The sequence below is a fragment of the Hakea prostrata genome, chromosome 11 (assembly GCF_041222555.1).
Source record: "Hakea prostrata isolate BN-2017 chromosome 11, UWA_Hpros_2, whole genome shotgun sequence".
NCBI lineage: Eukaryota > Viridiplantae > Streptophyta > Magnoliopsida > Proteales > Proteaceae > Hakea > Hakea prostrata.
The window spans coordinates 15,226,494-15,370,672 of record NC_142610.1 but is presented as its reverse complement, the minus strand read 5'-3'; the positions used below and the strand labels follow the sequence as shown (position 1 = coordinate 15,370,672).

Genomic DNA, 144,179 nt, shown 5'->3' with positions numbered 1-144,179 from the left:
AAAAACTTCCCAAGACTCCTTTTACATTGTTAGTTGTTGAATTCTTTGTTAGAAATCTGATATTGACTAGGACAGCTTTATTTTTCTTTAAGTTTCTTAATACCCTTGCATTCAATTTAGTGTTATGGTCCAAGATCCCCATCTCCTTGTTTCCCTATTGATTCTTGTTTAGTTGTGCTTACCAGTAAGACTTATTGTGTTTATTTCTCTACTTTAGCTGTCTTACATGCATGATTAATCAGATTTCAAGTGCTACAAATTCCTTTCTTTACTATCTGTCAAGAATAGGTGTTTAATTCTAAGAGTCTAGTAGCCCATTTTGTAGGTCCCCTAGTTTTTAGGGTTTCTCCTACATCATCCACCTAAGTTTCCCATTTTCACCCGGTCAAAACTTGAGTTTCCCTCGAATTTTTTACCATGGTACAGAGAAATTTCACTTACAGTTGATTTATCACCATCAGGTTTGACTGTGTTTATGAATGGTGAACAGCCAGATTTTCTGGTTCAGGGATTTGAATTATCGGGTTAATATGTTGGAGGCTGAGGTGAGAAAGCTCATGGTTATGAAACAATGGGATGAACTTATCAATAGTGATCAGGTAAAGACTCTGGGTATTTTAGATTTCTGTATCATGTCATAGGCTCATAGCAAAGTTTAACCCTATTTTGGGCCAATTCAGCCAGGCCAAATTCCTGAGAGCAGTGTACTTTTACTTTGCATTTTCGAGGCTGAAATGGCTTGATATCATCAACCTTTTTAGTTTTCTTTCCTACTCATTGGGAATCAATATGGCTTGGTTGATTCTTTGTTGTGTCGAATGCACCCTATAATCACATGCTTGCAGAATACACAACACTTCACACTATTAGACACTCATACTAAACCATGTAGAGTTTGGATTACATTAACAGCGCTCAGTAGTATGGAGGGATGTTGGATCCATAAACCTTTGGCTTCTTATTCTAGAGAGAGAGAGAGGGGGGGGGGGGGGAAAGGGTTGTTGAACCATTGAATTGAAAGAGACAAAGATAGCCACCAGGTTTGAAATCACATTGCGTTAGCATCCGCAGGGACCATTGCAGTGCTTTGTTTTAATTAAATAGTCGTTCCCTTGTCCGTACTAGTCCTGAGTCTACAGATTTTTTTTTCGAAATTCTGATGACAGACTTTTTTCTGAATGTATCAGCTGAGCAAAGAACTTCTCAGCGGTTGTGTCTTTGATGGATGGAAGGATGGAATGATAAACTTCCCACCTACATACAAATACGAACTCAACTCAGATACATATGTTGGAGAAAGCCCAAAAGAAGGAGAGAAAAAGAGATCCCCAGCATGGTAGGGCTTTCTTTGTGGCAACAAGTATGACCATTTGAATGTTGTAGTAATTAATATTTTGGGGAAGTTAAAAATCAAAATTGAAGGCAAGAAGTGTGTCTGTGTTTTGTACAGAGCAACTTGTCAAACCTGCTAAAAGGTGTACCAAGAAGCTTCTGCTATTGCAAGACTTGGGGAGGGTTATATTGTATGCAGACTTACCCCTGGTTTTTCCAAGAAGCTCTTTTCTGGCTCGAAGCCTTGGTCACCTGAAAACAATGGAGCAACCTTGCCATGCATCCAAACCTATCACACTTGTTGTGCATGCATTGATCAACTTGTCCTAACTGCATGTCAAATTCTTCTTCAGTTGAATTGTGTGCTTTTTTCAGTTGAATGGTGAAGAATATGTGATTGATATTGTTGTTATTTTTTTGGACATATGAAAGAGGCAACAACTTGTTGGATGACTAGTTGACTTTGTGACACTGAATAATGTTTGATAAGTGGGATAACCAATGACATGTTACTTGGGAACCCAAGAGAATAAGCCGTAGTCGGAGATAACCCAGCAGAATATGAAACTTTATGGGGACCATGTAACCCAAATAGCCCATGTGGCACCAAACTTCTGAGACTCGTAGCATCTGAAAGGTCCTTCGCATGTGTAGCTTTGCCACTGATGTGGATGTACAAATAGACTTGGCTCAATACCATGTAATAATGTGGGATCCCACAAGATGCCACTAGAAGGTCCAACCAAAAATTTTAAGCTATTTGGTGGAGATAGCCCAATGGTATATGAGTACACATATAGAGAGCTACATATATCAACTCAACTATAAAAGTCATTTCCCATCAAAATGTGGTCAAACTACACAAACTATGTTTTGTGGCTTTCGCCATTCTGTTTTATCCAAGTTCATATTTTGTTGTTCATTCAAAGGCAATTTTTGGCCTACTTTTTTTTATTTTTAAGTAAATAGTTAGACATAGGTGCATGGCGACAGTTTTTTTTTCATGGGAGAACAGACTTTTTTATTCCTCAATTCAAAGTATGCAGGTGCTTGTACACCTATCTGATAACATTCCTTAACTTTTATTAGATCATGCCAAATATTAATGAAACTTAAGACACAATACATTTTTGCAGTAGGTTTTGAAATCTTATATTTTATGCATACAACAAGTATCAGTCTTCAGAGATCATGAAACAAATGCTGGTACTAGTACTGCAGGAAAATAAACAAATTGTTCTAGAGATAGATATCTGTGCAGTGACAATATATATATGATTATAGGATTATGAATGCAGAGGTCCCATCTTTTATGTTTTTCTTGGGAGGATATAGCAGTACTTGTTTATCTCTGGGCATAAAATCTGCAACCACACAAAAATTTGATAGATCATACATGAACAATTTGGTTTTGAGCTTTAGAGCCCTGCTACTTTGGACCTATACAAGGTTGGTCTCAATCACGTACTTTTTTCTGTGGACTGCTATATTTGTTGTATTTTAACCCAGAATGCTTTAGTTTTGGTATACATACTTGAATGGAATTTGTTCGTATTGGAAAAAGTTGCATCATAAATGGGGTAGACTAGGCCTTCATCTGTCTGATTTACTAGTATAGCATGATGGCAGAGTAAATTGCACCTAAAGTTTAATTGATTCTCATGTACATTGCATTAACCTTTCTTTTCATCTATTTCAGGTGTGATCGTATTCTGTGGCTTGGGAAGGGTATGAGACAACTTGTTTATAAGAGTGCTGATTTAAGGCTTTCAGATCATCTTCCTCTTAGCTCAATATTCTTGATTGATATTGAAGTCTTTGACCATCGGAAGCTCCAAAGGGCTTTGAATTTCAGCAATGCTGCCGTGCATCTTGAGGTGTTCATTGATGAATGGGACGAGTAAAAAGTTTGATAGGCATCAGGTAGCCCCATGACCATGGTCACATATTCACTTTTAAAAAAAACCTTTCTACCTAGTCAAGATATGTAGCACACTATATTAGTTGTTAATAGTCAGTACAGGGGAAGTGTCCCATTGAGGACATAGTTGTTTCGTTTTGTTTTGTCCCCCCTCCCCCTCTAAATAAGTTTGTGATGTACGTTGAGAGTAGTTTGCCGTTAGTTGGACCCCTTCATTTATTTCTTCTGTGATCAGGTGTTGATTGTTAGCAGAATTCTTACTGACATGCTGACAGCCAACTTATAAGTAAACTGCGATCTACCACAATAGACTAAACTGAATCTATCATGGCTTAGCAGATATTCTCTCTTGGTTCTCTTCACTTCCTCTATGTATCCTGGTTTGTTAGCTAGGTTTTGTTGCTGGTATCAGTGTAAAGAAGAAGAGGATAAAGGGCTATGAAACCCTGGCTGAGAAAAATAAGATTTTTGCAATATTTACCTTCATAACTTGCTTCAATCAAGTCTTGCCTTCTGTTGTAGCTTCCAGATTTTTGTTTTGAAGACAATTAGCTACTATATTTGAGCCATTAGATATGTCAGTTTCAGATTATTTTGAGAACCCTTTCATACTTGTAATCAAGCCAACCTAAATGTTTTAAGTGGGGAAGTCTCCCTGTAAAATTTCTTTGATCTGTACTATTTCTCGTGTTTTCTTGCTTACTAGCTGATCAGGTGCACCTTGCCTTTTGTCTGATGATAATAGGAAGTTTCTCTTGGTTGCATAACTTCTACTGTATGGCTGAAACCACATTGTTTGCACTATTCATGCTGGAGGGTATCTCTAAGAAAACTAACCTGGCTTGAAACAGAGTTGAACAACAAAACACCTATTTAGTTGCAAAAAGGCTCAACTGAACTGAGTTCTGTATTCTTAGTGTGTATGTGTAATCTAAACCAAAATATTTTGTAGCAAATTGGGTATGGACCTGCCAATGAGTCCCACCTTGGTGATTCAGTTGGAAGTCAGCTAGATGAAGTTGCTTCAACCATCTTGACAGTTTGCCTGAACTTTTGTCATACATGACACTCGTTTGAATGAATTAGACTAATTGCCAGATCTCTCAAGATGGAAACAAGTATCATCATTTGTTATATACATATTTTTGACATTAATAATGCTCAGCCTCGGAATAACAAATAATGAATACTTCTTTTGTCACAGACTTACAGGAATGGGAGATGATTAAAAGTGCTGATGAAGTCTCTTGTGAGATGATCTCCCTACGTGATATGCTAATCATATAACCATGCAAGGTAGCAGTTTCATATGTTGGAGCACTTCGAAGATGTTGCTCGTGGGATTCATGTAAATGGAAGGAGTTCTTCTGTTGGTTAAGTGGTCTAGTGTGTCTTGTTTTTTGGTTAACTGCATTGGCTTGCATGAATTCATGAAATGCTTTAGCATAAATTGGGAATTTTAAGATCTCCACAAATACATGTAACCATTATTTTAAAACTTTAAAAAGCTGGGACAGAGATAGCTGTAATATGTTGAGGTTGGGTTACTTTGTTGATAATTTTGAAAAATTAGTGCAGTCTATCAATTTCCAAAGTGTAACTATGATCCCTTACTGCTTCTTACATCATAGTGATACTTGTTGATAATTGCTAGTGTGCATGCAATGTAAAAATTGAATCCAATCGTGCAAGAAATTTACAGTGTTTCTTTGTTGGTTTGTTTGAAACCAAATTCTACCCTTTCACTTGAAGAGTCTATAATCATATTTTCACCTATTGTGAATTTTTGTGCATCAGTGGTTGATGTCACATTGGTTGGCTGTAATTGAGAGTTTTGCAGTGATTTGAATTGTAAAATTTGGTTAGGTCAAGGGTTAGTGGTAAGAGTTCCAGTTTGGTTTGATGGTCTGAACCTACCTTGTCCCAACCTGAGTTTAGTAGGGTTTGTGCTCAAAATTCTGGTTCGAAGGGTAGGTCAAGGCCAAATAATTTGGGCTAAACTCAAGGTCAAGGTCTATTGTTTGGTGTAGCCCTGTTTGACCCCTACTTGATCTTGATTTTGATCTTAATTTGGGCCCTAATCTTGCCTCTAATCTTAACTTCCATCCCGACTTGATCCTTGTCCTCACCTTGATTACCCACTAGTGTTAGGTGTGCAATTTGATGGTTGATTGATTATAATCACATGGTTTACTGATTTATGCAACATATTATGATTATGATTAATGTTATTATTGGAGTTCTTTTACGTATATCTCACTTAAGTTGGGCCAAAATTCGTGTTGACCCACAACTAAATTATGTCTAACTAACAACTTAACCAGATAGTTCCAATATTAAATGATCTGAAATTCCTTCCCAATGTTTAAGTTACTAAACTAACTTGTGTTTCATCCAATACCCACCCTTAGGTGGGTGAAGGGGGCCCGGAAACCTCCACATCCCTTCCCCCGCTGACCAACACCTCCCCCACCTTCCCCTTGCCGGAAATCACCTACCCAAAATGCAAAACCAGGGTCCATTAAAGTGGATCAAGGCTGAGCTTGCCCCTGTAATTTTAGGGCCGGTAGGCCCAGTCCAACTCGAACAGCCCACCCATACGACCCAAAGAAAAGAAAAAACTATGTGGCAAGGTCCAAAGCATTTTCAACGATTCCTCGCTTACCTGGAAGGCTGGAACTCTGAAGCAAACAATCAAGGCAGGAATAAAGCTCAAACGCCAATGGAGGGGTAATAGGATGGTTAGGAACCTGACTTCCCAGTGGAGAGGTCGTGGGTTCAACCCCTACCGGCGGCATATGTAATATCCCTATCCCCAATTTTCCTATATATAAAAAGCGCCTTTGTACCGAAAAAAATAAAGCTCGAACTGGCGTTGGTCAACTGAAATTCCAAAAGGGGTTCAACTGTAGATTCACCGGCAAAATTGGACGGTTGAGATTTTCCAAGGAAAAGTACCTTTTCCCACCCTCTTTTATCGCAAATTGAGTGACTCCAGACTTGAAACAATACCCTTTCTAATGAGCACTTTGATTAACATGAATGATTTGAACTACATAGCTCTGAAGTTGCCTTTGCCATTTTGACTAGGCTTTGGCCCTGAACACTTCTTGTTAATAGTTGGAATGTTGCATGCCCAAATTATGATAATTTCTGTCTTTTGAATCCAGTGCAATTATCTTTATTAACTTGGCAGTACTTGTTCTTTTGCTGGTGAAGCATATAGAACAAAAGTAGGGTGGCGCAGATTAGGATTGAATAGTTGGTGGTTATGATTTTGGATCAAAATTATATAACCATTAATCATTCTAAATGCATGTTAGGGTATTTGAACAAAATAAATGCAGGGTTTAGGTTTGAAGAACTGACATAGTACTTCATATGAGACACTCAATTAGTTTTGATCAACCTTCGATGGAAAATGTAGTAAGGGATGTCCTCTTATTTACTCTGTAGGAGAGAGGTCTATTGACTAGGTAATTTATTGATTTCTGTAGATATCTACAAAGGATATAATTATCATCTGAAGCTGATATGCCTTGTATCATATGAAAATGTGAAGGGGTTAAGAACCCAACATTGGATAGGTCTTTGCCTAGAAATTTCCAAGCACAAAAACCAACTTTTATCAAATGCATCCTTTTGCTCAAGTAATTGATTGTTGCAGCATAAGGATCAATATAGATCTTTCTTTTTTCCTGGATGGGGTTGGGGTGAAGGGGAACGGTGGGAGTGAAAATTTGGATCAGCATAAATCAGTTTTGCAATCAATTGTCTATAATAACGACATACATAAATTGGCTCATTGTGAGAATTTCTTTGTTGGTTCCTTTTAAACAATGATGGATAAGCTTCCAATGCAAATCCATGATTTCTCCATAACATGTTATTTCAGTGGATCAAGAGACATGAATTCTATCATCACCTCGCTTTCCCCCATTGATTTCCCTTAAGGAAATCCAGTTGTCTAAAACATAGAAAACAAACCCTAAGATAACAAGAAAGGTGAGGAAGGGAGAAGAAAGAAATGCTTAGGAATCATTGCAATGTTGTATATTGCCATTATGGATCGGCTCTGGATAGCTTGTCTTTTCACAAAAACTAAGCTGTTCACCTACACATAAAACTACAAAGAATGGGACGAGTCACCATCGAATGGTTGCTCCATCAGTAATAACCTGCATCTCTAACCTCGACTCTATCTTTGATTTATGTAATAGTCCCCACCCCCTGATATAGAGTATGAATTCCCAAAAAAAGATGGGGTGAGCCATGTGGAAGAATAGTTGAAGATATCTAGAGGGGGTAATGAGGTTTAATTCTCAAACATATAGCAATCCGCAAGGAGTGAAGGTTTGGATATGAAAACCTACCATGTTCATTTCATGTAGTTGTAGCTAATAAGTTAGGATAAAAAAGTCATTTCACATGAATCTTAACCATTCTTGAGGGACTGCCTCATGTTTAGTATGACTTTCGGAACTCAGATCCTCTCCTCCTAGGCGGGTTGTCCTCCCATCCTCCACCTCTCATAGTTGGGTTGACACAAGCTTGCCCATGTACCCCCGGGCAGGCCATGTGTGAGGGCGGGTGCATGGGAGGAGGGGCTGCCTAGTGGGAGAGGATCTGGACTCTTTTGAGGAAGTGGGTGTAGAGAAATTCAATAGAAAACAAACAACAAGTGCAACTTCACTATGAATAAGAACCACCATAAAGCAGTAAACAAGAGAAACCTAATGAATTGAAGTCACATATCCAAAACCCAAAAACAAACTAACATCAATCACAGACTAAAGCAAACTAAATCTGCCACTACAATCATATCCCTTACCTACCAATGATACTAAAATTTACTTCCCAATTTGTATAGTTTCATGTATTTCATTCACTTGAAAGCCCATCCAGACTCTTTCTGGATCTGCTCTTCTTCTTTTGGAGTAAAATCATTCTCGATGTTGAAAGCTTCTCGAATCTCTTGTGGAGTTTTCCCCCTTATCATACTAGCCGTCTTCTCTACTGTCAGATCCAACAAGCCTTTAATGTTTAGATGATATGCTGCAAGCGTGAGATGATAAAGATCCTGTTGATCGATATCCATGTACTTTGCTTCCCACTCCTTCAAATCTTCAACTTTGGAATTCTGATCTGCATGATCGTCATCTCCAGCGATTTCTTTCCCTTTCTTATCACCATCAATTTGATCGCCATTGGCGTGTTTCTTGCAATACTCTAGTACCTTTGGGAGAATCTGAGAGCAGATGTTCGGTACTGGTATTACCATATCATCATCACCGGCACATCCATCTTTTATGAAATTCTTAATGGTGTCGGATAGAAGGGCTGCTGATCGATTGATCTCAAAAGTTTCATTCTCAGCACTCTTCAGAAAAATTTTACCAGAAGAAGACATTGTTATTGCAAAAGATTGTGAAGAGTGCTTGAAATTGGTGTCGAATGCCTTCTAAAACAACTCAAGCAAATAGGGTTTTTGACAGAACAACGCACTTCGAAAATAACTAAAAGAAATAGAGAGGAGTTTTTTGAAAAGTAAATAATGAATTTGCAAGTCATATATTTATAGTAAAAAGTTGAATGTCGAGAGTTCGAGGAATATTAGGACTAAGATATTATTTTTCCCTTTCGGAAAAGGAAACAATTGGGAAGAGGATACTAAGTTTGCGTTTGGTAAAGTTTCCATTTTGAGGGATTAGTTTTTGTGTAAAACCATTTACATGTTTTTGTGTTGAGAGATCGTTCTTTGTTTGAAAATAAGTGTTTGATAAATTCATTCTGGAACACTATTAGAACAAGTTGGTGTTTGATAAACATGTTACGAAAAATATGTTCTTGTGATAAGAATTTGCCACTTGCTGAAATTATCACTTAAATCATGCTACAAGCACATAATATGGATTCAAAATCAAAATATCCATGAAACAAATAATAAAATCATATTAATAAAAGAAAAAAGGTCCATAATAAATAAATTACATAATAGTATTATTTCCCCTCTTTAAGAGGAGAGAAAGGTATAGACTAGGGTATGGAGTATCCGAATTGCTTGTGATTTTATCAAATAATTGCTCCATTTTTAATTAATAAAAATCCCTAAACATTATTACCATAAAACATGGAACACATTTTGAATTTTCACTTCGGTAGTTTTACTTCTTTACCTTTTGTAACGGTCTAATTGCTAAGATATAGATCAACTGAGGGTCACTCTGATGGGCTAAGCTGAATCTATCATGGTTCAGCACACACTCTCTTTTCATGTCCTCTCTCTCTCTCTCTCACACACACACACACAACTTTCTGGCTGTTCTATAGGTTTTGTCTTGTACCTTCCTTTTGAGGGATGGCCTTGGTGTAGTGGTAAGGTTTCTCCACTTTGACCAAGTGACCAAGAGTTTGAGTTTGGAAATTGCCTCTCTTGAAAAACAGGAATAAGGGCTGCTTTCATTATGCCCCCCGGTCCACAGTGGCAAGGTTTCTCCACTTTGACCAAGTGACCAAGAGTTTGAGTTTGGAAACTGCCTCTCTTGAAACACAGGAATAAGGGCTGCTTTCATTATGCCCCCGGTCCACAGTGGCGGTTTCTCCACTTGACCAGTGACCAAGGTTTGAGTTTGGAACTCCTCTCTGAAGGGCTGCTCTCATTAGCCCCCGGTCCACATAGAGGTTTCCTCTCTCTCTATTTTTTTCTAATCTGAGACTAATCTGATGGTGTTGACATATTCTTAGTGATTTTTTTTATTCGAATTGGGGCTCAGCCCATTGCGAGAACTGTTTGCTTTCACAGCAACATTGTTGATCAATTCACGAATTAGTGAAACCTTAAGCTTCAATCGAACTGGTTTTGAAAGTTTTATGGCAACAAGATTTGCTTCTTTCAAATAATCAGCAACCAAATAAATCCAGAAATCTGAATATTTATACAGAATCACTAAAATTGTAATTCACTAGTTAACTTTTCTCTTGTGTTATGTGCCTTTCAAGCATAAATGAGACAAAAGTTGTTACCAAAAATACTGAAAGGACAAATAATGAAATAACACTCCAATATACTTGTCTTAAATGTTCTTATTTAAACAATAACTTTGGGAACTCACTAATGTTAATATGTGTATATTTGATGAACTGAACGGAGATAGATGGAGCATATGATTGATAAGGGTTGGAAAAAAATCAAAGATATACAAAAAGGATACGCCACAACAAGACAACTGCTGAAGAATTTACTGGAAGCAACTTGGGTAGTGACTAAAAGCACAAAAAAAGAATGTCCAAGATAAAGCATATTTGGCATGATTACTTACTAGGAGAAATCTTTACCACAGGCAAACAAACTCACTCATTTATCTCCTTACTATTTTCCCGATTTTTGCGATGATGATATCAATCACATCCAAATTAGAAGTTTGTAACTTAAAACAGGATACAACTAAAAACTGGCTCCATAGTTTGTCAAATGAACATATAGGACTATTTTGCAATGAGACGATGTCTCATTCCAGATGTAGTCACCAACCTTGATATCTATAAAACTTTATCTTTATCAAAAAAATAAAAAAATGAGACGATCTGAATTATTCTCTTTCCCATTTATTCCCAATAAACAAGTTTCTTTGACTAGCATCAGTATTAAAAAGCTCAAAACTTGTCACTTCACATGATATAATCAACTATAGGTGATTTCATCACCAGATTGGGAAATACAAACTCTAATATCATGAAAAAAAAACTAAATTCAGAACAACCAATAGCATTCAAATTTTTTATTTTTTATTTTTATTTATTTGTTTTCTTCTGGTTTTTGGTTTCTTAAGGAACAGCGATCAAAACCTGTGGGGATTCATGAGTTAACATGATAACATGATTGTAATTTAAGTGGGTTAATAGACTTGAATTATTATTAGTTTTTTTTTTGGGATTGTCTAGTTCCGAGGGAATTCGAACTCTAACCTTCTATTTAGAGGTATTGATTTTTACCAATTAAGCCACCCTTTAAATTATAGACATGAATTTATCATAATTGTAATTTTATGGGCTGATTGACATTGATTTCCATTAAGAACTCCTAAAGGATTTTCCTTCCCAAATCTTTAAAACAAACATAGAGAACAAAAAAGATGAAGAAGAGTGTTGATACGGAATCCGCCGTCCTCCCCGCACGAAGGCTCCAACCTCGAGCTCACGGGGGGGTCGAGGCGTTCGACGACCAAGTCAATACCAATGATATGATCTCAAGCTCTCAATAGAGGATCAGTAATTGATCCCGATATGAATACCGCCTCATAATGTTTACCCGGGTGTTTATGTAACCTCAGTTAATCAGAGTTATATTCGAATGTGACTCTCTAGGAAACAAACATAGAGAAAAGCTTACCTAGCTAACTCTCTTCTCCAATTGTTAGATGATAGGGGTCTAGCTTTATAAGGTTTCCTCATCCTGCTGAGCGGATGTGCTTCCCATCATGGTCGGTCCTACCATGAACCGCCTGGTCGAACCTTGTTAGGTAATGAACCTGGTCGGACCGTCCAACCATGGATATAAACCAGAAGGCGTAGAATGACCATTTTAGTCATTAACAAAGAGAGAAAAAAGGAAACCTTGCTCAAAACCTCAAACACCAATAAATAATAATTAAGGGACTGCCTTGTGTTTAGTATGATTCTCCAGGAGGTGGGTGTAAAGAAATTCAGTAGTAAACAAAAAAAGAAAGAGAAACATAACAAGCTTGAAGTTATATGTTCAAAACCCAAAAACGAACTAACATGTCAGTCACTGAATCAATCAAAATTGAATCTGCTACATCAATTATACCTCTAACCTATCAATGATACTAAAATTTAACACCCAATTTGTATAATTTCATGTATTTCATTCACTCAAAAGCCCATTGATTCTCTTTTCGTATTTTCTCTTCTTCTTCTGGATCAAAATCATTCTTGATATTGAAAGTTTCTCGAATTCCTTCTACAGTTTTCCCTCTAACCATTTTTCTTTAAGAAGAAATTTTGCAAATTTTCTTTGACAATTCACCTATTTGTCTAGGTGGAAGAGTAGTTTAGATGTTCTATTCATATAGAAAGGAAATCAACTCACATGATTGGATTCTTGATACATTTCTAATCTCAAAACCTGGTCTTTCTTTAAAAAATCAGTTAAAATAGAACTCAAAACTATTACTCACTGTTACTAAAAAATAAAAAATAAATAAAAATGGTTAAGGGTGCCTTTAAGGTATCCAACTGATGAAAACAGATTATTCTCCATATCTAACCGATGGGAATACCATATAGCTCTAATGCATGAGGCTCTTGATACTATAGGGTCTAAAATGAATATAAAATAACTTTGCCCTCCGCCCAAGGCCATGGTTGTTTCATTTAATCACTTCCCCAACATTTCACTTTGGATTTTCTGAGTATATTGAAGAAATGGAAGAATTTTTCATTCCATTGGAATGGATTTCATGACATTGTGAAGAAAGCTGGGCTTGACTAATAACTCTCCTTCGCATTGAGAAAGCTAGGCTTAGTGGAACTTTTTATATATAGGCTTGTTCCTAGCGTATACATTAGTCACATTGAAGTTGGGACTTAATGGGATTTGATCGATCTTACAAGTGGCAGGAGGAAAAGGTGCATATTTAATTTCTCGAAAGATATATTTAGGGAATTGCATTTGTAAGAAAGTAGCATTCAATAAGCAAGCTTCTTCATTGGGAGTCACTTCAAAAATATTGTCTTTTAATGGAAAAGTGGTTGGCAATGTTAATTTAGTAAATCCATATAGTTGGGTGACGTTGAGATATTAGGATAGTTACTGGTTGGTTGGAGTAGCTTTTGGATAAAATTATTTTTAGGAGATTTGTTGACTCTTTAAGATCTCATATTTTCTTGATGATGGGTTTCTTAGGAGAGTAGTATGGCACCACATCACACCCTCTTGGATGCTTAGATAAGGACTGTGAGCTTATAAGATTAGAATTTTTTTTTGGGAGAAGGGGATGAGAGATAGATGTTCGAATTCAATTTTTTTTTAGACTTATCATCTCTACATAGGAGGTTGTTATTACTGTGCTAGAAGCACATTTACAATTTGTGATACATTGAATTCCTAATCATCTACACCACTTGAGGATGAGTAACATAATAATTATTGATAACTAATGAACAAAAAATAGGTGTCTCTAAGAAGGTTTAATGTGATTCATGACGTACTTAACGTAGCGTTCTATGTTTACGGGCAAGTTGGAGAAGTTTCACTATATATGAAAGAGGATTTCAACTTTATCCCCTCCTCAAAAAAGAAGAAGAAAAAGAAGGAAAAAAACATAGAGATGTTACAATCGAGATCCTTCAAAAAATACCAAAAATGGTATTATAAAGTGTCACCTAAATTCTTAAGTCAAAAGACACACGACAAGTATAATCACCAAACAAGAGGGGGAAAAAAGTATATCTTAAAGGGATCGAGGAGATGCAAGTGTGCCAGCCCAGGTCAAATGAGTAAGGTCCACTTCAAGAAGAGGATTTCATTGCAAAAAACAGATACATGTCTAGGTTAGTTAGATACTCCTGGAGCATAATATGGATCCTTTATCTGCAATTGTGCGCCGCTCATATTCCCTTATCACATATTTAAAAGTGAGTTCAACCTTGAGAATTGACAGACGGATCTCTTTCCTAAATATGTGGTAGAAGAGAAATCAGATCGAAGAACATAGTCCTCTTTCCTTATGGGTGGAGGATTCCAACTCATGACAAAGCACCAAGAGTTTTTTCGTTAATTATATGTTATATGACGGCTGGAGATATGTCAATTTGGAGTTGGTCAGCCATGCATCAACCAAACATAAAGGTCGCCGGCAGGTTGATCTAGTTCAGGCACAGGGAATAAAGAAACCTTAACCCAAAGTTCCAAACTCTTACATGGACTGTTTTAGACGTAATTTTATTCTACAAATAGATTTAGGTCATACTGATAAGCCTAATTTTGAATACTAATTAGGGTTTCAAGACAAATTTATTTTACACCAATACAAGAAACAAGTCGAGAAGGTAGTTGACATCACTCATGAACCATATCCAACTCTTCCATCCCAAGCTATTCCCCTCCCCACATAACACCACCCCCATCCCTACCCTTCTATATACGTAAGTACCTGTTGATATTTATGGATTTGTCTCTCTTGTCTTACGTTTCTCTCCTACAGAGTTAGCCTTTAACAATTTCTTCTTCAACTTAACTCTCTCTCTCTTTCTAAATCTGCAGCAAATAGTCATGTTCATTCATAGAAGGTTTCATTGTCTAAAGAAGGTTTTATCCTGCTATTCAAGAGAATCATATGAGTCTCTACCTGGTTCACCAGTCGAGGAGAAAGAAAGCAGCCAAAGCTGCCACCATCTACAACATCTGCTTGAAGTACCAAAAGGGTTTGTTCCAATCATAGTTGGAGAGGTTGAAGGAAAGGAAAGAAAGAAATACATGATTCAAGTTGAGTTTCTATCTTCTCCTATCTTTAAAGCTTTGATTGATAAGTTGTGGGAAGAACAAGAGATGGAGTTAGATTTAGAAGATGAAAGTGAAGGACCTATGCAACTACCTTGTACACCAGAAGCTTTTGAACAGGTCTTGGTGGCTTGTAGAACTGATGAAGCTTCAGGCTGTAAAGATCGTCTAAGAACAAGAAGAAGAAACCAGTCGCCCTAGATTTTTGCTGCTATATTGTCACCAATGACAGCAGATGGGTTTCTTCCAGTTTTGTTTCTTTTGTAAGAAGAAAAATTATTTGCTTTCTTGTATAGTTCATAGTTTTTAGGTTGATTTTATTCAGCTGTCAGAGCTTAAGAATGTTCAATGTAAATGTATTCCTATAGCTTTAATTTCTTCTTAATGTTTACTATTAAAATCATCGTCTGATATATGAAAATAAAAAATGAATGAGAATCAATGAACATTGAGAAATAAGGATCATAGAAGAACCAACTATATTAAGGATTCTTTATGTTTGATTCATTGATCATCTGAGAGTTGATAAGAATAGAAATCAAAATAACCTATGGAAACAAGAAATATCATTACTGAGATCCTCTATTAGTAAGGTTGTTAACCCTAACTAGCATCTGATCGAGTTGGTAAACAGATTAGCTAGTAATTGAGTTTGAGTCGGTTTTGGATTTTGGGTTGTAATAAAGAATTGTATTGTTATCAAGAAAATCATACTCTGAAGGAGTGTTTGTAATAATGATGTCATATATGCATATTTTTATTTTTTGGTAAACATGTCATATGTGCATATGAAACATTATCATGTTGTGCTTCTATTTAATAAAACTAATTACTGAGACTAAGTGTGGATTTAGTGTTTAACGTCATATAAAATTTTGGACGATTTTTTTTTCTTTTTCTTTCAAAACCATTTCTAATTAGCCAATACACAGCTTAGACTCTCTGATGCTCAAGTCAAATACAACACGTATACAAAAAATAATAATAATAAATTAAAATAATCAACACCGTTTTTTAATATTTTTAATATTCAGAAGGAATTTTTTTTCCCAAAATTTGCTAGCTCTAGCTCTACGTACCTTTCGCCAGACGAGGAACACTTTGTTGTTTCCTTACACTTTCTAACCACAAAATCAAGTGGGCTTAAAAATAAATTAAGAAACCACCTACAGTGGTACCCTATGACCCCTCCTGTATTTGTGGTTTTGCGTGAGGCACTTTGTGCTCCTGTCACGCTCCTTCCCTCTCTACTTCTCTTTTCTCCAATTCCTTCTTCAATCTCTCCCATTTACAGGAATTCTTAAAAATATTTGATTTTTATTGATTTAGAAATTGCATCTAGAATAAAAGACCTTTAAAACTGTAAGGAATCAACTACTCACATAATTAGATCTTGATCTCTCAAAATTGAAAAAGTAATTGCTCTCTCTTTCTCTCTCTTTTTCATTTTTCATTGTTCTTGTGATCAAACAAACCTGACGTATGAACTCTTCTAATTCACCACTTTATTTAGGAAAGAGAGAGGACTTGGATTTTAAAATCAACTGTAGTGGATATATAATAAGAACATTTGTTTTATTCTTTCGCCAATAGCACTTTCTTTTGTACCGAAAAAGCTAAATAAAATAGTTATGTTTGGAATAGTTTTCAAGTAGTAGTAGATATATGGAAGATAGAGAATGAATGAAGTAAAGAAGACAGAGTCGTGTAGATAGAAGAAGAGTCCTATTTTTTGTTTTGATAAAAATAGGGAGAAAAAAAAAAGGAAATAATAAATTTGAAAGAAAAAAAAGAACAAGTTTGAAACCATTTGATTATGTTTAAGACTCCCAAAAAGGGGATTCTAATTTCCAATGAACACATGTCACATATTCAGATACGTGGGTTAGAAAATTTCTAGTTCATGTGCATGTATGATTTAGACTTAGTTCAACTCTAATAGATTCCACGTAAGTCCCATCTCTATTGTAAAGAGAGTACAAATCTCTATCCTAACAAGTAGAGGATCTAGACTCATAACTGAAAAGTTATTTTTGTGCTAAAAATTGTGACCATTTGATCGGAATAAATAACCTGACCATCCACCAAAGCCCAATGTTGATTCAATACTATTTAAATCACTTCTCGAACATTTCACTTCCAGTGGATTCTCAAAGTATATTAAATAAAAAATGGATATATTGAAAACATGGAAGAATTTTCTCTTCAATAGTATTGAATTGATGATATTGTGAAGAAAGCTAGGCTCGACTTTACACTAACCCTCCTTCTATTTATTGAGAAAGCTAGCCCCATTTATATGCTTGTTCCCATCATATATTGAACTCAGTGAAGTTGAGACCTTTTGGGATTTGATCAATCTTTGCAAAGTTGCAGGAGAAAAAGGTGTTTATTGTCTCGAAAGTAAGCTTCTTTATAGGGAATCAATTCAAGAATATTGTCTTTTAATGCAATAGTGGTTGGCAATGCTAATTTATACATAATTGGATAATGTTGAGATGACATAATTAATTTGATCACAAGGACTGGGGCTCATAGGTCTAAGGGAAGATATGAAAGGATAAACCCAAAACTTCTTCAGTCTTACTATATATCTTTTAGATTGGAAGTTGCCACCACTGTATTAAAAGCATGTTTACAGCAATCTTAAGACATGCTGGATATCTAATAGGCTAAGCCACTCCTTTTTCCCTTTCACCGGTGGGGGTTGACTCCATCCAACAATGGATTAAGAACTGGGATGGGATTTCCAGGAGTGACAAAAATTTTGCACAACACAAGTTTTCAAGGAAATACTCCTTTGTTGCCATTAATCGAGTGGAGTTGGAAGATAATAGATTTGTTTGACTTCCTCAAAAGGTCTTGTTCAAATTAAATTGTGATGGTGCTTGGTAGGAAGGAAGTAATCTAAGCGGCATTGGAGCAATTATCGGAGATGAAAGAGGCAGCTAGGTTATTAGCAGCATTTTCAAGAGGAGTTTATTGCATTCTTCTCTAGTTGTTGAGGCACTTGCAATTCTTCTCTGGTTATTAGTAGCATTTTCAAGTGGAGTTTATTGCAAATCTTCTCTGGTTGTTTTTCGATCAGGCATAATGTTAGTTCATCATAAAGGTTTTCACAATTTGAAGGTGGAAATGGATTGCTTAGATCTGCTAAAGATAATCACCAAGGATTCTCCCCCTTTTAACGATAATTTTGGTAATTTTGGCAGACATTTTGGGCGTTAAACAAACATTTGATCAATGTATTTTCCCCCCCCTAGATTTGTTGATTTGGTGGCAGATTCTTCTTTTATGATGTTTCTCTCCTCTGATTAGCCTTTGTGCAATCCATGGTTTTTGCATATGTGTAATGTAGATGCATTTGTATGAGCTCTTTATATCAATAGATTTTCCTTTTACCAAAAAAATTATAATCATCTACACCATTCTAGGGCTAGTTATATAATAATCATAAATAACTAATAGAAACATGGAGGTTTAATTAATGTGGTTCATGATATACCAACCCATTACATTCTATGTGTATACGAGCAAAGTTGAAGAATTATCACAGTACATGAAAGAGATTTTAATTAGTTAGACACCTAGGCAGCAGGAGTTTGGATCTTTCATCCCTGTAGGTAAAAGATTGTGTTCTACTTGTATCCTTCAACCATACATTTGGAATTGAGATTCAACTCTAAGTATTGACAAGGTATAATAGAAATGAATCTTTTTCTTAAATATATGGTAGAAAGGGTATGAGAAGAGCATAGTCCTCTACAGTTGTGATATGACTACGTCGAATTTCTTTCTTTTTGAATAAAGATTCTCCCCTAACATTCTGGCCATGTCATTTGAAGTAGGTCAGCCTTGCATCAGCCAAAGATAAGGGTGCCACCGACAGGTTGATCTCGGCCAGAGTAACACACGCTGGGGAGTCACAAGTCTCACAACTCACAGGGAAATTTGAATTTGCCTGGAATAAAGAAATCTCAACCCAAAGTTTCAAACTCTTACATGGGCAATTTTCAGACGTAATATTATCCTACAAATAGATTTTTGACAACGTTTGGTCATTTTTTTTATAGAGCCAAGAAAGATTACAAGTCACCCCAACTATTTTGAATACTAATTAGGGTGTCAAGACAAATGTATTTTACAAGAAACGGCCAAGAGGGCATTTGACATCACTCATGAACAATTTAACATCCCAAGCTATTCCCCTCCCCACATAACACATTAACACCGCCCCTAATCCTATACTTATTTGCCTCGTCTGTCGCTTCCTCTCCTAGAGAGTCAACCTTTAACATTTTCTTCTACTTAACTCACTCTCTCTCTCTCTCTCTCTAAATCTAGAGCAACTAGTTATGTTCATTCATAGAGGGTTTCGTTGTCTAAAGAAGATTGTTTCCTGCTACTCAAAAGAACCCTATGAGTCTCTGCCTGAGACACCAGTGGAGGAGAAAGAAAGCAGCCAAAACCACCACCATCTTCAACATCTGCTTGAAGTGCCAAATGGGTTTGTTCCAATCTTAGTTGGAGAGGCTGAAGGAAAGGAAAGAAAGAAATACATAATTCAAGTTGAGTTTCTTTCTTGTCCTACCTTTAAAGCTTTGATTGATAAGTTATGGGAAGAACAAGATATGGATCTAGATTTAGAAGATGAAAATGAAGGACCTATGCAGCTACCTTGTACACCAGAAGCGTTCGAACAGGTCTTGATACTGGCTTGTAGTACTGAAGAAGCTTCCGGCTGTAAAGTTCGTCCAAGAACAAGAAGAAGAAGAAGAAGAAACCAGTTGCCCTAGATTTCTGCTGTTATCTATTGTCACCATTGACAGATGATGGGTTTCTAGCTTCCACTTTTCTTTCTTTTCTTAGAAGAAGAATTATTTGGTTTCTTGTATAGGTTCATAGTTTTCAGGTTGATTTGATTCAATTGTCCGAGCGTAAGAACGTTCCATGTAAATGTATTCCTGTAGGTATGGCAACTGAATAAAATCTTCTTAATTTTTTGCAGTTGTACAATTAACTCAGCTTTAATCCCTTCTTATATTTACTATTAGAGTCATCAGCTGATATATGGGGACCAAAAAAGAAAAAAAAAGAAAAGAAAGAGAGAATAAGGATCATGGAAGAAGCTATATTAAGAACTCTTTCTGTTGATCCTCAACTGAGAGTTGATGAAAATAAAAACCAAAATAACCTATGAAAACAAGAAATATTGTTACTCAGATCCTCGATTACCGAGCTTGGGAACCCTAACTAGCATCTGAGTTGGTAAATGGATTAGCTAGTAATTGAGTTTGAGTTGGTTTTGGATTCTGGGTTGTAAAGGGCTTCTAGTGTTATTAACGAAAACATACTCTGAATGAATATCTATAATAATGATGTCATGTATGCATATGAAACATGATAATGTTTAACGTCATACACTAATTAATTTCAAAACCATCACCAATTAGGACAATACACAGCACACACAACCACAAAACTCCTCCAAAGTCAGCTATGCATATGATACACTCACTCTAACAAAGCATAATTAGTTAATTAATTGACTTCTATATCGTGTTACATTAACATCCACCAGATATTTTATGTATGAACAAAGATGAGTGATCTTTAAGTTAAATTACCCTCCATTAGTATCTACTCTCCCAATCCATTTAAATTCCCCAGACTACTGGGATTTTAAAATTCTCATTAAAAAAGCTTTTATATTTGACTAAATTTTGAAGCCAACTGGTTCGAGGCTATAACTGGGGATGAGAAGAGATTGGGTAGCTGGTTCTCCATAAGCCTTAACTGAGTTCGACTTAAAGAAGCTGGTCTACTCATTTAACCTTTTATCTCAATCTCCAATGAAGGAGTTAACAATTTTGCAAGGTCATTTGAGTGAGATAAGGGTAAGAGTGTAAGACCCAGTTATAGTCTAATCTTATCCAATAGAGAGAACTACAAGTTTGACACTCCAAGAGATATCTATATATATACTACTAATAGTGGTTTGTGTTCCCGATCGGGCCCATTGAGGGTATCATCTTTGATTTACTTTGTCTGCAATCTAAGATGAACATTACTTCTAATGTTCAATGCAAAAGTATAAGGAGAACACAGACTTCTACCCTGATGTATACAAAATTAAACTCATGAAAAATTGTGTTTCTTTTACAATTTCAATTAGTGGGAATACGAGACTACTAGGAAGTTAAACAAAGAATGTTATCAACAACCTTGGCTGCTAGCTAAATGCATTCCCTATTAGCAGTCTTCACTATTTTCGTGGAATTAAATAATTCTCATTTAACCCAAGTATGATCCAATCCATGCAATCATATGGTCAACATAGACCTATGGGACCAATAAGGCCGACACTTATTTTTACCCATAGAGGAGGTCCAAGGAGTAAGCAAAGAGTCAGGGGGGCGGGGCCCATGGATGAGGCACTGTGTTCGTGGATTAAATAATTCTCATTTAACCCAAGTATGATCCATCCATGTAATCATTTGGTCAATCCCTGGGCCCATAGGCCGATTTGGATGCTTTACGTGTTGTAGTGTTCTTGGATGCTTATTTCGCATCATTTGAGCTTATTAGTTGTTGTTGTATTTACAACTTCATATATAATTATTATTATTATTATTTTAATTTTTTTTTTTGGTTCTATATTCTTTTAAAGTTACTTTGAATGAAAGTTTTTTCTTCTTACTGACAAAGAAAAGAAAAGATCACCCATGTAGAACGATCAAATGCCTCTCAAGATTAACATCCTTTGGAGGTGAAGATCCTAAAATCTACACAAATAGAATTACCTTTATAATTCATTTCAACAAAGTTGGATTTGATTTTCAAAACTATTGTTGAAAGACACTCTATTCTACACTAAACTTTTTCATTACTCAAACTAGCCAGTCTTTCAATTTCTCATGGCATGAGTATTTGAAAATGTTATACCCTTTCAATAAATCTTATTCTCATTTATCCAATATATATATATATTCTTCCACCTACGAAGCTTATTTGATGAAGAGATTGTTTCTGGATTTTTTTTTAATCCTTGGATTTTAGTAAGGACATTTTTGGAATTAAAGAAAAATAAACAATTGATTAACTGATTCACTAACAGAATGGACTAATGTATTTAATGAATTGGGATGTTTGTATTTTTTAAACATAAATTGGGTGTCAGTGCTTTAAGCCTCCATTTTGTGGTATCAGGGCAATTTGCTCTTAAGTTTATCATGTATTGGTGTAAGCATACAAAATTATTTCATAATTGTATTACACATCAATTATCACTGAATACAACATATATCACCTTCCAATGTAAGCTGGCTCAAACGACCCTTAGTTCCCTCCCTCCAAATAAATAAATAAATAATAAGAGAATGGTTTGGTGTAGTATTCTTTCTATGATTCATTCATCTTAAAGTCCACTAGTGCACGAGACTCTCAATACTGTGGGCTCTGAAAAGAATATACTCATCCTTATTTTGACAAAAAGCTATTTTTATGCCGAAAATTATGACTATTTACTATCCATCAAAGCCCGTTGTTGTTCATTATTATTGTTGAGGTAACGGCATCGGTAGCATATTTAACAACATAAAATTACGTCGATACTTCCACATTACGGGTAACGTAGGATTTAGCCACTTATCCAACATTTTACTTCTAATGGATTTTCTAAGTATACTGAAAACGTTGGAGAATTTTCTTTCCATTAGAGTGGACTTCATGATACTGTGAAGAAAGCTAGGGTTGACTAATGGCTCTCGTTATTGAGAAAGCTAGCCTTAATTGGCTTTTTTTTATATGCTTGTTCTTATCATACATAATTCACATTAAAGTTGGGACTTTATGGGTTTTGAGCAATCTTGCAAGTGGCAGGAGAAAAAGGTGTTTATTGTCTCCAAACAAATGTTTAGGCAATTGCATTTAAAGTAGTATTCAAAAGCAAGCTTCTTCATTGGGAAAAAAAAGAGTCAAGAATATTGTCTTTTCATGCAAAAGTGGACAAGTGGGGGTATATTATATACTAGAAATTAAGTAATTCGTGGGTGATCTTAGAGAAATGGACCCATATATGGTTTGAATATTTCTTTTGCAACAGTTAATTTTTATATATTAGAGATGGGTATTACATAGATATTAGTGATTTGTTGATATCTTAAGATTCTAAATTTTCTTGGTAATAGTTTTTCTAAGAGAGAGGAGTACATAATCCACATCACAACTTCTCAATCGATCATTTAAATCTAAGAGGAAAGGTGTGGAAGGATAGATGTTCAAATCTAAGACTTTCTTGGATTTACTCTCTACATAGGAGGCTAGCTACGATTACTACGCTAATGAAAGCACATCCACAACTTAGGACATATTGATTGAATACCTAATGATTCACGCCACTTGAGGATGAGTTATATAAAAATCATAAAAAACTAATAGGGACAAAGAATAGGTCAAAGAAACATAGTGGTTTAATGTGGTTCATGACATACCAACACAATGTTCTATGTCTACGAACAAAGTTGAAGAAGTATCACTACGTATGAAAGTGGATTTCAATTTTAACACAACCCTGTCCTCAAAATAGGAGGGAAATAATAGAGGAAGAAGAAGAAGAGAAGGTTAGATGGAGATTTTTCAAGAAAATACAATGTACCACATTATAAACCGTCACTTTAATTCTTAACCCATTAGGTTGAGTCATGGACCAATATCCGGTCCATTTCTTTCCTTATAGATATGTGACATGTGTTTCAATATCACATCAAAAGGTTGAGATCCATTTACAAGTCACATCATTTTTAAAAAAAATTAATCATAACTCTTTAATGTGACTTATAAATGGATTTCAACCATTTGATGTGATGTCGTGACTAATGTCATACATCTACAAGGAAATCCATTTCCTTGTCGAAATGGACTGGATAAATTTTTTGTTGAATCATACCATACAAAGCTTGAGAACACCAACCGTATCAGTCATGGGCGTGCGCGCATGCACACACTCATAAAAAATAACACACATACAAAATATACAATGAGAATAAAAGCATAGAATACCATTCCCTAGAGGGACGAGAGGTGTGCATGCCAACCCAGTGGTACACTTCAAGAAGAGGATTCTATTGCAAAAGAAAGACACATGTCTCCCGTAATAGAGTTTGGATCTTCTATCACTAGGAGTAGAAGATAATGTCCCCCCCCCCACCCACATCCTCCAATACACATTTAGAAGGAAGGTTCAAACTTTGACACTGACAAGATGAACCAAAATGAACCTAGCTATCTCCTAAATATATGATAAGAGGAGTGTCAAGAGGGCAGAGTCTGCTACCTACCAACATGAAGAATCTCAACTCTAGAGAGCACGCCAAGGATTTTTATTTTTATTTTTATTTTTTTTAAATATAATAATGTCTTATTGATCCCTAACATCTTGGCATATGTTAATCAGAGTAGATCAGCATGCATCAGCCAAAGGCCACCGCCGCCGGCGGCGGCCGGTTGATATCTAGGTCAGGCTAACCCTCATATGGAAGTCACAACTTTCACGTGAAACGTTGAATTTCCTTGGAATAAAAAAACCCAAAGTTTCAAACTCTTATAAGGACAGTTTTAGATGTGATACTATTGTATACTTGTCAGACGTTTTATCACCTTGGCAAGCTAATTTTGAATAGTAATTAGGGTTTCGTGAGAAATATATTTTACACCAATACAAGAAACGGTAAAGAGGGCAGTTGACATCGAGTCCGGATCAAAGACTTTGTGCTTCCCGACGGTTTACCACCACAAAATACAGGGGGCCGAGGGGTGGTGATGGGAGTTTTTTTTTTTTTTTTAATATTTTTCAGAGGTGGGGCCCATCGTTTTTCCCCGTCGGTCGGGGGTGATGATCCGGTTTCGTTGACATCACTCATGAACCATATTCACCTCTTCCGTCCCAAGATATTCCCCTCCCCACATAAAATAACACCACCCCTAACCCTACCTGTAGATATGGATTGACTCTTCCATTTCTCTCCTGGGGAGTCAACCATTAACAATTTCTTCTTGAACTTAGACTCTTCTCTGGAGAAAGTAGTCATGTCCATTCATGGAGGGTTTTGTTGTTTAAAAAAGCTTTTTTCCTGGTATCCAAAAGAACCCTATGAGTCTCTACCTAAGACACCAGTGGAGGAGAAAGAAAACAGCCAAAACCACCCCCACCATCTTCAACATCTGCTTGAAGTACCAAAAGGGTTTGTTCCAATCATAGTTGGAGACATTGAACGAAAGGAAAGAAAGAAATGCATAATTCTAGTTGAGTTTCTTTCTTCTCCCACCTTTAAAGCTTTGATTGATAAGTTATGGGAAGAACAAGAGATGGGTTTAGATTTAGAATGAAAATTGAAGGCTCTTCTATTTGTTACTATCTGTACTCTGGTTCAACCTCATCTGAAAACAAGAAATATTGTTGCTGAGATCCTCTACTAGCAAGCTTGGGAACCCTAACTAGCATCTGATCGAGTTGGTTAATAGATGGTAATTGTTATCAAGAAAAGCATAATCTGAATGAATATTTGAAATATTGACGTCATGGATGCATATGAAATATGATAATGTTGTGCTTCTACTTAATAATCCGTGTGGATTTAGTGTTTGACGTCACATAATAATTAATTTCAAAAACATCCCCGGTCAATGCACAGCTTTGACTCTCTGATGCTTAAGTCAAAGCCAACACCTTAACCTAAAGGGAAAGAACCTAACACCGTTTTTCAACATTTTAATATTTAAAAGAAAGAATTTTGAACTATACCTATATCTCTACTTCTGATCTTTCCCTCTCTCTTCTCTTTTTGCTACTTTCTTCTTCAATCTCCCTCACTTGCACCAGTTTTTATAGAGTTTTCATTTTTACTGTGTACCAATTGTAACATAGACTAAAAGACTAATAAAACTTTAAGGAATCAAACTGTTCAGATGATTAGATCTTGATATCTTAAAATTGAAAAGATAATTATTTTCTCTATTTTTTTTTCATTGTTCTTGTGATTGAATAAATCTTGGCTTCAGAACTTTTCAAATTCAACACTTCATTTAAGAAAGAGAGAGGGCTTGGATTTTAAGATCAACCATAGTGGATATTTAGAACATCTCTTTTATTCTGTCGCCATTAACTCTTGTTTTACTACAAAAAGCTAAACCAAAAAAGTTATGTTTTGAATATTTTTCAAGTAGTAGAGACATACGGAAGATAGAAAATGAATGGATGCGAAGAAGAAAGAGAAGTGTAGATAGTGAAAGAGTCCTTATGTAGTGATTTGATAGAATTATAGGGGGAAAATAGGAAATAATAAATAAAAAAAAATAAAACAAAAAAAGAAAAGAAAGCAAGTTTTTCACTCTTGATTTTGGTTTAGATTGCCTACCCAAAAAAAGGGGGAGTTTCTAGTTTAGATGTGTGGTTTGGAAAATTTTCAATTCATGTAGATGGAGGATCAAGACTTAATTTGAGCCTAGTGGGTCCCATGGAGGTTCCTACTCTCTATTGAATGATGAAGAAGTAGAGAACACAGACCTCTACCCTAATGAATAGAGGATCTGAATCATAACACACCATAAGCAGTGGAATTAAATTCCATTCCTAAAAGGCTATTTTTGTACTCAAAATTATGAACCTTCCTTTTTTTTCTCGAATAGAAAAAAATTATGACCATTTTGATCCGATAAAATAACCTTAACCATCCACCAAAGCTCACATTGTAGTTTCATTATAATTTTAATTGCTTCTCCAACATTCCACTTCCAATGGATTTTCAAGTAAATTTAAAACATGGAAGAATTTTCTTACCAAGAGAATGGAATTAATAATATTTGTGAAGAAAGCTAGCCTTTGATTTTATAATAACCCGTCTTCTACTTCTTGAGAAAGCTAGCCTTAGTTGACTTTTTTTTTTTTATATGCTTGTTTTTTGGTAGAAGTTCCCATTATACATTGATCACAGTGAAGTTGGGAACTTTTGGATATTGATTAATATTTGCAAGTGGAAGCAGGAGTAAAAGGCGTTTATTGTCTCCAAAGTAAGCTTTCTTCATTGGGAATCTATTCAAGGAATATTGTTTTTTATACAACAGTGGTGACAATGTTAATTTAATGTTTCATTTGCTTATATGCATAAGGGATAAGAGGTAGAGGGAGATACGAAGGCATAAATCCAAAATCTCTTTGATTTTACTATTTTTACATAGAAGATTGTTAACACTGTATAAGAATAAGTATGTCCACAACTTAGGACGTATTGAGTATTTAATCATGTATGCCACTCATGTCTAGATCTCTTTTAGGAGTGACAAAAATTTTGCTCAACATAAGTTTGCTTTAGTCATTTCTATTATTTGGTATATGAAAAGCTAGGAATGTGACAATTTTTAATAAAATTCATGAAGTGTTGAGGTAGTTAGCACATAATTTTTTAAGATTTCGTTGTAGTGGCTAATTTTTTAAGGAAAATACTCCTTTGCTATCATTAATTGAGTGGAGTTGGAAGATTATAATAGATTTGTTTGGCTTCCTTCCTTAGGTAGGCTTTTTCAAATTAAGTTGTGATAGTGCTTGGCAGGAAGAAAGTAATCTAGGTGGTACTTGAGTGATTATCATACATGAAAGAGGTAGGTTATTAGCAGCATTTTCAAGTGGAGTTTATTGCAATTCTTCCCTCATCATGATTGGGGTGCTTGCTCTTAGATCAGGCCTAATATCAGCATAAAGGTCTTCACAATTTGGGGGTGGAAATGGATTGTTTGGATGTAAGTATTGAACAAAGTACATTTGATCAATGTACTTTTTTTTCCTTTGTTTCTAGATCTGCTAACTTGGTGGCTGTTTTTTTTATTTTTGCTGGTCTTCTTAGTGAGACTCCCGAACTGATTGGCCTCTATCCAATCCATGGCTTTTGCATGTGTAATGTAGAAGCTATCTATATGAGCTCTTTACATCAATAGATTTTCTTTCTACTAAAACATGATAGTCGTCTATGCCACTCTCGATTATATAATAATCATAAATAACTAATAGAAACGAAAAATAGATTAAGGAAACACAAAGGTTTAACTAATGTGGTTCATGATTTACCAACACATTATGTTCTACACTTCTATGTATACGAAGCAAAGTTGAAGAAGTATCACTATACATGAAAACTGATTTCAGTTTTAAAACACCCCCAAAGAAATGAGGTTACAATGAAGATCTTTCAGATAATAAAAATAAAAAATAATAAGAAGAAGAAGAAGAAGAAAGAAAGAAGAAGAGAAAGTGTATTAGAAACTGTCACCAAAGTCAAAAGCTTCGTCTTCAAAATCATCCCATTATGTTAAGTCATACTATACAAGCAATAATGATAGAAAAAGAGACAAGCCCAATCAAATAAGTAAGTCCACTTCAGAAAGGGGATTCGATCACAAAAGAGAGACACATGTCTCGATAGTTAGATATTCAGGCAGCAGAGTTTGGATCATCTATCACTATGGGTAAAAGAGAGTGTTTCACTTACATACATCAACCATACATTTAGAAGGAAAATTAAGCTCTGCATTGACAAGATGGAACAGAAACAAATTCCTCTCTTAAATATATGTAGAGGCGGTATGAGAAGAATATAGTTTTCTACTCTCGTGGGTGGAAAATCCCAACTTCAAACAGCATGTCAAGAATATCAGATTTTTCTTTACTTTTTTTCTAAAGGATTGACCCCTAAGATCTGGGCATGGCTCAGTTGATGAAGTAAGGTCAGCCTTGCATCAGACAAATTAAGATAAGTACGCTGCCGGCAGGTTGTTCAAGGTCAGACTAACCAATGCATGGGAGTCGCAACTCACATGGAAGATGAATTTCACTGGAATAAAAAAACCTTAATTAACACAAAGTTTCAAACTCTTACATGAACAGCTTTTAGATTAATGTCAAACATTTTATCATATTGACAAGCTTGTTTTGATTTTTGAATACTAAATAGGGCTTCAAGACAATAGTTTATTTTACACCAAGACAATAAAAGGTCAAGATGGGAGATGTCATCACTCATGAACCATATCCACCTCTTCCATCCCAAGCTTTTCCCTTCCCCACATAACACCACTTCTTACCCTACCTTCCTATATATAAATCTACCTGTAGATATGGATTTGTCTCTCTTGTGTTTCTCATTTCTCCCGTAGAGAGTTAACCTTTAACAATTTCTCCTTCAACGTAACTCTTCTCTCTCTCTCTCTCTTCTCCTCTAAATCTAGATCAAGTAGTCATGTTCATTCATGAAGGGTTTCGTTGTCTAAAGAAGCTTTTTTTCTGCTATTCAAGAGAACCTTATGAGTCTCTACCTGAGACACCAATCCAGGAGATAGAAAGGAGCCAAAACCACCACCATCATCACCATCTGATTGAAGTGCCAAAAGGGTTTGTCCCAGTCATAGTTGGAGAGGATGAAGGAAAACAAAAAAAGAAATACATGATTCAAGTTAAGTTTCTCTCTTCTCCTACCTTTAAAGCTTTGATTGATAAGTTATGGGATGAACAAGAGATGGGTTTAGATTTAGAAGATGAAAATGAAGGACCTATGCGACTACCTTGTACACCAGAAGCTTTCGAACAGGGCTTAGTACTGGCTTTTAGTACTGGTGAAGCTTCAAGCTATAAAAATCGTCTAAGAAGAAGAAGAAGAAGAAAGCAATTGCCCTAGATTTCTGCTGCTATATTGTCACCAATGACAGATAATGGGTTAGTTCTTCTAGTTTGTTTCTTTTGTTAGAAGAAGAATTATTTGGTTTCTTGTATAGTTCATAGTTTCTAAGCTGATTTGGTTCAGTTGTCTGAGCGTAAGAACGCTCAATGTAAATGTATTCCCGTAGATATGGCAACTGAATAAAATCTTCTTAATTTTCTGCAGTTCTACAATTAACTCCGCTAGATCTAATTCCTTCTAAATGTTTACTATTAGAATCATCATCTGATATTAAAAAGTAAACAAAAAAATGAATCAGAATCTATGTTACGGGTTCTTTTGGTTTGGTTCATTGATAATCTGAGAACTTATGAAAGCAAGAAATATTGTCTATTTTGAACTTTTTAAATTTGAAATCATGCTTTAAATTTCAGTTTATTTTTTGACATCTATGTGCACTGCTGTGGATAGCAAATGATTTTCTTTCCTAGCAGGAGACCTTAGACTCTCTGATGTCTAAGTCATATTCATAGAAAACAAAAACTCTGAAGGATTGCTCATTTGATAAGACCAATTAACGCCTCATAACTATAAGGACAAAAGTTTGAATTCCTTTGGGATCAGGAGCAAAGTCCGCCTAATATTTAAATTATATATAAAAGGTAACCCCCTAAAGATATAGTCATTTAGTCAAAGTGTGTGTACACTAGCCCCAGTGAACCTCAATACGAAAAAGAAAATTCAATGAAAAAATAAACAAATTAAAATTCTGGTCAACATCAAACCAATAGCCCCGGTGAACCTCAATACAAATAAGAAAAAGAAAATTCAATAAAAAACTAAAAAAATTTAGCAACAAAACCCTAACTAATATCTCTTTTTTGGGCCAAGGAATGGAAGGGGGGCGGGGGTGAAGAGGAATGACAGAAGTTTGAACCCAAGATCTCTTTGGTCTTACTTTCTATGTGCTAGAGGCTACCATCAGTGTACAAAAACACATCTTGTTCTAATTTTATGGTTTTAAAATTCAAAATTTTCATTTTGTGAATGGTAGGGCCTTTTTCCTAATGGACACCTAAATGGCCAATAGGTGTCTCTTTTGGGAGGCTAGTAACAAACATGCCTTAAGAGAAGAGATATATTTTTTGGAGATAACCTTTGGTGTGTCTCTTACTCTTCTATATAAAGGTGAGAGGGATTGTTTATTCATGTGAGAGTGTTGTTTAAAAACCGTTGGTTTTTTTTAAACTGTGTCATAAAATGAATTGATCAATATAACTTTGCGGATCCTTTAGTTCATCAACAACAGAGTGAACCATCTGTGATGGAGGAATTGACTGATCTTGGGGTGAAAACGCATTCAGAACACATGTGCACTATTTGGGGCGTTTAAATCCCTTAAGGAGAGTATCACTGGTACATTTCAATTACGTCAATTTTGTTCAAAAGAATCACCACATGAATATACGTAACTATGCTTTCGATCAAGAGATCGTTCATGCCTTTTGAAGATAAGTTTTTCCACTTATGTTGCTGCTATATTTATTTATTTATTTGTTTTATATGATTGTTCATAATTATGTTATATTTCCAACACATCCACCTCTAAATAGTAATTGAGTTTGAATTGGTCTTGGATTTTGGGTCGTAAAGAGTTCTAGATTTTTCAACAAAAGCATACTCTAAATGAATATGTATAATAATTATATTATATATACATATGAAACATGATAATGTTGTGCTTCTAATCAATAAGACTAATTAGTGAGACTAAGCCGTCTGGGTTTTTAGCATCCTTCAGATATTTTATATATGTGTAAGCTAATATGAGTGATCTTAAATTAATTGCCTTCCATTAAGTATCTATTCTCCAAACCCAATTCCCCAGACATGAAATTTTAAAATTCTGACTTAAAAAGCTATGGTATTTAATTAAGTTTTGAAGCCAATAGGTTTTGAGCCTATAACAAGGGATAAGAAGAGATGAGTCTCGATCCTGTTGTTGACCATGAATTACAAAGGGCCCACAAGATTAGAGTGAAGAAGTTTTAATTTTTTTTAATATTTTATTATTTTTTACATATAAATTATATATAATTTGTGATTATAATGCCTCTAGAAGAATGATCACACTAAAGAAATTGGGTAGTTGGTTCTTCATGAGGCAGGTCAACTCATTTAACCTTTTATTTCAATCTCCAATGGCGGAGTTAATAATTTTGTAACTTCATTTGAAATAAGGGTAAGACCCAATTTTATCCAATAGAGAGAACTTGGAGTTTGACACTCCCAAGGGATAATATATAAGGGGCAAATAAGAGGAAAGATAAACGTGATTTGTATGTAAAAGAGAAAAAAATTGGGTTAAAATGGTATAATATTCTTCTCAAAGATTGAACGGATTTACGCATCTGCACTTATGTAGCTATGCGAAATTGTGTTTTTTTTTTATCTTTACTTTTAAAGGGTTTTTCATTTACCATTGACCAACACTTCTTAATGAACAAGGTTTGACATTTTTTTATGGTATATATAATATCTTATAATCTCTAATATAAAGTTATTGTTTCACAACTAACATCTCTTAGTAAAGAAGTCATGGGTTCAACTCTATGTAATAAGTCTCGTCCTTCAATATAAAAACTATCAGTAAACTCCCTCCCCCAAAATAAATGCAGCTTTGATCTGAGTTCGAACATCTTATGGGAGAGCATATGGTTGTACTCAACGATGAACTCATTGATCACACTCACACAATGTCCATGCCCAGCCGATCCGACCCAATCCTCGTGAGACTCATACAGGACCAGAGGACTGCAACCCAATGGCCTGATTCCTATACAAACAATCTTCCTCACATCTGCATTGTAGAGATTTTTTCTACCACCAAAAAAACAAAAGCATTGTAGAGATTCTAGTTACCTCGCTAATTTTTGTTGGACACGTAGGTCTTCCCATTAATGACGTGGTAACTTATGTGTTACCTAAGACATACTCAGGGCTATAGAGCTCGACTTCAATGCTACGAACGGTCTAGATATCTCCGTCCGTTTCTCAAAAAGTGCAAAAAGAGATCTCAACCATTCACTGCAAATGTCTGCATTAACTGCGCAACACCCAAGCAATTTTACTCTGAATAGTTTAATTTGATGCTACTCACATGGATTTTGAATAGACCCCACCATTATTTGTAGACTAATTCTCATTTAACCCAGGTACGACCGTATCCATATAGACCTACAGGACCAATAAGGCCTAGACATCTGTTTTTCCCATTAAGTAGTAAAAAGAGATCACCCGTAGAACGATCAAATTGCCCCTTAAAGGATAAACATGCCTTTGGATGTGAAGATCCCAAAGTCTACCTAAACATTCAAAATAGAGTTGTTATCTTTATAATTTATTTCAACAAACTTGGATTTGATCTTCAAAAATAGATTTCATATCCCTGGTTGAAATTGGAGCCCATACTAAAACTTTTACATTAATTAAAGTAAAAACCCTTCCTTTCAATTTCAAACAGCATGAGTATTTGAGAAATGATTTAAACTCAATTTGGTATTTCAAAGTTTTGGATTCAAATAGGGTTCTGTTCCACTAGTCTGGTTCAAAACAGATGTAGGAAGATCAAAAGCCTCTACCATAGCATCCAATTTTCACCCGAATGAGCACAAATCAATGCTCAATCCGAATTCAACCCCCTAAAATTATCACATCTGCCCTATTCACCCTTAAGCTCATCAAACTCCACGAGAATGAGTTTTCCTTAAAATTGTAATCAAAACGTGAACAACAAAATTGTTTTTCAAGTTCTCTGATTAGTCTATAACACTCATGAGGCTCACAAAAATTACCATTTCCCTTACACTGTAGGTCAATTTAAGGCTTATTAAGTATTAACTACAATTTGCAACAACAATGCCAATTCTAAGTACACAGAATATTTCATTAACCACTCGACACATCAACCTCATCCAGAAAAAAATTCCTACCGAGTTTATTAAGCATTGATTTAAGCATACAGAAATATTTCATAACTTTTACCAAAAAAAGGTATTTCATAACTGTATTACACAACTATCACCAAATCCAATATGTATCACCCTTCACACCTTTTTCCATTCTTTTTTTTTTTTTTTTTTTTTTGGGGGGGGGGGGGGGGGGGGGGAGGGGGGTGCGGTGAACTATTCTCCAGACAAATTGTCTACTCCAGATTTGGGGAAATGGAATTTGAGGACATTGATGTAGCTAGCAGTTAAACCACAAGTTTTAAAGAGTATGAAAGATAACATAAAAGTCACTCAGTAGTAGCAGTGAAAACTGGGGAATGAGGTTTTTTTCTTGGAAAGAGTTCAAAGCTTACCTAAAATCTAGTAAAAGAAACAAGGGGAGCGAAAAAAAGGATCTAGGAAGATGAACTTGACCATTAGGATTGAAATTTGAACCATATAAATATCCCATATCAGGCTTTAATGGAGATGAGCAATATGACTTGAAATTTGGAATGGGATCAGTTGATTGACAGTAGAGCATAACCTCCATAAATGGGATTAAGGTAGCAGAACAAAAAAATCCATGATACAAGTAGCTTATTGGTTGATAGACAGACCTAGGTCAACATTGTAAGAAATTCTATTGGAAGAAAAAAGTAATGTTTGATAAATAGGCCTAAAGACGAGAACAAGGAAGAAGAAAAGCAGCTAAAAAGGAAGGTGAAAGAACAGAAAGAGGGAGGATAGAAGTAACACGCAATTTACACTGCATGCCTAGAACAAAATGAGCTAATGCCATTATGTAATAGTCCAATTTACTGAAAAATGCTACTCACAGAGCCATCATCATGAACACGCCAAATGGTCTCGCCTAATAGATTTGCTACAGAGAGAACTGTAAGCTGTGGGAAATAATTCTTCTCCAGCAGTGGAATGGTATTTGTAACAATCACCTCTTGAAACAGACCACTTGACAATCTCTCGATGGCAGGAGGGCTGCAAGAGAAAAGAATCATGAGTTAAAAAAAATAAGTGCATGAAAGTGCCATATATTAAAATTCACCAAAACTAAACTATAAATTAATAGCTTCAAAACTCCAGAACCATAGAGAATGATATTATAGTTCTGAGCTGTATCTAAATGTGTTTGATATGTCAAAAACAGTTCATTAACCATCTCATTCATATTCAACATACAGGATATGAGAATTGAAAATTCAATAGCTCCATTGAGTAAAGTGAAAAGTACATTTGGGCTCAACTTGAACAAAATATACTATCCCAAAAGAAAAGAGAGAAAAAATACACAGCAAAGTTATTTAAAAGCTCAAACCATATTTCTAGACTATCCAAAGGAATGGAGATTCGATTTATAGGAACAAGCATTCGATGGTTGGAATTCTTTGAGGAATCTCTTTGAAAGGTAATTTTTTAACCCATCCAATGTTTGAATTGACCATCTTACCGTATTACATTTCTAGCCATAAGCTAATCATGAAAATGCAGTTTTTTCATTCTTCCTTCCCATTCCCCCTCTAGAAAGAAAGAGGGTATGGACAGTGGAATCTGTCACCAGTTGAACAAGAGATAAGTATATGAAATCCAGCTCAAGATCAAGTTTTCTTAAGTTAAAGGAACTGATGGTTCTCCAGTTGTCCACAATGAAGGATAGTTTTGCAACTTGGATCCCTAAAAGCCTCCTGCATCCACAGGGAGTGCATGTAATAACTCTAAATCTAGAAATTTAAGGTTAATCATATTGTATCAACCTGATTCTTTTTTTTTTGGGGCCAAGTATCAACCTGATTCAATATTAAGACAGCATCTACACTGTACAGTTACCATAACTAACATCAATGAACAAATAAGTCCAAAAGCTATCATCTTCTTGCTATTAATACAAGTCAGACAGAACCAGCAGAAGTCATGCAGAGGTTAAATCCAACAGAGGGAGCCCTCAAAATGATTAACCAGGACTCACCCATCGAGTTTAACCTGCAGTAGGTTCCATGAAACATAACTTCATAATTCATTTTCCAGACATCATTAAGAGTTCTGTTTTTCACTTCACTTTGCACTGGTTTTCGGGAATCCTAAGATTAACAGCTTGGGTCCATTTAGTTCATTTCTCTACCATGATAGGATAGAGATGCAAGGGCATCAGTTTTACCAGACAGGTGTCTATAGTTAATCAGAAGTGCCTACAGTATCATTCAATAGAAACAAGAATGGAACCATAGTGGTAACGCTTCTTCTCTCAAGTTTCTCCATTCATGCCAAGGTGCACTGAATTATACAATTTGCCTAGAAGCCCAATCAACACAATTGTAATTCTTCCCCAATGTAGCTTGCAGATAATTCTTTCTTGTGCACGTCAAATAAAAAATAACACAATCATTTACAAACCATACAATTGAAAATTTGATCAGCCTATCATATGTCTTGAAAGAGGAAATAACACTACAAAGCCCTCTCCTCAACAAAGAGCAGCATTAAGTCTAGCAACTTATGGAACTCCCATCCCATTAATCTGGTTGAAGTCCCTAATATATTAAACACCATATCCTTCTGAATCAGATTAACAAATTTAAAACTTCATTTCCCACCAAAAAGGGATTCATTAACTTGCTGAAAGTCTAAATCCATCAATATAGATTCCAGGTCTCTATCAGAATGTTATCTCTTTTTGTTTCATCAAACACACGTTAATAACATCATGACTGAAACCCCTCTCCTGTAATCATAGTCAGAATCCTCATCCAATCCTGCACAATAAGTGCTCTTCAGCTGGCAGGAATTCCCGCAGAAACCCTATAGGGCTGATCCCACTAGATCATCCTCTGTGGGTTGAATATCTAACCTAAATGACCAAAGAGAATTTCCACTCACTTTTGCACAAGCAATTTGTAGGACAATACTGCCATACTGGCACATTTATCAAACACCAAATCAGCATTGGAATTTTTGCACCAGCAAATTCCTTTGACGGGTGTCATTCATTTGAAATACTCCACAGCATCATTGTCAAATAAGCCAACAAATGGATTAAACATTTACGAAGAGACAACAAAAGAATATGATTGATTTCTTTTGATGCATACACGAAAATATCTTCTTACTCCTGGAATAGGCTTTGCCTTTTGGAAAAGGTAAAAACTAAAAATAAGAATATATAAAAAGAATTTGATGCCAATTAGGAAATCCTATATATAAGGCATATGAGGCATATAACAAGGAATACTGATGATACCTGAAAACAGCATGTGTGGTACAAGCATAGACTTCCCTGGCCCCTTCTTGATGTAACAACTCTGCACCTTTTGTAATAGTTCCTGAAATTTCAAGCAAACACTAGTCAAGAAAACAATTAATGACCATGATATAAATTCTTACGAAATATAGTAAAAATTCATAAAACAAAGCATGATCCAACTAAGGAGTTCCCTAGGAAAATCTGTAGTTCACTTAACAGCTTATGGTTGAAGCTTTGAAGGGGGGGGGGGGGGGGCTTATCATCTTTAAATAATTCATCTCCCAATACAATGGAAAATGGGGTATAGCAACATGGTTCTTGAACATTTTCTTGGATGAATGAGGAAATTCATTACCAAAGTACCCTGAAAAAGAGGGGAAATAAGAAGAAAGTACAAGGAAACAGGGGGGCGCCACAAGTGACTGGATGCAACAATGACGAAGAGCCGAGACCCAAAGCAACAACAATGAGCTTGTTCCTTGGGGTGTCCAGAATGGGGGGAGGGGGTTGTGGGTAACAACTGAAGTTTAGTGGAGACATCAAAGCATATGGCTTTCCAAATCAAGTTTAGGGATCTAGAGTTGGAGGTCCATCACCTAAGATTCTGCTCTCACCCTTGCTAACCCCATATTGCAAACATATGTAGCGACATTAGCAGACTTCCTGATGCACCTAAAAAAGCTTCATTTCCAAAGCCATATGAATACCATACAACTTGACATTTAAGACTCCACTCACCAGCAGTGTCAATCATGTCATCCACCATAACTGCTACTTTGCCTTTGACATCACCAATAAGATTCATTACCTACAAAAGATGTTTTCACACAAAATTCAGGTATTAGATGACACAAGACAATCCTTTGAACCATACACTTAAATATTCAGTTATAATCTTTATACATGTGCATCATCTTCATTTATAAAACTTCTTATTCTAAACTATAGTTTCACCACAAACCAAACACTTGAAGACTCTCTCAAAAGAGATACTAGTTACAGTTCTCATAACATGTGAAAAACCAGAATCTTTAACCAGTAACTGAAATAGAAGAGACAAGAGAGACAAGAGAGAAGAAAAGGGATCGTCAAGAACAAAAACTGCCTGTTTAGCAGTCACCTCAACATTTATTTGCAGAGTAAAACCAATTAAAAAGGAAGCCAATCCTAGTGTAGCCCCAATTTAGGATAAGTATACACTAGTATACTAGGAAAGAATAAAACAAAAGATAAAGAAAACAACTAATCATGACAGGGACAAAACCCATCATTATGACACATCAAGACAAGAAGTTAGAAACTGGACAAAGATCTTATCCTAGTGCTGCAATGTTTTAGTTTCTATTAACTTGTAAATACTAGTTAACAATTAGCATGTTATTTTAGCCTTTCTATTTCATGAAATAGCATAATGGAGATCTGTTTTATATCAGTACCAAGAGACCTCCATGCCTGTAAAGTTCTTTGAATGATTATTTTATTTCCTAAAAACGAAAGGAACCCCTCTCCCATCAGTTTTGGATGTTGAAAGAATGGGCTTTGCCTTTTGTGCCAAGTGAGAGTTGCTAAAGGAGATGGTGAACACTGAGAGACTCTTCCATTCCTCCTCCAGTATTTCTTTTTCTTTTCATTTCAATAGTTATTCTAGCTCACCAAAATCCAGCAGCCATTTCTTCATCATCATGGGTCAAATCCATGTATTAACAGTTCTTTTACTGGTAATCTTATTGTCCGATACTGCTCATAGTACAAGAACTTGCTGAGATCTTGGAAATATTTCCGACCAAGACAAGATGCCCATGGAGTTGAATAAAGTACAACATCTTTGTCATAAAGATACCTTGATTCGATAAAGATCTCAAACCAACCCATCTGTAAAACGCAATAACTCGAACAAGGCCAACGAGATCTACAGAACTCATGAAACTTGTTGGTTTCACTGGTTTGTGCTCCTAGAGTGCTGAGACATGGCTTCTCAGCTCAGGTTTTAATGGAAAATATGCAGAGCAGCTGGATAGTATCACCCGTGTGCAACATCTACAACAAATCCATTTGACATCCGAGCATTCCTACACTAGCTGATAACCCCTCTAATATGCATTGTGTGAAATAGTACAAGCAATTCTTCAACAGCACTCTGACATGGGAAACCCTGTTGTTACAAGCAGAGGGTAATATGCTTCAAAGTTTAGATTGATTAAATCTGTATTGGAATGATGAATTAAGAGTTTAAAACTTAGTATTGATGTATAAGTGAGTCAAGAGACTCAAGTGAGAACAAAAGATACCACCGATGTATGATAGGGCCTACTTTAAGGTTGACAATTTTTACAATTTTTACAATTTTCCATTTCTAATGGTCATTGAAATTGTTTTACATCAAGTGTACAATTTGATTGCTATCAATTACTAAATTATGTATAAAATAGTGTATTTTAGACTTCCAGCACATTGTAGCATCAACAACCTATGGTCTAGAGTCAAACTCCTATTTGTACTTCATTTTTCCAAAATTTGATAGTACCATTCTATTCAAGAGGCTAAAAATAGGCTCTAAACAAGTTTCAAACCCATACTAGGTCAAAAACCCACCAAGATGGCCAAACAAGTTCCCAATCCAAATAAAGCAGCAAATCATCAAGACATTGGACCAACTTGATTTTTTGGACCACCGAGCTGGCCTGGAAGGCCAAATTCTTGAATAATGACACTAGAAGATATCTTAACTATTAAGGTTACATGGATCTGAACTAGTAACAACTAGAGCTATCAACTAGATATACATCTGGTGGTATGAATCCTATGGTTGATTTAAAATTGGCTTGCAGGACGTTCTTAAGTGGGACCTGACAAAATGGTGGGAATGACTCACAGCATATGGGCAAGAACCCAAGCGTACTCTTTCCGAACAGTCTCCCTTATCAATCTCCTAAATTATAATACTAACACCAGTAGGCATAATTTTGTATAGTAGACACTAAATATAACAGTTCCTCAGAATCCTACCTCTGCAATATTGTGGCCTTGACGCCGTTTATCCACAATGGCAAGAGGGGCATCGGATAGTTTCTTGGCAAAAGCACGAGCTCTAGCAACACCTCCAACATCAGGTGAGACCACTACCAGATCACCATAAGATATAGTCTTGCTTGCCAGGTAATCAAGAATCACAGGCTACAAGAGGGGGGACACCAACTAGCATGTTAGTCAAACTAGAACTTGAATCATTTAGACAAAAGAAATGCATTATAGCAATCAAACACAATATCAATGAAAATGTAGCATTGAATAATTACCTGACCATACACATGATCTACAGGAATATCAAAATAACCCATGGACTGGCCAGAATGTAGATCACAAGCAAGAACACGATGTGCACCTGCTTCTGTAATCATGTTTGCTACAAGTTTAGCTGCAATAGACTCACGTCCTTGGGTCTGAAGAAAGCAAATCATAGGAGACAACTATTAGGACCAAATTCTGAAGATTAATATTATAAAACAATAATTAGATGAGGGCTTGGAAAGCTATTCCTACATTAATGAGTCAATGCGAAAGACCTTCTGCATGCCCCACATAGGAAAGCTTACCTACCCACACAGAACCTACTTTATGCCATTTGGAAGCATGATTTTTCCATTGTGACAATACTAGAGTTGGACAGATTGGGCATCTATCAATTCTTAGAACCAACCATTCATTGATCCACCCATGTACCAGCATACACTCGCTTTGTAGTTTTTGATAATCAAGGCATCCTTGGGTCTCATCCAACCTGTCATATGGCATTCATTTGGCCTTGTGGAAGGCCTTTCAAGGTTGATTATGCAAAGACCTGGAATTGGTCAACACAATACGCCCCATGCCTTTTAAGTTGCAAAGAAAAGAACTCCCACAAAGAAAATCCCCCAGGCTCAGAGCATTGGTATTATCATCACAACCACATGAAGGATGAGAGAAATCCATGCCTAGTTGTTTTGCTCATCTAATCAGGTTTGCATTTCAACCAGGATATCCAGGTGGTAGTCCATTAATTAATCAGCCTAACTCCATGCATGTTCACCACTACTTATTTATTTCATTTAAAAAGCATCCCATATTGTAGGTCTGGGAGGGGCAAACATTTTGAAGCTTACAACTCCCCCCCCCCCCCCCCACATCCAAAAAAATATATATATATTGCAGGAAAGGAAAATTTTGAATCTACAACCTTTCAGATACAATAACTCAACTTTGTTCAGTTTAATTTCAGTAAATTACAATTACGGAACCCCCCCCCCCCCTTTTCTCTTTTTCTATTTTTTTGGGTGAGGGTGTTTGGGAAAAAGGAGACCAGTATTTTTTTTCCACAACTTGCTTGAATGACATTTTAGTTGCCATTTTTTTAATTAGTTCAGATCACCTTCACACCAAGAGAAGACAGTTACCTTTCTATCTGCTCTTGCATATCCAAAATATGGTATCACTGCAGTAATAGTTTTGGCAGATGCTCTCCGACAAGCATCAATCATTATCAAAAGCTCCATGAGATTCTCATTTGCTGGAGGACAGGTAGGTTGTACCAAATAAACATCACATCCTCTAACGCTTTCTTGCAACTGAACATAGATCTCGCCATCTGCAAATCGCTTAATTTTGATCTTTCCAAGCTCCAGCCCCATGTAGCATGCGATTTCCTAGGAAAATAAAATGCATTAGGAGAAACGAAAAACAATTTACCAAGTAATAAAATATCCTAGTGCATTCAACTCAAGCAAGGGTAGGAACATTATAAAGTAAATCAATAGCTTCCTTGTAGATAATGATTTTAAGTACGACATTATTTTCATATATTTTGCTAATGAACTAATGGATCAAAAACCAACCCCCCCCCCCCCCCCCCCCAAAAAAAAAACACACACACACACACACACACAAAAAGGGATTCCAAGTGAAACACAAATAAATTGGAAAATACGGTTAGGGCAATCCAAAAAGGATTTGATTAGTATTTTGCTAAGAGATGCAAAGTACAAATTTAATGGATCCAACAATTGCATCATGAGAGGAAACATTTTATAGGATGCATAATGGGGTTCTTCATTGGTGGATAAGATTTTTTTCCTTACCACAACCCCATATTAGCTTTTAAAATAAAGAAGAATCTAATGGAGTATGGTCCAATTTGCAATCTGTCAATGTAATAGAAAGCTATTTGAGAGAAAAACTGATACCCCCCCCCCCAGTCACATGCAGTATGCAAGCTTCTTACGATAGATTGGTTGACACCTGGCTTGAATTTGGTGAGTTGCCAAGAGTGGACATTGATTTTGACATCTTTCTACATCCTTCTACATTAAACATCAATTGTAGATCGCTAACTTGAAAAGGTCTATGTTGAACAGTTTTTCATAAAACTTGATAAAGAATTGGTTTATTTCTTCACCTAACCCAAACCCCCCACACTAACTTTTGAAGCTACATCCTTCTACATTAAACATCAATTGTAGATCGCTAACTTTTGAAGCTGAATCTGTAGTTGGTGACAGCATAGGACTGAATTTAAATCCCATTTCAAATTAAAAAGGGATTACCCAGTATAAGGATAAAACTTTGAGGTAACAACACGGTTGACTGGTAATGCATTGGGTTGCTGCACTAAGACGAGGGGACAAATCCTACCTATCCAAAAGAGGGGCACACGGAGATTCTAAGAATATATACCAAGGAAGGGTATTTGAGGAAGCAGCAACGCATTAATGAGGTGTGACAAAAAGGTAACATAGGAGGGCAACGTGATAATCTCACATGAGGAGAAAGATAGACTCAGAGGTGCCATCATATGCTGGTGTAGTGGCTCAAAGAACCTACTTCCCATGTGATAACATAGAATGTTTAGTATAATGTTTAGTACACTTATGAACAATTCTGGTGAACCTAAAGCCTAGTAACGAAAACAGAACTAGTTTGGGAGAGGGGTGTAGTTTCAAAAAAATTGAACTGAATTTAATAGTTTGAGCAGGATGGAAGAGGATTCTAGTTTCAAAGAAACTGAAGGGAATCTAATCGCTCGAAGGGAGGGGAAAGCGGTGGAGTTTAAAAAGATGTAAAGTGAATGTAATGGTTTAAGGGGGTGCACTTTTAAGAAAGTGATCAGCAGGTGAAACTGAAGGGGAGAAATACTCACCTATGATGAAATCTGATAGGAACTCTGGTGAATAAGACTTTCGAGAAGGTGTTATCTCTATCGGTAAGTGCATTTGAGTCTTTGGGACAACTGCAGGTAGAAAATTATCTCAATTTCATTTTGCAAAAGCTTCTATGGGAAGCTCTGAAATATAAATTGCATGCAGGTTTTCATGCTGATGTCGAAGTATCTGGTGAAACAAAGTGCTGATCTAAGAGAGTTTTAAGATAAATTCAGGGAAAGGATAGTGTCAAAATTTTTGGAAGTCGTTTCAGGAGGATTTTTATTCTCACTACAGCTTGCTGGTGTTGGGCTTGGGATTCAGATTATTATTTTTATTTTTTTTGGGATGAATAAATAAATCCATTAAAAACGAAAGAGCGAACATACAACGAAGCGAACAGACATAGCAACTATGACGTAGCCAAAAGACAAGGGCCAGACAGAGATCAAAAGAAACTAGTTTGCTGATTTTGGGGATTTTCTCTTTTCCTTCTTTCTCTTGGAATACTTGGGCTCAATCAAGAAGTCGTCACCATAAGGGTTGTGCCCTTTAATAGGACGATTACTCCTTCTACACCCAGCACGGTCAAGATCGTGAGCATGGAGGGAGGAAGGAGACACAGTAGTGTGCTCAGGGGGATTTAAATCGATGGCTGAAGATAGAGGAGGGGCATCCGAGGATGAGGGGCGAGAGGAGGAATAAGTGAGGGGATAGGGAGAATGGGCCAAAGGGTTCGTAAGAGTAGGCCCATGGGACAAAGAGAGATGAGAGGAGCAAGGGGTAATAAGTTTGGGCCCATGGGGCAAAGGGCCCAAGATGGAGCAAATAGGAGAGGGCAAAGAGGGAAAGTTTTCTTGATCAAGGATAACATTAGGAGAGGAGGTCATAAGGTCAGAGAGAGTCGATCACCCAAGAGGGAAGGTGGTAAGGCGATAAGGGTTAACAGAGAGCTCAGAGGAGAGGTTTTCACGAAAGAGGAATGGTATATCGCAAGGGTCAGGAGAGATGGGCGACGACTCTTGAACGGACCGGTTAGAGGAGAGAGGATTTTCAGGAGATGAGGAAGGCAAAGCAGACCTGGCTTCGACAGTGGCAGCAGAGGCATCGACTGCAAGGTTCTCGGATGGCTTCGTGAGAAGTAGCAGAGGCATCGACTGCAGGGATCACAGAGAGGTTTGCACGATTTGGGGCGATGTGCTAGGAGAGGTCACTGTCGGTACAGAAGTAGAACGGTTTCTTCTCCGGTAAGTGAAGGCTAACAACGAAAATTGAGAACCACCAGCAGAGGGCGAAAAAAACACGAGAAACAGTGACTTCGGCATCGTCTTCAAGGCTTTGATCATTAGTGGCAACAAAAGATCCTTCTAGATCTTGATCAGTATCGGCTTCTACAGAAGCTTCAAGGACAGCTTCAACGGAGCCATCAAGATCTTGATCTTGATCAACGGCGGCTTCTTCGGCAACATCTGGAGCAACGACAACCGTGGAGCTAGGGACATCGATTGAGCATTTTTCCAACCTGTCGATGATGAGGCTACCAAGAACTGACACGAAATCTTTACCAGAAGAAGTCTATGGGGCACTCGAGGTGGCCGAAGGGCAGGCGCCAGTCTCGTGGCCAAAGCGACGACAAGTGAAACATCTTAATAGAACCCAGCCATAGACAATAACTTGTCTATAGTTGAGACCATTATCATCAACGATGGAGATGGAGGACGGGAGAGGATGCGCAGCTGATACTTCAACATAAATGCGGGCATAGGAAAGCCTTTTGAAATTCAAAGTTTTATGACCAGAGCGAAGGGGTCTTCCAATGGCAGAACCGATGCGACTGAGATATTCAGTATTCCAGAAATCAAGAGCAAGACCAGGAAAATTGATCTACAGGGGGATTATGCTAAAGTCGACTCTATGGAGGGGCATTGAAGGATGCCATGGCCGGAGGGAAATAGGGGATTTACCGACGAAGGAAGGAGAACCTTCCAGAGCACAGGCTTTACAATCGGAGGAGTGGAGATTGAAGAGAAAGAAGCCAGAATCAAGAGCAAAAAAGTCCAAAGATTCTAAAGCTTTCCATTGTTTGGATAAAGAGGTTTTAACAATACCAACAGGGGGAGAAAGGCCAAGAAACTGCCCAACAATAGAAGATTGCCAAAGAAGAATGCTTTCCTTGGTAGCAAGAGACAGTCAGTGGCCAATAGGGGTAGTCGACGAGAGAGTAGAGGGAATGAACAAGAGGTTGCAATCATTTGTGATGGAGTTAAAGAGGGAGCTCCAGGGTTTAGCTGGAGAAGTGGTAGGGAACGAGTCAAGGGAGGGAGGAAGGATCATAGGGACATCAGACTGGGCAGGGGAGCAGCCGGAGGGAACAAAGGGGGGAGGGGGGGCCATCATGCAGGAGCTTACTTCAGAGAAGCCCACCGGAGACAGCAAACTTCTCTCTCAGGTGACATCCCTCCCTGTGGGAAAAAGGTTAGTCAACCTTGTCACCTGAAATTATAAGCAAACCAAAATTGTTCAAAGGAAAACTAAAGAACGATTAGTATCTGTCTTATCATGGACATTGGTCATCCAAACTGGAACCATTAGGAGTCCAAGAGTACCAAGGTAGCCATGGCATCAAAAAAGGAAGGTAGCAAGGCACCTGCGTAGGTGACCCAGGAGTTTGGACACCTTGTTGTTGCCTAGGCTATGCCTTGATACCTATGGCAAAAGCTCATTGAGGACCGGAGCAACAAAAGAAGAAATAAATTACATATGTATTACCATGTATCTATAGCATGGATCAGGTTTAGAGAGAATTAAGTACTAGTACTATATATAAACAACTCATAAGTCTCTGTTTATCAAGCTTAGAGTTAGATATGAAATAAGACAAAGATTTGATTTTTTTTATTTGACTGAAAACTTCTGATGAACCATTCCACTCAACATAAAGCAATCAAGAATAAGTTGAGTTTGACAGACTATATATAAGATTATCCTGTTTTCTATGAAGTGTATATAAATGATAAGTCCACACAAGCAAAACGAAAACTGTCACAATCAAGACCAAGCTATTTACCTGAGTAAGTGAAGGATTAGCCGTGCCAGAGAAAATTCGCAGTCTATTATCATTCCCGCTATTTGTAATTTTGGTGTGAGAAGAAGACAAGACACTCGGCATAGTCATTCCATTAAAGATTGGGTTTCCATTGTCAAACTTTAACGCCTCGGTCATATCACACCTCTTAACAACAAGATATAAGAACAAAACTATTAAAAAAAATATATCCACCACAACCAGATGAAACTGTCCAGTTCAAGATGCACCGAATTACATTACAAAAAAAATCCAACAGAACCAGATGAAACTGACCAGTTCAAGAGTAATTAACACCGAATTAAATTACATTTAACTCATGCTTTTCCTTTACCTAATGAACTAGAATTTCCTGAACAAACTTCAGATTTGAAACCGTGAATATGGCTATCAGAAGAGATAAAATTACTTACCACGCCATTTGGAAGAGTCATTCGAAGGCTAGAGTCATTGGAGACGAAACATCTAGAGCTCCGGACTGGAATAGAAACCAGAGCCGAAGAAGAAGACGACGACAATGGAGAAAAAACGAGCGAAGCCATTTTCCTTCTCTGAATCAACAGCAATTCCAATTAGGTTTTTTCAGACTTTGAAAACCTACTTTCTTTCCTCTAGACTCTGAGATGGCGTGACTGTTTTGTTTCCATGGAGGTTTTTGAGCTTTTATACATTACAAGCATCGAAGTGAAAAGAACGGTGAAGAGCTCGAGTTTGGTTAGAGTTCTGGTAGGAAGACGGAAACCCACTAGCCCAGTAACTTCACTGGAAATGACGAGAAAGGACAAAACCCTTGCTCATGCCACGTGGCTAAATATTATCCATTGAGTGTGGAAGTTACTTTTCTGACATAAGCCAACTGGAATCGTTGATTTTCAAACTTTCGATTTCATTCTGTGAGTTGGCTTTCACTTTTTCTGGAAAGCGGTTAACAAAACGAAGTCGACGTGTCAAGTTTGAGTTAATCTTGAAACCTGACCGGAATATCCGGTTATTCGAATCAAGCCAGACCGACAAACCGATAAATCCGTTTTCTGCCAAAAACCTAAACGGTCTATTTGTCATCTTTCAGTGCCACGTCTATCGGTGCAATATAATGTGGCCGTCCAAGTGTTCTATCAAGGATTAGCCGTGCCAGAGAAAATTCGCAGCTTATTATCATTCATGCTATTTGTAACTTCAGTGTGAGAAGAGGACAAACCAACCGGAATAGCCATTGGATTTCCATTATCAAACCTTAACGGTTCCTTCATATCATACCTCTTAACAAGATAAATAAACATAAAATAAGAACAAAAACTATTGAAAAATCCAGTTCAAGAACACCGAATTACGTTTAACTCTTTTCACTGATCTAATGAACTTAATTTTCTGCACAAACTTTAGATTCAAAATCGTTTTTTTCAAGTGAATACGGTTATCAGAAGAGATTAAGTTACCAACCACGCCACGTCGAAGAGATACTTGAAGGCTAGATTCATTGGAGACAAAGCATCTGCTCTGGACGGGAATAGAAACCAGAGCTGAAGAAGAAGAAGACGACGATAATGGAGAAAGAACGAGCGAAGACATTTTCGTTCGTTCCTGAATAAACAGAGATTCCAATTAGGTTTTCTCAGATTTTGAAAACCTTTCTCTTTTTCCTTTAAACTCCAAGAGGCCGTGACGATTTTGTTTCCATGGCGGGCTTTTAGTTTATATACACTACAAGCTGGATTTTGATTTGCCGCAACACTGCTGCTGCCTGCTGCTGACCGTGAAGATTTTGCCACATGTACGTAAAGCAATTCAACCGTGTAGGATTAGAAGATGAGAGTTTAATTGTAAATATAATTTTTTATTTTTATATCAAAAAGTTTTTAAAGTTAACAAATTTACAAAATAAGGCTTTCCATATTGCAAATCCTTCTCTTATTTCGTCCATATTATGATTTTTTTTAAGTATGTTCTTAATAATTTGATAAAATGTTGTATTTTAAAAAGATAAAATATGGTTTTTTTTTAAGATATGTATTATAAAATCTTGTTTTAGATAGAGTCTGGATTCTCCACCTACATGAGTTGAAAATTTTTTCAATCCACACATTTGGTTATGTGACATGTGGCAAATCTCCTACCACAAGAAAAAAGTGTCTAACCTAAAATATAATTTAATTGTCATTTTTTGGGAAAAATATATAAAAGAGAATTAACCCTTTTACCTGAAAAATAAAAAAAAAAAAATAAATCTAACACTATATGGTGATTTTGGGGTGAGTCTAGAAATTTGCTATCTCTATCTAGAAGTGCCAACAAAATCCTATTGACCTGGCCCAACCCAAACCGCCCTAATCCCGGCCCAACTTCAAAACGAATTTTTCAACTCATATGGTGAGTTTGGGTTACAAAATGATGAGTCTTGACAAGATTAGTCATCGGGCCAACCCGACCCCTATGGTAGTTAAGTTTATTTAAACTTATAATTAAAAGTTATTTGGTATCATAATAATATATCAATGCAAAGCCGTTTAGTTGTAAAACACACAAGTTGTAACAAAGAGATCGTGGGGTTTGCTTCTACTTGGTAGCAATAGTATCATTCATTTTGTTTTCCACTAAAAGTTAATGTCAAGGTCAGGGTTAATCAGGGCCAATCCGACCCTATCAAGGCTAATTAGGACAGGCCGAATTAGGTCGGGCTTATCAAGGTCGGGTTAGGGTTAGGGATTTTGAAACCATGATAGGATTGGATTGGGTTCGAAATTCAATTTCAAGTTCTAGGTGGGGTTAGGTTCAATGGTGGCCAGGCCCAACCTGGTTCATTGACAACCCTAGGTCCACTTCCGTTCTTTTCCTCTCCCTTCCACATCTCTACTTCTCTTTTCTCTACTTCTTCTTCTTCAATCTCCCCCTACTTCCAACAGTTCTTACAAATGTATGATTTTTATTGTTTAAAAATTACAACACAAAATGAAAAACCATATAAAACTGACTATGAAGTTATCAAACTATTCAAATGATTAGATCCTAATCTCAGAAAACTTGAAAATTAATTGTTTTCACTCATTTCCATTCTTTTTGTGATCAAATAAACCTTGGCATTTGAACTCTTCCAATTAATTGGGATCCCGCCCTGATGAAGAGAAGTCCTTTCAGGTTTTTCTCTCTTTTGATTTAAGAATTGTACCAAGTTTGCTTTGAGAGTCATCTTAATGTTTCATGAGTCTTGTTAATGGTTTGAAATTTTGTCGATTTGAATTTTACGGTGATAGAGGGAAGGCAAATATCAAATTTGTCGTAGTGATCTACTTTGTGCTAAATATATCGTTATTCGTCATTGTATCCTAGAAGACAAGTATCCATTAAATCTTCAAGCACACATAGGAGGGGACGAAGCTGTTTTAATAAAAGCGTTTGACGTGCCTTAATGATTCTTCCTCTTTGTTCATTGCTTTTGGTTCAGGTTCCATTTTAGTATATTTCAATTTCCATGTTAAATAGCTTTGATATATTCTTTTGATTGTTATTATCCGATTTTTCTTCGTAATATCCAATTTCTCCAGTTTTACTATCAGTTTGGTCAACACAAAAAATCAAGACAGAGCAAATTAGACCGCCAACCCCTCAATCTAATCAGTAAAAACATTTGATATCAACTCTCAACCTCCAGGTCTTTGAAGGATTTTGATACAGAGGCACAGAAAGGTCCCCCCCCCCCTCCTTCTCTTTTTTAAAATATTCTGTTGTTCTCTCTATTTTTCCTAATTTTTACTTCCCTACATGTGAAATATCACTATTTGCTCCCCCCTAAGTATCAGAAGAAAAAAAAAAAAAAAAAAAAGTAACAATGTTAGGTATAAAGGTCATCCTCAATATTTATCCAAACGTGAATCCCAATTTGCAACGAAGAAAATGTTAAATTCAATTAAAAACTAACTCATAATCCCTAAAATCTCTCCCTATTTACGCTCTCTTTCCATTTCTATTTGTTTTCTACTCTCTCCTCTTTACACACCCATGGCATAGAGAAAACATAAAAAAGTTGAAGGATAAATAGTTTATTCCTAAATTTTCTTTACAATCAAGTGTTCTCTCACTATCTCCATTTTTATTCTCTTTCTGGATTTTTTGAAATTTTTTTATTTGAATTTATGTGGTCTCTCTCTTTTTATTGTCCAAATCATGTATCTTTTTTCCATTAATGTTGATTTTGTAAGAAATTTTTTTTAATGAAAAGAACATTAATTAAAACTAAAAAGCATTTTGTAATATACTTCTTTGTTAGCCATCCTTATACTTAAATTTACCCTTTTTTTAAAGTAATTTATTATATTTTTATGAAGGTAAAAATGTCATTATAAATGATTTACCTATATTTTTAATATGTCTAGACCCATGTTTGAACATGATAATATAATTTAGAAATAGAAACCTTAGTAGATTCCACATGAGCCCATACAAGATGGATAATGAAAAAACGGCAGTACTTCACCAACGGAAAAGTGATCCCAACTCTCATTATTCAATTCCCTCAATGTTAAATCCTAACTCTGCCTTGACTAGCAACAAATTGTTCCACCCCCGCCCCACTCCCTCTCTCTCATATATAGCGACGCGCATTTGCATGTACGGATTTAGTAGTTATTACGTTTATTAATTTTCATCTTTTCCATTCTATTCATGCTATTCCAAAAGTTAATTTAATACAAAAAAAGAAAAACAAGAATATACGAAAATAATTTTATGCTGCTTTTAACTTTACATGTAAAATTACAAAATTTGGCTTCATTGGAAGAAGAGCGTATTTGTATTTTTTTTTTTTTGGTTTGTCAACTTCGGTTTTCAAGGCTTTGCCCTGACTAATCCAATGTTCAATCAGGGTCGCACACCTGGCTGTGGTGGGTGAGTCTCCCAGCGGGGATTTTTTGCATCCATAAGGTTTCAGTACTGGAACCTTACTTAAACGAACTAAGCTGCTTACCACTTGGACCAACCCCGTTGGTTGAGCATATTTGTATTAAAACGGGTAAAAAGTACATTACAATATTAACCTAATGAACAAGATTGCACCAAGATTTTTCGAATTTGTGTCAGCACTACCGTCTCAATGAGTTCAGTTTCATCTACTGTGAAGAGAAGAAAGAATCTCTTAGGCAGAATAATGTTTATCTTAACACATGGGGTCATAACTGCTAAAGATTACTTCTACCAAAAAAAACTGCTAAAGCTTACTAAACAAAGCCTAAATGAATTAAGTGAAGAGGTTTCTTAATTGATCATTACATGGATTCAAACCTGACCACACCAACCAGAGTCCCTGTATTATCCAGTATCCAGATTCAAGGTTCTCCAGCAGCTTTTGTTACTTTGCTTCTTGTTATGAATCTTCTGAATGTAGTTGTTCCAGATTCCAGCACACAAATCAACAGAAAGGTTCCAGGAAGAGTGCACTTGAATGATCGATAATTTTTGGCATTCAGCTCAGCCCAGTCTAGCAAGATCAGAGCCTGCACATAGTGGAGTGAGTCCAACTATACCTAAGGAGATCAATGGTTCAATTGTCCGTTCCCTCCACATCTTCCCTTCCCAAAATAGTCATCTGTTCAGTTGGAATCTGAACCACATAAATCTAGTAATCTCAGAAATCTCAAGTAAAAATCACTTCACAGACTATGGATTGAAGAACCGTGTTGCCAAAGTCATCAATGATTGGATCAAACAAGAAACAAGAGGGTTCAAAAGCCAGAATAATGTCTATAATTTTCACTCATGTAATGAGATAATGGTATGACAAGTACAGCTTTACAAACCTAGCTACTCTAAAACAGTAAATGATGATGCCAAATGAAAGCATAAAAGATTGCCAACATCCTGTTTGTTCTCGATTAACAGTGACCTGTTTTGATGAATCCTTATCAGCTCACTGACACTGTGCTTCACTAAACCTTTTGCATCTTGCTTCAAATAATGTTTATTATGATGGGCGGAGATGGTGCCAACAATACTTGTATTCATTTCCTCACTTGTCTTGCTCCGATGAGTTCTAGAGGAAGGCAATCCAATGTGAAAAAATCAGATGATATTTATTTAGGTTGAAGCAGTAGGTCAGCAACTACTCATTTCAAAACACTATTGCGATCAAGTTTCAAAACCAGCATTCTAAATATAGTAAAAATGTTGATAGCATGTAAATTAATAGGTTTGGACACAAGGGAAAAAAGGGGGGGACATAATGCATACTAAATTTTTTTTGTCTCATTATGTGTTTTCTTTTCTTGACACCCAAACATAACCTAGGTCTCCATAAACCACTGCAAGATCATTTAATAGCATTATATCAGAGATTAGAGCAACAGACTTTAACAGATTGGTTGGGGAAGTTCTTTCTCCATAACCAAGGGAGTACTGCTTAAATAGCCAACTTCATGGAAGTCTGTGTTTTTCATTCTGCTTGAACCGAGTTCAGACAACTAAAGACACATATTGAGCTGGTAACAGAATTAACAAACGTCTTCAAGAATTCAGCAACTCTATAAGTCAGTGAGTTAAAGAACCTCAATAACTGTAAGGGTCCTATTGGTAGAAAGAGTCAAACCATTTAGTTGGGATGAGGCTTGTTGTTGTTGTAATAATCAAACCATTGAATGTAGAGACTCCAAAAACATAAACCCAAGAAACTAAAACAACTTCCAACAGAGTCAAGGCAAGATATTGTTTTGTACCTCTTGGGACTGATGTACTTGAGACCCATAGCTAAGCTGGGAGCTTTCCATATTACAAAGCAACTGGATTACAGTATTCAGACGAGGAGCACTGCAAGAATCAAAACATTATTCACAATCAGGACTAGGAATAGAAGTAATGAATTGAGAGATCGAAGATTCCTGAATCTGCCAAGTACAGAAGAGTTGCTTAATCAATTTCAGGTATAACAAGCCATCTCCCCCATCCAAACCCCCGACCGCCAACCACCTAACCAGAAGAAAGTACAAATTAACCGGGGGAGAAGGACCATTATTTGTCTCTTCAAACTGATGTCAGGTAGAAACCACCAAACTGGTCTCCGTTATTAATTAGGTATATCAACAAGTATTTCCCTAATAACCATTCAATTAATGAAAGCTGGATAGCAGTCAGGTGGTTTAGGTGTCGAGGCAGCATCCTAATGTATTTCAGTGGCCCCTCAAAACATAGAAAGTTAAAATAAAAAAAAGTATGTAATCATCAAGATACACAAAAGCAAACCTCTGCAATCCATTTTCCATATGCGCATCCAAGGATGAAATGACCCGAGGCATTTGCTCTAGAACCTGCATCAAATCCCACATGAAAAACTGGAAGATTAGGAAATAGACAAGTATCCTACCATCAAGCCAAACTTTTGCAAGGCATCACCTACTTGCCCGGTATTCTTGATGGTTGAGGTTTTTGCTAAGAGGTTACTTGGAAGTTTTCCTAAGAGGGCCTGCAATGAAGATGAAATAACTAAAATATGAGCAACAAAGCATAAGTAAATTCCAGTATTTCAAATTGCAATTCACAAACCAGAGAAGGGATGAGAATTCATCAACTATGAGGCTGGAACCAAAGCCAATATACAACCCAAGTGAACACTAAAACAGAAAAAAGAAAGACCAATTCGCGTAGTGCATATATATAATGAATTATCATAAGATTTGATAGCCATCCATCAGTAGCATTCATCTGCTCTTATTAGGCAGTTTAAAATTTTCTCAAACCAAGATCCTTCTCCAATAAGCATGTTCATAGAACTTGTATACAGAACTGTTAAAAGTAGGAATCAATCTCCACTCAAGATGTAGAATAAGGAACAAAATCCTTCCTTTAACAATGACAACCACCAATTCTTGAGGGATAGAGAGATGGAGATATTATACTCCTAAAGTCAATGAACAATTATGCATTCTTTGCTTCTGCTAAGGCAATCACAAAATGAAACCTTGATTCCTTTCCTTCTTCGGGTTGCTAGTAACAGCTAACAGGTAATAGAACCCTATCAGGTCACATACTATGGAAGCATACATTGAGCCACACCAATATGACCAATCAAGTGAATTGTACATAAGTGCTCCTTGGCTTTGGTAATAACCACAAATCTGTATTGATAGAAAACATTAGGACGCTCTCCACTTTACAACATCCCACAGTGTGCCTTTGGGCATGGAATTGAATTTCCATCACCACCCTAATCTACTAAACTAGGATAAAGTATTATGATCACTGACTGAAACATATTACAAAAGTTGCAAATATACTTTGAAAAATAATAATATTACAAACTACCAAGATTGGAATTTCAATCCAATCAAATTCAATATTCTCTCCTGAGATAATCTCCCTATACGGGAAGTGGATTCCTTATTAAGAGTCATTTTCACCCACAGGCAAACACAACATACTAACGCTATTACAGCTGTATGTAAGCATCAAGCTTATCTACACTAAAGTACACCTTATCAGTCTCCAACACATTAAGATCTCTCAGGTTGAGCTCACACAACTATCACAGTGTACCCTTTTAAACTAAACACCAACAGTAAATCATGCGGGATTATTAGATGATTGAGTCTGTGTTACAACCCTGCTTAAAATGTAGGAACTATGAGAGGGAATAATTGTAAGGGGAAGGTTGGGTTGGTACAGTCAGTCTTACGTTTGGGTTAATGGTCAGTAGTGTTTGGGGGTTAGTATGGTTAGTCTTATGTTGGGTAGTATGGTCAGTATTATTTGGGTTAGTATGGTCAGTCTCCACCATAAATGAAAGAGGGCAAGCGAATTGCCGGGTAATTAAGAAAATATTTCCCCAGTCTCTTCATTCACCTCTCTGAATTTCATCTTCTTCCCCAATCCCCTGTCTTCTATTTGCGATTCTCCCCCTCTGAGCTTCTTCTTTAAGCTTCAAGATACCGGTTTGTATGAGTCTAATGGACATAACAGACCTATACATCCAGGATATCCTTTCTTGTAGACATACAATGCAGCACCCGTGCAAACAGGGAACTCAGCTCTGTGTTGTGACATTCTCATCCTCCCGCTGAAAGTTCAATTATTCCTCTGTAGGCATTAACAATTTGATAACTAGGAGAAAACCCCTCAAAATTATAGATTACTCGGGAAAAAAAAGGAGAGAAACCTTACGGCGTTAAGTTCAGCAAGGCAGTGAAAAAATCAGTTTTGAATTAAACACAGCCATATACCTCAAAATTAAGATGAAAACTGCATCATTTGCAACGAAACGTACATGAAAGTGTGGGAGAGAAATACCTGAGAAGGAGAGGTTTCCTGCATTAGACGAAGAAGATTTGAAGTGGATTGAACGGCTTGAGATATCTGATCAGCAACAGTTGACTTCGCCGTCGCATCTGTGTTGTTTGCACCACCACCTCCTGCCGCAGATGCAGACCGTGTCGCCATTAAAAACAAACTCTCGGACAAGCTCGAGTTCGGATATTAGAAATGGTGTTTCAGCTTCTGGAACCGGTGGAGGAAGCGAGGGAGAGACGGACAAACTCGGTTCCTGTCTCGCTTGACTCGCTTTTCAAGTTTCCCTTAGCGTCTAACTCTAACCGACTCGTGAATCAACGGCTATTCACTATTGTATGTTTAGTATGTGGGACCGGTTAAAACTGTTGGAATCGAAAGAGGAAAAACAAATTAAGTCTTCTTTTTTCTTTCTTCTTTCTTTTCTTTCTTCTTTCTTTCTTTCTTTCTTTCTTCTTTCTTTTTTTTTTTTTTTTTTTTTTTTTTTTTTTTTTTTTTTGGTAAACAACAAATTAAGTCTTGTTGTAACTTGTAAGTAAGTAAAATGTAAAATTAGTTTGGTCATGACCGGAGAGGGGTCGTTTTAAATGTAATGTCGATGCTCCCACAATTGGGAGAGCCTACAATCAAGTGGGAGGCCTAATCCGAGACTCAGCTGGAGTTTATTTGGGAGGTTTCGTGCAGCGTATATAGCCGATGGTAGTGTCGTGGAAGCGGAAATTGAAGCTATAGCTACAGGAATTCGATTAGCTATCTCGATGGATCTACTACCCCTTGATATGGAGTCTGACTCTCAACAGGCGATTGATATTTAAGTACAAGTTAGTGCATGTATGAGAATTTGTCTAGGGTGGTGAAGGAATTAGACAAGCAGCTGGTCCTTCTAGAACCATAAGATTAAACCACAGTTACAGAAGTTCAAACATCGTTGCTAATGGAATGGCTAAGGTGCCAACAACGTTGGAGAATCCATCTCTTTTCTATCCGGATCCCCCTTTGGAAATTATGGAGATCCTAATGGCAGACAACCAGCAAGTTTAGTAGTTTAGCACTCAGGGTTCTTTAACCCCGTTTATGTAATCAAAAAAAAAAAAAATGTAAAATTTTTCAAAAAGACAAAATTACCCTAGAACAGAAAACCTTATACTCGAGTCACTTGCGTATTTCCAATGCTTTTACATAAGATGTCAGAATTCGAATCCCCTTGGGGCAGCCGGCGCAACCTCGCCTATATTAATTATATAAAGCTCCCTAGAGGATGTAGTTGAGGTGTGCGTAAACTAGCCCAGATGAACTCATGAACCTCAAATCCAAAAAAACAATTATTTATCTTCTTATTCTCGTATTTTCATAATTTATATTCTCACACAAATATTTTTTTGTTTTCCTCTCCTTTACCATCTTCTTCTCTTACAATACAAATGTAATATTATAAATCATAATCCACATGTCACACCCACAAAACTCACGGGACACTTTCTGGAAGATATTCTACCTAGAAAGGAGCCAAACCCATAACTCAAAAGAGTGATTGAAAATTTCCCAAAGAATATTACCATCTTAACCTAGTTTTTTTATTGGATGCAGTAAGACATATAAAAATAAGCAAAGCCTTGTAAACAAAAAGTCAAAAATTTAATATCCTTAAGACATAGATAAAAATAATTATCACACGTGCTACTCTTCATTTCTTCTAATTTGTTGTGTGAATTAGAGAACCTGATTAGGAGATCTATGTTTGGAAATAGTCACATTTGCCATACTCGTTCAAAGTTGCTCCATTGACAGTAACTCACAAATTCGAACATGATTGTAACATATACATTACAGAAAAAAGAATCTTTTATCCAAAAAAAAAAATCTATAATAAATAATATTAATATTAATATGAAACAGTAATTTCTAAAATTCTATGTAACTATTTACAGAGATGACACCATATCCAGATTTCTATCCTATCTTTCTCCATGATATTCTTCCAAAGATTTGGCGGATTGTCTCTAGCATCTCTTTCCTTCACAATCGCTCCCCCGAACTCTACTTTTGTGGAAGTCTTTGGCATCAGGTTTGCCCTTCGGCCAGTATCTTTCATTCACAATTAACAAAGAAGTATGCTGATATACAATCATGGTAACATGAACCATTGATACACCAAAATATGAATAGATGACTTTCTCTTCTGGAAAAGATCAGGCAGGAAAATTGTAGCACTTGACAGTTCCTACCAAAGTGAGGGCCTCTGTTACTGCATCCAATAAATAATCAGGATGATCTTCTAGGTGCTTGAGGCCGTAAGCTGATTGTATCTGACTTAAAACTCTCCCGACAATCTGTGGAGATAATTGATCAATGATACGTGATCAAGGCGTTTGCTTAATATGATGCGTCAACTTCAATATAATGTAATGTTTCCAGCTTGAAAATGAAAAATCATGACACTGGAGACAAGAATGGCCAGGTATGAGAGTTGATGAAAACACTACTAACCTTCCTTGCATAGCCACCATAAGCTACCCCACCAATTAAAGCTTGCTGTGAACCTGCAATATACATTTAGAACATAATAAGAATAGAAAGAACTCTCAATTTCAATGTTGAGCATTGTTGACAACAATTTGAACAGTAAAACAATGCTTTTCATCTCATCCTTTCAAACTCAATAATTTGTAGGTCCTGGCCTCCCCACAATGTACCACCCCTTAGAGATCTCAACGCTAAATTGCAGTTAGAAAATGAACTGCATACCATATTTCAAAGTGTTTGGGATCATATAATGGACTTTTGGAATATGGCTGTGTTTGCTAATAAATTGGATTATTGACCAAGAATGCATACTAAACACATGAGAAAGGCCTTGCCAGAATACTGTAGAATGCACTAAAATATGGAGTTTGAACCTTCAGTGTCAGAAGCTCAGATATGCTATTTCCTCTTCAAATGGAAGTTCCAACATGAAGCAGCCTGATATTTGATAAAACAGTGCTCTTTATAGCCCCATTTTTATTTAAGTAGTGATTCCTATGATAATAATTGAAAATTTTACACAGCTAAGAAACTTAAGCTGAGGGAACTGTTCTTGTGGCCAATCTCCAGATGGATGCCCTTGAACTTCAAAGTAACCCATCCAAATAGCAAAGAGATCCCCTTGCCTAGTACGAAAGAGTATCTGTATCATCCGACTAGCCTACATTCAAGAGCAGATCTGAGAGGAGGGGGATTGAGGGTGGTTCCCTTCTCCCAAAAACAACAACAACAACAACAACAAAAAAAAAGAGTTCTGAAAAGTCCTAATGTATAGAAAGGTACCACAGACGCGGGGACCAAGAAGGGTGAACCCTGTGTGAAAAGCTTCTGCACAAGTAGAGGCCAGGGGCAATTATCCTATGCAGTCTTACCCCCCAACAACTTTTGCTGGGAAGTTGTTTTGATGCCTTGACCACGGGGCTACAACTGGAGTCCCACCAAACGTTGTGTCAAGGCCAAGCCGGGACCAAAATCCAGGGAAATTTATGCTATGAACAGGTTTTACTCAGATATTCATCAAAAGAAAAAGGCTCTGAATAAAGAGAGGAAGATAAGCAGAATACCATTTTCTGCTTTCTGGAACAGTCCTGCTTTCTTTAAACCATCAACTGTATGTAAGTTGGTGCCACCAGCCAATTGCAAAAAACCTTTTCCACACAAGCAGAATATGGCAAGGTTCAGCAATTATTTACAGATGTAGAAAAAAATTATGTCAGTATCCTTGGTTAACATGGTTATTTAAATGCACCATACCATGAGGTCTATCTCTCAGTGCAGCCAACTGAACAGCAAATTTAATAGCTTCCCTAGTTGCACCTCGTCCAATATCTCCACTCATTGGATGGCCATCGAGCTATTATCAATAGAAATGCATCAGGAAAGTATAGAACTGAAAAGGCAAATTTGATTTGAAAAAGAAGTATGACAGGCATTATAAGCTTAAAGTAGCTATCTTGAATTGCAGAGATTGCAAGGCAAACCTGCCATAGATTGTAGGAGCCAAGATGTGGAGCCATGATTGAAAACAATCTGTTCATTGTAGCAATGGTTGAATCCCCAATATGGGGTAAGCTAACCTGAATGAAATGAAAGGCTGATTGATGATTGTCAAGAAACCAATAATAATTTCACACTTCAAATTCATATCAAGAAGCCAACATGGTATCCATGTTATTTACAACTATAAATATACCTAAATCCATAAAACAAACATAAGAAACCGTGCACATCTCATTAAACCCTGATACGGAGAGTTTATGATCAGACCGGGTTCATACCTGGTCCGACCCTCGACCCCGGTCGAGACGGAGAAAACCTAATCGCTCCCGAGCGAACCGGATCCGGAAGATGGCTTGCTGAAGAAGAAAGCTTATTCGGCTGCAAGCGTGCCCTAATCTTACTTATGGATTAGGGTAATCACCCTAATGATGGCAGACTCAAACTGACGGCTGCGGATAATCATTAACGAAGGGATAACCATCGCATAACCAAAAGGTTATCTCAGAAGTCCTCTACTAACCCAAACTAGTAGAAGTCTATCGCTCAACGGATCTAACTGATAAGATCCAATGACTACCCGAAGAAGGCTCAAGTGCATCCAACGAAGGAGATTCGAAGGTACACTCTATATAAACCTCACTACAATACAAGGTGAGGGACGGATCAATCGATCAAAAAGAATACTATCTGAGACTCAGGTTCAGATACATACTGATAGACCTAAACTATCAGCGATCTGCTATCTAGATCACCTTTCCCCGTTCTTCATTCCTTAGCTCTGTGCTTCTAGCAGAGCTGTTTGTGATTAAGTTCATCAACTGACTTAGCCTTCGGAGGTGGACTCCCGACCCCAGCGGTCGGGCCACATCTGACGCTTTCATTTTGCAGGACATCACGTGGAGATCCAAGGGCTGAGCAGATTTTTGACGCATCATTTGGCGCCGTCTGTGGGAAACGACTTGAAAAGCCATGGTGACTAGATCAGTAGCCGCAGCAGCCGCTGCACAACGCAATTCCGGTGTTCAGATACCTGGAGTGAATAATCCAGATATTCCCCAGGAAAGCCAAAATCCTATCGAAGTGGATGATGGCCAGGGAGGACGTAATCCTCCTCCTGATACAATCCAAGATCAATTGGATCAGGTAAAGATTCAACTCTTGGAGGTGAGCCAAGCACTTCGTGTGCTCACTAGACGAGTGGTTTTACCACAAGAGCCTGATCAACGCGATTCAGGGAGACGTGCATTGCCACGTGACCAGAGAATGGCTGAAGACCGGAATGTTGATCAGAATTTCCGTGAGGGAGACCGAGGACTTCGGAGGATCGATGATCAACCGAGGCGAGGCGATCGGTTCGACAGACCGCAAGAGAGTACAACTGATTCAAACACAAGGTTGGATACAGGGGTAAGAACTCACTCACCCACTGTCAGAAGAACCGTTCGTGATGATCGAGCAGTTCGTGACGAGAGGAATGTTCGGGAAGGACGGGCTGTTCGTGATGATCGAGTAGCACAGGATGATCGTGTAATCGAGGTCGTGATCATATTGCTGAAGATGACCCGACCCAGATTGGTCAAGAATTGGCCAACATCAATGAGAAATTAGGACAGTTGGCTAAGGGAAGAATAACTTAGGATATTTACTCAGTCATTCGGAAGACCCCTTTTGCTGAGCCAATTGCGGGATATCGGTTTCCCCATAACTTCTGTTTGCCTACCTTCTCAACATTCGATGGCTCCGGAGATCCAACAGCTCACATCGGCTATTACCAACGGACCATGGCGTTTCGAGTAATTCCGATGAAATTTTATGCGGGGTTTTTGGTTCATCTCTAACCGAGCAAAGACAAAAGTGGTTTTCTAACCTCCCCTCTGGAAGGATCGTAAACTTTGACGAATTGGCGCGCCAATTCATAGGGCGATTCCAGAGTGGGATACAAGTCAAGAAAACGGAAGAAACCTTGTTTATTGTCAAACAAGGAAAGAGCGAATCGATCGAGAGTTTCGAAAAGATTCAACAAAGTGACGATGGAGATAGAAAACTTGGACGAACAAGTAGCCGTAACCGCTCTATTCACGGGACTCACTAACCGGAAACTCCTGGAGTTATTACTACGGGATATACCTACGACTTATGCTTGAGTTGGTACGGAGATGCCGAAGCGGTGAAGTCATGGAGATTCTAGATGCGCGCCAAGGAGATAATAAAGTCTCCAATAAGGAACAAAAGGCTCCTGAGCGAAGCGAAGCCAAAGAAAAATGTTCGCGATCGGGTTGGAAAATCCCGGCCTTGGCGCCAAAGATCCCCCGGTAGAAGTGAGTACACTCCATTGAATGCTCCTCGGGCTGATATTTTGAATATCCTCAAAAGAAAAAATATTTTGAAGTGGCCGCCTAAAATTCTTTTGAAACCCGGAGAGCAACGGGATCGGGAAAAGTATTGCCGATTTCACAAGGACTATGGTCATTATACTAATGACTGTCGTCATCCGAAGGCGGATATTGAGAGATTGATATCTCGGGGACATCTGTCCGGTTTGTTAGCGAGGAGAAGGGAGGAGCCACGTGGGCCACGTGCGGCTGCTCCAAAGAGGGATCGTTCGTTAGTTCGTAACGATCGAGGGAGGCCCCGAAGTCTAAAAAAGGCAAGGAGGTGATTGAAGCTGCTACTCGATCACCGATCCTTACCATCTTCGGGGGACCAGAGCCCGAATCATTCCGGAGTCTCGAAAACAAAATCCAAATTTGTTGGAGCCGGAGAGCGCGAAAGCGGAAGAAGCTGAATGGTGAAGATTCTATCACCTTTAGCGAGGAAGACGAAAGAGACGTTTGTTTACCTCATGATGATGCTATAGTCATCAAGGTAGAGATTGCACGGCGGGAAGTGCATAGAGTTTTGATTGATACGGGGTCTGCGTGACCTAATTTCCTACGAAGTGTATCAAAAATTGAAGGTGGATCGGGACTTGATGAAACCTTCATCTACACACCTATATGGCTTTGCGGGGTCATCTCAGTAGTAGCGGAAGGATCGGTTCGGTTGGATTTATCCATTGGAAGTTTTCCTAAGGAAACAACTATCCGAATCAATTTTTTGGTGGTTCGAGAACTACCAGCCTATAATATGATTCTCGGGCGACCATCTTTATCCAAGATAGGTGCTATTGTTTCGACAAAACACCTGAAGATAAAATTCCCGACTGATATGGGAATTGGTCAAGTCTCCTCTGACCAGAAGATCTCTCGGCAGTGTTATGTTGCCTACTTAAAAGACAAGGAGGGTCCGAGGAAGGTAACTGCCCTCCCCATAGAAGTTCGAGATGATCGGAAAGAGACAGAGATGCAAAGGCCCGAACCAGTAGAGAAACTAGAGCAAATCCAGCTATGTACCGAAGATGAGAAAAAGATTACTTATATCGGGTCTGAATAGCTCGAAGAGTTTAAAGATGAGTTGAAGTTATTTCTTCAACAGAATAAGGATGTATTCGCATGGTCTGCTGAGGACATGCCTCGGATCGATCGGGCCATTACAGAGCACAAACTCTGGATAGACCCTAAGGCGAAACCAGTGATACAGAAAAGAAGGAATTTCTCTATTGAAAAGTATGAAGCCGTTCGGAGCGAAGTTGAAAAACTTAAGAATTCTAGTTTCATAGAACCAATCGAGTGCCCAACTTGGTTGGCCAACGTGGTGATGGTGAAAAAGGCGAATGGGAAGTGGAGGATGTGTACAGACTACACAGATCTAAACAAAGCTTGTCCAAAAGATTGCTACCCATTGCCTCGGATTGACCTCTTGATAGATGCGACTGCAGGATATGAAACTTTAAGTTTCATGGATGCCTACTCAGTATAATCAGATCCTTATGAATAAGGAGGATGAGAAGTATACGGCTTTCATGATCGATCGTGAGAGCTATTATTACAAGGTCATGCCTTTTGGCTCGAAGAATGCGGGAGCAACTTATCGGAGGGCCGTCAACAAGATTTTCAAAGAGCTCGATAGGAAAGAATGTTGAAGCTTATGTTGACGACATGCTAGGTGAAAAGCTTTACAAAAGCAAATCACATTGCAGATTTGACTGAGGTTTTCTCGATCTTTGGAAGCATCAAATGAAGCTAAACCCGAGAAAAATGTGCCTTTGGAGTCTCCTCGGGCAAATTTTTGGGTTTCATGGTATCACGAGAGGGGAATTGAGGCTAATCCCGCCAAAATACAAGCTCCGATTGATATGGAGGCTCCCAAAACCGTTCGGGATGTACAATGTTTGACGAGGAGAGTTCTTGCTTTAAATCGATTTATCTCCAAGTCCGGAGAAAAATGTTTGCCTTTCTTTAAGGCACTTAAAGACCGAAGGGCGATAAGGAAGCAAAGTGGATCGAAGAGTGCCGAAAGCTTTTGAGGAATTAAAAGAAGCACTTGAACAACCACCGATCCTATCCAGGCCGGAGAAGGGGGAAATATTACAGCTATATCTAGCTACGTCCCTTTCCGCGGTCGGTGCGAGTACTTGTTCGGGAGAAAGATAAGAAACGAGTGGCGATTTACTATGTAAGCCACGTATTGTTAGATGCGGAGACGAGATATTCGCAGATTGAGAAGCGAGCTCGGCTCTCATGATGGCCGCCCGGAAGCTAAGGCCATATTTTCGGGGCTCATCCAATTGAGGTATTTACAACTTTTCCTCTTAGTAAAGTTCTTAACAAACCCGATTTGTCCGGAAGGATGGTATCCTGATCGGTTGAGCTCGAAGAAGTTCCAAGTGAGCTTTAAGCCCGGAACCGCAATCAAAGCTCGGGCATTAGCCGACTTTGTAGTAGAAACTACTCTGCACCAATGGAGCCCACCATTGAGGATCCCATTATACCCACCACTTGGGAGGTATATGTGGATGGTTCGAGTAATAAAGATGGAGCAGTAGTGGAATTCTATTAAAAAGTCCAGCAGGATTTATTATTCGATATGCTTTGAGATTCGCATTTGATGCAAGTAATAACGAAGCGAATATGAGAGGCCACGATAGCGGGACTTCGGTTGTCAAAAGCATTAGCTATTGCAGATGTTACTATTTATAGTGACTCTCGGCTTATAGTCAACCAAGTCCAGGGGGAATATGGCATTAAAGAACCACGCTTGCAAAAATATCGGGAGATAGTGCGGGCATTTCAAAACCAATTTCGAAATTTGAAGATATCTCGATTTCGAGGAATGAAAATTCGGTGGCGGATGAGCTATCCCAACTAGCCAATGCCAAGGAAAAGAATCTAGACCCTTCGGTCTACATTGAAGAGATAACTTTTCCAAGTTATCATGAGAAAGAAATTTCTTATATTAAAGCAGAACGTTGCTGGATGGATCCAATAATTGAGTATCTAAGAGATGACAAATTACCCGAGGATCCAGTAGAGGCAAGGTTGATCAAGATTCGATCAACTAGATTTGTCATTCGGAATGGGAGACTATACAAAAGATCTTATGCTGGACCCCTTATGAGATGTATAGGCCCCGAAGGAGCAAAATCAGCTTTGGCTGAAGTTCATGAAGGAATTTGTGGAGCTCACATGGGTGGCCGAGCCCTGGCCCACAAAATTCGAAGACTTGGGTTATATTGGCCTAAGGTCCAAGAGGCTGCTATGGACTACGTTCGTCGATGTAGTAACTGTCAAATTCATGCTACAGTATCAAAGCGCCCGGCGGAAACTATGACTTCAATTTTAAATCCCATTCCCTTTGCAATGTGGGGAATTGATATCATGGGCAAATTCACCAAGGCATCGGGCGGACGGGAATATCCGATAGTAGCAATTGATTACTTCACAAAATGGGTAGAAGCCGGTGCACCGGCAACAATTCTTGAGAAAAAAATGGAGAAATTTGTGCTTGAATCAATCATATATCGCTTTGGGATTCCAAAGATTATTGTCATCGACCATGGTACTCGGTTAATTGTCCACAATTTGAGCAATTCATGGAACATATATGATCGAGCATCGTATGTCCTCGGTGGCATACCCCCAAAGCAATGGCCAGTAGAGGTTACTAACCAAACGCTCTTTGGAAGGAATAAAGAGAAGACTCGAAGTCGACAAAGCTTCTTGGGTCGAAGAACTACATAATGTCTTGTGGGCTTATAGAACTACGGTTCGAACACCCACGAGGAGAAACTCCATTCGAGTTGGCATATGGATCCGAAGCATTAGCACCAAGGTGGAGATAATGGCGGGGACATTACGGGATCGTGAGTTCGAGGAAAAAGCAAATGAACAAGGACTGCGCTTGATAGTCTTGATTTGTTGGATGAAGTTCGGGCATAGGCAATAGCACGAACTCAACATTATCAAAGAAGGATAGCGTCTCATTATAATACTCGAGTGAAGAATCGTCGGTACTTAGCTAGAGATCTGGTGTTGAGAAACACCCTAGCTTCCGACCCGCGTCACCAAAGAAAGTTGGACCCTTCCCGGGAAGGACCTTATATGGTTGTGAAACCGGTCGGTTCAGAGCTTACAGGTGAAGAACATCGATTCCCGAGAAAGAGTTGGATCGTTCGTGGAATGCTAGGCATCTCAAAAAGTTTTATCCTTGAGGATGATTTCAATTTTGTTCGCGATGTAATCATTTTCAACTCAATCAATGCAATTTTTGGCTTTCAACAAACTATCTTTTGATTGGGGGGCATCATACACCACATTCAAGAACAAGATCCAACTATAAGGCATCGGATGAAAATTCGTATGGGTCCTTCAACACTTCAACACTTATGGAAATTTTTCGAACTTTCTTAAGTCGGGGCATCGGATGAAAATCCGAGTGAGTTCCTTTTGCAAGGCGTCGGTTTGAAACCCGAGTGAGTTCCTTCGAGACTTATTGAATTTTTGAATTATCCTTAAGTAAAGGCATCGGTTTAAAACCCGAGTGAGTTCCTTCTCAGACTTATTGTATTTCTCCGGAAATCCTTAAGTAAAGGCATCGGTTTAAAACCCGAGTGAGTTCCTTCTCAGACTTATTGTATTTCTCCGGAAATCCTTAAGTAAAGGCATTGTTTCAGACAACTAAGACCTAATACAACGGCGATTCAAATGGCTAGCAAAGTTCAAGATAAAGTAATTTCTTATTTCTTCAAAAGATCCAAAGAGGCCAAGTATCAAAACAATTACAAGAGCTGGATACAATCTTCGATCAAAGAAGAAAGTCATTACAGTGACTTATTATTAAGTTATACAAGATCGACGCGACTTTGCTAGAACAAACATATGAGTCAACCATTGGTGGGGATTCAAGGAAAAGAAGAGAAGGAGGATTACAAAAATATTTCGGTATGCATAAAATCCTCCGCAATTTCATACTCTTTGTCCAGCTTGTCCAGGAGAAGAATGGTCATCGACCAAACTCGCATTCAGTACAAGCTCGTCATAATTGACTTCTTCTAGCGGAGAATAAAAAGGAGAATCTTCCAGATATTGCATAATATCTGGATCGGAAGGTGCAGGATCAATCTTATCCTTGGTCCAGTCGAGAGGAGAAATACCTTGAAATATTTAAGAAAAAGAAAAAAAAGAAAAGGAAGGTAAGAAAAAAAAAAAAATTTTTTTCTTTTTTTTTTCATATTCCCCCTCCCTCCCCCCCCCCCCCCCCCCCCACAAAAATAAAAAAAAAAAAAAAAAAAAAAAAGTTTTTTTTTTTGTTTTGTTATTTTTTGACCCCCCCCCCCCCCCCCCCCCCCCCCCCCCCCCCCGAGGGGGGGAAAACCCCCCCCCCCCCCCGCCAACCGGACCCGGAAGATGGCTTGCTGAAGAAGAAAGATTATTCTCGTCAAGCAAGCGTGCCCTAATCTTACTTATGGATTAGGGTAATCACCCTGATGACAGCAGACTCAAACTGACGGCTGCGGATAATCATCATCAAAGGGATAACTATCGCATAACCTAACGGTTATCTCAGGAGTCCTCTACTAGCCCAAACTAGTAGAAGTCTATCGCTCAACGGGTCTTATTGATAAGATCCAACGACTACCCGAAGAAGGCTCGAGTGCATCCAACGAAGGAGATTCGAAGGTACACTCTATATAAACCTCACTACTATACAAGGTGAGGGACGGATCAATTGATCAAGGAGAATATTATCTGAGACTCAGGTTCAGATACATACTGATAGACCTCAACTATCGGCGTCCCGCTATCTAGATCACCTTTCCCGTTTCTTCATTCATTAGCTCGTGCTTCTAGCAGAGCCGTTTGTGATTAAGTTCATCAACCGACTTAGCCTTCGGAGGTGGACTCCCGACCCCAGCGGTCGGGCCACATCTGACGCTTTTGTTTTGCAGGACATTACGTGGAGATCCAAGGGCTGAGCAGATTTTGGACGCATCATTTGGCGCCGTCTGTGGGAAAGACTTGAAAAAGCCATGGTGACTAGATCAGCAGCCGCTGCACAACGCAATTCCGGTGTTCAGATACCTGGGGTGAATAATCCAGATATTCCCCAGGAAAGCCAAAATCCTATCGAAGTGGATAAGGGCCAGGGAGGACGTAATCCTCCTGATACAATCCAAGATCAATTGGATCAGGTAAAGATTCAACTCTTGGAGGTAAGCCAAGCACTCCGCTTGCTCACCGGACGAGTGGTTTTGCCACAAGAACCCGATCAACACGATTCGGGGAGACGTGCATTACCACGTGACCAAAGAATGGCTGAAGACCGGAATGTTGATCAGAATTTTCGTGAAGGAGATCGAGGGCTTCGGAGGATTGATGATCAACTAAGGCGAGGCGATCGGTTCGATAGACCACAAGAGAGTACAACCGATTCAAATACAAGGTTGGATTCTGGGGTAAGAACTCACTCACCCACCGTCGAAGAACCGTTCGTGATGATCGAGCAGTTCGTGACGAGAAACGTTCGTGAAGGACGGGCTGTTCGTGATGATCGAGTAGCACGTGATGATCGTGTTAATCGAGGTCGTGATCGTATTGTCGAAGATCACCCGACCCGATTGGTCAAGAATTGGCCAACATCAATGAGAAGTTAGGGCAATTGGCTAAGGGAAGAATAATCGAGGATATATACTCGGTCCATTCGGAAGACTCCTTTTGCCGAGCCAATCGCGGGATATCGGTTTCCCCATAACTTCCGCTTTGCCTACCTTCTCAACGTTCGATGGCTCCGGAGATCCAATAGCTCACATTGGCTATTACCAATGCACCATGGCAGCTTCTGTAATTCTCGATGAAATTTTATGCGGTTTTCGGATCATCTCTAACTCGAGCGGCACAAAAGTGGTTTTCTAACCTCCCCTCGGAAGGATCGTAAACTTTGACGAATTGGCACGCCAATTCATAGGGCGATTCCGTAGTGGGGATACAGTCAAGAAAACGGAAGAAACCTTGTTTACCGTCAAACAGGGAAAGAACGAATCGATCGGAGAGTTTCGAAAAGATTCAACAAGGTGACGATGGAGATAGAAAACTTGGATGAACAGTAGCCGTAACCGCTCTATTCACAGGACTCACAAATCGGAAACTCCCGGAGTTATTACTACATGATATACCCACGACTTATGCCGAGTTGGTACAGAGATGCCGTAAGGTGCTCGAAGTCATGGAGATTCTAGATGCGCGCCAAGGAGATAATAAAGTCTCCAATAAGGAACAAAAGGCTCCCGAGCGGAGGCTGAAGCCAAGGAAGAATGTTCGTGATCGGGTTGGAAGATCCCAACCTTGGCGCCAAAGATCCCCCCAGAAGTGAGTACACTCCATTGAATGCTCCTCGGGCCGATATTCTGAATATCCTCAAAAGAAAAAATATTTTGAAGTGGCCGCCTAAAATTCTTTTGAAACCCGGAGAGCAGCAGGATCGGGAAAAGTATTGCCGATTCCACAAGGACTATGGTCATTACACTAATGACTCGTCGTCATCCGAAGGCGATATTGAGAGATTGATATCTCGGGGACATCTGTCCAGCTTTTGTTAGCAGAAGAAGGGAGGAGCCACGCGGGCCACGTGCGGCTGCCCCTAAAAGGAATCGTTCGGTCGATTCGTAACGATCAAGGGAGGCCCCGAAGTCCAAAAAAGGCAAGGAGGTGATTGAAGCTGCTACTCGGTCACCGATCCTTACCATCTTCGGGGGTCCAGAGCCCGAATCATTCCGGAGTTTAAAAACCAAATCCAAATTTGTTGGAGCCGGAGAGGCGCAGAAGCGGAAGAAGCTGAATGGTGAAGATTCTATCACCTTTAGCGAAGAAGACGAGAGAGATGTTTGTTTACCTCACGATGATGCTATAGTCATCAAGGTAGAGATTGCACGGCGGGAAGTGCATAGAGTATTGATTGATACAGTGGTCTCAGCTGACCTAATTTCTTACGAAGTGTATCAAAAATTGAAGGTGGATCAAGATTTGATGAAACCTTCATCAACACACCTATATGGCTTTGCAGGGTCATCTCAGTAGTAGGAAGGATCGGTTCAGTTGGATCTTTCCATTGGAAGTTTTCCCAAAGAAACAACTGTCCGAATCAACTTTCTCGGTGGTTCGAGAACTACCAGCCTATAATATGATTCTTGGGCGACCATCTTTATCCAAGATAGGTGCTATTGTTTCGACAAAGCACCCGAAGATAAAATTCCCGACCGATATGGGAATCGGTCAAGTCTCCTCCGACTAAAAGATCTCTCGGCAGTGTTATGTTGCCTATTTAAAAGACAAGGAGGGTCCGAAGAAGGTTACCGCCCTCCCCATAGAAGTTCGAGATGATCGGGAAGAGACAGAGATGCAAAGGCCCGAACCAAAGGAGAAACTAGAGCAAATCCAGCCGTGTACCGAGGATGCGAAAAAGATTACTTATGTCGGGTCCGAACAAATGGAAGAGTTTAAAGATGAATTGAAGTTATTTCTTCAACAGAATAAAGATGTATTCGCGTGGTCTCGCCGAGGACATGCTCGGGATCGATCGGGCCATTGCAGAGCACAAACTCGGATAGACCCTAAGGCGAAACCAAAGGATACGAAAAAGAAGAAATTTCTCTATTGAAAAGTATGAAGCCGTTCGGAATGAAGTTGAAAAACTTAAGAATTCTGGTTTCATAGAACCAATCGAGTGCCCAACTTGGTTGGCCAACGTGGTGATGGTGAAAAAGGCGAATGGGAAGTGGAGGATGTGTACAGACTACACGGATCTAAACAAAGCTTGCCCAAAAGATTGTTACCCGCTTGCCTCGGATTGACCTCTTGATAGATGCTATCGCAGGGTATGAAACTTTAAGTTTCATGGATGCCTACTCGGGTATAATCGGATCCTTATGAATAAGGAAGACGAGAAATATACGGCTTTTATGACTGATCGTGAAAGCTATTATTACAAGGTCATGCCTTTTGGCCTGAAAATGCAGGAGCAACATATCGTAGGGCCGTCAACAAGATTTTCAAAGAGCCGATAGGAAAGAACGTTGAAGCATATGTTGACGACATGCTGGTGAAAAGCTTTACAAAAGCAAATCACATTGCAGATTTGACTGAGGTTTTCTCAATACTGAGGAAACATCAAATGAAGTTGAACCCCGAAAAATGTGCCTTTGGAGTCTCCTCGGGCAAATTCTTGGGTTTCATGGTATCACAGAGGGGAATTGAGGCAAATCCCGCCAAAATACAAGCTCGATTGATATGGAGGCTCCCAAAACCGTTCGGGATGTACAATGTTTGACAGGAGAGTTGTCGCCTTAAATCGATTTATCTCCAAGTCCTGAGAAAAATGTTTGCCTTTCTTCAAGGCACTTAAAGACCCGAAGGGCGTAAGGAAGCAAAGTGGACTCAAGAGTGCCGTAAAGCTTTTGAGGAATTAAAAGATGCACTTGGACAACCACCGATCCCGTCCAGGCCAGAGAAGGGGGAAATATTACAGCTATATCTAGCGACATCCCTTTCCGCGGTCAAGGCAAAGACTTGTTCGGGAGAAAGATAAGAAACAAGGGGCCGATTTACTATGTAAGCCACGTGTTGCCGGATGCGGAGACGAGATATTCGCAGATTGAGAAGCAGCTCTGCTCTCATGATGGCCGCCAGAAGCTAAGGCCATATTTTCAGGCTCATCCAATTGAGGTATTTACAACTTTTCCTCTTAGTAAAGTTCTTAACAAACCCGATTTGTCCGGGAAGGATGGTATCCCGGTCGGTTGAGCTAAGTGAGTTCCAAGTGAGCTTTAAGCCCAGGACTCGCAATCAAGGCTCAAGCATTAGCCGACTTTGTAGTAGAAACTACCGCACCAAAGGAACCCACCATTGAAGATCCCATTATACCAACCACTTGGGAGGTATATGTCGATGGTTCGAGTAATAAAGATGGAGCAAAGCGCTGGAATTCTATTAAAAAGTCCGGCAGATTCATTATTCGATATGCTTTGAGATTCGCATTTGATGCGAGTAATAACGGCGGAGTACGAGGCCCTAATAGCAGGACTTCGGTGTCAAAGGCATTAGCTATTGCAGATGTTACTATTTATAGTGACTCTCACTTATAGTCAACCAAGTCCAGGGGGAGTATGGCATTAAAGAACCACGCTTGCAAAAATATCGGGAGATAGTGCAGCATTTCGAAACAATTTCGAATTTGAAGATATCTCGATTTCGAGGAATGAAAATTCAAAAGGCAGATGAGCTATCCCGACTAGCCAATGCCAAGGAAAAGAATCTAGACCCTTCGGTCTATATTGAAGAGGTAACTTTTCCAAGTTATCATGAGAAAGAAATTTCTTATATTGAAGCGTAACGTTGTCGGATGGATCCAATAATTGAATATCTAAGAGATGACAAGTTACCCGAGGATCCAAAGAGAAGCAAGGTTGATCAAGATTCGATCACCTAGATTTGTCATTCGTAATGGGAGACTATATAAAAGATCTTATGCTGGACCCCTTATGAGATGTATAGGCCCCGAAGGAGCAAACTCAGCTTTGGCCGAGGTTCATGAAGGAATTTGTGGCGCTCACATGGGTGGCAGAGCCCCGGCCCACAAAATTCTAAGATTGGGGTTATATTGGCCTAAGATCCAAGAAGTCGCTATGGACTACGTTCGTCGATGTAGTAACTCACAAATTCATGCTACAAAGATCTGAAGCGCCCGGCGGAGATTATGACTTCAATTCTAAATCCCATTCCCTTTGCAATGTGGGGAATTGATATCATGGGCAAATTCACCAAGGCATCGGGCGGACGAGAATATCCGATAGTAGCAATTGATTACTTCACAAAATGGGTAGAAGCTGCACCGGCGACAATTATCGAGAAAAAAGTGGAGAAATTTGTGCTTGAATCAATCATATATCGCTTTGGGATTCCAAAGATAATTGTCACCGACCATGGTACTCAGCCGACCGTCCACAATTTGAGCAATTCTGTGGAACATATATGATCGAGCATCGTATGTCCTCGTGGCATACCCCCAAAGCAATGGCCAGGTAGAGGTTACTAACCGAACGCCACCGGAAGGAATAAAGAGAAGACTCGAAGCCGACAAAGCTTCTTGGGTCGAAGAACTATATAATGTACTGTGGGCTTATAGAACTACGGTTCGAACACCTACAGGAGAAACTCCATTCAAAGTTGGGCATATGGATCCGAAGCATTGGCACCAAAGGAGATAATGGCAGGGACGTTAAGGGATCGTGAGTTCGAGGAAAAAGCAAATGAACAAGGACTCGCTTGATAGTCTTGATTTGTTGGATGAAGTTCGGGCAAAGGCAATAGCACGAACTCAACATTATCAAAGAAGGATAGCGTCTCATTATAATACTCGAGTGAAGAATCGTCTGTACTTAGCCGGAGATTTGGTGTTGAGAAACACCCTAGCTTCCGACCCGCGTCACCAAAGAAAGTTGGACCCTTCCCCGGGAAGGACCTTATATGGTTGTGAAACCGGTCGGTTCAGAGCTTACAAGCTGAAGAACATTGATTCCCGTAAAGAATTGGATCGCTCGTGGAATGCTAGGCATCTCAAAAAGTTTTATCCTTGAAGATGATTTCAATTTTGTTCGCGATGTAATCATTTTCAACTCAATCAATGCAATTTTTGGTTTTCAACAAACTATCTTTTGATTGGGGGGCATCATACACCACATTCAAGAACAAGATCCAACTATAAGGCATCGGATGAAAATTCGTGTGGGTCCTTCAACACTTCAACACTTATGGAAAATCTTTCGAACTTTCTTAAGTCGGGGCATCGGATGAAAATCCGAGTGAGTTCCTTTTGCAAGGCGTCGGTTTAATACCCGAGTAAGTTCCTTCGAGACTTATTGAATTTTTGAATTATCCTTAAGTATAAGGCATCGGTTTAAAACCCGAGTGAGTTCCTTCTCGACTTATTGTATTTCTCCGGAAATCCTTAAGTAAGGCACGGTTTAAAACCCGAGTGAGTTCCTTCTCGACTTATTGTATTTCTCCGGAAATCCTTAAGTATAAGGCATCGGTTTAAAACCCGAGTGAGTTCCTTCTCGACTTATTGTATTTCTCCGGAAATCCTTAAGTGTAGGCATTGTTTCGCATAACCAAGACCTAATACAACGACGATTCAAGTGGCTAGCAAAGTTCAAGATAAAGTAATTTCTTATTTCTTCGAAGATCCAAAGAGGCCAAGTATCAAAACAATTACAAGAGCTGGATACAATCTCCCGATCAAAGAAGAAGGTCATTACAGGACTGTTAACAAGTTATACAAGATCGATGCGACTTTGCTAGAACAAACATATGAGTCAACCATTGAGAGGAGTCAAGGAAAAGAAGAGAAGAAATGAGGATTACAAAAATATTCCAATATTCAGAAAATCCTCTCGCAATTTCATACTCTTTGCCCAACCTTGTCCAGAGAAGAATGGTCCTCGACCAAACTCGCATTCGGCACAAGCTCGTCATAATTGACTTCTTCCAAATGGAGAATAAACAGAGAATCTTCCAGGATATTGCATAATATCCGGATCGGAAGGTGGAGGATCAATCTTATCCTTGGTCCAATGGGAGGAGGAATACCCGTGTTGGTAAATACTTCAGGATGGCAAACAAAGACCGTAGGGAGTCGTATCAAAATGAGGATCTTTCCTTAGTATTGATTCCCATACTTCGTTCTCACCATCCCGGTACGCCCGCAAGTTGTAAGCATTCAACATATCAACAAAAGGCTTACCGTGTAAATACTTGAAGACACAGCTCTGCGAACATCGCTTGGAAGGGATTCGGGCAAAGGAACGACGGCTTGCCTTTCGGGTAATGTTTCAGATCCTTTAGCTCCCGACTTTCCAACCGTCCGCTCCAGCCGCCGGATCTTCTCCCCGGCATCATCCAAATCTGACCGAAGACGACCAATCATCGAATTCTTTTCTCCCCGCCACCTCCCAAGCTAGATTCCGAAGGCGAGCAATCTCAACATCTTTAGCTTCGTAGATTCCCCGAAGCCTAGAAACTTCATTGCTCAACCCACCGAGTCTAGTAACCGCTTCCACTTGGTTGTGGAAGTTACCAAAGAAGACTCCCCGCAAACAACTTTCGAGTTAGCGAGGAGCAGAAAAGTAATTTTTCAAAATCGAGGAAAATGAAGAAAGACTTACATCACCAAAGGACTTCGTAAAGACTTCATCCGGAAGTTTGGAAAGAACTGCGCTCTCGTAAGTCATTCGAGCAGCAAGACACCATTCCAACGCTTTGTCAAACTCGTTTGACACTAATTCAAGCGAAGGATGAGAAGGATGAGCTACATCAAGAGAAGGACGAACTACACCAAGAGAAGGATGAGCTTCATCACTTGTCGTCCGACGACGCTTCCTGGTAGCAAAATCCTCCAACTCAGAAGGAGAGGAGGAGGATGCCAAACAAGCACTGGAGTTAGAAATAGGAGCAGCACCTGCTGGGGCCACACCTTCATCGTACGCCAACATAGTTGCCTCGTATGCCCGAAGAGTCTCCTTCGGGGTGCACCGACAGTGCTCACCAACAAAGCTCACTCAGCAGGATTGCCGCCGGGACCATCGGCAACGGAGTGATCAAGATCTTCCCGGGAAAGACGAGCGGTCACTTCGGGCAAAGGAGGCGCAGGGACGGCATCAACAGAAGCTGCAGGAATCTGACTTGAAGATTCACCGCCAGCAGTCGCCTTACGCTTGGAGGATTCACTAGCTGAAACCACCGCACTGGCCCCAATCACCACCGACGGAACGCTATTCTTGCGAGATTTTGCTCCGATAAAGTCCGGGTGATCTTGGGAGCCACTATACAAAAAAAAAAAACAACAGCCGTATCGTACATTAAAATAAAACGACAAAGAACAATGGGGAAACCCTAGTTTTCTAAAGCATCCGACGACCAAAAAACTAAACCCCAAGTATAACTACCGTGCAGCTTTACTATTGGGGGGAAAAGGGGAAGGAGATGAGAAATCTAAAACTCACTTGTTCGTAAATGGATAGAGCTGTCGTCGAAGTACGAGGAATACGGAGGCAGCCGAAGGACGAAAGGTTGCTTTGGCACTTTAGCAAATCTATCTTGCGTGAGTCAGATAGATGGAGGGTACCCACGAAGGCTTTAAATAGCCTCGGTATAAGACGACGGTTGAAGGCTAAGGACAACCGACGACCCGGATCGAAACGACGCTTCGAAATCCGTAAAAAGCAAGATCAACGGTCGAAGGGATGCCACATGGGAACATGTGGAAGCGAGCACCGGGTGCAGAGAAACCTCCAATCGTCGCACCGCCATTAAAATAATGGAGGTATTTCCGATTCATTGGAAACAATGAATGGTACACAAAAGCAGAAAACGTTTGAACTTCGCAGAGGGAAACGTGCGGACTTTGCAATAAATGAAGTAGTGGGGAAGATTAACGCATCTTCCCGAAACGCATCTTCACAATATTTCTACAAGATCATTATTCGGCGAGGAATGAAGAGTTAAGTGATAAGTTTTATCATTAATACTTTGATATTCAAGGCAATACTTCGGCAAGAGATGGGGAAATTTTGAGACCAACATGAGTAAAGAAATGTCTATTCATTAAAATGAGGGTACATCTTTACAAAGGAACAACACCCTAAGCCTTTTCTTCATTGTTGCCCGAGGGACCCCGGTCGGGATGACTTTTCTCAGATCCCGAGAAGAGCCTTCCTCAAGAATGTCATCGGCTGAATCCTCTACAAAGAACAACTTGAGACTCGGCTTGTGATTTCTCCTCCGGAAGTGCCGGCTCGTCATCTAGATATGCCTCATATTGAGGGTCACCTGGAAAAGGATCATCTACTCCCCGGGCCCAGGCCTGGGAGATCCATACCAACTTTCCCGAAGACCTCTCGGGTGGCATACCTCACGAAAAGGAGCAAGTGGTCGAAGTCGTGGATCGTTCCAAGGATCCGCTCCCAAACGTCGTTCCGCCCCCATGCGATAAGCCCGAATGTTGTAGAAACCTAGCAATTCGGAGAAAGGTACGCTGTCCAGGTATTTCCGGATGCACTCCTTCCGAAGGTTTGGCTTGATATGCTCAAAGCTTGCTAGGGATTGCCAACTTCAGATGTTCTTCGAGATCCCTACTCTTAATTTCAAGGCGGTCACCAAACAACGTGGCAGCTGCCTTTTGCTTCCTGGCCTCGCGCTCGGCAGCAGAGACACGAATTCTTGAAGCTTCAAGGGCTTCCTTGAGGGAGGTCACTTCTTCCTCATGCTTTTTCTGCAACTCTACAAAGAGCTGCAGTCACTGGTCTATTTCGGAATTGGCCTTGGCCAATTTCTCTTCACAAGTTTGCAAAGAAGGAGCTGCAAGCGACCAACACGGCTCAAAGCTTCCATGTGTTGATAAAAGCTCAACACAAAGATTCCCGGGAAGGCAGGAAGATAGTCAAGAAGAAGTCATAAGAAATTATGAGAACATAAATAAGCAAGAAGACCGTTACCTTGTAGATTGACTCACAAGGGAGGTGTCATCCAGGGCTTCAAACTCCCGGCGATCGAAGGAGCAAGACCGAGAGAGCTCCACTCGCAGCTTTCTCAGATCCCGAGTGACCCCCGTCGGTCATCTTCAGGTCCACCGGGGGAGGAAGACTTCCTCACCATCCGTCGAAGCTTTGGATTTTTTGTTGGAGGGAGCATCAATTGTGTCATGCCTCCTCTTGGTTCGGACGGAGGAGGAGACGGTGGCCCTCTCCACCATTGGTTTCTTCCCTTTACCCGAAGCATCAGCTACATGCCCGATATTCCCCGATACCCCCGTAAGAGGGATCGGGAGAGGGAAGAGAAGCCTCTTGATCTGCAGTCAAGACCCCGGGGCGATCGTTGTTCGGCTGTCACAACGGCTCTAGCGGCCTTCACCCGCAGGCTTTCAGTGGTTCTGCTCGGGAGGCACCACAAAGAAGAAGGACAAGAATCGGAATTCAAGACATTTCACTTCAGTCAAATCAAAGGATAATGGTTAGAAGCTCACAATGAGCCAAGCCCCAAGATCGAAGGATGGAGTTATACTCCATTTCATATCCATGTATCTCTTGATACCACGGAATGGATTTGATCTTCCTGATGGCCGCCTCGTCTTCTTTGGATAAGGGAAGGCCCCGGTTACTTTCGGACGAAGAAGTAAACCTCCTCCAGGTGGTCGGGAAGTTAAGATCCGATGGAGGCGCTCGACAGAAAAAATATCGTTCGCGCCATCTTTTGTGGTTAGAAGGGCAAGTTCCTTTGGCGAGGATGCTGCCCCTCCAATCAAGTTCATCCCTATTGCGTTTGGAAAGAAAGACCCATCCGGGAGGATGGGAGATAGAAAGAACATGAAAATGTACAAAAAGAGAAAGAGATGGCGTGATGCCAAGCTCAAAACACAAACCCAAGAAGCCGACGATGAGACGCCAGCTATTGGGGAGGAGCATTCCGGGACAAATGTTCCAATGATTTAAAACTCATGGAAAATAAAGGATTAAAAAAGGGAAAGCGAACCCCGCTTTCCAAAGGTATCTATATACAGAGAAAATTCACCCGAAAGGGATGAATCAACCCTCTCATCGTGGTGGGGAGCCCTAACCTCGATATGAGGAAGGAAGGTCAAAATCTTGGACAGCGGAAAGAAGAGTTTCTCCATTATAAATGGAGGGAACAGAGCCAGGCCCACTATTGGACCCGGAGGTTTGAGGTTGCCTAGAGGAATCAACGATCTTGGAAGATCCAGACTCGACAAGGACAGGAGAAGTTTCGGTTTTTCTTTCAAAACCTTTTTGAGAAACTTTAGCGAACTCCCCGCCAGAGGACGGTTAGGGTTTTGTTATCACTATCCGACTGTTCGGGGGCAGGAGAAGCAAAAGCATCATCGCTATCACCAACATGGGGTACTAAAGAAGCCCTATCGTCCGCCATTACTCGTTTCAAGAAACTACAAAAGAAAAGATCAAGAAACTTACCGATTCAAGGAGACGGAAGCTTGAGAGCAGGAAGGCGCGAAGGCACGACAAAGGTTCAAATTCCAAACAGGAAGAATGAAACCTACGAAGACAACGAACCGCTTTTAAAACTCCCGCACGAGTGTTCGGGAATCTGAACGATCGAGATTGATTCAAAATTGACGATCAAGATTGAAAGACGTTTTGAAAGTTTGAACTCACGAATCCGAAATAGGCGTTCGGAAACCGTCGCTTGGATGACGTGAGCCACGACAGATCAACTGCAACGGAGACATGTGGCCTTACACTCACAACGCTCGAGGAAAAGTGACCACCGCATTAAATGTGATATGACATTTAATGAAGCACGCAGAGATCATCACTTGACGACGAACCCAGTTAAAAACCAAACCCACGGGATCGACCGAACGCTTGGTCTGGGGGGCTCGTGATATGGAGAGTTTATGATCAGACCGGGTTCACACCTGGTCCGACCCTCGACCCCGGTCGAGACGGAGAAAACCGAATCGCTCCCGAGCGAACCGGATCCGTAAGATGGCTTGCTGAAGAAGAAAGATTATTCTCGTCACAAGCGTGCCCTAATCTTACTTATGGATTAGGGTAATCACCCCGATGACAAGCAGACTCAAACCGACGGCTGCGGATAATCATCATCAAAGGGCTAACTATCGCATAACCTAACGGTTATCTCAGGAGTCCTCTACTAGCCCAAACTAGTAGAAGTCTATCGCTCAACGGGTCTTATTGATAAGATCCAACGACTACCCGAAGAAGGCTCGAGTGCATCCAACGAAGGAGATTCGAAGGTACACTCTATATAAACCTCACTACTATACAAGGTGAGGGACGGATCAATTGATCAAGGAGAATATTATCTGAGACTCAGGTTCAGATACAGACTGATTGACCTCAACTATCAGCGTCCTACTATCTAGATCACCTTTCCCGTTTCTTCATTCATTAGCTCGTGCTTCTAGCGAGGCCGTTTGTGATTAAGTTCATCAACCGACTTAGCCTTCGGAGGTGGACTCCCGACCCCAGCGGTCGGGCCACATCCGACGCTTTTGTTTTGCAGACATTACGTGGAGATCAAAAAAAAACGACCAGCCAGAACCACCACCCCCCCAAAAAAAAAAAAAACCCCCCCCCCCCCCCCCCCCCCCCCCCCGGAGAAAGGGGGCCCACCGCCCCCCCCCCCCCCCTTAACGCCTCACCCCCCCCCCCCCCCCCCCCCCCCCCCCCCCCCCCCCCCCCCCGGATCTTCCCCCCGGCATCATCCAAGTCCGACCGAAGACGACCAATCATCGAATTTTTTTCTCCTGCCACCTCCCAAGCTAGATTCCGGAGGCGAGCAATCTCAACATCTTTAGCTTCGAGATTTCCCGAAGCCTAGAAACTTCATTGCTCAACCTACTGAGTCTAGTAAATCGCTTCCACTTGGTTGTGGAAGTTACCAAGAAGACTCTTGCAAACAACTTCCGAGTTAGCAAGGAGCAGAAAAGTAATTTTTCAGAATCGAGAGGATAATGAAGAAAGACTTACATCACCAAGTGACTTCGTAAAGACTTCATCCGGAAGTTTGGAAAGAACTGCGCTCTCGGAAGTCATTCGAGCAGCAGTACACCATTCCAACGCTCAGCAAACTCGTTTGACACTAATTCAGGCGAAGGATGAGAAGGATGAACTACACCAATAGAAAGATGAGCTTCATCACTTGTCACCCGACGGCGCTTCCTAGTGGCAAAATCCTCCAACTCAGAAGGAGAGGAGGAGGATGCCAAACAAGCACTAGAGTTAGAAATAGGAGCAGCACCTGCTGAGACCACACCTTCGTCAGACGCCAACATAGTTGCCTCGGATGCCCGAAGAGTCTCCTTCGGGGGTGCACCAACAGGCTCACCAACAAGCTCACCAGCAGGAGCGCCGGCAGCACCATCGGCAACGGAGTGATCAAGATCTTCCTGGGTAAGACAAGCGATCACTTCGGGCAAAGGAGGCGCAGGGACGGCATCAATAGAAACTGCGGGAATCGACTTGAAGATTCACCGCGCCAGCAGCCGCCTTACGCTTGGAGGATTCACTAGCTGAAACCACCGCACTGGCCCCAACCACCACCGACGGAGCGATTTTCTTGCAAGATTTGGCTCTGATAAAGTTCGGGTTGATCTTGGGAGTCACTATGCAAAACAACAAAAAAACCAGCCGTATCAGTACAGAAATAAACGACAAGACAACAGGGGAAACCCTAGTTTTCTACAGCCTTCTGACAAACCAACAAACTAAACCCCAAGTATAACTACTGTGCAGTTTACTCAGGAGGGAAGTGGGGAAACAGATGAGTAATCAAAAAACTCACTTGTTCAGAAGTGGATAGAGCTGTTGTTGAAGTACGAGGAATACGGAAGCAGGCCGAAGGACGAAAGGTTGCTTTGGCACTTTAGCAAATCTAACTTGCGAAGTCGGGATAGATGGAGAGTACCCACGAAGGCTTTAAATAGCCTCAGGTATAAGACGACGGTGAAGGCTAAGGACAACCGACGACCCAGATCGAAATGACGCTTCGAAATCCGCAAAAAGCAAGATCAACGGTCGAAGGGATGCCACATGGAAACATGTGGAAGCGAGCACCGATGCGAGAGATACCTCAAATCGTCGCACTGCCATTAAAATAACGGATGTATTTCCAATTCATTGGAAACAGTGAATGGTATACAAAAGCAGGAAAACGTTTGAACTTCGCAGAAGGGAAACGTGCGGACTTTGCAATAAATGAAGTAGTGGGGAAGATTAATGCATCTTCCCGAAACGCATCTTCACAATATTTCTACAAGACTATTATTCGGCGAGGAATGAAAAGTTAAGTGATAAGTTTTATCATTAATACTTTGATATTCAAGGCAAGATTTCGGCAGGAGACGGGGAAATTTAGAGGCCAACATGAAAAGAAGTGTCTATTCATTAAATTGAGGGTAAATCTTTACAAAAGGACAACTCCCTAAGCCTTTTCTTCATTGTTGCCCGAGGGACCCTGGTCGGGAGGACTTTTCTCAGGACCATGAGAAGAGCCTTCCTCAAGAGCGGCATCGGCTGAATCCTCTACAACAACAACTTGAGACACGGCTTGTGATTTCTCCTCTGGAAGTGCCGCCTCGTCATTCAGGTATGCCTCATATTGAGGGTCAGCTGGAAAAGGATCATCTTCTTTCTGAGCCCAGTCCGGGAGATCCATACCAACTTTCCCGAAGACCTCTTCGTGGCATACCTCACGAAAGGGAGCAATGTCGAAGTCAGGGATCAATCCAAGGATTTGCTCCCAAACGTCGTTCTGACCCATGCGATAAGCTTGAATGTTGTAGAGACCTAGCAACTCGGAGAAAGGTACGCTGTTCAGGTATTTCCGAATGCACTCCTTCCGAAGCTCTGGCTTTATATGCTCAGGCTTGCTAGGGATCGCCAGCTTCAGATGTTCTTCGAGCTCCCTACTTTTGATTTCAAGGCTGTCACCAAACAACGTGGCAGCTGCCTTTTGCTTCCTGGCCTCGCGCTCGGCAGCAATGACACGAATTTTCAAAGCTTCAAGGGCTTCCTTGAGGGAGATCACTTCTTCCTCATGCTTTTTCTCTGCAGCTCCACGGTAGGCTGCGATCAACTGTCTCTTTTCGGGAATTGGCCTTGGCCAATTTCTCTTCACAAGTTTGCAGCAAGGAGCTGGTGCAACCAACCCGGCTCAATGCTTCCATGTGTTGATAAAAGCTCAACACAGCATTCCTGGGAAGGCGGAAGATATCGAAGAAGTCATAAGAAATTATGAAAACATAAGTAATCAAGAAGACCGGTACCTTGTAGATTGACTAACAAGGGAGGTGTCATCCAGGGCTTCAAACTCCCGGCGATCGAAGGAGCAAGACCGAGGGAGCTCCATTCTGCAGCTTTCTCGGGATCCCGAGTAACCCCCGTCGGTCATCTTCGTGGTCCACTGGGGGATGAAGACCTCCTCACCATCCGTCGAAGCTTTGGATTTTTTGTTGGAGGGAGCATCAATTGTGTCATGCCTCCTCTTGGTTCGGGCGGAAGAAGAGACATTAGCCCTCTCCACCATTGGTTTCTTCCCTTTACCCGAAGCATTGGCTACGGGCCCGATATTCCCGATACCCCTATAAGAGGGGTCGGGAGAGGGAAGAGAAGCCTCTTGATCTATGGTCAAGACCCCGGGCGATCGTTGCTCGGCTGTCACAACGGCCCTAGCGGCCTTCACCCGCAGGCTTTCGGGGTTCATTCTCGGGAGGCACCTGCAAAGAAGAAGGACAAGAATCGAATTCAAAACATATCACTTCGATCAAATCAAAGGATGATGGTTAGAAGCTCACAATGAGCCAAACCCCAAGATCTTGAAGGATGGAGTTATACTCCACTTCATATCCATGTATCTCTTGATACCACGGAATGGATTTGATCTTTCCGATGGCCGCCTCGTCTTCTCTCGGATAAGGGAAGGCCCCGGTTACTCTCGGACGAAGAAGTAAACCTCCTCCGGGTGGTTGGGAAGTTAAGATCCGATGGAGGCGCTCGACGGAAAAAAGTATCGTTCGCGCCATCTTTTGTGGTTAGAAGGGCAAGTTCCTTTGACAAGGATGCTGCCCCTCCAATCAAGTTCAGCCTTATTGCGTTTGGAAAGAAAGACCCATCCGGGAGGATGGGAGATAGAAAGAACATGAAAATGTACAAAAAGAGAAAGAGATGGCGTAATGCCAAGCTCAAAACACAAACCCAAGAAGCCGACGATGAGACGCCGGCTATTGGGGAGGAGCATTCCGGACAAATGTTCCAGTGATTCAAAACTCCGGGAGAACAAAGGATTAAAAAAGGGAAAGCGAACCCCGCTTTCCAGTGCATCTATATACAGAGAAAATTCACCCGAAAGGGATGAATCAACCCTCTCATCAGGGTGGGGAGCCCTAACCTGATATGAGGAAGGAAGGTCAAAATCTTGGACAGCTGAAAGAAGGGTTTCCTCATTGTAAATGGAGGGAATGGAGTCCGGGTCCACCATTGGACCCGGAGGTTTGAGGCTGCCTAGAAGACTCGACAATCTTGGAAGATCCGGACTCGAGAAGGACAGGAGAAGTTTCGGTTTTTCTTTCAAAACCTTTTGAGAAACTTCGCGAACTTCGCGCGAGGACGATTAGGGTTTTGTTATCACTATCCGACTGTTCGGGAGCAGGAGAAGCAAAAGCATCACTGCTATCACCAACATGGGGTACTAAAGAAGCCCTATCGTCCGCCATTACTCGTTTCAGTAAACTACAAAAAGAAAAAGACCAGTCAACTTACCTCGATTCAAGTGAGACGGAAGCTTGAGAGCAGGAAGGCGCGAAGCAGACAACAAAGGTTCAAATTCCAGACAGGAAGAATGAAACCTACGAAGACAACGAACCGCTTTTAAAACTCCCGCACGAGCGTTCGAGAATCTGAACGATCGAGATTGATTCAAAATCAACGATCGAGATTGATTCAAAATCAACGATCAAGATTGAAAGACGTTTTGAAAGTTTGAACTCACGAATCCGAAATAGGCGTTCGGAAACCGTCGCTTGGATGACGTGAGCCACGACAGATCAACTGCAACGAGATATGTGGCCTTACACTCACAACGCTCGAGGAAAAGTGACCACCGCATTAAATGTGATACGACATTTAATGAAGCACGCAGAGATCATCACCTGAAGACGAACCCAGTTAAAAACCAAGCCCTCGGGATCGACCGAACGCTTGGTCTGGGGGGCTCGTGATACGGAGAGTTTATGATCAGACCGGGTTCATACCTGGTCCGACCCTCGACCCCGGTCGAGACGGAGAAAACCGAATCGCTCCCGAGCGAACCGGATCCGGAAGATGGCTTGCTGAAGAAGAAAGCTTATTTGGCTCCAAGCGTGCCCTAATCTTACTTATGGATTAGGGTAATCGCCCTAATGATGGCAGACTCAAACTGACGGCTGCGGATAATCATTAACGAAGGGATAACCATCGCATAACCAAAAGGTTATCTCAGGAGTCCTCTACTAACCCAAACTAGTAGAAGTCTATCGCTCAACGGATCCAACTGATAAGATCCAACGACTACCCGAAGAAGGCTCAAGTGCATCCAACAAAGGAGATTCGAAGGTACACTCTATATAAACCTCACTACAATACAAGGTGAGGGACGGATCAATCAATCAAAAAGAATACTATCTGAGACTCAGGTTCAGATACATACTGATAGACCTAAACTATCAGCGATCTGCTATCTAGATCACCTTTCCCCGTTCTTCATTCCTTAGCTCTATGCTCTAGCAGAGCCGTTTGTGATTAAGTTCATCAACTGACTTAGCCTTCGGAGGTGGACTCCCGACCCCAGCGGTCGGGCCACATCTGACGCTTTCGTTTTGCAGGACATCACGTGGAGATCCAAGGGCTGAGCAGATTGTGGACGCATCAAACCCATATTTAGACTTTCTACAATGTTTTATCATCACCCAGAATGGATTTCTTTTGCTCAGTCCAATTCACAAGGTCTTCACAGGAAATGGACTGTCAAACTCTAACATCATTACCAGGAACAAACAGTTTAATGGACTTTTTTGGTTAAAACTAAGATGACTGTTTCCACTTTCTACCACCAACCCATCATCTCAAGAAGAACCTAGGTCAAAGCATACTTCAAGCACTCCAGTGCTATGAATTCCAAGTGAGATGATATATGATTTCCTTTTGGTTGACAACTAACAACCAAATGAAAACTTGAATTCTCGAATTTACTGACATTAGTTCAATATTTAATGGCTGGTTAAGTACTTACTGCAACTAGATTCGCATGCAAAACTGAATCTCCTAATCTGTTCCAGAGTTCTTCAAAATAATCGGTTTGCCTGTAAATAGAAAAATAAGGTGAAGGTAAGTTTTAGGAGGCATTACTTAGGTTAAGAATTTCTTAAAATAATTCAGATCAAACTGATCCAAACTGTCCCAAGTCAACATTGTAGAGAACTCATTCTACTACCTTCCACTAGTATGTATCTCTATAGCATCCACATCACTTCTCTTAAGAAGTTGAGATGTCTCAGCTGCATTTCTCACATAAGTAGCAGCTCCTGAAAAAACTTATCCAAGATCAGTTTAATAGAACATCATCAATGTTCAAACAAGGCAGAACTACAAAAAGTAACAAGAGGAGATTTACAACGTCCTTTTGCAATAACCTTCAGCAAATCTCATGCCTTAAGATTTAAGTGTTCCTTCTTAATTTTGTTAGCACAGGCATACATGGGAAACAGGATGGGGTGAGCAGAGGGGAAACCCAAAATAATTAGAAACCAGAGAGAGTAGGAAAAAGTAGAAGATAAGTATACCCACTTATTTTATCGTAGGGGCATACAGGAATGCACCGGCCACAACCATAGCAACGTTCAGTTATAACTCCGCCCTACATACATAGATTTAATGAATAGCTGGAAATAGAAAAACTACAATAGACAAAATAAGTAAAGTCAAAAACAATATTGACTCCATAAAACACCTGAAATTTCCCACATGCATCTCTGAGATGAGTGGATCCATCTTCCCCTGGTATTAGTTCTAATGAAATTGCATTTGCAGGACAAACCATCTCACACGGTCTTGAACAATCAGGTGGACAATCCTCTGGATCAAATTCTGCCAAGATAGTACTGAATGAAGGTAAGTTCTGAAATCAAGGAGTAAAAGGCAGCAAAAACAGTCAGTAAATGATTCGTGTATATCGTGCTGGCACCCAGCAATCGAGAGGTTCCACTTCAATATTGACTCATTACCCTACACATCTGATAAAATATCTTTCCTTCTTTGGTTCTATTTTACTATCCTTTTTTCAGAGGGATTTGGCCAAGGGCTTTCTGTAGACCATTGTTCCTCAACACACACCAAATTTAATTGTTCATATGATTGGGATCATCACATATGGCTTGTTTCATTGATCTGGATGATCTTGAAAAGGAGGCACAATGAGTGGTTGGCTAGATTAATAAGCAACCAGTAACTAGCAAAATCTACAAGAGTGAACTAGCATTCACCAAATGCTCTTGGATGAGCTTAGTGCTATAACACCAAACCATCCAAAATGCAGACCACAGCAAACATGGCACCATGCCTATCCAAACTTCATTACCTTGGTCAAACAGTCTCAAACTAAGGTTTGGCTAGGTATATTAGAATTAGCAACTGCTACCAAACAAGAAATTCTCATATATCTAAAATAATACTATTCAAATTAAGACGCCAAGATTCACTTCTTCTTTTTTTGGTAAATAAGATTCACTGGGTAATGGGCATTTTAATTTGCACTCCACTTAACTACTAATGGGGCAAAAAAATATTACATTTTTTTGATGTTCAGGATTAAACCAGTGATCAACCACAAACACACAGAGACCAACACAAAGAAACTGCTAAGTGGGGTGTGAATTAGAGCGTTACCAGCTTTGCGGAAGTGGATATCTTCATCGTCATTTACACTAATCATAACCCATGGCCGTCGAAGGAGACCACCAATCTCTTCAGCCACATCGATGCCTTCGTTCACAGCAGTCACCACGGATTCATCGGCGGCACAATCAATGCAATCCACTGTGCTTATCATCCCAAACACCACATTCAGATTGCAGAGGCTTACGAAATTAAAGCAGAAATCCAGATTGAACAGATTTTCCTCACCTCCAGCAAGAGTATAAACGAGGGAGAGATTTCTGATATCGACAACATCCTGAAATAAAGCTTTCAAAGTGAAAATTATGAAACTCAGCCTTTTCTGTAGGTTTACAGAGGATTTAATCATCACCTCGAAGCTAGCACCGCAGATGAGCTTGACCCAGTTCCCCTTTTGGAGAGATTCAAGTGGGGAGCTCGATATAGAAGGCATTCCAATCCTTTTGATTAGGTTTTTAACGGCTTCAAAACTCTTGCTGCTGTTTTTGTGCCTCCTCTGTTTTTCAATCACTGCAGGAAAGGAAATACGGGATATGCAGGTCTGTGTGTAACAGTGTGTGAGAGAGAGAAGAGTTACCCAGTTGATGATTCTGTTGTTGTGGATGAAAAGAAGCATTGCAGGTGAAGCTCAAAGCCATCAGAGCTCAAAAGGCGAAGCTACCACTTAGACCATAGAAATGTTAGCTCCATTCAGAGAAATCATCTGCAAGACTGCAAGCGATAAAATATACGTTATCTTTACAAGACATGAACATTAACATTAAGAACAGATAATACATACAGTATTTACACATATCTTTACACGAAATGAACATTAACATTAAGAACAGATAATACATACAGTATTTACACATATTTTCATATTTTTTAACCATTGGATAGACATGATGGCGTATGGTTCGACGAAAGTCAGTCAATATTTTTAACCATTGGAAATTTGGAATTGATTCGAGGAAAGTCAGTCCGTCAATAGATTTATAACACTCTCAAAAGATGCTTAACAAATGCCATGCCGTTTTGGTTAGGGAAAAAATCATCCGTTGTGTACACCAGCCAAATAAAATACATAAAATACTGAGATTAAAATTTAAGTCTAAATTTAAAAAGTTTAAAAGAGTATTTAAAGTTCCTTTGGGTGCGAGAGGTCCTGTAGTTCAATTCTCGGAATGCCCTAATTAAATTAACTGAAGCTGAGAAGGTAATTAGAAATTCGGCCAATGAAGGAAAGTGTTTAAGAGGGAGCTCAATGGGGCCAAATGTGGCAACTAGGGAGGATGATTTGGAATTTAGTGAGACCCATCAGAGTTTGGCCAGGCTGGAAAGTGATGGAACGCTGCAATTAGAAGTAGTTTTTCCTCATCGAAAGCCTGATCGTCCTAAAAAGGCTCATACAATGAGGAAAATGTTAACAAGTAAAAAGGTTCTATTGCAAAGGAATTGAAGAAAGTAGATGCAACTTTAGAAAAAGTATCTACAATAAATAAGAGCCTCTCATTGGGAGATAATAGTTTTGCTATGTAACTGTTACTATGAAGCTTTTCTTTTGGAATATTCGCGGCATTGGTAATGCATTTGGGAGGAGGGCTCTTAAACTTTTGTTAATGACTCATCAACTAGACATTTTGTGTGTCACTGAACCAAAAGTGGATATCAATAAGTGCTCAATTCTAATGGTTAATAGTTATCAAATGTGGGTAGAAACCAGTGAAGTAATGTGTATTGGGGGCAACTGTTGTTGCGGTGAGCGAGGTTGGTTCCTTTTAGGGTTCTAATTGCTGTATTTTTTTTCTTCTTTTTCTTCTTCGCTTTATAAAATGACCCTTTTAGCGGAAAAAAAAAATATATGTGCATTGTTGTGCACAACAGAGGATGTTTACTCTTTTGGTTAAAGCTATGTTAACATGATTCTAAAATGATTTTGGCTCTTTTTTCAATTCTCGAGATTTGACTTGCAAATGAGAATGAGAACAAATCTATCATTTTATGTCCAATTTTCTTATTTTGACCAATAAAGGCTTGTGCTTGTTGAACTTTGTTGAGGAATCTGCACAAACACTTGAATGGTTGTTGTACTCACAATATTTCTTCAAAGCTGAAATGTACCATAGGTACTTTCTTTAAGGTATTTAGACATCAGTTAGCCCAAACTTTTTAAGGTTGAGAGAGAGAGAGAAAAGAAGGAAATTCAATGGAAAGAATGAACTCGAAATTAGGTTTATATAGAGCCCCAAAGGCTATGGGTGAAAGGGTAAGGTCACCTACTTTTAAGGTTGAGAGAGAGAGAAGAAGGAAATTTAATGGAAAGAATGAACTCTCTTTGTGAGGATATCTATTCAACTCAAGTCATATAGAATTATTAATATATATCTATATAACCATGATAGGGTCACAACAGGGTTTAAACTCGATTCGCATCGCACAAGGTTTAATCCTTAACAGCAAATTAATATTACATAGACTATATATAAATGAGATAATCCCCTCCTCTCAGTCCGATGTGGGACTAAAGTTTCCGTTATAACAACCATAAAATAGAAGACACGATTAAAACATATATTTATATAAAAATATAAAATAATAAACTTTTAAGTTTTAAACAAATTTACAATAGTGCTCCCTTCACAATACTTTATCAGACATTTAAGAAAGAAGGTTTACCTTTGGATTCTGACAAAATAATTGCTGAGAGACAAACCTGCCTCCTAAATGTGTAACAAAAGAGAGTACGATCATTTTCCAGATAGAGGTTCCCAACTTTGGACATTTTTAGGTAATACCAAAGTGTGCTTTATTCATCGATGTTAACTTATGTCAAACCTCAAGAAAAGGATATCACATGTAGAGTTTGAATCCTCTACCCTTCAAGATAGAGTTCACTATTCGCTTTGCCCCTAGTGGTAGTTTTGTTGACAATTAGGTGCATGGTTTAATGGCAGTGTAATAAGCACTAATCTAGTGTGACTTCAATGCTGGGCATGCAGCATTTAATGCGCAGCATGTGAACCCGACGGCCGAGATTAAAATCCCGACCGAAATTTCGATCTCACCTGTTGGCTTCACAGTGCTGCGCATTTAATGCGCAGCAGTGAAGTGAAGCTCGCACTTATCTGCACCTGATTTTAGTTAGATTCTATGTCATTAATGCTTAAGCAAGATATCATGGACTGTCGGATTGAGATGTGCAAAATCTGAACAACCCATAGGCGCATATCTTGTCCAACACAGAAGCACACCAGCACCCATTTGGTGTAGACATTTAAAATACAAGGGAGATTGATGAAGGAAGAAATTCTGAATCACTAGCTACCCATGGAGAGAAGAGTGGCAATAGTTGGAGCAGGTATTAGTGGTCTTCTTGCATGCAAGTATGTCTTGGAGAAGGGTTTCAAACCGACCGTCTTTGAAGGAGAAAGTGATATTGGTGGAGTGTGGAAACACACATATGAGACTGCCAAGCTTCAGACTTCAAAACAAGCCTATCAGTTCTCTGATTTTCCATGGCCTTCTTCTGTTAAAGAAGATTTCCCCACTGCCAATCAGGTTTTTGAGTATATGAAGTCATATGCTTGTCAGTTTGATCTTCTCCGGTATATTAAGTTCTGCTCTAAGGTAACTGGAATTGATTACCTGGGAGCATCTGATGAAGAAATCCAAACATGGGATTTATGGGGAAACAATGGTGAAGCCTTTGGACCTGGAGGAAAATGGCATGTTACTGTTCTTGACCTCTACAGTGCTTCAACTCAGGTACCAGAAACTTTCAATTACTTAAAAAAGTTTCTACATTTAGTCTGAAAATTCTACAAGAATTTTAACAGAATTATATCTGAGCATGTATTTCCAGAGCCAATAAAAATTATATTTTCTTTGTTAACAATATAGGTTTATGAAGTGGATTTCATGATCTTATGCCTTGGTCGGTATAGTGGTCTCCCCAAGATTCCTGAATTTCCCCTTAACAAAGGACCAGAAGTGTTTCAAGGTAATGTGATACACTCCATGGACTATTCTCTCATGGATAATGCATCTGCTGTGGAGTTTGTCAAGGGAAAAAGTGTTACAATAGTTGGATTTCAGAAATCAGGTGCAGATATTGCAGCTGAGTGTGCAAAAGTAAATGGTGAGTGATATGTCACTTTCATTAAAAAAAAAAAAAAAAGGGGAGATGATATTACTTTCAAATTATTTATTAGAACAATTTTTTTTTTTGGGTGGGGGGCTACCCTGCTTTGGTCTCCATCATTCATTCACTAACATGGTGGATCTCATCTCCTTGAATTTTTTGCAATGGAGATTAGAATATCATTATCTTCCATAATCAAGGTTAAAGAATTCAGACTAGTTAAAAATATGTTCGTTTTTTATAAACAAGTGAGTCTAGACCATCTACCATTCAAGAAGAACAATGTGCTCTCCTGACATTTTTCAACCAAGACATACCTATGAATATTGACAAAATGGATCAGATGATCCACTCTTATTGTGTGGTTGAAAAAGCGCCAAGAAAACACAATGTTTTCCCCCGATAGGGAGGTGATTCAAACTTATAAATATGTTCAATTCAGTGATATTCAAACATTCATTTTTATGCAATTTTATGTTTACTAATTTATCATATTCTATTACAGGAATTAATAATCCTTCTACTATACTCTACAGGAATGTACATTGGTGCATTCCTGATTTTCAAGCATGGGGTGTCTCCCTTGCACTCCTTTACTTGAATAACTTCTCGGAGTTATTGGTCCACAAACCGGGTGAAGGACTTCTTCTTAGTATTGTGGCCACCTTCTTCATCCCCATGGTAATTCCTTTATCCTCTTTTTTTTAGGGAATCTAGGTTCACTGGGTCCGGTTTATGTACATCTTGACTACACCCTCGGGGGATAATTTCTTTTACATATAATTTAAATATAAGGTTAAGTCTCACCCTAGCCCCCAGGGAATTCAAACACTTCATAGTTATAAAACGTTCGTCTTACCAACTGAGCAACCCCTTAAAGTTAACTCTTTTAACATTTTTAGGGTCGTGTTTGGTTCTCTAGAGATGGATAAAAAAGATAAAAAGTATATAGATTAGTGGAAATATAAAGAAAAAAGAGAAAGAGAAAAACATTATATACCCAAATGGATATTGAGTTTATATTTATCTATTGAATTTTATAAATTGTGTAACAGATATTTTCTTTTTTTAAAAAAAAAAAAGGCTAACTCCCCCTTTAATTAATTTGCAGAGATGGGCTATTTCCAAATTTGTTGAAAGTTATCTTAGATCAAAGCTACCCTTAAAGAAGTATAGAATGATACCAAAACATAGTTTCTTTGAGGAAATAGCTACATGGAAACTATTCATATTGCCCGAGAATTTCTACAACAGAGTTGAAGAAGGAAGCATCATATTGAAAAAATCAAAGAGCTTCAGCTTCTGCAAAGATGGTTTGATGATTGATGGAGATGATGTTCCTCTACAATCAGACATTGTGATTTTTGCAACTGGATATAAAGGTGATCAAAAGATAAAAAATATTTTCACATCATCGATGTTCCGAGATCAAGTAACCGGATCCCCAACAACTACCTTGCCTCTCTACAGGTTAACATCATCACTCTTCAATTAAATCACAGGTTTGGTTGATATAATCAAAATTTATGATCATCAAAGCTACTAGCAATCTTAGATCCCTACCTTTTAAGGGCCTGTGCTTTGAAGACATGTGAACACTGATGTCTTAATGGCAGTTGTTTCCTCTACTTGTTGGCCTTGCTGTGTAACTCTAGCCCGCCCTTATAGGTCTTTATGTGAACTCTGAAGGAGTCATGGGAAATGATTTTCTGAGCCATTGGATTTGGGGGAGGCATATAGAACAGTAGTACCCCTGTGTCTATTCCTTTTCTATCACATGAAATGATCACTTTGCCCTACAGTAGAATATAGTGATTTATCATATCATTAATGTGTTCCTTTATATCCCATCTCTTTTCTCCTTTAATTTTTCTAATGAGGATCTGATGTGTGCTTATGTAGAGAATGCATCCATCCTCGTATACCCCAACTTGCAATAGTAGGATATTCTGACAGTTATTCAAATCTATATACATCAGAGATGAGGTGCCGATGGCTTACAAGTTTCCTTGATGGTGTTTTCAAGTTACCTAACATTAGAGAGATGGAGAAAGACATCTTATTATGGGAGAAGTATATGAAACAGTACAACCGCAGGTATTTTCGAGGGTCTTGTATATCTCTGGTACATACATGGTACAACGATCAACTCTGCAAGGACATGAAATGCAACCCACGAAGGAAGAATGGATTTCTTGCTGAATGGTTCGAACCTTATGGAACTGTTGATTATGCTAATTGATCTCTATCCTTGCTGGATCATCTCAGTTCTTTGAAGCAAAATTGAACCCTTCCCACCACCCCCCACCACATCTCTCTTTCTAGCAAATAAGTAGAATAATCGAATTGAAATGCTTCCCTGTGTTTCCTGGTAATGGCAAGAGTCTCTTGTGATTTCCCTGCTATAGCAAAGTCACAGCTTCAGGAGCGAAAACTAAGAACATAAGAGGAAACACATTACTGTTAACTTTCCTTTTCTTTTGTAGGAAATTGATTCCCAAATAATTAAAAAATCCATGACCATTCAAACATTATTCAATTCTGCCCATTACAGATTAATTGAGGAGAGGGTGGAAGCCTCAAAAATTATGTTCAGCGCAGAAAACATTACCGCAATTGGCAACTCAGCCATTATTAAATAGATATGTACACTCAAGGTGACAAACTAGTCTTGGAAGGCTCAAGAATAATTGGTAGAATACAGGGAGCTGGCAAGAAAGGAAATGGAGCAACAGATGCATATGCTACAGGAGCGCGTGGTTTAGACTCCCTCGATTTGTTCTGGGATTCATTTTTCTTTTCATCCAGTTCCCAAGTTTCAGAAGATGTCAGGTCAACAAGCAGACCTGGATTTGCTTCTATGAGGCCCTGTTTATCATCAGATATGCGATGAAATAGCATCCCTGACATAAATACAGGAAGATAGAGGAGGCTGGCATGGAACAGTCTCCTGGCACTCTTTGGGGTGCGCTCTCGATAAAATGTGAATGCTGCTGCGCCCATAGTAAGGGTAAGAAGTGTAGATTCAAGAGAAAACCATCCAGAAGTGACACCCCCTGCACACAATTTCATGATAAAGGTTACATACAAAGAATCACATAAAAAACTGCAGACCCTAAGTATAGTGATACAATTTGCAAAACATCCTAATGTTACATGGATAGTATATCAACTTGGTCATCCACAGGGTCAATGTATCTGCCAGAAGAAAGACTCGCATCTCATTCGGAGTTGATAAACATATACTTGAAAACAAAATTCGGGGTCTCAAAGAGTGGAAGAAGTCGATTAGATTTTCCCAAAGCCAACTAAGACTGCTAATTAAGAAGTTTAGTTGATAACACGAACACTTCAGACTAACAAGATGAACTCTAATGGATATAATTTAGGAAGAATATAAAGGAACACAAACCCAGCTTTCTGCACCTACCCCTCACCCAAACCACCCCCAAAAAAAGGGAGCAACAATAGCACGTGAATGTAGAAAAAACTTTGTTCAGTAATAGCATGATGCAGGGAGTCACAAGTCGGCACCTCACCTCTGACAATACACAACAAACCATAGATCATGCAATTCCCTAGTCTAACACCCTTGCATGTGCACCATCTAGATAGTTTGCAAAAGTGAATTGTTTCCAGCATGATTAATGGAAAGGAAGAGGGTGGACAAGTGAGGAAAAACAACGTAGAGCGAAGTTACAAGTGACCAGATCCCAAGTAGGATCTCTCTTATACAATCGAATCAGAATACTTATGATTTAACACCCAATTCCAGATATTCGATACAAGAATCAGCAAACAATGGGTGAAGAATCAGATGACTTAACGCTTGCAACGCAGATAATACTTGACCACATTATCAAATAATCCCTGCCCAAGAGAAAATCAAACAGCAACAATTTAAGATCTGTCATGCAGCATGAATTCTTACAAATTAAAAAGTCGGAAACAAGCAAAACAACCAGAAATAGAAACAGAAGTGCTTGAATGGCTGTCTCTGACAATGGGGTGGAGGTCTAATGGGGCTGAGAAGAAACTCCAGTAAATTTCAGCTAAAGTTACCCGCTAGCTGCTGAGTTATTCTAGATCTCAGCAACAACAACAACAACAACAATAAGCCTTTTCCCAACTAAATGGGGTCGGCTACATGGATTCTTGCCCTCCAATCGGTTCTGTTCAAGGCCATGCTAGATACAAGGCCTAAGCTATACATATCCTTTCTCACCACTTCTCCTAAGGTTATCTTAGGTCTACCCCTAGCTCTTCTAGTTCCTTCAATATGGATTATATCACTTCTCCGAACAGGAGCATTTATAGGTCTCCGTTGAACGTGGCCGTGCCACCTCAAACGACTTTCTCTAAGCTTATCACTTATGGGAGCAACTCCCAGATCAACTCTAATATGATCGTTTCTTATCTTATCCATCCTAGTTTTGCCACTCATCCATCGTAGCATCCTCATTTCTGCTACACTGAGTTTATCTATATGATTCTTTTTTAACAGCCCAACACTCTGCACCGTACATCATAGCTGGTCGGACAACGGTCCTATAAAATTTTCCTTTAAGCTTTAATGGAATACGCCGATCACATAAGACCCCGGATGCACCTCTCCACTTCATCCACCCTATTTTAATTCTTTGGGAAACCTCATCTTCTAAATCACCTCTTTTACTTATGATTGAACCTAGGTACCTAAAACAATCACTCTGAGGAATCTCTTTATCGTCAAGTATCACCACTTCATCATCTGCCCGATCATGACTAAAGTTACAAACTAGATATTCTGTCTTCGATCTACTAAGTTTAAAGCCTTTTGATTCCAAAGCTACTCTCCATGATTCTAATTTGGTATTAATCCCCACTTGGGTCTCATCAATCAACACAATATCATCCGCAAAAAGCATACACCAGGGGACCTCATCTTGAATGTCTTTGGTTAATTCATCCATTACCAGTGCAAATAGATATGGGCTTAAAGTTGACCCTTGATGTAGCCCAACTGTTATCGGGAATTCATTACTTTGTCCCCCCACTGTTCTAACACTAGTCACCGAACCATCATACATATCCTTAACTATATCTACATATTTACTTGCAACACTTCTTTTCTCTAGTACTTGCCAAATTAACGCTCTAGGGACTCTATCATAAGCTTTTTCTAGGTCAATAAATACCATATGAAGGTCTTTCCTACATTCTCTATACCTTTCCATAAGTCTCCTAATTAAGTAAATAGCCTCCGTTGTAGATCTTCCCGGCATAAACCCAAATTGGTTCTCCGTAACTGTAGTTAAGTGTCTCAACCGGGTTTCAATTATTCTCTCCCATAATTTCATCGTATGGCTCATCAATTTAATGCCTCTATAGTTATTACAATAGTAACTAATTGTGATAGACAAACATAGCTGTTGGATCAGCCGCAAATTACCAGCGATCCGGCAAAGGGAGAGGATGAGGTGTTGATCAAACCCCCTAAATATCAGCACCAGCTGATGCTTGGAACTGGAACTTTGAACTCAAAGTTGCTGAAGTAGAAAACAAGATCAGAGAAGCAGCAAGTGATCTTCTTGATGCCTTAACCAGAAACGACAGTGGAACAAATAGGACACTATTATAATGATCAACGGGAAATAGAAATAAAGTACCAAGTGGTGGAATACGAAGAAGAAAGAGTATAGCAGTTTGCGCTATTAGCAAAAGCTATAAGCTTCATCTTTTTTCCATCGTACGATAATCACTAAAGCTCTAGCTATAGAAAGCTTATCAGCAATAACAGAAAATAGAAAGAAACCTGAGAAAAAATCTCACACATGGCTTAGGATATCTTGTATAATAAGACCTTGTTAAACAATGGTTGTCACTGAGAGGGGGGTTTGAACCAGCAAAATTCCAATACTCAATCCTTTGAGCCTCACATTCTCACAAGAACACTTCTTGAATGCACAGTCACAAAGTCCCTGACATGCCTGGCTGGTCGGTGCTAGCCATTTTACCAATCACATAAATAATCACACCTGACACCTTTTGACTCTCAACCAGAAGCTCATACGACACTGTGGTAAGGTCTACCCAATATGCACACCCATCCTACAGACAGAACACCACATGTATTCATATACAATCCACAGGAACGACAAACATTACACCAGATATTTGAGTGGTTTGGCACATCCCTAAATCCATGGTTTCTTGTATATGCTCAATACAGTGCTGCTTTAGTTAGCTACAGCAGACAGGGGCACAAGAGTTTAACCAACATACAATTATGAGGCAAACACCAAATATACTGTAGCTGCATTTGTGTCCAACACCCATCGAACACCCCAATACAAAAATCAGTGAGCTAATCACTTTGCAATATAATGCAAGCACAAGCTACTATAGATATTCAACAATATACAATAGAGCTTTAGCACATTAGAATTACTTGGTTATAAATGAAACAAGCAATAGGTGGAAAACCTTACAACCTGTACTCTGTTTCAATTCCAATACTACGGGAAGCTCTAAGTAGCAGCAGACTGTTGCTCTGATAGTTGCTAGAATATTCAACTTGCTCTTACACATGTGAAACTAGAATATTCAAATGGACAGTTGCTTGTGGGACCCCTTTCTTTTTCTCTTTCTTCTTTTCCTTTGCAGAACCTTCTTTAAGTACACAAAAGCTCAACTATCTTTCTGTAGCCTTCAATGTGATGATGAGTCACTCAATAGTGGTTGGTAAGTGAGCTAATGGAAGAGACCCTAATGTGTCTTTTTCTCTTCTTTTCACTTCTTCCTTTTTCTTCCCTTTTTTTCTTGTTGGAGTTATCTATTACATACCCTTGATTAAGATTGGAGACACCTTCCTAGAGATCCAATGCAAGTGCAACGATTGAATGTAATCTTCCAGGGCCTTTCTCCTTAATGACTCTCTTCTTTGCTTTTTCCTTCAAGGGTTTTCAACTCACCCACAAAATAGCCAAGTCCACTTTTTTAGCCAATATATGACTTACTGTAGTCTCTTCTTTTCCCTTTCTCTTTTCGTTCTTGGGATTTGGAAACTCTAGTTTAATCAAACCTACCCACAGCCTAGATCTTCCATTAGAACACATCCAAAACCAACGACAGCTCCACATAGATGAATTCAATTCCCTTTGCTGCCCAAGAATTTCATTAAAACTCAGCATTAACATACCCAAACTTATTCCAGTTTCAATTCTAGAAGCTTTGACAACCTGCAACTATCTGGAACATACTCGAGTGTTTTTCACAACGATTCCACACAGCCCAATTCAACCCCTGGATCTTCAACCCCTTTGGACATATATCCCCAAACCTTCCTAATGAAACCACTCATATCTGGCTGCAACCTGCCATCAGATTCCAGAGATTACCTTTTTACGCCTCAGTCCTATTTCTACTAGGGATGCTCTATAAATCGAGATTTAACCACCTGATTTAGTTGTAACTTCAGCAGATACCCTTCTCAATGTTAACTTGACATAACCCCCATCAGTGACCCTAACCCTAACTTTCAAGTGGGCGCTGCACTGAATTTTAGCCTACTCAAACAGGATGGTTCTGTAGAGATCTTGGGTAATTGGAGCTTAGTTGATCCCTTTCAATCTAGGGCCACATTAACTATAGTGACAGCATATCATTTCATCAGATTAACTTTACCAAGACTATCAACAAAGGCACTCTACATGTGCATGATTGCCCAAGATGTGTAACTAAACATCCAAATGACTATTTGCAAGAGCATGTCCATACACGTTGATTTGCCGAATGTACATAAAACCAACAATCTCTTTCTAGACTTTCTCAATGTCAAAAGGGTTCAGCTAGAGTGCTACATACTGAAAAAAAGAAACCAGGTAAATACAAACTTCTTGATAAAGGAAAACGTTTTATGTTCAGTACTATATGACGAAATAGGAATTGAAGTGTTTTATTCTTCTGTGTATTATTCAGAACTTTACAATCAATATATACATAGCTGCTATCTATGAAATAGGAAAGAATATCCTACCTAGAAGAATAAAATAAATGAGAAATCTACCTAGAATAGAAGATTACAATAAATGAGAAATCTACCTAGAATAGAAGATTGCAATAAATGAGTAATCTACCTAGAATAGAAAAATACAATAAGAAAAATACCTGTAATAGAATATTACAATCTGATCTACTTAGATTAAAGATACTAATAAAATATTATGATAATGATTCTAAAATTTTCCACACTCCCCCTCAAGCTGGTGAATAGGCATTCTCCATTCCCAGCTTGGATATGCATTTTTGAAAGTCTAAGCTGCTGAATCCTTTAGTAAGTACATCAGCAAGTTGACTGTGTGTAGACACATACGGCGTACAAATCAGTTCACTATCCAGCTTCTCTTTGATGAAGTGCCTGTCAATCTCAATGTGCTTGGTTCAGCCATGTTGAACAAGATTATGTGTTATACTGATTGTTGATTTGTTGTCACAATAGAGTCTCATTGGTCCACCCATTCAACCTTTAGGTCTTCTAAGATAATCTTCAACCAAAGTAATTCACATATTCCATGAGCCATTGCACGAAATTTGGCTTCTGCACTTGACCTGGCCACAACATTCTGCTTCTTGCTCCTCCATGTCACAAGATTGCCACCAAGAAAGGTGCAATATCCTGTGGTTGACCTTCTATCTATTGCTGACCCTGCATAATCAGCATCAGTGTATGCTTCTAGTATCATTCCTTTATTCCTTCTAAATAAAAGGCCTCTCCTTGGCGTCCCTTTTAAATATTGTAGCACACGGTGAGCTGCATGCAAGTGAATTTCCTTTGGACCGTGCATGAATTGGCTGATTATACTAATGGCATATGCTATGTCGGACCTTGTGTGAGACAAGTAGATTAGTCTTCCTACTAGTCTTTGATACATCTCTCGGTCCACAACAACATCTTCTTCTGCATTCCCAAGTTTACTATTGGGATCTATTGGAGTGCTTGCTGGTTTACACGCGGCCATTCCCGTTTCTTTAAGGAGATCAGTGATATACTTTTGTTGAGAGATGAAAATTCCTTGTTAAGAGTGAGCAACTTCAATGCCAAGGAAGTATTTTAATCTTCCTAAAGCCTTGATCTCAAATTCCTTAGCCAAGCATTGAGTCAAATTTTGTTTCTCTTTTTCTTCATTTAGTCACTATTATGTCATCAACATACACAAGTAGTGCCATGACTCCCCCTAATGATGAGTGCTTGATGAACAATGTATGGTCTCCTTGACTTTGCTTGTAACCCATACTAATCATGACTTTAGTAAATCTACCAAACCATGCCCGCGGTGACTGTTTGAGTCTATATAAGGCCTTTTTTAACTTGCATACAGCATTAGCAGCTAAATCATTCTCATAACCCGATGGAACCTCCATGCAAATTTCTTCCTTTAGTTCACCATGCAAGAATGCATTTTTAACATCAAACTGTTGCAAGTCCCAACCATAATTTGCCGCCAAGGATAGTAAGATTCTGACAGTATTCATTTTTGCAACTGGAGCAAATGTTTCAAGGTAGTCAATCCCGTAAGTTTGGGTGTAGCCCTTGGCTACCAACCTTGCTTTGTACCTTTCTAAAGATCCATCTACTCGATACTTCAATGTATAGACCCATTTGCACCCCACAAGTTTTCTTCCCTTCTGGTAACCTTACAAGTTCCTAGGTTCCATTGCTTTCTAATGCTTCCATCTCCACATTCATAGCTTGCTTCCACTCCTTATTGGATAAAGCCTCAAATAAGTTGTTAGGAATGGCAATGGTGTTTAAACTTACCAGAAAGGCTCTATGAGATGGGGGAAAATGTTTAAAGGACAAGAATTGGGCAAGAGGGTACATGGGTTTCGTTGTGCATTCTCTAGTGCCTTTCCTAATGGCAATAGGAAGGTCTAGTTCATTACTATCTATGGGCACATCAGATTCGGTTTGTAGTGAAGGATTAGTCATTTGTACCTCATTTCCAGAATTTGGATTGGAGTCTTGAACTTGCACTGATTTTGGAACCAGATTCTTCTTCCTTGAGAACACCTTTCCTTTGCCAAATCTCACATGCTCAATATCAGAAATAGGCTCTTTCATTTCAAAGTTTGACATATGTTCATGTTGTTCACAGTTTGACACAGGTGAGTCTGACACAAGTTTAGGTTGTTCACAGTTTAACTCAGGTGACATAGTGAAGTATTTGGGAGTGAACTCTAAGTCAAGTAAGGAATTCCCATTCTTATCTTCCATTATTGAATGCTCCCCCTGAAGATGAGATGTGGAAAAATAAGACTTATGTTCATGAAAAGTGACATCAATGGAAACATAGAATCTTTTTGAAGGAGGGTGATAGCACTTATAGCCCTTTTGAGTGGAGGAATATCCTATAAATAAACAGTTGAGTGCTCTAGGATCTAATTTACCCCGATGTGGTCCATGAATATAAACAAATGAGACACACCCAAAAATTCGAGGAACAAGGTTATTTGTCATTTGTAGGTTTGGGTAGAACTGGGAAAGGACATCCATTGGACTCTTGAATCCTAAGACTCTCGAAGGCAGCCAATTTATGAGATGAGTTGTTGTGAGGACTGCTTTCCCCCAAAATGACTTAGGCACATTGTGTTGGAATAGGGAGGCTCTAGTTACATCAAAAAGGTGGCCATTTTTCCGTTCAGCTACTACGTTTTGTTGTGGGGTATCAACGCACGATGACTCATGTATAATTCCCTCCCTTTGAAAGAATGGAGTTAGAATTTGATTGAAATAGTCTTTGGCATTATCAGATCTAAATCATTTTATACCAACTCCAAATTAGTTTTTAACCATAGAATGGAAGTTGGGAAGAACACAAAACATCAGATTTGTTTTTGAGTAGAAAATCCATGAGACACGAGTGCAATCATCAATGAATGACACGAACCACTTAGCCCCAGACACATTAGGAACTCTAGAAGGACCCCAAATATCACTATGAATGAGATAAAAGAGGATGGAACTTCTTTTCTTGCTTAAAGGAAGTGGTACACGCTTGTGTTTAGCAAGCTCACACACATCACAATGAAACTCATCAACATATATGCCTTGAAACAAAGAAGGAAACAAAAGATTGATTACCCTAAAGGAAGGATGTCCAAAACTGGTGACATGAAGCCATATTTTTTCTTTATTGGTTTGAGAAGGACTACCATTAGTAGCATGTGATTGGCTTGGTGCCTCAAGGTAGTAGAGTCCATCCCTTTCTCTAGCATGTCCAATCGTCCTCCCCGAATCCTTGTCCTGAAATACACAATAACTATTATGGTGAAAGACTACATTACAATGTAAATCTTGCGTGAGTTTCTTCACAGAAACGAGATTTGTAGATAGTCTAGGAACATGTAGGACACTTTTCAAGGTGAGGGATGAGTTGAGCTCAATATTTCCAGTTCCAGCCACAGTAGTTAACAAGCCATCAGCAGTAGTTATCTTCCTACTACTTGGACAGGGAGAATATGTGGTGAAAAGATTTGGTGAGTGTGTCATGTGGTCAGTTGCACCTGAATCTATGATCTAGGGGCTTAAAAGAGAATTACTAAAGACATTTAATCCAATAGAAAGTGGAAACTCACCTGAATATGCCAAAGAACATGTACCTGGTTTTTTGTTAAGGTTGCTCAAAAGAGTTTTTATACGTTCTATGTCCTCTTGATTAAGGCTAGCAACCTCTTTATTAGTGGTTTTAGGTTGCTGTGCAGATGTAACATGCGTCTGACCATTATTTCCAGATTGCTCTCCTTTGTGCCCCCACTCTCGGCTAGGAGGTTTACCATGAAGTTTCCAGCATCTTTCCCATGTGTGACGAGCTTTCTTGCAATAGGTACACCATAGATTGTCTCTGTTTTGCTGTTTGGATTGCCCAGTTTTTCCACTTTCAGCAACAAATGCCTAGTCGGTTGTGGGAGTTGAATGCTCTCCTCCTTAAGATACCATTGCTGAACTATCAACACTTGTAGGCTCTAACATCAGTCCTCTTTTGCTCTCTTCCCCTCGAACCAATGCTACAACTTCATTGAAACACGGCACATCTGGTTTTCCAAGAATCTAAACCCTTATTTGGTCAAACTCAGGATTTAACCCAACCAAAAAATCATAGACTCTATCTTGCTCAATATACTGCTTTATTACTGCAGCATCCTCAGAGCACTTCGTCTTGATGACTCGGTAATGATCCAACTCTTGCCACAAATCTTTCAGCTGGTTTGCATATTCTGTAACTGTTTTATTTCCTTGTTTGGCTGCTACTATTTTAACCTTGACCTCATAGACTTGGGCCGCATCTCTCGCCTTAGAATACGTCTGTTGGATAGCCTCCTAGATGTCTTTGGCAGTTGCCAAGAACATGCATGTATCACTTGATTTCTGGAATCATAGAATTCCACATCCATGCCATAATCATAGAATCTTCTTCGTCCCATGCATCATATTTTGGATCTCCTAGTTTCGGTCCATCTCCAATCAGGTGGCTCATCTTTCCTTTGCCCTTCAGAATGGTCCGAATGAGTTGAGACCATTTTAAATAATTTCTTCCATCGAGCCTGTAGGCAGATTGAATATTCTGCAATTCTCCATTCTGCAGATTTTTGATTGTTTGATCAAATGCAGTCCCGGAAGTAACCTCTCTTGGTTCTGACATACTCTTTGTAGGTGCTTAAAAATAGTATGTGAAACAGTAACCAAAGATGCAATAGAACGACAGACAAGACGGAGAAAGAAAAACTCTGTTTTTCAGGTAAGGAAAAAAAAACAGAACAGAGCTGAATAAAGAATGGCGATAAAGGTCAAAGGAAGAATAATCTCTGTGTGGCGGAAACACCAGAGATTAAACCAGAGATTAAAGGCAATGAAGGCCTGAAAGCTGAACAGCAATCCCAAGATTGGTTGGCTCTGATGCCATGACGAAATAGGAATTGAAGTGTTTTATTCTTCTGTGTATTATTCAGAACTTTACAATCATATATACACAGCTGCTATCTATGAAATAGGAAAGAATATCTTACCTAGAAGATTAGAATAAATGAGAAATCTACCTAGAATAGAAGATTACAATAAATGAGAAATCTACCTAGAATAGAAGATTGCAATAAATGAGTAATCTACCTAGAATAGAAAAATACCTGTAATAGAGTATTACAATCTGATCTACTTAGATTAAAGATACTAATAAAATATTATGACATGATTCTAAGATTTTCCAAACTATAACTTACAGTCATAAGCTAAAAAGCCCAAAGGAAGCAAATACAGACAGTTCCTCAAAGCCACCAAGGCAGTTCTCCGACCAGAAACATCACCAAGAGAGATCATTTTAAACCTGAATATGTGAAAATAAAAGCAGGATAAGAGAACAAGCTACGGCAATCAAGTCAACAATTATGGATAACCAAGTTTCTCACGAGTTCCAGCAGGACCAAAACATGCAGCAGGTTCAGGAGTGAACATACAAGACAAGACTGACAGCCAAAAAATTAATCTGCCTTGAGAACCTAATCATCTGATACACCCTTTTCTCATGCTATGACACCTTCCACTGTAATTCATTGACAACAAAAGGGAAACTGTATCAGATGATTAGGGTCATGTTGTCATACTATGGGCCTGCCTTGATGACCCTAATTATCGGTCTACCATTTCTGATTCATTCTCCACATTTTCCTTCATCATCATAATTGACAAGATACTTAAGGTCATGCATTCATATCAACTTTTAAGGATTAATTCAGTTTTCATAAGAAGCAAACGTACCCTCCAGCAGCATAATCATCACGGCACAAATATGCAAGCGCCATAAAATGGGGTAACTGCCAAAAGTATAAAGCTGCTGGAAGAATCAATCCATTAAGTGAAACCTCACCAGAAGCCGCTGCCCACCTAAAACCAAATCAAAGGAAGGTGGAAACATGATGTACTATGTGAAAATCAAATCATCACGAAAAAATCTCAACATACTCCTAAATCTAAGATGTAGTGAAATCATCAAAATTCAAAGAAGACTTTCTGCAATTACCATCCATGAGAATAATCAGTTTTTAATCTAAACCAAATAAAAGGAAGGTGGAAACATGATGTATTATGTGAAAATCAAATCATCACGAAAAAAATCTCAACATACTCCTAGATCTAAGATGTAGTGAAATCATCAAAATTAAGAGAAGCCATATCAACTCGAAACTGAAAATGGAATCGTTTGAGGTGGGAGAGAGAGGGGGGGGAAAAGAGGCTTAAACTTATTTCATTAACTAGTGAAATAAAAATAAAAAAGAAGAGAAAGATCAACTAAAAACCTTTCAAATATATGTGCACGATCTAAAAAACACCTCTAGTAGGCTCCTCTGCCATAGGCACATTTTCTTTCCCCCTTTCTTTTACTGGGGTAGGAGGGAGCAGTAAGGATTTGGTCAATTAAGAGTCGAAAAATTAAAGCATACATCAATTCTGAAAATGCTATCTGACATGCCAAGATTTTGAAGATGAAGTGTCTACCTACAGGTTGAAATAGCAACTCCCATTAGAGCTGAGTTGTGAACAGAAAATGATTAAACCCTACCAACATACAAAATATTACCATGCAAATAAAACACCTCAGCATGTGCACGCCAGGGGAGAGAAAAGCACTAACTTCAAGAGTTCAAGATTAATTTATTTGCTGGCACCAAGATAAAGTAGAGAGTAGATTACCCAAGAAGTGGAGGGATGGCACCAACAACAGCCCCAACCCATGTATTTACTGGGTGAATTTGCTTTAATGGTGTGTATACAAATGCATAGAGTGCTAGAGTTGAAGCTGCAAGCCCCGCTGCTAAGGCATTAGTCTGCCAAAATCACATCAGAGAAATTACACGACTATTTATTCCTAGTACAATTCATCGCATAATGCACATAGGCTCTCTAGGTCAAACTAGAAAATACTGTAGAAAGAAAATGCACACAAGTGGTAGACCAAAATATTTGCATACCTTGTATGCCAACAAAGCAGTGCCCATGACACCAACACTAGTTGCCCAGATGGCTGCATGAGGGACTGAAAGACGTGCAGAAGGTAATGGCCTCTGCCTCGTTCTCTTCATCTTAGCATCATTTTTAACTTCAAACAACTGAAACAAAAAATGAAATGATTAGAACAAAAAGGAACTGCATATTGCATAATAACATAATGTAGAAACAGGAAAATAAAATAAACAGATATATATATATATATATATATATATATATATATATATATATATATATATATATATTAGGATTGGGGGAGGTGTGCATGGAGTCACATGGGAAAGTGAAACCACACCCACATGGCCAGTTTTTTGCGCGACAGGAGGCATGCGTGAATACTTACAAGATGACTAGAGGATTTACAAATGATAATCTATATACATGTAATGCAAAAAAGTATAGAGGGGCCTAGGAGATGGTAGAGGCACAACTATAGGCATTCTATCTCAAATCCTTCCTTCATGAAATTAAGAAAATAGAAGGAAAAACAAGCCTTTGATCTTTTTTCTTTGGATGAATAAATAATCAATTAAAGACGAAGAAGCAAATACAAAGAAGGATCCTAAGAACAAGGATCAAGGAGAAGAATGGATTTGGGAGTTGAGCCCCCACGCAACAACAATGAGTCTGTTCCTTGGGGAGTCAACAACCGGGGGTGAGGGATTAGCTGAGATTTTTGAGGTAACATCAAAGTAAATAGCATTCCAAATAGTATCTATAGAGCGAGATTTAGAAGTCCAGTGCCGGAGATTTCGTTCCCACCATAGATGATGGACTGAAGCACCAAAAACAAGCCTGCCAATTTGATCACATATAGAGGTACCAAAAAAGTTACTCAAAACCCAGACCAATCCCAGGCAAACCCAAAAGAGCGACGAGAGCGGGGCCAAATGAAGGTAAGGGCTTTTCTCCAAAGAGCACTAGAGAAGGGGCAAGAAAAGAACAAATGTTCAATATCCTCGGTGCTATTCCAACAAAGAATGCAATTTGTGTTCACAGGTATATGGCGCGATACGAGCAAGGATTGGGTTGGGAGGGCAATGTTTAGGGCTCTCCAAAGGGTAAGAGAATGGCGGGGGATATGACCTTTGAACCATACCAAGGGGGGCCAAGTGGGGGGGGGGAGGGAGAACGGAAAAGGCTCCAAGCTGAGGGAGTAGAGTAAACTTTGGAAGAGGAGGGGAGCCAAATAACTCTATCATGGGGAAGGGAGAGGATAGGGGGAAGAGAGTTCCAGACTTGCGTGAGACTATGGTGAGGAGAAGGGACCCAAGAACCATTAGAGATGAAATGCGAGAGGCGGGTAGATTTGGGGATGCGGGTCTCATAGACAGAGCGGGGCGAGAAAAGATTGATGAGAATACCCAACGGATGCCACGGATCTAGCCAGAATGAGGTGGAGGAACCAGAGGAGATCTGAATGGAAATGGCAGGGAGAGCATGGTGTCTCAGGAGAAGAAGTTTCCTCCATGTCCAGGAAGGATTAGAAGGGATACGGACAGACCAGAAGGAGTCAGATTTGAGAAGATAAGAGTGGACCCATTTAACCCAGATGGAATCATGGTTGGTGACAATTTTCCAAATGAGTTTGAGTAAAGCAGCGGATTTGACATCTTGGATACGACGAATACCAAGGCCCCCTTCAAATTTGGGCCGACAAATGTTGGACCAACTGATAGGCCGGAGGAATCGAGTAGATTCATGACCCTTCCAAAGGAATGCACAGAAGAGAGATTCCATTGCAGAAGAAATAGCCTTGGGAATCGGGAAAATGCCACACCAATAAAGGTAGGATGATTGGAGTACAGACCGAATGAGCTCCACCCTACCGGCAAAGGATAAAAGCCGGCTTTTCGAGAGTTGGAGACTCTTACGGATGTGATCTAACATGGGAGAACAGTGATGTCGAGAGAGTCTACCTGGGATAAGTGGGAGACCAAGGTAAACCACAGGAAAGGAGCCGGGCTTGAACACCGAAAGATTCAATAGGTTTGATCGAAGAGGCTCAGATACTCCAGAGAGGAAAAGGGTAGATTTATCAAGATTGACCCTAAGACCTGAGATGGATTCAAAGAAGGTAAGGGCCGAGATAATGGATGAGATGGAGCGATGGTCCGCCTTGGCAAATATCATGAGATCATCAGCAAAGGCGAGATGGGTGAGATTAAGGGCTTTGCATTTAGGGATGGGAGAAATCAGGAGCTGATCCGTCTTGGCTTGGAGGATCCAAGAGAATACCTCCAGAGCAAGAGAGAAAAGGAAGGGAGAAAGGGGACAGCCTTGGCGACTACCAATACGAGAGGGGAAAAAACCAGCCGGGGAGCCATTAGTTAGAACGGAGAAGAAGGGAGTAGAGATGCAAACCTCAATCCAATGGATGAAGGAAGGAGGAAAACCCATGGCAGCGAGAACCTCACTAATAAAGTCCCAACGGATAGAGTCGAAGGCTTTGTGGAGATCAACTTTGAGGAGGGCTGCAGGGGAATGAGAGGATCTGTCGAATCCCCTGACAATCTCGGCACAAAGGAGGATATTATCCGCAATACTACGACCAGCGATGAAAGCCGATTGGTTGGGACTAACCAGGTTATGCATAACCTTTTTTAGCCGATTCGCAAGGATTTTGGAGATGAATTTGTAGAGGAGGTTACAAAGGGAGATGGGGCGGAAATCTGAGACAGAAGAGGCACCAGCCTTTTTGGGGATTAGACAAAGAAAAGTTTGATTGATGGAAGAGAGTTGAGATGGATTAAGGAAGAAACTGCGGACAGCTCGGATAAGATCATCCTCAATGAGATCCCAGGCACCGGAATAGAAGCCCATACTGAAACCATCTGGGCCAAGGGCTCGGTTTGATTTATGTGAACGGATAGCCTGAATAATCTCCTCATGGGAAGGAATGAAGAAGAGGGAGGGAAGAGAGAGAGGGTCAACAAATTTATTAATAAGACCCGGGGGAAGGGAAGGGCGCTGCGGAAGAGTAAAAGGGGAGAGAAGATTTGAAAAGTAAGAGACAACCTCGGCTTTGATTCCCGATGGGTCATAGATCCAAGTACCATTGCTAGAAAGGAGGGCAGGAATGGAGTTGTGATTAATTCAAGATTTAAGGGATCGGTGAAAGAAAGCCGTATTAGAGTCTCCAAGCTGGAGCCAGTTGATTCTGGCTTTTTGCCGGAGGAAACTCTCTTCAAGGGAGGCAAGAGAAGATAGCTCAGAAGAACGATCCCTTTCACTCTCAGCAAGCAAAGGGTTGAGGGGGTCAGATTGGAGGAGGGCTTGGATCCTTAGGAGATTTGAGCGGCAATTAGAGACCCTAGAGGGAATATCTCCGATAGTGGAGGAGTTCCACCGACGGAGAGCTTCCTTGGTATTCCTAACGCGGCAAGCAAAGGCAATAAGGGGAAGGGAGTGACAATGGACAGGCTTCTCCCAGGCTTCCTTGACAGTGGGAAGGAAAGACTGGTTAGAGGCCCACATGTCAAAGAATTTGAAAGGCTTGGGACCAAATGAAGAGAGGGGGAGGAGATGGACAAGGCAAGGAGAGTGATCGAAAGGCAAGCCAGAAGAGAAAGAGGCATGGGAGTCAAGGAAGGAGGAGAGCCATTGGTGATTGACAAGGAAACGATCGAGTTTCGAGGCAATCCTATCTACACCGATACGCCGGTTATGCCAAGATAGAGAGTGGCCCGACCATCGGAGATCAGTGAGACAAGAGTCCTCAATGCAAGAATTAAAATCCCCAACCGCAACCGGATTTGGAGGACGTCCCCCCACCCTCTCATGGGAGAAACGAACAATGTTGAAGTCTCCCCCAATACCCCAGGGAAGATTCCCGAGAGAAGAAGACAAGGAACGAATGGAGTCCCAAAGAGGGGCACGGTCGGAGGCCCCATTGAAACCATAGACGATGGTGAGAAAAAAGGAGGAGATGGAATTGGAAGGGGTGACAGAGAGGTGCATAAGTTGGGGAGAAGAATCAATGAGGGAAATAGAGAAGGAGGAGGGGTCCCAAAGAATCCAAATCCGCCCACTTGGGCAGTGAGAATAATTAGAAAGAAAGGACCACGACGGGGCCAAAAATTGGGCAATCCGTTGGGCATTTTCAGCTTGGACATGAGTCTCAAGGATGGCACAGAAGGTAGCTTTAGAGTCCATAAGGAATTTTTTGATTTCCCCCTGTTTTGCAACAGCATTAAGACCTCTAATATTCCACACAATAAACTCAGACATAATAAAATTTGGGGGGGGGGGGGAGCTAAGAGAGAATTGGGTCAAGCAATATGGTGGGGCGAGCAGGGAGAACTAGTCTCACGCAAAGGGGAATCCCAAGGGGAAGGGGTCTCGAAAATATTTGGGTCAATGGAAGAAAACGAATTTGGGGTTGAAGGTTCAGTTGATGGGGATGGATTCTGGGCAAAGGGATATGAAATAACAGGGTGAGATGTTGAAGGAGAAGTGTTCGGTTTGGCCAATGGGCTTAGCGCATCATTTGGGCTCATATCTTTAAAACTAGAAAGCACCGAGGATATCATGGGCTGTTTATCAGATGGGGAAATGGACATGTGGTTGACAAGAGAAGTTCTGATGGGCCTAAGCTTGGTGGAAATTAAAGGCCCAGAAGAAGAGAGCGGATATTTCAATATGGGCTTGGGTCCAATGAGGGGAGGCGGTAAACTTAAGGAAAAAGGAAGTTTGCGACGTGAGTGGTTGAAAGTGGTGGGGCCCAGCTGAAGGTGAAAAGGTGTTGGTAAAAGGGGACGTGATGAAGCGTGAGGTGCAAGACACGTCGGTATCGGGATAGGGTTTGGGATGTTACAGGGAATTCTAGAGTCATCTTTTGGAGATTTAGTAGTCGTGTTAGCATCAAATGGGAAAGGCAGGGGCATGAAATCTACGGGGTGAGAACCAAGAATCTCTACTGACCTTGCAGGATCTCTGGTGACATCAGAAGCATCGCCGGCAAGAGCAGAAAACTCAGAAGCTTCAACTTCTTCATCCGCAAAGTAGCAAGCAAGAAACACAGTCTTTCTTGAAGGGTCAACATCAGTAGGGTTGACAAGATCGGAGTCAAGAGCCTGGGGAACTGGAGCAACAGCAGCTTTACTCTTTCTTCTTCTTCTACGGTAAGATTTGGTTACCGGATTAGTATTTCCGGCAACATGCAGCGGGCAAATAACATCGGCAGCAGTTGATGGAGCAGTAGTTGCAGCGGTAGCAGGAACAGTGATTATCTCTAGAGCATCGATGGTATTCATATTTAAGAGAGCTTCTACAGAGAATTTGGGATCATCCGTGGGCAAAGAACTAGCAACAACACTTGTGATAATAGCAAAGTCAAAGGCGGGGGCTATATTCTTTGCTTGTTGGAGGGAAGCAAAGGAACAACCAGAAGAATCATGACCGAAAGACAAGCAGAGGTCACAGCGAGCAGGAATCCAATCGAAAACGATAACTTGGTTATACTTGAGGCCACGATCATCAGCAATAATTATACTGGAGGGGAGATCTTTAGCAGCAGAGAAATCAACACAGAGCCTCGCATAAGATAGGCGAGACATGCTCAAAGTTTTTGCATCAGTACAGAGAGGCTTACCCAGAGCAGATCCAATTATACTCAGGCAGTCTGAGTTCCAAAACTCGAGCGGGAGACCAGGTAAGTTGATCCACAGGGGAAGGGTGCTGAAGTCGACCCTGCGGAGAGGCAGCGACGGGGTCCAAGGTTTGAGGAAGAGAGGAGATTTTCCCACAAACCAGGGAGACCCTTCCAAGGCACGAGAGCGACAGTCAGGGGAGTCAAACTTGAACAGAAAAATGCCAAAATCAATAAGATGGATGTCCATAAGACCGTGAGCTTTCCATTGCTTGGTAAGGGAAGATTTAAGAATACCAAAGGGGGGTGGAGGGCCAAGGAATTGACCAACCACAGCAGAGGTCCATCGCTGGATACCTTCAGCAGTGGAGTCCGAAGGGCAATGAGCGAAAGGGAGGGGGTCATTAGAGTTGGGGGGAATGAAGGTGAGGTCGAGGTCAGAGTTGGTAGGAAGATGGTGATGGGAAAAGAGAGAATTCCAGGGTTTATCAGAAGAGTAAGAGGTGGGAGGGATAGGGGGAGAGGGAGGCCGAGAGGGGTTAACGGCAGGGGGGTCACCGGAGGGAATAGGGGAGGCCATGGGAGGTTACCGGAGAAACATGGGAGGTGAAATTTGATATGGAACCTGAGGTTCAGAAACCTTTTTGGGTCAATTGAGAAATGCTACCAGATCAAGGACTAAGGGCAATATGGTCCCCTAAAAAATAAAGGTGTCCTTTCTAGTCCCCTCAAACAAGCCTTTGATCTTACTTCCTTACCTTGTTTGGGTTCCCTTTCGGGTCCCCAGAAAAATTAAGGAAGACTTACGAAGATAGAAGAGGAGAACTTACCATAAAAAACTTTCTTTATTACACAAGGGAGAGATTACAAGCAAGCATACTACAAGGGGAGAGCACCATTCATAGATTCTTTCAAAAGATTTCTTCAAAGAACTAGGGTTTCTCTTTCACACAAACTACCTCTATTTATAGACAACTTCTATGCTAAGTGTCCTATTACACTTGTCAATATTACATACAAAGCTATTACACTTGTCAATTTACTACAACCAAAGGACTAGAAAGGACACCTTTATTTTTTAGGGGACCATATTGCCCTTAGTCCTTTACTAATATTTACATATTTGTCCTCGAGGTATCACATCAATTATTTGAGAAGATTATTCTATGTGGCACCATCTCAACATGTAGTTGTGGAGATCGTATGATCTAGTGAGGACCATAGATTTGGAGTTTCTTCAAAAACCACCCCATGGCATTCCACATAGTATGAAATTATTGTTTTCCACATTGGTTTACTTCAAAGAATTAACCCATATTTTAAAGGCAGGGTTTTGTCTGACATGCTTATAATCCTTAGCATGTTCAAGTGAGAGAAATACTATATTTTATAACCTGGTGTTCGGGTTAGCCGGGTTTTATACTAGTCTGGCCTAGTTTACCTAATATTTTACATATTTGGTACTAACATGGATCCTGTTGTAGCCCGGATCAAAGGTTAAGGACAATTATGTAGTTTTACATGGTTGTCCTATGAACCATGTGGTCCTTTATGGATTGGACCAAAATCTTTGTGGTTTTGTAAAGGTCCACAAAAACCATTCCTAAGTTTGACGTCATTGGGTGTGAGATTGATGGTAAGGGAATCACCCTATCATTGGAATCTATATATCAAGGAGATTTTTCTCCTTGCCTTTCCCTTTCCTTCTTCTTATCATCTCAAATTCAGCATCTTCCAGAGATAGCATGATATGTGGTTGTGATGATATTTGTGGGTTTATGGGTCCACCATTGCTTCCATGTGATTATGGCATGTTCTGAATTTCTCCTATGATGCCTTCTTTGAAATTTTGAAGGAACTATGATGGTTCTGGAGCTGGTTATGTTCTACAGCTTCCAGCTGTATTTTGGAATATTTGCTTTATTTTGTCTAGAGCCTCCTCATGTTCTTTGTTTTATTTGCAAAGTTCTAACTTTTCTTGATGTATTTTGATTATATGATCTTTGGCTTGTTGGAGAGCTCGTTCCTTTTCAGCATTTTCTTTGTTGAGTAATGATTGAGGTGTGGTTTACTATAATTTCACGAGTGTCTAAAGCATCAATCCATCCTCCATAGGATTTTATTGTGGTTTGTCTTTGTTGCATTTTCCTAAAATTTCCAAACCAAGGTAAATCTTTGTGATATTGATCAAAATAATTTTGTATGCAGTATAAAGAAAATTTTTATCTTAGATTCCAAGTTTCTTAACTTAATTCTTCATTTTTTATTTTTGTTTCTTGGAATGTTTTGGGACATGTAGAATTATATAATTTTTCAAAAATTAATGTTTTGATTTCTTGTGGTAAGCTTTTTCCTTGTGCCAAAAGCTCTTGTGGTAAATCAATATGATTAATTATAGTTTTGTAATATTCCATTATTGAATAGTATACATCACTTAAGCAATAAGCAGTCAAATTTTAAGAACAGAAAAAAATGTAAATAAGGAAGGCATCCATAGCATCCCTCATTATTTTAATATTCTTCCAATTCCTTTTGTTTCATTTTCTCAACATGGACTATGATTTCTTCAAGTTCTTTTTGTCTCATTCTCTTAACATGATCTATAATTGATTTTAATTTTTTATGACTTGGTCACTATATTCTCTTGCTAATATGTGGTTTTTTGTTTGTTTTAGTTTTTTGTAGAATCTATTTTCAATCTTCCTGGTTAGTTTTGGTAATCCTTTGTTGTTACAAAATCTGTTTTGGATTCCATTATGGTGTAGTATTAGATCTGTTATGAAATCATACATTTCTGATAAACTTTTAGGAAATTGGTCATATAATTTTTCTAGAATTAATGTTTTTGTCTTCAGGTAAATATTTATTTTCTTTTTGTAGTTCTTTTGGAACTTCAATATTTTTTATGATAGAAATGTAATATCGAAAATATGATTCTAAAATATAATCTTCATTAAAACAAGACATATATAAATATTGACTAAAAAGGAATTCTTCAAAAGCAGAAAGAATTTCCATAATAGACTGTTTAAATTTAGTAAAATTTCAAGAGAGAGTAGCAAGATTAAACTTGTTTCTAGAGCAACCAAAATCAACAATCTAATCAAAGAAAATGCTGAAAAGGAACAAGCTTTCCAACAAGCCAAAGATCATATGATCAAAATACATCAAGAAAAGTTAGAGCTTCACAAACAAATCAAAGAACATGAGGAGGCTTTAGACAAAATAAAGCAAAAACTCCAAAATACATCTAGAAGCTGTAGAACAGAACCGACTCCAAAACCATCACAGTTCCTTCACAATTTTAAAGAATGCATCATAAAAGAAATTCGGAACATGCTACAATCACATAGAAGCGATGGTGGGCCCATGAACCCCCAAACATCATCACAACCACATATCATGCCACCTTTGGAAGATGCTGAATTCGAGGTGATAAGAAGAAGGAAAGGGAAAAACAAGGAGAAAAATCTCATTGATATATAGATTCCAATCATAGAGTGATTCCTTTACCATCCGTCTCACACCCAAATGACGGTAAACTTATGGATGGTTTTTGTGGACTTTAACAAAACCACGAAGATTTTGGCCCAATCCATAAAGGACCACATGGTTCAAGGACAGCCATGTAAAACTACATAATTGTCCTTAACCCTTAATCCGGACTACAACAGGATCCATGCTAGTACCAAGCATGTAAAATATTGCGTATACTAGGCCAGACTAGTATAAAACCCGGCTAACCCAGAACATGGGTTATAAAATATACTATTTCTCTCACTTGAACATGCTAAGGATAATAAGCATGTCAGGCAAAAACCCTGCCTGTAAAATATGTGTTAATTCTCTGAACCAAATCAATGTGGAAAACAGTAGTTTCATACTGCGTGGAATGCCACAGGGCAATTTTTGAAAAATTCCAAATCTACAATCCTCAACAGATCATACAATTTCCACAACTGCATGCATAAATGGTGCCACATGGAATAATCTTCTCAAATAATTGATGTAACACCTCAAGGACAAATATGTAAATATTAGTAAAGGACTACGGGCAATATGGTCCCCTAAAAAATAAAGGTGTCCTTTCTAGTCCTTTGGTTGTAGTAAATTGACAAGTGTAATAGCTTTGTATGTAATAGCACTCCGCCAGTGTTTTGCTGCCGGACCCAAGCCCGGGTAAAGGAGGAGGGTTGGTGCGTCAGGTCGGCAGCTGGCACCGTAAAAAATCTAGTCAAACCTTTTTTCATGGATTTGACCTTATATGATAAAAGCTATGTTAGGGCGTTCCCCGACAAAAGAAGCGACGCGCTACACTATGGCCCGGGTGTAGTGATAAGTGGGCAAGGGTTAGCTAGGGCGTCCCCTGTAAGCGACGCTTCGCATCGGCTCCCGGATGCGGTGATAAGTAGGCAAGGGTTCCCGCGCCGTGGACAAGTGCGGGTAAAGAAGCTAGTCCATAAGCGTAAGATTAGATTGGCATCTTGGAACATAGGATCTCTAACTGGTAAGAGCTTAGAACTGATAGATGTTATGAGGAGAAGAAGGATTAATGTAGCTTGCATTCAAGAGACTAGATGGAGGGGTAAAAAAGCCAAAGAGTTGGATGACTTTAAACTTTGGTATACTGGGGATAAAACAAATAAAAAATGAGTGGGTATAATAGTAGATAAAGATTTAAAAAATGATGTGGTGGATGTTAAAAGAGTGGGTGATAGGATTATTGCTATCAAGCTTGTAATGGAGAAAGAGTTCGTAAATATAATTTGTGCATATGCACCTCAAGTAGGACCTAGATGAAAGTCTAAAGCTAGAATTTTGGGAAAATATGGATGGATTAGTGCAAGGAATTCGTCAATGAGAAAAGATTATCATAGGAGGTGATTTAAATGGACATATTGGAAAAGATCAAAGAGGATATGAGAGTGTTCATGGAGGATATGGTTTTTGAGAAAGGAATGAGGAGGGGATTTCAATTTTGGATTTTGCTACTGCTTTTGATCTATCTATTATAAATACTTACTTCAAAAAGAGAGATGAACATTTAATTACTTTCAAAAGTGGACAGCATAGAAGCCAAATAGATTTCTTCCTAACTAGAAGGAATGATAGATTGTTGTGCAAGGATTGCAAGGTGATACCGGGAGAAAGCTTAACTGCACAACATAGACTTGTGGTCTTGGATATGTGCTTTAGTCCCAAGAACACATAAAAGGTCCAAGGTAAACCATCCCAGAATAAGATGGTGGAATTTGAAAGGAGAGTACTCTAAATCCTTCGTTAATGAGGTAGTCAATCAAGGAAAATGGGATTTTAAAGGGGATACCAATGCAATGTGGAATGAGATGGCTATGTGTATTAAGAAGGTGGCTAAAGATGTTCTAGGAGAATCAAAAGGAAAGATCCATTCTTATAGAGAGACATGGTGGTGGGATAGTGAGGTTCAAATTGTCATTAGGAATAAAAAAAGCTAGTTTTAAGACATGGCAAAGAACTAAGGATGTTGAGGATCTTCAAAGGTATAGGTTGGATAGAAATGAAGCTAAGAAAATTGCGGGAAAAGCAAGGGAAAGGAAGTATGAAGAGTTATACAATAAGTTGGGCACAAAGGAAGGGAAAAAAATCTATTTATAAGATAACTAAGATGAGGGATAGGAAGAGTAGAGATCTTGACCACGTTAGATGTATTAAAAATGGAGATGGTAAAGTATTAGTTTGTGAGGAGGATATTAAGAAAAGATGGGAAACCTATTTCTCTAGTTTACTAAATGAGCATTCTTCAAGCACTTATGTTTCGGACGATTACACTTTTCACCAAAGCACCAGTGTCCGAACTTATATACGTAGAATTTCGATGTCCGAAGTAAAAGAAGCTTTAAGGAGGATGAAACTCGGCAAGACACAAGGTCCTGATGAAATCCCAATTGAAGTATGGAAGAGCTTAGGAACCCATGGACTAGTTTGGTTGACTAAGTTGTTTAATAAGATTATGAGCATAGGGAAAATGCCAGATGATTGGAGGAGAAGTGTTGTGGTTCCAATTTACAAAAATAAAGGAGATATTCAAAGTTGTAATAACTATAAAGGCATTAAATTGATGAGCCATACGATGAAATTATGGGAGAGAATAATTGAAACCCGTTTGAGACACTTAACTACAATTACGGAGAACCAATTTGGGTTTATGCCGGGAAGATCTACAACGGAGGCTATTTACTTAATTAAGAGACTTATAGAAAGGTATAGAGAATGTAGGAAAGACCTTCATATGGTATTTATTGACCTAGAAAAAGTTTATGATAGAGTCCCTAGAGCGTTAATTTGGCAAGTACTAAAGAAAAGAAATGTTGCAAGTAAATATGTAGATATAGTTAAGGATATGTATGATGGTTCGGTGACTAGTGTTAGAACAGTGGGGGGACAAAGTAATGAATTCCCGATAACAGTTGGGCTACATCAAGGGTCAACTTTAAGCCCATATCTATTTGCACTGGTAATGAATGAATTAACCAAAGACATTCAAGATGAGGTCCCCTGGTGTATGCTTTTTGCGGATGATATTGTGTTGATTGATGAGACCCAAGTGGGGATTAATACCAAATTAGAATCATGGAGAGTAGCTTTGGAATCAAAAGGCTTTAAACTTAGTAGATCGAAGACAGAATATCTAGTTTGTAACTTTAGTCATGATCGGGCAGATGATGAGGTGGTGATACTTGACGATAAAGAGATTTCTCAGAGTGATTGTTTTAGGTACATAGGTTCAATCATAAGTAAAAGAGGTGATTTAGAGGATGAGGTTTCCTATAGAATTAAAATAGGGTGGATGAAGTGGAGAGGTGCGCCTGGGGTCTTATGTGATCAGCGTATTCCATTAAAGCTTAAAGGAAAATTTTATAGGACCGTTGTTCGACCAGCTATGATGTACAATGCAGAGTGTTGGGCTGTTAAAAAGAATCATATAGATAAACTCAGTGTAGCAGAAATGAGGATGCTAAGATGGATGAGTGGCAAAACTAGGATGGATAAGATAAGAAACGATCATATTAGAGTTGGTCTGGGAGTTGCTCCCATAAGTGATAAGCTTAGAGAAAGTCATTTGAGGTGGCACGGCCACGTTCAACGGAGACCTATAAATGCTCCTGTGCGGAGAAGTGATATAACCCATATTGAAGGAACTAGAAGAGCTAGGGGTAGACCTAAGATAACCTTAGGGGAAGTGGTGAGAAAGGATATGTATAGCTTAGGCCTTGTATCTAGCATGGCCTCGAACAGAATTGATTGGAGGGCAAGAATCCATGTAGCTGACCCCATTTAGTTGGGACAAGGCTTATTGTTGTTGTTGTTGTTGTTGTTGTTGTTGTTGTTGTTGTTGTTGTAATATGACAGTTAGCATAGAAGTTGTCTATAAATAGAGGTAGTTTGTGTGAAAGAGAAACCCTAGTTCTTTGAAGAAATCTTTGAAAGAATCTATGAATGGTGCTCTCCCCTTGTAGTATGCTTGTCTGTAATCTCTCCCTTGTGTAACAAAAAAAGTTTTTTATGGTAAATTCTCCTCTTTTAATTTCTTAAGTCTTCCTTAATTTTTTCGGGGAACCCAAGCAAGGTAAGGATATAAGATCGAAGGCCTGTTTTTCTTTTTATTTCTCTTAATTTCATAGAGAAAAGATTAGAGATGGCATGCCGACAGTCGTGCCTCTACCATCTCCTGGGCCCTTCTATACTTTTTTACATTACATCCATATAGATTATCATTTGTAAATTCTCTAGTCATCTTGTAAGTATCTTATCGTAAGTATTCATGCACGCCACCAGTCGCGCAAAAAACTGGCCAGCATGGTTTCACTTTCCCATGTGACTCCACGCACACCTCCCCCAATATATATATATATATATATATATATATATATATATATATATATAAAATAAAATAAAAATCTGTGTCAAAATAAACCCCATTATGAAAATACTTTCAGCAGAAAAAAAGTAATAATAAGTAAATAACTAAACTAGGTACCAAGATGCTAAATTATAAGATTGCAATATTAAAAGATAAAATCCCCAACCACGAAAGAAAAAAGAACAGTCTGTTAAAACATATAACTATTTATTATATTAAATTACTACCTTCATTTCCCTTCTTTTCTAACATTATTTAGTATGCCACCATATGTACACTATAACATCTAAAATTGATATTAAGCCATATCAAGTCATCAAAAGTCAATGCGAAAACAATATAGCTAGATAAGCAAGATTTTAGTAAGTTTGATCATCAGAACATACACTGATTTATGTTCTTGGAATTGGTCATTTTCAGATACACCAAGTACACATTTGATTATCTTGTTCTAAGAAAATATGACTTTATTGATATGTAATTAAACTGCTCTCATTTAGAGAAATGTTATTGTACTCTAAAAATTTGATTGATCTAATGTTTTTATTTCACATGAGACCTTTTCTATTAGGTTGAGAATAATAAAACCAACTTTCCAACAAATCTAAGATTGTTCAAATCTGATTTATATTGAAAGAGTTATGTTCCTGTCAAACCTTGATTAGTGAGAGTGGATGCTGTAAAAACTAAGAACTGCTGTAGAGTCTAGATGAAGAAAATCTTATTTGATATCGAAACAAATGAATGTATTACTGCACTTTTGGCTTTTTATGAGATATTTTACCATATTGAGATTTATAAAATATTTACGTTTGAGAAAAACCCAACATTAGAAATTTGAGAATTTCAACTACTTGCTAAAAATCTAGTTTTTGTTCTTGGCTACAAAGTTGAGTTTTTCTCATTGTAGAATTTGATTTTTTAAAACTATTTATATTGGATTCAAATAGGGGAATATTTTCCAATTCATGAATAATATCTTAAGGAAATCAAGTGACATTTTGAATAAACAAGTGCTGGAACTTGGTATCATACCAATTAAACCAGTTTAAGGCTACAATAAAATGGTAGCCACCTAGGCCCATAGAAGGCACCTAGGCAACGCCTTGACAGCTATGAGTACACCTTGAGACATTATTGAAGAAAGTTTTCAAGCCATTCTTACTCTAAATTTCTGTTTCCTTCACTTTAAGAAAAATGCAAGGGTAATTCTACTGCATCCGATCCCCACTTCATGACAATGGTCTTAACTCTAACTAAGCTCCTCAGTTCAAGCTAAATTGAAAGGTCTTCAGCCCTTCCAAAGACCTTATCCCGCCCTAAGTTTTTAGGCTTCAACCCTAACATGGAGTCTCAAAAAGTGACAGCCATATCAGCTGAATCAATTTGGATGAACAAAAAAGAGATAAGTTTTTAAGGACAGTCCTCATATCTAAAAATAGGATCGATATAAATAGGATACCAGAGAAGTTAAAAGCTCTACTACACATGAAAACTCGAGGTACACAACATTCCTCAGATATAAATTGCTAAATAGCAACTGAAGGTAGATAAAATGAAACCATTTTCCACATTTTTAAACATACAAAAAATCTAGCATCAAGAAATATTGAGTTAAAAGTTTGAAGAGAGAAAGATAAATGCAACTAGTTCTACTTTCCAACCACATCTCGTCTTTTAAGATTTCAAGGATTATTTGTTACAACTTCTACAAACAAACTGTTTTGTGTTGCCATTATAATGATAGAATCGATTCAAAACCAAATCAAATTGTACATAACGTCAGTTGGTAATAACAAATCTAAACAAAATAGTAAGATGATATTCTCACCAGTACACACCTGGTTTAAGGAATTGGCAGATGCTGCAACCATCATGGTACCAGCACAAGTATGGCAAAGTCCACCAAAATCAATAGCACTGCCACTCCCAAGAACAAAACCAGCTCCAGAAGTTGCAACAACTAGCATGCTAGAAAATAGAGGGAAGGGGAAGGCAAGTTACAAAATGCTCTCAGAAGGAGAATCCATGCATGTCCGAGGGGAAAAGCAGGGAAACAAAATGACATCAAGGACTAAAAGGAATTATCAAAAGTCCAAACTATAAGAAAGAGAAAGGTGGAGAGAAGAATTAAATGATGACATACATACAATTTAACATAGAATACTAATCCTCATTTCCAAGTAAATTTTAATAGGTAGCTTAAAGTGAAAAGAGTATATGGTCAGAACTAGAAACTACAAGAGAAAATACTCCAGCAAAAGCAAGGTTCTAGTTAGACCACAGATGTACTTAAGCATCATGACTGGCTAAATGCAGCACTGTCACCATATACATCCCAATAGAACCTCCATTAATGATTAAGAAGCCGTCTGCAGAGAAAGGTTCTCCCTTTGCATCTTAATGAGACTCCCAAGATTCGAAATTCACATAGATATCTAATATGTCTATCAACAAGCATCAGAGCTAAAACATATCAGCCAAGAACACAAGACTTGGCTTTCTCTTGGTAGGAGAATTGAGCAGTTAAAGAGGAGCTCTCAATGTTTCATAAGGATACCAGCTATTGAAGTTGTTAGTAGCCCTCAATGCTGGCCTTAAATGGACCTGGAGATTGGGGTTCAGCATTATATTTCTAACAAAAAGATTGAACGATTACTATCAGATAAGTAAGCTAATGATCAATGCTAGAGGACAATTCCCCTGACTAAGCAGGCCCAATCTGTAGCATCCCTGTGAATTCTCATTCTCTAAATGCCTACGTCAGATAATGTGGAGGCTGATAAGCTAGCTAGTTAAGAAGTTCACAGGAAAACAACTAAACGGGTTTTGCTTGTATTTCATAATAGAGTATTGGACCTTATTTTTTCTTTAGGGAGCTAGAATCTGGCAGTGGTCAAGTGATGTGATTCTATCTAGTTACACTCTAGCTCCCTTTTGCACCTTCTTCAAATAAATCCATTATCCGTTCAAGAGTAAGCATGATAAAGAGATTTCCACATACTTCAATCATATGTAGGTTATTAGTAGACCATGTAATATAATAGTATCTCCGTTGTCCCCATAATAGGCAACTCCAAGGCTCAAAAATATAGAACGGGAAAATTCTTCGCATTGACTGTCATGAACTTATTAAAATTCCCTAGCAAATAGAACTAAACCAAAACCTCACATTACCCAAAAAACTAGTTCATAGCCAAGCAGCTATATTAAAGATTCACAATATACAGACAGGTAGTCCAAGATAATTCAACAGAAACAAGAATTCATCACTTTAAGTATTCTAAGTCCGACAATATAAAATCCAAAAGTGCTGGAATCAAAAAAAAATCTCAATTTTGATGAAATCCAACCTCAATCGTGCCTTGGACAATTCCCAGTAACACCGACCATAGTGCCGCATCGACTCTGCCAAATCTCTAGCCTTCGGTACCGATGCAGACGCCAAATTCGAGCTATTGAAGTCTGTAGCGGAAGAAGCAGAAGTGAAAGTTCTTCCTCCATCAGAATTCTCCAACCCTAATTTCAACGAATCAACCGAAGAAGGTATTCCAGTGCGGGACGAGTAAAGGAGGATCTGAAAGAGTGCTGATCGGTTGCCATAGGCTGAGAAAACGTCAGCAGAACGAAGAGAATTCGATACGAAGGGGTTAGCTGGAGTACATTTCGATGCAGCTAAGAGCTTCGAAGAGAAACTCGCAGAGTTCCTCCACATGGCGGAGCTATGGAGATCGGGAGCTGAGGGAGCAGACGAAATGGGAGTTCCAAGAGGAATGAAACATGATAAAGGGGTAACGGGTGTTTTTTAAGAAATGGGTTTGTCTGGTTCAGGCCTTCAGGGTTATACGGTTATACACTCATACCTGAGGGTGGGAAAATCAAAATCTAAAAATATATTTTCATACACAACCCCCTGTAACTTTGTAAAAATGCAAATAAACCACCCAACAATTTTTAAGATGCTAACTTTCTTAATGACCATTGAGCGTTACAAAGCTCGTTTGATGGCTAAATCATACAATCAAATTTAAGGTGTGGATTATCATGAAACATTTGCCCCTATGGTGAAACTTGTAACTGGACCTGTCATTTTGCTCTTGTTGCAGCACGTGGTTGGCCTTTAAACCAAATGGATGTTCACAATGTGTTCCTCGAAGGAGTTCTTTATGAGAAAGTTTAGATGGTTCTCCTAGTATGTTAATTATCAAAAGGGTGAGAACTTAGTATGTTGCTTACATAAGTCTTTATATGGGCTCAAATGAACCTTTAGACAATGGTATGCTTAGTTATCCATTACATTACATGAATTTGGATTATTTCACTCCCAACTAGACTATTCTTTATTCACACTAAGACATCGAGAGGAAATTGTGCATATTCCACTATATGTGGATGACATTTTCACTATTGGTTTTAGCAATATTTTAATTCAATCTGTCCAAAACATATTTCACCAACGTCTCCACATTAAGGATCTTGGTACGCCAAAGCATTTTCTAGGTATTGAAGATACTCACCCCGTTCTACTAAGGGACTTTATCTTTATCAATGGAAATATGTCCTAGACATGTTATCTAATCATGGATTTATCAACTCTTGTCCCATTGATACACCGATGGAGCAAAATCTTTGATTGACTAATTCAATGGGTGATGTTCTTGCTGACTTTAGTACTTAAATACGCTTGGGTGGTTGATTAATATATATGACAGTTACTCGGCCTGACATTGTGTATGCTATGAACATTCTTAGTCAGTTTATACGTCAAACATATTAACCTCATATAGATGTTACTCATTGACTTCTACATTATCTTAAGGTTACCCCAACCAAGGGTTTTTTTTTTTTTTTTTTGTGTGTGTGTGTGTGCTAATTCGACACATCACCCTAAGCATATTGTGATTCACATTAAGCCACTTGCCTAGTGATATGTCATTCCACAATTGGTTATTGTATCATCCTTGAATCTAGCCTTCTTTCGTGGAAGAAAAAAAAAGTAGCATATAATATCTCGTTCTTCAGTTCAGGCTGAATATTGGGCAATGGAAGTTGCCAAATGTGAATTCACTTGGTTTTCTTATCTATTATGTTACATTGGACTGCTTGTTCTCAATCTGACTCCTTTACATTGTGACAGTCAAGCAGATCTCCACATTGCTGCAAACCCTATCCTTCATGCGCATATAAAGCAGATCAAGATCAAGTGTCATGTTAAGGCAAGTGAGTTGAGTTATATCCTTTGGTGTCTTTAGAACTGTTGAATTTCTAATCTCAGATTTTGATTTACAGGTTTGAATTACACATGCGGAGGAAGCCGTGAGAACAGGGAAACAGAAGGACTTAATTTTGTAAATTAAAAAGCTTTAAACCTTATAAAGGACTTAATTTTGTAAATTAAAAAGCTTTAAACCTTAAAGTATAAAAATAAAAAAATAGTATTTACATGTAAACACCTGTTAGCAATGGCTTCTCCAAATAAAAATCCGTTCATATAAATCTAATTTAATTTTAAACAAGTTGCCAAGCGGTTTCATTTGATGGATTTTCAAAGACCGAGTCAGGTTCATGCATGAAAAACATCTTCTATGCATCATACATACGTAGGTTTTTGAATGAATCAGATCCAGTCGCCAAGTCAAAACCCATTTTTCTAGATGGAAAGATCAATTCACACCTGTCTTGTCATGCCATGTTCATTTGGATAAAGGTTTGTTGTTGTATTAAAAGAAAAGAAGATTTCGTCACATGTATTCTTGGGAAGTATTTTTTTTGAAGGGTGCTTTATATTAATTTACCGAAAAACGACATGAAAAATATTAAATATATCATGATGGGAATCCTATTATAACCTCTTTACTGAGAGACGTTAGTCATTATCGACTAAACTAACCTTTGATGGTACACAAAGGAAAAATCTTCGTCAATTACTAATGATCCACGTTTTTCTAGTCAAAAAATCTAAACTAGGCAAACCCATGGCATATTTTTCTGTTTCTAAGAAAGCCATAGCCGGCCAATACAAAACATGAGACAATGTTTGCATGATTGTTGTCAAGATTGCTAAACTCAAAATTTAAAGTATCGGTATCGAGTATCATGTCGGTCATGTGATTTTAAGAGACGTATCGTCCGTATTGAGTTTTGTATCGTTCTGACAAATGTATTTTAGTGCGATTTAATAGAGAGATGTATCGTATCAGTTGTGTCAAATATAGATATGTATCAGCTAGTATCGTATGGTATTGTAGGTTATTTTAAACCTTGGCCAAACTCACAAGTTAACATGAGTTACCCTCTTAGTCATAACTCATAACCACATTTTGCCACATAGTAAAGATCTACTCCCACCTCTCTTCTAATGGACCTAACCAACCAGTTGCTTACCAACCGTAACTCCACGATTCATCACATAGGAGAAAGACCAAGTCCTACCTCTCTTATCATCTATTTAATGACATGTAACCACTTCCAAGAATCTGTGACTTTTGCCAGCATTCACATCTATCTTGATAATGAATCAGACCATATTAAGGTTGAATAAAGAATATCTATGATATGAGGGATTAAACTCATGACCTCATAATTTCTTTGACGATAATCGCTTGTAATTTCAATTATCACCGAAAAAGAAAAAAAAACCAAGTGTAGCATAATAGGGTAAGGAATGATAAAGAAATCAATGTTTGATCGATTAAACCGTTAGATTCATATTGATATCGACTTCTAATTGATACATATCTATGTATACTGAAAATAGATGAAACCATAAAAACAAAGCTTGATTCTAACTATCCTGGAGCTTTATCTGTAAAAAATTCTAAGCAATGTGGTTGAAGAACACCTTCTTATTTAACTAGAGAAAAAGGTAAATATTATTTACTTTCCCTCTTTATTGACCAAAGAGCACTTGGATATTCTATTAGTTGGATAATATCACTTATATCCCCATTTACTTGGCAAAGTTATCAAATGTTTCCCTTTTATTAACTTTTTTAGAAAATTTCAACTTTTAATGTTAGATACTTTTCTAAAATTCGAAACTAATTAGTACATTTAATAGAAAAGTAGAAATAAAAAGATATTTTTGAACTCTCAATTACCCTAAAAGTTAAACCTTAAATTGCTCTCAATAAATATTTATTGTTAAATACCCCAAAATAATCCTATATTGACCCAGGTTCATGCATGAAAACCATCTTCTATGCATCATAGACAAGTAGGTTCATGAATGAATCAGATCCTGTCGCCTAGTCAAAAGTCAAAACCTATTTTTCTACATAGAAAGGTCAATTCATACCTGTCTTCTCATGCCATGCATGTCCATTTGGATAAAGGTTAATTTGTTGTATTAAAATAAAAGAAGATTTAGTCACATATATTCATAGGAAGTTTATCTTTTCTTTTTTTTTTTTTTTTTTTTTTCTTTTCAAGGGTGATTTATATCAATTTACTAATTTTTTTTTTGATAAATGATTTATATCAATGTACTAAATGAAAACTATTAAATATATCATGATGGGATTGTATCATAACCTCTTTAGTGAGAGACGTTAGTTATTGTCAACTGAACCAACCTTTGATGGTATGTCTTACGCATAACAAAAATCATCACCAATGATTGATGATCCACGTTATATTTCTCTAGTCAGGAAATCTAAACTAGACAAACCCATGGCATCTTTTTTCTGTGTCTAAGAAAGTCATAACTGGCCAATACAAAACATGAGAGGATGTTTGCATGATTAATGTTGTCAAAGTTGCCAAACTCACAAGTAAACCGAAGTTACCCTCCTAGTCATGACTCATGACCTCACTTTCCTACATAGAAAAGATCTACTCCCACCTCTCTTCTAGTTCCATGCAGTGATGTGTAACTACCTCTTCTCTCGAAGCTCATGCTTTATTTGAGCATGGGAACCTTCATATAAGTGGACCTAACCAGCCAGTTGTAACCCCACGATTCATCACACAGGGGAAAGACCAACTCCCACCTCTCCTATCATTCTATGTAATGACATGTATCCACTTCCAAGAATGTGTAACTTCTGCCAACATTCACATCTATGTTGATGATGAATTAGACCATATTAAGGTTGAATAAATAATATCTATGATATGAGGGATTAAATTCATGACCTCATAATTTCTTTGGCGATGATCTCTTGTAATCTCAATTACCACCCCCGCTAGAAAGAAAAAAAAAACCAAGTTTAGCATAATAGGGTTGGGAATCACCGATAATCAATGTTCGATCGATTAAATCATTAGATTTATGTTGATATTGGTGGAGATTGATATTGATTCCTAATTGATACATATCTACGTATATTGAAAAATAGGTAAAACCATAAAAACAAAATAAAATATGGACTGGCTCGGAGCATTATCATGGTTGATGAGCACCTTCTTATTCAACCAGAAAAAAAGGGTGAATATCACTTATCTTCTCTCTTAGTTGACCAAATGGCACTTGAATCTCTTCTTAGTTTGATAATATTACCTTCTTTCTTTTTGGGGTAAATGTTGGAATATATCACTTATATCTCCATTTACTTGGCAAAGGTATCAAGGAGATTTACTTGGCAAAGGTATCAAACGCTTCATTTCTGTTAATTTTTCAATAAATTTCAAATTTTAATGTTAAATGTTTTTCTAAAACTTGAAACAAAGTACTTAAAAAAAAAGTGTATTTTATTGAACTCTCAATTACCCGGGAGTTGAAATCCTAAATTGCCCTCAATAAAATAATTGTTAAAACTCCCAAAATACCTTTTATTGTCTTAGTAGTTAAAACCCTAAATTATCCCTGATTGATTTATTCTTAAAACTCCAAAATACCCCTATATTTTTAATCTAGATTTATACCCTAAATTATCCTCGATTAATTTTATTCTTAGAACCTCAAAATACCCCTATATTTGTTTTTGTCTATACTTATTTCTATCTTTCATTAAAAAAATAATTAAAACAAAATCTAGATGTCTTTTTTATGTTTTTTTTTTTTCATGAAAAAAAAGTCGTCTAGATTAAAGAATATAGGGGTTTTAAGAATAAAATTAATTGAAAGTAATTTATGGTTATAACTAGTAAGGTAATTGAAAATATTTTGAGATTTAAACTAACACTAATTGAGGGTAATTTAAGGTTTCAATTATTATAGTAATTGAGGGTAACTTGGGGTTTAAACTAAAATATCTTTTCAGTTAAGGATAATTTGTGGTGTAAGAAAAATATTTAATAGTTAAAATTGAATTTAACTAAAAAAAACAAACAAAAATAAGGTGTTTGATAAATTTGTTAAGTAAGTGAGGAGGTAAGTAATACTATCCAACTAAGAGGAGGATCCAAGTGTCATTTGATCAACTAAGAAGAAAGATTAGTGATATACCCAAAAAGAAAACAAGAAGAGAAGCTATCTCTATGATTTATCACAATTAGGTCTTTTAAAAGAGATGGGCTTGGTCAAGGCTGGCCAACCCCAAACAGATCCACCACTTTGGCCCATTAAAAGACCTACTAAACAATAAGATTATTCTAAGGTTTTTTTTTTTTTTTTTTTTATTATTTTTTTTATTTTAATAATGCACTCTCACCTGCAAATGCACTTAGGCTTTCTGCTTTCTTTATAACTCTAAAAATTAACATTTAGTGTAGATTTTTATTGTTAATTTATTACTTTGTGTAATTAATTTTTTTTTTCTCATTTACTTTTTGAACAAAAAAAAAAAAGTATAATTTTTTTCAAAAGAAAGTGAAGTATGAGGATTGGCAATTGAGGAGAAAGCAAGGTCTTCAAGATCGTATTTGCTTTAATTTGCAATGAGATCCAAAGATAGGTAGAGAAAGAAAGGAAAGTGATAGACAATGAAGTAAAATATAAAATGGGAGATGTAATCGAAAAGTGTTGGAATTTATTAATATAATTAATAAATTGGATGTCCAAGGGCAATATTGAAAACTCACTATTAGGGCGGTTACAAAATAGGGTTATATATTTTGGTATCCACCGCATAATTAAGTAAGTGATTCATTCGTACAAGAGTTTTTCCGAAAGACGGCGACTCCCGTCTCTCTTTCCCTTTCTCCAAGAAACGCAAAAAGGAGAAACTCATTGGAGGTTTCCTTTCTTTACTTTAGATCACTCATCCATTTTTTTTTTCCACACGGCATTTGAGTTGTGGAAATTATTCCATATCTTAGTGATTGTGGAATCACCTCGATAAAGCTTTGGTGGTGGAACGAGAACGTGAATCCAGATTTACTTCCGTGCGAATACTTTTATTAAAAATAAAGCGAATCTAGGTAAGAATCTTTCCCCATCAATTAATTAAATTGATATAATTTGAATATTACCAACAAAAAGCCTTATATATAAGGTTTTCTTTATACAAATTATCATGAAGTTAATGAATTACAATCTACCTTCTAGAATAGCATATTCATCAAACTCACTGGACTTCATAGGACTTAAGTGTTGGCTTGTTCATTTTCCTTGATTAATTGAGCAAATTTCTCTAATTTTACTTAAATTATTGCAAGGATCTTAGACAAGCAAGTAGATTCTATAGTCATGTAAATAAAGGTGTCTATTCCATTTGAAGGGATAAGACAAATCATAGGCAATAGATTGATGTTCTCGCCATAATACTAAATCTACAGTATTTTGGTTTGTAAAGATATTTTGGTCAAGTGGAAAAGTCAAGTGCAAAAGTGTACGAAAACAAAAGTGAGTTAGTACTTTTTAGTAGTATGATTTGACGGAATTTTATTTTTGGAATATTGTATCTTTTGTTGGAATAATATAGGAAGATATATCATTATATCTGTTGAAGACAATTAACTAAGGGTATTTTAGTCTAGTTATTTAAAGACATTTCACATTTCTTACCCTAAAAAAAACAAAGAAGACATTTCATGTGAATCATCTTTTTAAAATATTTTCCAAAAACCGCCACTAAGAACGAGTTTTTAAGCCAAATTCGGGTTTATTGAAAATTTGGTGATGTTTTAGACAAAATCACCACTAATTCACTAATAATTAGTAGTGGTTTATAATAATGGCCACTAAAGAACGGGTTTTTAAGGCGAATTTGGGTCTATTGGTAACTTTGGTGACTATTGGATAAAATCGCTACAAATTGACTAATATTTAGCAGTGGCTTCCAAACAACCTCTACTAAATATAATTCATTCCACTAAATATAATTGTAAAAAGTATAGCCTGATCGACTTCCTTATTGATCTTTGTGAAACCTTGTTCGATCCTTTTAAGCTCAATGTCTCATTGTCTACCCACTAGTGCGAACCTAACATCGATTTTATAATTTTATAAAATTTTACAAATAGATCTTACTTATCAAACATGGTGATATTACAATTCATATGAAAGCTACAACTGTTGTAATTGACATTTTATTTTGTCTCGTGTTTCTTTACATGTGTTTGGATTTTTTAATCTTTTGTTATACACATATTCAAATACAAAATAGTTTTAATTGACTAAAGACCTTCAAGTCTCACTTTGTTTACACACAATTTTATTTTTGGTCTTATGACGTCTATGTTATAATAATTTGAGTCGTACGAGGAATTTTCATATGCAATCTCAATAGATGCTAATATTATACAATTTTTTTCTACCAAAGAAAAACATTCTATTTTTATTAGAAAATTTTCAACAAAGAAGTTAAATCCGGAAAAGATAATTGGCATATGCAAGTCGAGTTTTTCAAGAGTAAATTACACTTACACCCCTATGTTAGAAAACATTTGCAAGTTACACTCTTTGAAATTTATTTGATTACAAACACATCTTTGTCTAGTTCTTATATAATTCAAAACATAAGAGGTGTAAATGTCATTGTTTATAAACATGAAGGGTGTAAATATAATTTGTTCATTTTTTAATAAAAGAAAATAAGTTAAATTTTAGGGATAATTACTATTATTTTCTGTGTTTTAACTTAATTACTAAATTGACATTATTTTTTTCAATCGAGGTAAGAGAAGAAGGCAAGTCTTCTATTATTATTATTATTATTTTATTTTAGAGTTTTTTTGCTAGGGGCCCACTTAAGTGGGCCTTTAATTATTGATTGTCGCACTTTAAGTGAGCTAAATTACAAGATGCCAACTTTACACTTTTTTTTAAATTACAAGCTAATTATGGACTTTTCTGTTGGTTTGAAACTAAAATGACTATTTTGCCCATAATGTGCTAGTAAATATAATTTTTATCTTTTATACATAAGGATTTTAAGTTTTTAAATTTACAAAAAAAAAGAACCTGAATCGATTACAAAGGTTGGAATTTTTTAGAAAACCAACCCTTGAATCTCTTCCTCTCTCGACAAAGAAAGGAAGAGATAGAGGGAACTCATGCTTATGTTCTTGGGTCTTTCTTAGAGATTCTTTGTGGTCGATGATTTAGTGTTTATCTTCTTCTTCTGGTTTTGATAAAATGATGGACGCCAAGATTTACATTTTATCGGACAAGCTCAAGACCAATAACAAACGTGAAGATCAGTGGCAATTCATAGGAAGGTCTACGATGTCACGAATTGGGTTAATGATCACCCAGATGGTGAACTTCCGCTTTTGAATCTCGCAAGTCAGGACGTGATTGATGCTTTTGTTGTTGATCATCCTGGCTCTGTTTGGAAACATCTGGATCGATTTTTTGTTGGACACTTGAAAGGTTATCAGGTTCTTGAGGTTTCCAAAGATTACAAAAGACTTGTTTCTAGGTTTTCTAAAATGTGGTAAGATCCATACTTTTCAATGGAGAGGTCATGTGTTTGACTTTTGTGGACGACAAAGCTCCCTTTGAGGATGTAATTGAGATGCACAAAGGTTGGCCCGGATGAACCTCATACAATTTTTTTTTTTTTAAAAATCTTAAATTTCTTAAAAATAAATGACAATTATGAGCAAAATGGACATTTTTGTTTCAAACTACCAGAAAAGTCAACCATAGGTAATTTGCAATTTTACAAAGTTGGACACCTGCAATTTAATCACTTAAGTGGACAATCAAGGTTTATAGGCTCACTTACGTGGGCATCTTACAAAAAACTCTTTATTTTAATAGGAGAAGAAGACCTTTTAGTACTTTAAGTTTAAAATTAATTTGTTTCATTATTGCTAAAAATAGTAATGTAATTTAATATAAAATATAAATAAATAATATAAAATTTTAAATAAATAAAAAATTTCATGTTATTATTTAGAGCAAATTGCACTAGTACCTCCAAAATGGAAGTTTTAAAGGAGTGACATTTCCATGAGGTAGATTTTTCCAGACCAGGGAATGGTATGCTCATTATCGAAAAATTTTATCGAGCCAATAAGGAAGCTTGGACAACATGCCGAAGCCCTGTTCTTGATCCAAGTAAAGAATTGGAAGTTTTAGGGTAGACATGCCCTAGAAGAGGATGGTTTAAGTGCAACACGGATGTTGTTGTGAAAGTTAAGGAATGCTACGCTCAATTAGTTGGGGTGATTTGTGATCAAGAAGTTCAGAGGAGGTTTTGCTATCAAGATTCCTCTATGCCTGTGTGGGCGGGCTCGCAATCAAGGGGGTAAGGGGCGTTTTGGTATGGGAGCATGGCCACTCCAAATAGAATCGCTCGTGGCCATGGTTCTGGCCGGGTTAACAAGCGGTCGATGGGAGATTAGTTTTGGGTTGCCCGGGCCATGTTAGATTTGTCATGTGGGGCGTCATACAGGCTGTTGGTTGTCTAAGAGGGCTAATTGGAAGAGTGACTGGTCTTTTCAATGATCCCCGCGGAATGCGGACATCCTTAGGGGGATTGTCTCAGGTTGTGCTCTGTTTGATTTGTTTTGTTTTTTGGGTCTTTTGACCCTGTTTTGTACCAAAAAAAAAAAAAAAAGAGTGACATTTCACTTTTTGTTTGAAAAACACAGACATCCAAAAATTGAATTTTAAATTGATACATTAGTCTAATTTGTCACTAAAAATAAAAAATTGAGATTTTCATTTAGTTCAATTTGTTATTGAAAATTGTTAAATCACTACTTTTTTTTTCCCTTTTCATATTTTGATAGGAATATTTTTAGAATTGAAAGAAAAAAAACAATGATTTAATGGTTTTGACAAATTGGACTCATGTATCTAGTGAAAATTCAATTTTGGGTGTTTCAAACAAAAAATCAGGTGTTAGTACTTTAAGATTTCCATTTTGAGTTGTTGGTGCAATTACTCTATTATTTAAGTATAACAGAACTTATTGATAGGAGGCACCAGTAATTACAAGCTGGCTAAGGCTGGATTAATAATTTCTCAAAGTGTAAAAATAAAATAATAATTAATCTATAGTATAAATGTATAATAGAGCAACAGTGGTTATTCCTAAATTTTATATTTATTAGCCAAATTAATCTTACGGTCAACAATTGCAGTTGACACACAAAGCCAGCCGTCGATGAGTTCGATGCGAATGTCTCGTGGGATTCTCCGCCACGTCAAGGGGTTTATGCAAATATCAACATTCACAGTCCACAAAACTATTTTTAATTCCGAAAAGAAAAAGGGCTAAATAGTAATTAATCACAAAACGATAGAGAAAATAAAGAAAATATCAGCACAAGCTCGAACCAAGCACGTCTCTGTTGTGAATTCGATTGGTTCGAAGCAGCAGAAGAAATGTGAACTTAAGAATTTCCGAAGATTAATCGAGCCAGTCATATAACAATTATACACGTGTCATCACCCGTGCAAACCAAACAGAATCTTTTATATAAATAAAACAAAACTCGGATCGCTAGTGCTTGTCCATGGCTCCCTCTATAAAGAAGAACAAGTGTCACTGAATCAAATCAGGGCATTTCTCCACTGTTGCGGTTGCTTTGCTGTTTCTCTGCTATTTCTGCTATTACAGATCGGCGCTTTGGTTTTTCGTTTTAGTATCTGATTTTGCAGAAGCTTAACTCTCGCTTCCGTTTCGATTGGAATGGCGGCGGCGACAGCGACAGCAGCAGCAGCTACGGAGTTCAATGTCCGGAAGGGAGCTCATCCGTTCTTGAGCGGTTCAGATGGTTTGTCTTCTTTGAGAAGTAAGAATGCATCATTCTCGACTCAACCAAGAAGAAGTGGTAATAAGGTTTCTCTCTACCCTGTTTTGTCAATGAAGACCACCGAGAAGGACCTGGTTCTCGATTTGGAGTCTGTTAACGGTGCTTTGAATCTTGTAAGTCTTTGCTTTGATCGAAAGTTCTGGTTTTGGTTTTTTTTTTAAATGGATTTAGAAGTCTTCAAGTTTTTCTCTGTAGATACTAAGATTTTCGGAGTAAGAGCAGGAGAAGGTTGTTTGCTTTTCCTAGATTAGAGATACACTCCTTGCATCATTCTTCTGGTTTTTCTTAGTTTGTTGATTGATTGTTCTGTTATGCCTCGAAACCGCAGTGCGTTGTGTGTTCCTAGTAGAGCTTCCTGATGGAGATCGGCTTCGTTATCTTGAGATTAAATGATTAATGTGGTTAGATTTGACAGATCTCATCATTGCATGTTAGTTGGGTAGTCTTGTTTGTTTGTCTGTCATGATTGCTGATGCAGACGTGGAGTTAGTCATTTGGTCCTGCAGTGGCTCGTAACATTTTGGGCGTCACAAATTATTCTTCTTGGTTCTGTTGAACGCCGGAAGGCATATGGGATTGTTAGTTGAACTGGGAGATAAAAAACGCAAAGTTGATGGTTACCCAAAGTCCCAAACCGACATCATAAGATGCTTATTGACATTTAATGAGCCACCATTCAACGTATCACCTTTGGTGCTGTCCCCTGTTATGCACTTCACTGGCATGCTTTTTAAAATAATGTGTGACTTTACTATATGGAGATAGGGCTGGTCCCCCCACTTGTTAAACCTAAGTGCGGTGGACTTTATTTGTTGTCTATGGCATCACAGTTCAAGGCTGACATCCTCTGCTTCCAGTTTGATGACTGGAGTTCACAACATCTTCTAGAAGCAGCCAAGTACGAATCTCCTTTGGTTGGGGGGGGGGGACAGGGGATGTGGGGTGGGTATGCTCAACTTATACATAGATTGTTACATGGTTTTGTGTGGATACTGTGAATTTAATGAATGCAACCAGTGCTCAAGGAACTTGTAAAACTATTTTCAGGGGTTTATTGATTGCCACCATATAGCGTTGCTATGTTCATAAAAAGTAAGAAGCCACATCATTTAGATCGATAAATTGGTCGGACCTTGATCACGTAGATTTATCTATTCTACATGTACTGGTAGTAAGGCTTATGGGTTTCTTGGGTTTGTGGTTGTTTTTTATTTTTTGTTAAGCATTTTCAGTTTAAGAATGGCTTATATTTCCCAAATAACCTTCATTTGGACTTTGATTGTTCTTAAACTGCACTTTCCTCGCCATTTTGTATATTATTAGTCCACTTTATCTCATTTAATACTTGGTATGTCAAATTATAAATTGTTTGAATGTGACATTGGCTATACTCCATTCCAATTTTAGGCATGTCAAGGTATTGTTCAGTTCTTGCTGGTCCTACTTACGAAGAATGTAAGAGATTAACCAATTTTACAGAGCAAGTAGGATGGGCCCCATTTTTCTTTGGTGTAACTAACTCAAATCTTCCATGATCAAGGGGCTCATGAAACACCTGGTGGGGGTTATGGATCTCATTGTAATTGGCCTTTTTTTTTTTTTTATCCTCAATTGTATTCTGTTGTTTCCCTACTGTTTCCTGACTGGGTTTCCCAAGTGGATGCTTCCAAATATTTCATTGGTTTCCATAGGGTACTTGTTTTGACCGATGGAATAGGACACATTACTTTTAATTGCATTGTGATTGGTGATATGTGTGCTGTTTGGTGTGTTCATTATGATTTGAATTGTTACATAATTTAGGATTCATTTGTTCTAGCATTCTATTTTTAATTTCGATATTTTTAAGTTCTTCAGGAAAAGTTTAACTCTATTTTCCCCCCCTTCAGTCAAGCAATACTAATTTGGGAGAGACGACTACAAGTAAAAACGCTCGGAGAAAAACAAAGATAGTTTGCACGATTGGTCCGTCTTCATGTACACGAGAAATGATATGGAAATTGGCTGAAACTGGAATGAATGTGGCACGATTAAATATGTCCCATGGAGATCATGCTTCACACCAAAAAACTATTGATCTGGTTAAAGAATACAATGCACAATTTGAAGACAAGGCTATTGCCATAATGCTTGATACCAAGGTATGTTTATTTCCTAAACCTTTTGTATTACTGTTTGCTGCCTCCACAACTCAACTAAGTCCTATTCTGAATAAATGGCATTGGATACATGAATCTTGCTTATGGCTCTCTATCCTAAAATAGTTTCCTAACATGGAGACTTACTTGAAATAACTGCTTTTTTTCTCCTTCTCTCCCCCCATGTATGCATTTAAATGCATTCATATTTGGCAATGCTTTACCTTCAATGGGTGCATTGAATAAAAAAATGTACAATTCCTCTCTCATGATTCCCTTGCTTGATTTAAAAAAAAAATCCATACCTAATGTAGGTCAGGGGATTGTGGGACATTTTCATTACAGTCAAAAAGTTTAGGACAGCTTGAATAAAGAAATTAAGAGGCAAGAAAAACCTTGATATCAATAATGAATACTAAATGATACATTTAAACCATTGGATTTTTCATAATAAGTTCAATTTGTGTTGGATAAGGAATGCAAATCAAAGTGAGTTCATTAAAATTCGTAGGTTTCTAAAGTAACCAGAATAAGAAAAAAAGGAAAAGGAATAAAAAGGAGAAAGAATAAGCACTTAATTCTTTTTCTTAATAATAAATATAGACAAGGTGACTAGATTGCATCTGTAAATCAAATTCACAGCTAATAATTAGGTTCAAAAACCAAAGATTTTGACTTGACCAATGTTAACTTTATTACGTTTACCTGGTCCATGGTTGTTATCCATGGAGCACATCACCTGTAGGTACCATTGGGGTGCATATTCATGTGAGTTTCCTTTTATGTCTTTCAAGTTTGCTGAGTACCTTAGGCTTGATAGTCTTAATTTTTTTCTTTTTCTATTGTAATCGGTTTAGGAGTTTCCTTAAGTGTGCATTTATATTATTTTATAAATATAAATAGATATCACGGTGAAACTAATCCTGCCATACCCTTTTTGAAATACTTCTATTCCGTAATATAATATTTAATGATCATATTTTTCTTAGCTCTACCCTAGCCATAACTCGTTGTTATGGTAAGAACTCAGTCTGCTAGCTTTGAAGCCTTATGTTTGAATCTGTTGGTACCCATGTTCCTGCAAAAAATGTTTGATTGGTAATTTGGTAGTTCAACACCAGTAAGCTGTTCCTGAGATCTGGTGAAATGGGGGCATGCACCAAGTTGTATCTCCTTTATATTTATATTTTTAATTTTTTATGATGTGTATGAATGATGTTCTCATTTCAGATTATAATAGTTTCTCAAGTTATGTTCTTTACATTCAGGTCTGTTAATACCTTTTTCACTTTTCTCCATAATTGTCACATGTGATTTTCTTCATGTAGGGCCCTGAGGTTAGAAGTGGAGATGTGCCAAAACCAATTTTGCTCAAGGAGGGACAGGAATTCAATTTTACTATTAACAGAGGAGTCAGCACAGAGAACACTGTTAGTGTAAATTATGATGACTTTGTGGACGATGTTGAGGCTGGCGACATTCTGTTGGTTGACGGTAAGTTTTGACACTGTTAACAAGAGATGGTGCCACAAAAAAAAAACTTGATTCCTAGTAAAATTCGATTAATATTTCTGACTTGCTAAAGTCAATCATGTTCCCGCTGATTAAATTTAAAATTTATAAACCCAATGTGGTTAAGATAAAAAGTGGAAATTCTAAATAAAATGCAGCATTATTGTGTAACTAAATTATGTTTACTAAATATATGAACTTTTTCAACTGGATTACTTAGGATTTAGGAGAAATATATTCTAAATCAAAAGATGGATCTGCCCAGCAGAACTAGAATTTGATTCAGGAAATGAAAGTGAGGGTTTATGTACTCAAAGATCTAAGTTGGCTTGCTCTTTTTTCTGCCTATCAGCCTATGTATTATTATTTGATGCAGAATTTTGACACGGAGGGAAGATGGGTCAGTTGTTTTGAATTCGATTCACTTTCTTGGATTAAGTTAGGATTAATATTGAATGTCCTGAAGGTTATATGAGCCATGGGTTTAGGAGGCAGCAGCCTCATGAACCCTGCTTGGTTACCAGATCTGCATCACTGTCGTACCCCCCCCTCTCTCTCAGACTAACCATCTAATATAGTTAGGTTTATCAGTTTTCAAATGGCGCAAAATATAAAAGAAAATCAACAATATTGTGAAGGTTAAGAAAGAGGAAAAGAGGAACCAGAAATCAAAATTTTCCATGCTCTTTACCATGGGTGCACAGATTGGTATATTTTCAAAACTTATGTATCTTGGTAGTAATTTAAGAGGGAACGGCTGAAAGGGGTCTAGGAGAGAGGGACTGTCACACAGAATTGGCAGTCAGGGAAGAGATTTGTAGGAAAGAGAAAAAAGGACGGATAAAGAGGGATGCCATGTGGCTGAGAGGGATAACCAGGAGATATGGAGAGGGCCAGAGAAAAGAGAAAGTGGGTGTAACAGGAAGAATTATCTCGCAGGGGCAACTGGGTAAATCTTAATGAAGGATCGGGAAATGAGCATATGCTTTGGGGAGGCATACTTATCATGGCTTCTAGGCCACCAAGGAGCCAAAGGAAGGGGTAGATTGGATATTAAGGTGACGCCATTCAAGTTGACACCTGTATGCCTAGGCTCCACCAAAGTGGCTGGATGCTTAGGTGGTGCCTTGACCACTATGATTCAGGGAACACTAGTTGTTTTTGTGATAATAGTATGTCATTTTGATTTTGCAATTTTGAAACACCTGGATTTTTTTTTTTTAATAAGTTCATTGTGTCATCTAAAGTTTTTTGGATGAGAAGCTTTGAGGGGCTTGTTTCTAGACTTTGTATTTCTAAGAAATATGACCAGGTGTTTTGGCTCAGAGGCTTTCTGGTTTTTTGAGTCTCTCTATTGTGGCTTTTGCTTCCTCACTATGGTTTTACTCTGTTGACACTTTATTTTCTACCATTTCACGTAAAGTTCTAATTGTTAGGGAAGGGCATTGCCATTTTTACATTAAAACTCCTCCCATTTACAAACCAAGATCCCGAAGTCCTTGAGTGCGGAGCTCACGCAGAATTTCTTCTTGCAGTACTGAGGGTGGAAAAGTGGTGGCCCTTGACTGATGTTTGCAGTTCGTTGGAGTTGAATACTTGACCTCCCTGCTCTAATACTTTTTTTTTTACCATTTCAACTAAAAGCTTGAACTATTGGGGAAATGCAGCTCCGATGTCTACATTAACACTTTTCTAGAGCCTTTGTGGAGGGTGTTTTACCAGTTTGCTTTATTGATGAAAAAACCCCGTGGGTTCTCATGGATTTTGGATTATTCTGTCTCCAATGTCTTGATTGCTGCAAACATGTTTCCTTAGAATTTGATGTATGTACTAAGCATGACAACTGCACCATACGTCAATTTTAAAGATTTGTTCGTGTAACTGTCATAGGAGGAATGATGTCATTGGCAGTGAAGTCAAAAACAAAGGATTTGGTTAAGTGTGAAGTTATTGATGGCGGGGAACTCAAATCAAGGCGTCATTTAAATGTTCGTGGAAAAAGTGCCACTCTCCCTTCAATAACAGGTAACCTTTATTTTCTATTTGCAAAAATGTTGATGTGATTATTCTTCTTTCCTAATTCATTACCTATCTTATCCATAATACATGACTCCTGTTCGTACAGAAAAAGATTGGGAAGATATCAAGTTTGGCGTGGACAACAAAGTTGATTTCTATGCTGTGTCTTTTGTTAAAGATGCTAATGTAGTCTACGAATTGAAAGACTATCTTAAAAGTAAAATTTCCTTGTATCTTTTATTTGTTTTCTGATTCTACATGCTATTCTTGGGGAAGTTTCTAAAAATACTTTTTTTTTTTTTTGTTTTTTTTGGTTAGGCTGCAATGCGGATATTCATGTCATTCCCAAAATTGAAAGTGCTGATTCGATACCAAATCTTGATTCGATAATTACTGCATCTGATGGGGTAAGTCTCTCTTCATTCTGTTAGTTTCAATGAGAGGCTAGGATTGTTGTTTGTGATTACTTTATATTCTTAGTTGAAAAATAAAGTTGTCTAAAATATGTGAATAAATGTGAAATAACCGGAAGGAAACAGCAACTTAAGTAGTTTGATTGACTTTTTCTAATAGGCAATGGTTGCTCGAGGAGACCTTGGAGCTGAACTCCCAATAGAAGACGTTCCTTTGTTGCAGGTATTTTTATTTTCTTCTGGTTGAATAATAAATTATGTCTTGAGTAGTGTTTGAGATGTTTCCAGTTTTTTTTCTTTTGCTTTTTCCTTGAATCATGAATTGTAATCTAGTGTTTCTATGATATCAGTCAGTTAAACATATGACACATATTTGATAAATATTTTTGTTCGGGTTTATGGGTTATAGCCTTTCTACTTTTCTCCACAATTTGATTAGTTCCATGACATTAATTCATCTTGTTGTCAATATACAAGTTGTCCTCAATGATAAATTTAATTCAGAAGTAGTCATAAATTATGAAAAATGAACATTAAAGGCTGTAACTTTTGCACAAAACTCCCATCACTGTGGGGTCTGGGAATGTTCACAACATATGTAGCCCTAGCCCTGCTTATGAAATCAACAATTATCGTAGCTAAGTAGGGCCTTTTCTATTGGAGAGAGTGAGAAGAAGCCTGTGACCCTCATAAGGTGGAACTGATTCAAAGAGGATTAGAATTGTTAGAAATGAAAAGCTTGTATATGTGCCCTTCTTCTTTTTTTTTTTTGGGGGGGGGGATTTCACTGATGTTTATTGTTGTGTGGACAAACTAGGCAAAATTTGGGTTTGATTCTCTTCCAAAAATTTTAGGTACCTAGCAATCTAGCATCACGTGTTGTTTAATAGTATTATAGTAGTACTGTATCAGTTAACATTTTATTTCAAAAGCTACATATTCAGCATATATATGCTTTTCCATTTATTTTTTCTGTTTTGGAGTCTGCAATATGGATAACTATGGCAGCGGAATTTTTCTTTTTGCGGTAGGCCAAATTTTGCCTTGTTAAAGTACCGTTGACCCAAAATTTCAGGATTTTGTAAGACATAAAATTGCAGTTTGCTATATAGTGTTATCCTTTAACTATTACAAATGAAAAACAGATTTATTAAAATAAATGTACATAGAACTTTGAATAATCCGTATGAGGACCAATTTTAATATCATTCCTTTTTATGGATATACTCACCACCATGAATTTTTATAGAAAATATTCCAAAGACAATCACCTGACTACTATTTCCTGTTTTGTTTCCACGTTGGACTATATTATTTCTTGGTTTGGCACATTATGATGTTATAACGGGCTCCAAAATTATCCTTTCTAACGGGTTAATCAATGCTAGCTAGTTATAATATGGATAATATTAGCTTCTTGTTGTAGATGATATTGCTTATCAAACAACAGAAGGAAACGTAATTCTGTATAATGCACAGTGTGTGGATTAATGAACTTCATAAAGCGCTGATAGGATAATCTAATCCTTCACAAAGTTTCTCATGCCATGAAAGTTTTCAAACAGGAGGAGATCATTAGAAAGTGCCATAACATGCAGAAACCAGTTATAGTAGCAACAAACATGTTGGAAAGCATGATAAATCATCCAACTCCGACAAGAGCAGAGGTATCTGATATTGCAATTGCTGTAAGAGAAAGAGCTGATGCAATCATGCTTTCTGGAGAAACTGCACATGGGAAGTAAGTTATCTTGGTTACATATGACTTTTACCTCTTTTTTAAATTTTTTATGTGTGGTTTAGTGAAGAAATTTTCCAGGGCTTGCGTTGTCCTTTACTGATTAATCCTGTATTTATCATTACCTTTGAACTGGGAAGGTCAATTTCCTTTAGGATTCAAATAAAATTGCTGTTAAAAACTTTGACAGATCACCATTTAGCCTGGTTTGATCAATAAATTCAGATTTTTTTTGGTTGCTTAGAATAGAAACATTTCTATCTATTCATCAAAAGAAGTCTAACCCATGTACTATCGTGGGAAATAAAAATTAGAAAAATCTTTAGATACTTATCAGTCCACCCAATTTGAATGGTTTCAGACAGGAACAACCCTGGCTTACATCCTATTTCTTCTCTTAGAGAACAGAAGCATTGTACTATTTTTTCTTCATATTCTTAGGTTGTCCTTATATTTTGTCCCTCATTATCAAAGGCAAACTGGAAAATAGAATTTCATGATAAAGTTGTCTGCATTTTGCACATGATCCAGATTTAATGATAAAGCTTTTGCATGGTCAAAGAAAATTTGAGGTTAGCATTTCAAAATAACACTGGGTATTCCAATCCACCAGCAAGGTTTGAGATGATCAAGAAGTGGATTCTCTGATGCTATTAGTGGCATTAAGAACTGTTGAGATGTAGATGATAAACATCTGTACTTAATTAGGAATTTGTAAAATATTATCATTACTATGTATATATATATATTTATTTATTATTATTATTATTATTATTATTATTATTTTTTGGGTGAACATCATTGCTATATTCAACTTCTTATATGTGTGTATATGGCTAGGCATATGTTGAGTCTAAATTTAGCTGGCCTGTGGGTCTGCAATTATCAGTCTGATCCAGCAAAGGTCCTCTGCTCTGTGGCTAGATCCTGTCTGATATTGCGTAATGGTTTGGGCATGTTAGGTGGGTGGATGAGCACATGTTGCGAATCCATTGTCTTTTACTTGTTTTGATTTTTGAACTTTCAATTTTTTTTTTTCTGTTACACAATTTACTGGATTTTCCATTACTGTGGTACCTCCTGCAAATTCACATGGACTCCAAATTTCCAGTGGAACTGCTTTGGCTTGTTAGATACATGACTTTGTTAGTCGTTGTTCGTTTGATGAGATGAGTTATAATTAATGAATGTGGTGTGGTTGTGTATGTGTAGCTTTGTGCTCAGTTTGGCTTTTGTTATAAACATGTGTGATAATTGCTTCAGGTATCCATTAAAAGCTGTCAAAGTAATGCACACGGTGGCATTGAGGACTGAATCAAGTCTGCCGAACAGCACTACTGCTCCTATTCATTCTACTGCCTTTAAGGTATGGGCGGTAACTTAAAATGTTTTAAGCCTGAATTTCCTTTACTATGGGGAGGATGAAGATTTCAGTCATTTTGGGGT

At 38.5% G+C, this 144,179-nt stretch overlaps 6 protein-coding genes, 1 non-coding gene and 1 pseudogene across 9 annotated transcripts in view; 2 read left to right on the top strand and 6 right to left on the bottom strand.

Moving 5' to 3' along the window:
* Nucleotides 1-8,138: 8,138 nt before the first annotated feature.
* Nucleotides 8,139-8,663, bottom strand: LOC149000357 (SKP1-like protein 11 pseudogene; annotated as a pseudogene).
* Nucleotides 8,664-10,886: 2,223 nt separating this feature from the next.
* LOC149000356 (small nucleolar RNA SNORD36) lies at nt 10,887-10,962 on the bottom strand. The gene has a single exon (XR_016170891.1). It is a non-coding gene; the product is annotated as a small nucleolar RNA SNORD36 (small nucleolar RNA).
* A 22,667-nt stretch (nt 10,963-33,629) lies between these two features.
* Nucleotides 33,630-46,696, bottom strand: LOC149000355 (ribose-phosphate pyrophosphokinase 1-like). The gene is made up of 8 exons (XM_089140512.1): nt 46,390-46,696; nt 45,959-46,123; nt 41,152-41,400; nt 40,018-40,161; nt 39,728-39,895; nt 37,460-37,529; nt 36,719-36,800; nt 33,630-34,464 (listed from the first exon to the last, which is right to left on the bottom strand). Exons 1-8 carry the CDS (start codon nt 46,516-46,518, stop codon nt 34,284-34,286), a joined length of 1,188 nt encoding a protein of 395 aa, XP_088996638.1. The 5' UTR covers nt 46,519-46,696; the 3' UTR covers nt 33,630-34,283.
* A 4,266-nt stretch (nt 46,697-50,962) lies between these two features.
* On the bottom strand, nt 50,963-55,516 carry TOM2B (tobamovirus multiplication 2B). 2 transcript variants are annotated; one of them, XM_089141018.1, is made up of 5 exons: nt 55,238-55,516; nt 53,352-53,417; nt 53,198-53,262; nt 52,675-52,765; nt 50,963-51,566 (listed from the first exon to the last, which is right to left on the bottom strand). In XM_089141018.1, exons 1-5 carry the CDS (start codon nt 55,385-55,387, stop codon nt 51,507-51,509), a joined length of 432 nt encoding a protein of 143 aa, XP_088997144.1. In that variant the 5' UTR covers nt 55,388-55,516; the 3' UTR covers nt 50,963-51,506. The 2 variants fall into 2 exon arrangements, with proteins under 2 accessions (XP_088997144.1, XP_088997145.1); XM_089141019.1 differs by lacking the exon at nt 50,963-51,566 and adding an exon at nt 51,580-51,995.
* A 1,601-nt stretch (nt 55,517-57,117) lies between these two features.
* Nucleotides 57,118-87,908, bottom strand: LOC149000353 (uncharacterized). 2 transcript variants are annotated; one of them, XM_089140477.1, is made up of 13 exons: nt 87,745-87,908; nt 87,520-87,677; nt 87,396-87,444; nt 87,159-87,308; nt 86,224-86,360; nt 86,061-86,130; nt 85,708-85,798; nt 85,507-85,576; nt 59,239-59,334; nt 59,012-59,111; nt 58,822-58,905; nt 57,722-57,774; nt 57,118-57,564 (listed from the first exon to the last, which is right to left on the bottom strand). In XM_089140477.1, exons 1-13 carry the CDS (start codon nt 87,803-87,805, stop codon nt 57,424-57,426), a joined length of 1,260 nt encoding a protein of 419 aa, XP_088996603.1. In that variant the 5' UTR covers nt 87,806-87,908; the 3' UTR covers nt 57,118-57,423. The 2 variants fall into 2 exon arrangements, with proteins under 2 accessions (XP_088996603.1, XP_088996602.1); XM_089140476.1 differs by having other exon boundaries at nt 87,520-87,895.
* A 2,568-nt stretch (nt 87,909-90,476) lies between these two features.
* On the top strand, nt 90,477-93,654 carry LOC149000352 (putative flavin-containing monooxygenase 1). Its single transcript, XM_089140942.1, has 5 exons — nt 90,477-90,914; nt 91,050-91,287; nt 91,796-91,971; nt 92,402-92,760; nt 93,193-93,654. The coding sequence occupies exons 1-5, from the start codon at nt 90,477-90,479 to the stop codon at nt 93,530-93,532; spliced, it is 1,551 nt and encodes a 516-aa protein (XP_088997068.1). The 3' UTR covers nt 93,533-93,654.
* On the bottom strand, nt 93,637-123,634 carry LOC149000351 (protoheme IX farnesyltransferase, mitochondrial-like). The gene is made up of 7 exons (XM_089140943.1): nt 123,171-123,634; nt 121,659-121,788; nt 106,291-106,428; nt 106,013-106,146; nt 105,080-105,205; nt 104,545-104,648; nt 93,637-94,346 (listed from the first exon to the last, which is right to left on the bottom strand). The coding sequence occupies exons 1-7, from the start codon at nt 123,530-123,532 to the stop codon at nt 93,943-93,945; spliced, it is 1,398 nt and encodes a 465-aa protein (XP_088997069.1). The 5' UTR covers nt 123,533-123,634; the 3' UTR covers nt 93,637-93,942.
* An 11,002-nt stretch (nt 123,635-134,636) lies between these two features.
* Nucleotides 134,637-144,179, top strand: part of PKP3 (plastidial pyruvate kinase 3) — a 12,372-nt gene continuing 2,829 nt past the window's right edge. The window contains exons 1-9 of the mRNA XM_089139624.1: nt 134,637-135,026; nt 136,803-137,054; nt 138,380-138,545; nt 140,454-140,588; nt 140,689-140,799; nt 140,901-140,989; nt 141,156-141,218; nt 142,561-142,736; nt 143,997-144,099. Of these exons, the coding sequence (XP_088995750.1) occupies nt 134,790-135,026; nt 136,803-137,054; nt 138,380-138,545; nt 140,454-140,588; nt 140,689-140,799; nt 140,901-140,989; nt 141,156-141,218; nt 142,561-142,736; nt 143,997-144,099 (1,332 nt within the window). The 5' untranslated portion in view covers nt 134,637-134,789. The remainder of the gene's footprint in view (nt 135,027-136,802; nt 137,055-138,379; nt 138,546-140,453; nt 140,589-140,688; nt 140,800-140,900; nt 140,990-141,155; nt 141,219-142,560; nt 142,737-143,996; nt 144,100-144,179) is intronic.

Bases quoted from the DNA above. Each gene is read 5' to 3' on its own strand.
- LOC149000355 (XM_089140512.1), bottom strand. From the start codon at position 46,518: ATGGCTTCGCTCGTTTTTTCTCCATTGTCGTCGTCTTCTTCTTCGGCT. The intron at 40,162-41,151 runs GTAACTGTCTTC...TGCTTTCTTCAG, and splicing joins ATGCAAGAGCAGATAGAAAG to ACCCAAGGACGTGAGTCTAT. The intron at 36,801-37,459 runs GTGAGTGGAGTC...TTGAAATTTCAG, and splicing joins TGACATGATTGACACTGCTG to GAACTATTACAAAAGGTGCA.
- TOM2B (XM_089141018.1), bottom strand. From the start codon at position 55,387: ATGGCGACACGGTCTGCATCTGCGGCAGGAGGTGGTGGTGCAAACAAC. The intron at 53,418-55,237 runs GTATTTCTCTCC...TCTTCATTGCAG, and splicing joins AGGAAACCTCTCCTTCTCAG to GCCCTCTTAGGAAAACTTCC. The intron at 51,567-52,674 runs GTACAAAACAAT...TATGTGGTTCAG, and splicing joins AAGTACATCAGTCCCAAGAG to ATTCCAACTGAACAGATGAC.
- LOC149000353 (XM_089140476.1), bottom strand. From the start codon at position 87,783: ATGCTTCTTTTCATCCACAACAACAGAATCATCAACTGGGTAACTCTT. The intron at 86,361-87,158 runs GTAACGCTCTAA...CTATCTTGGCAG, and splicing joins TATCCACTTCCGCAAAGCTG to AATTTGATCCAGAGGATTGT. The intron at 57,565-57,721 runs GTTAGTAGTGTT...TTATCTCCACAG, and splicing joins ATGGTGGCTATGCAAGGAAG to ATTGTCGGGAGAGTTTTAAG.
- LOC149000352 (XM_089140942.1), top strand. From the start codon at position 90,477: ATGGAGAGAAGAGTGGCAATAGTTGGAGCAGGTATTAGTGGTCTTCTT. The intron at 90,915-91,049 runs GTACCAGAAACT...TTAACAATATAG, and splicing joins TCTACAGTGCTTCAACTCAG to GTTTATGAAGTGGATTTCAT. The intron at 92,761-93,192 runs GTTAACATCATC...GTGCTTATGTAG, and splicing joins ACTACCTTGCCTCTCTACAG to AGAATGCATCCATCCTCGTA.
- LOC149000351 (XM_089140943.1), bottom strand. From the start codon at position 123,532: ATGTGGAGGAACTCTGCGAGTTTCTCTTCGAAGCTCTTAGCTGCATCG. The intron at 106,429-121,658 runs GTGTGTACTGGT...TTTTTGTTTCAG, and splicing joins CTGCCAATTCCTTAAACCAG to TTGTTTGAAGTTAAAAATGA. The intron at 105,206-106,012 runs GTAATCTACTCT...ATTTGGTTTTAG, and splicing joins GCCATCCCTCCACTTCTTGG to GTGGGCAGCGGCTTCTGGTG.